The 144,179-nt window shown below is 41.8% G+C and overlaps 5 protein-coding genes across 9 annotated transcripts; 4 read left to right on the forward strand and 1 right to left on the reverse strand.

Moving 5' to 3' along the window:
* The first annotated feature begins 12,328 nt into the window (after positions 1–12,328).
* Positions 12,329–34,629, forward strand: rfwd3 (ring finger and WD repeat domain 3). Of its 2 annotated transcripts, none has more exons than XM_084095045.1 (13): positions 12,329–12,524; positions 15,309–15,470; positions 16,698–16,915; positions 17,802–17,869; positions 17,956–18,255; positions 19,712–19,803; positions 19,981–20,095; positions 22,886–23,102; positions 24,685–24,835; positions 26,189–26,365; positions 27,735–27,949; positions 28,632–28,849; positions 34,307–34,629. In XM_084095045.1, exons 2-13 carry the CDS (start codon positions 15,322–15,324, stop codon positions 34,448–34,450), a joined length of 2,064 nt encoding a protein of 687 aa, XP_083951171.1. In that variant the 5' UTR covers positions 12,329–12,524; positions 15,309–15,321; the 3' UTR covers positions 34,451–34,629. The 2 variants fall into 2 exon arrangements, with proteins under 2 accessions (XP_083951171.1, XP_083951172.1); XM_084095046.1 differs by having other exon boundaries at positions 16,698–16,897.
* Positions 34,630–35,981: 1,352 nt separating this feature from the next.
* On the forward strand, positions 35,982–79,436 carry glg1a (golgi glycoprotein 1a). Of its 3 annotated transcripts, XM_084094321.1 has the most exons (28): positions 35,982–36,325; positions 44,310–44,339; positions 44,684–44,770; positions 44,844–45,059; positions 47,728–47,928; positions 48,008–48,079; positions 50,023–50,209; positions 50,508–50,719; positions 56,192–56,313; positions 56,673–56,774; positions 57,917–58,070; positions 58,160–58,204; positions 61,292–61,429; positions 63,087–63,173; positions 63,317–63,379; positions 66,731–66,844; positions 66,929–67,017; positions 67,148–67,265; positions 68,116–68,208; positions 68,284–68,421; positions 69,816–69,939; positions 72,008–72,150; positions 72,824–72,925; positions 74,869–74,976; positions 75,456–75,576; positions 75,652–75,758; positions 76,494–76,657; positions 78,244–79,436. In XM_084094321.1, the coding sequence occupies exons 1-28, from the start codon at positions 36,017–36,019 to the stop codon at positions 78,308–78,310; spliced, it is 3,513 nt and encodes a 1,170-aa protein (XP_083950447.1). In that variant the 5' UTR covers positions 35,982–36,016; the 3' UTR covers positions 78,311–79,436. The 3 variants fall into 3 exon arrangements, with proteins under 3 accessions (XP_083950447.1, XP_083950448.1, XP_083950449.1); XM_084094322.1 differs by lacking the exon at positions 58,160–58,204; XM_084094323.1 differs by lacking the exons at positions 58,160–58,204; positions 78,244–79,436 and having other exon boundaries at positions 76,494–78,103.
* Positions 79,437–80,631: 1,195 nt separating this feature from the next.
* Positions 80,632–100,931, reverse strand: LOC311070784 (fibulin-7). The gene is made up of 7 exons (XM_084094837.1): positions 100,711–100,931; positions 89,900–90,050; positions 89,631–89,804; positions 86,247–86,405; positions 83,418–83,555; positions 81,927–82,062; positions 80,632–81,421 (listed from the first exon to the last, which is right to left on the reverse strand). The coding sequence occupies exons 1-7, from the start codon at positions 100,771–100,773 to the stop codon at positions 81,061–81,063; spliced, it is 1,182 nt and encodes a 393-aa protein (XP_083950963.1). The 5' UTR covers positions 100,774–100,931; the 3' UTR covers positions 80,632–81,060.
* A 2,832-nt stretch (positions 100,932–103,763) lies between these two features.
* Positions 103,764–134,573, forward strand: LOC311071147 (uncharacterized protein). Its single transcript, XM_084095367.1, has 7 exons — positions 103,764–103,983; positions 105,534–105,609; positions 118,648–118,802; positions 123,083–123,196; positions 123,387–123,526; positions 133,502–133,546; positions 133,624–134,573. The coding sequence occupies exons 2-6, from the start codon at positions 105,542–105,544 to the stop codon at positions 133,535–133,537; spliced, it is 513 nt and encodes a 170-aa protein (XP_083951493.1). The 5' UTR covers positions 103,764–103,983; positions 105,534–105,541; the 3' UTR covers positions 133,538–133,546; positions 133,624–134,573.
* Positions 134,574–134,900: 327 nt separating this feature from the next.
* Positions 134,901–137,148, forward strand: urahb (urate (5-hydroxyiso-) hydrolase b). 2 transcript variants are annotated; one of them, XM_084095564.1, is made up of 5 exons: positions 134,901–134,975; positions 135,160–135,220; positions 135,411–135,552; positions 136,365–136,500; positions 136,579–137,147. In XM_084095564.1, exons 3-5 carry the CDS (start codon positions 135,422–135,424, stop codon positions 136,666–136,668), a joined length of 357 nt encoding a protein of 118 aa, XP_083951690.1. In that variant the 5' UTR covers positions 134,901–134,975; positions 135,160–135,220; positions 135,411–135,421; the 3' UTR covers positions 136,669–137,147. The 2 variants fall into 2 exon arrangements, with proteins under 2 accessions (XP_083951690.1, XP_083951689.1); XM_084095563.1 differs by having other exon boundaries at positions 134,916–135,051; positions 136,579–137,148.
* The last annotated feature ends 7,031 nt before the right edge of the window (positions 137,149–144,179 follow it).

A 144,179-nucleotide genomic window follows, 5' to 3' on the forward strand; every position in this document is an offset into this window, starting at 1 on the left:
GCTTCGGTGTGTCGCATAGACGTCGTCATCGTCTTGCTGCTCCCTTCCCGTTCTGTGATTGGTTCCCTTTTTGAGGGGAAAATCTGGTCCATGGTGTCCAGGCTGCCTAGCAGCATGAATAAAATCGCGCTGTGTTCAAGGCAGCATGGGGACACCCAGGCTAGTGTAACGCAAGTGTATCAGTACATTAGATCCATGCATTCGCTCTTAAAGTGACAGCAGTCTAATATATTCCTGCTGTGTCCTTAATGTTAATCAAACAACAAAAGAAAAAAACAATCACTGCTCTTGACTGAATAACTTTTGTAGCTTTAATAAGGATTAATCTATGTACCGTGAAGACTATGTTGTTTTACATTTAATTACTTTATTAAATTTCTGTACCAGAAAATTGTGAATTTTCACTGGTATCAAAATTTTTCTGTCATAACTGCCTGTTTTTGTTCATGGCTGGTAAAAAAAATATTTATGGCCGGTAAATATTCTTAAGTCACCGACCATTGGTGTGGCAATAAGTTAGCTTTAGGCCCTGAATATATATTTATCACTTCAAACAACCTGGACTACATTTTCATGACAGAATCTTGGATAAAAACAGGTGACCTAAGTCCTTTTTCTGAACTGGTTCGCCCTGAGAATGAAGTCTTTATGAATTGATTAATACTTCTCGGTGAAGGACTTGTGACTGTTTTTAAAAATAGTTTACACTGTTGCTCACTTTCACTAGTTATGAAGTCCAGGGAATTCATCTAACCTCTTCCTACCCTGTTTTATTTTTATTAATATACTGTCCACCCTCATCCAACAACTTTATAAACGAGTTTGCAGACTCTCTGGGGTATGCAGTGAGATACGACCATGTATGCTCTTCTGCTAACGCCCTACGATTGATTGCCAACGATTTGAACGAAAATTAGATAAAGATAGGCTTCAACTATCATTTGAAATGCTGAATGTCTCCCTACATAACTTTCAAAAGTCTGTCAGGGCTGCAAAGAATACATTTTTATCTGACATTATTGTAAAAAAATTTGTTCTAGAATGGTTTTCTCGACTGTTGACTCCCTCTTAAATCCTTCTGTCAAGTGACCTTTCCGTCAGTGTGTGAAATTTTTCTTAATTTCTTCTCAAAATGAACACTATTCGAGCCCAATTTAAATTTGAGCCGGTCTCCCCTCAGGCATGCAGAGAAATCACTTTAAAATGAATAGTAATTATAATAATAATACCTTTTATTTATAGGCGCCTTTCAAGGCACTCAAGGACGCAGTGCAGCGTAAGAGCAAGTCCGTAAAATACAAAGCTATGCAAAAACACAGACATAAAGATCAAACATACAATCAAACAAATCAAGTCACTAAAAGCTTTTCTAAACATACGTTTTAATCTGAGCTTTAAGAAGGGAAATAGAATCCAGCTGCGAATGTGCAATGGTGAAGGAATACATAATTTTGACGCTGCACAGCTGAAAGCTCTACCACCGAATATACTATATACAAATAGATATTTGGACCTGTCAATAATTCTGCAGAAGATGATCTCAAAGAACATGAAGGAGTATACAATTGAATAAGATCTGAACGATAAAGAGGAGCCAAATTATGAAGAGGTTTGTAGATGAGCAGTAAAAGTTTGTACTGGATGCGATAATGAACAGGAAGCCCAATGTATTTGGGAACGAATAGGAGTTATAGACCTTCTGTAGCCCCGCCCCTTTTCAGCTCTGAGCTCGTTGTCTTTTGTCTTCCGGTCTGTATTTTCACAGCGATCTTGCGTATTTATGAATGAGCGGCTTGTTTTAAAATCTTCCCGGTCTACAGACATTTGTTAAAACATCAGCTTTAAACATTACAATGCTCATGATAACTTTCGTTAACTTTACATTAAGTAAATCCACTTCAATCCACTTCAAAAGCTACTTCTAAAGATATTCTAAAGATGGCTGCACCCTTGTTTCTCTGGCGCATAAGGTCTATATGATCAGAGGTACATGAGTGGGTAACAATAGCAGCTGAGTCCTGAATTAACTGTACTCGATGGAGCTGTTTTTCAGGGAGACCAAATAGAAAAAAGAATTACAATAATCAATCCGTGATGTAATCAAAGTATGAATAAGGACTATAGTGCTATTCTGAGAAAGTGATGGACGAAGTCTAGCAATGTTACGTAAATGAAAAAATGCAGAATGTGAAATATTATTAATATAGGAACTAAAAGAAAGCAAACCATCAAATATAACACTAAGCCTTTTCACCTGGGTGGAAATATTAACCTTACAATTACCAATAAAAAGTGTGAAGGATTGAGTTTTAGATAAAACAGACCTAGACCCAACAAGAAGGGCTTCAGTTTTGTTAGTTTTTAGCTTTAAAAAATTGTTGGTCATCCATATGTTAACATCCTGCAAACATTTAGTGAGTACTGAAGAGGGATGGGAAGCATTAGGTTTTGTAGAATTGTGTGTCATCTGTGTAAAAATGGAAGTTAATGTCATAAGTGAGAAAAAGGCGACCAAGGGGTAGAATATAAATAATAAATGAAAGCGGACCAAACACTGACCCCTGTGGAACACCCTGAGTAACTGTAACAGACTCTGAGCGAACATTTGTAATCTGGACAAACTGTCACTTACAGTTTTTCTCGATTGTTTACACACATTTTCTGGTACTTGAGACACAATGACCACAACATGTAACTCATTCACCAACCCCCTGAACCAATCCTGCTAAACTACAAGCACAATTCCTGCTTTACACTCATATTGCAGTTCTAAAACACACCTTTTTCAAAACACTACACACAATTCTCTGCTTTTGGCACAATTTTCATGCAGAAAATCTCTTGTTTTCACAAGGAACACACTGCCATTCAAATATGCACACTGACTCATCACATGGGCAAACACCCGTCACACAGTTTTACAATTAGCAATCAGAGCTTTAGCATAAAAGGGCAACAGGTGAGCTCTTCAATGGAGCAATGGATGCCAACATTGGATTTTTTTATTTTTTTACTGTAACTGTATACAGTAAATTTTTCTGTTGTTTTGTATGTAGACCACTGTATGTACAACTTTGTGTTGGTTGGGATGTACACTGTGTACATTGTTTTTGTGGGAAAAATAAAATATATTTGTTACATTTGTGTGTTCTGAGTATAAAAACAATATTCTCAAATATTTTACAACACACTTATGTATGTACTGTCTGTAGTAAGTGTAACACTGAACAAAAAAAGGCTTAAGTCATTATGATGAATGGAGAAGAAGTGTTTTCCATTCATCATAGTGTTTTACATTGAGCACATCAGTGTTCAACTGGTTCTTATAAATGTCTATTCATATGATGGTTTGTGTGTGTCATTTGAAAACAAAATACCATTTTGAGAAGAAATAACATTGTTTTGAATGTAAAGTTTCATTTTGCAGGAGAATTGAGGGGTTTTGCCCATTGTGTGTGTTTTTTTTGGATTTGTGTGTAGAGTTCTGAGAATATGAGGCATGCTTTCAGAAAATGTGTGTAAACAATCGAGAAAAACTGTAAATAAGATGAAAACCAAAGGAGCACATTGTCAGAAACTCCAATACAAGCCAATCATTCCAGTAATATTGAATTAATGGTGTCGAAGGCACAACTAACATTTAAAAGAATAATATCTAATATCTAATAATATCTAAAGCCCGACTGAAAGTGCTCATAGAGGTCATTATTTATGTGCTTCAAACTGAGTTGTTATTGTTCTTTCAATTATTTTTTAAATAAAAGGAAGATTATAAATGGCCCAATAATTATTTAGATCATTAGGAATTAAGGGTACATAGACCCTTGAGACAAGGTACATGTGTTAAAACAGTAGAAAATTCAGTTTAAAAAGCAGACAAAGCAGATGGCTTTGGTGGTCTATAAATCATAACAACAATAGTGGGAATTGAACCATAAAGTTGTACAGCCAAGATTTCAAAAGATGATGGCTCTGATCAGAGATCGATTTAAACTGTCCCGATAACTGGATAAAAACAGTGTAGTTTGATTTAAATGAAGAAAATTGTTAGGCTTTTCCCAAGTCTCAGTAACACACAAACAATTAATATTTTGGTCCACAATAAAATGAAAACCTACCTTTTGTCCTCTTGATATTCTTCCCTCTCCATTTGTAAAACGGATCTTTGATACTGTTGGCTCAGTCCTTTTGAATATCATTAACAACTGCCTTGTAAGCAACTACCGTGCCTGTCCAGGCCTGCTTTAAATTCGCCACTGTGACTCCCATTTTTAAGAAATCCTCACTTGACTCTGCAGAATTATAGGCCTATCTCTAACTTGCCGTTCCTATCCAAAATGTTTACCAGTCTGTACTAGGAAGTGTTATTAGGTTTGGTCTGTTAATGGTCTGTCAACCTGGTGCGGAAACCTCACTGTGAAAACCAAAACAAAGCTATTGTATATAATACAGACTGCTATGAAACTGAGACTATCGTAGCAGTCAGTCTTTATGAGCAATGATCATTGAAGGAAGCCGAAGGATTTTGAGTGATTCGTCCCATGTAATCCATTCTTGCTATGAAGTGCTACCCTCGAGGAGAAGGTACAGAATTCCTCAATGTAAATTGAACAGGTTTAACAATTAATTTGTGCCGGTATCAAATAAACAGTTATATAAGAACTAGTCAAATTTAATAATCCTAATAAATATTGCAGCAGTTACGTGTGTGGTCAATGTTCGTGAAAGTAATATGATGTGTGTATTTGATGTAAAGTTTTATGAATGTGATGTATTTTAGAATTATTCTAGGTGTAACAGGTGATGTAGAAACGTTGATTATCAAATCCACAACAAATTTCCCTATTAGGGACAATAAAGTATATTTTTAATATAAAAATTCAAGTGCTTCTGGATTTGAGCTTGGCTTTTGACTTTTGTCTTTTATTCTTTTATCTCGCCGGGAACGTTCTATCGGGATCACGGGTACGGCACTAAAAGGGTTCCAGTCATTCCTGTCTAATAGAAGTGTTTCCGTAAGTTTAAGTGTCCACTCATCCTCGGCGACCCACCTCACTTGTGGTGTACCCCAGGGATCGATCTTGGGACCGCTACTATTTTCTTTATACATGCTACCTATGCGGTCAATTTTAAGTAGATTTGGTGTGTCGTACCACTGTTACGAGAACTCTACTAGCTATAAAAAGCAAGGATAATTCTGCTTATAAGAGATTGGAAGCATGTCTTCATGAACTCAAGCTGTGGCTCACCAACAGTTTTATTCTACTCAACAATGACAAAAGACAAATTATTAAATTGGGGCCAAAAGATTACAGGGATGCAAATGCCATCGATCTTGGCACCCTCCCGCCGCACCTTACCGCTTACGTTAAAGGGGTCATCAGATCCAAAATTCATTTTTATATGGTGTTTGCATATAAATGGGTCTTTGCAGTGTGGACACAACCACCATACAATGAAAAAAATCCATTCACTCCTTTTTTTTAACCCTCAACTAGTCTAAACACTCCCAATAATCAGGCCGTTTGGATTTTCTGAGCACTATGATGTCATAATGATCATGCTTCGCCCACGACCACTGACGGACTGTCCCGTATTAGCATATTTCTGCCCTCAGCCATTCGACACCCCCCATGGAAGAGAGGGGTGGGGCGAGCAGTTGCTCATTATCATTTAAAGAGACATGCACCGAAACGGGTCGCTGTGAACAGAGCTGTTTCTGAGGAGGTAAAAAGGGTGTTGTTTTACACGACCATTGAGGAATTCTAAACAAAGTATATTACAAACTTTACATGAACACCCTAAAGAATCATCCCAACTTGTGGAAAATGGGCATCCGATGACCCCTTTAAAGATTTAGGATTAGATGGTAGTCTGAAGTTAGACAAACACTAGCTCACGCTCACGGGAAGCCACACACGAGATCATATTACACCAATCTGACGCTCTCTGCTCTGGCTGCCGGTGAGATATCGAAGCAATTTTAAAATTGTGCTATTTGTGTACAAAGCTCTCAACCATCTAGTTCCCAAATACCTTTCTGATTTAATTGTTATCCACAATCCATCCAGTTTGTTTAGATCATGAAAATATCACTTTCTGTCTGTCTTCCCATACAACCTGCCTCTACACATCAGAACAGACTTCACATCTTTTCTCATGTGCTTTTAATTCTCTGTAATTCTTGTTTGAGTGTTTTTTGCTCTTATTTTTTTTTTTTTCTATTTTTGGACAGCACTTTGTTTTAAATGTGCTTTATAAATAAATTGAATTGAATATATGGGCCTCTATATGTATGAGAAAACCTAGTAAACTGAGTAAGCCTTTTTAATTGAGTAAACCTAGATCCAAACAGTTTAGTTAATGATGTAGGTGTCTTGTGCTTGACTGGAGATCAGTGGCGGGTCTGTTCTCTTTGATTTCTGAGATCTGCTCTCAGGTCCATCTGAAGCTGAGCACTTCCTCTTAGCGACTGTTGCCATGGGCTCAGGCTTTCACGGTCAGTGCTTTTCTTTATGGGTGCTTCAAACCGGCAACCATTGAAAGAGGCTCTCTGACTAAAATAGGATTGAATTGAACAGTCGAGAGGTTGCAGAACTTTCTTTATCGGAGTCAGAAATAAAAGGCTCACAGTGGTTTAGCGCTACGCATCAGACACTGACTGGCTGCCTCGTCATTTTGACTGCAGGTCTATAATTATCACGCCGCAGAGTGTGGACAATTCAGCATGATTGATTCAAAGATTGTGTGTGAAGCCTTAGTAATGTGGCATGTAAACCACATACAGTACAGCACATCACGTACTATTGCAAATACAATCTCATGGCAACTCCTAACCATTTTAGGTTTTGGAGAATCGGTGGCTAATTTGTATGAATCTGTATGATTTGCTTACACTGATTATGAGAGACAAACTTGTTCTGGTCAACATCAGCCACCTCATGTCAAGTGCTAAATCTCACCAAGTTGTGTTTCTTATATTTTCTGAAACCATGAAATCAAATGACATGTCGCATCTTTCCTCATTGGACATTCATCAGGGTAAATGTGCTGACTCTGGCTCATAGTGAAGATCAATATGTCTCACATTAGCGCTTTGACCTTTTATGATAATAAGTTGGATGGCTCATGGAAGATGTGCAAGCGGCTCAAACTGAATGTGTCTAACATTCACTGAAGGAGGGACTCAAGCCATATACACCAGAATATCTTTTATATTGGCCCAGCAATCATACCCCAGAATACCCCAGAGTACCCATAGCCTAGCAACATCCTGGCAACCACACAGAACTCCCTAGCAATCACATAGCAACATCCTAGCGACCAACTAAAATACCCTAGCAACCAGACAGCAATGCCCTGGCAACCACCGAGAACACCTGACCAACTACACATCAACATGAAAAATGACTCGGACCACCAAGCAGGCTCATAGAGAAGATCTGGCAAACACCTTCAACCCCCTAGCAATGCCATAGCAACCTCCAGAACACCCTAGCAACCACATAGCAACATCCTAGCGACCAACTAAAATACCCTAGCAACCAGACAGCAATGCCCTGGCAACCACCGAGAACACCTGACCAACTACACATCAACATGAAAAATGACTCGGACCACCAAGCAGGCTCATAGAGAAGATCTGGCAACCACCTTCAACCCCCTAGCAACGCCATAGCAACCTCCAGAACACCCTAGCAACCACATAGCAATGCCGTAGCAACCTCCAGAACACCCTAGCAACCATGTAGCAATGCCATAGCAACCTCCAGAACTCCCTAGCAACCCTCGAGAAATGCCCTAGCAACCACCCATAACACATAAACATCTAAACAGCTATCTGCTAAAAATGGATCAGAACAATAGCAGCTGCACATTGCGAAGCCCTGGAAACCACCCAGAATGCCCTGTAAACCACATAGCAGCATGTTTACAACTCAAAAGACTTAGCAACCATGTAGCAATGCCCCAGCAACCTCCAGAACACCCTACCAACCACATAGCAATGCCCTAGCAACCAACCAGAACACTTAGACCTCATAGAAACATGTTAAAAATAACTCAGAACATCTAGTAAATACATAGCGATGCCCTGGCAACCACCTAGCAACTATTTAGAAAACACAGAGCGACACCTTAACAACCAGCTAGAACACCTAGCAACCACACCGTGTGGTTGAGATGACAGAAAGATCATGGCAGTGAGTTTTGTACAGGCTCATAATATACAATACCCAAGGAACTAGTGCTGGTCGGTTTACCGGTTCATACCGAATACCGGTGTTTTTTTATTTTTTTATTTTTAATATACCGCAATACCAGTGTATGATGCTGGGAACGTGGCGTGACACTGTTTGAGAGGGTCTTTTCACTGTTCACTGGTGATACACAGGTGTGTGTGTGTGTGTGTGTGTGTGTGTTACTGTGCCTGACGGTGAAGATGGAGAGGTTAAACTAACTGATATCTGTCAAATTATATTACAGTGTTTCCCACACATTGGTTCACAATATCAACACTGCCTTTTGGAAAAAGTCGAAACGCGGCACGGGTGTTTTTATATGAATGTATCTGGCCGTTACCGTGGAAACCGCTGTTTCTGCCGCTCCTACAGCGCCTCCTGCTGGTGCCTCTGTAAACAGCATCATTTTGTGGGGTCTTGCAAACCTGTATTAATAGTAGTGTGGATTTTTTCAATATTCACTCGTCATGACAGTAAAATAGGGCATTCTGAGTCAATCTACTGCAGTATTTCCTCTCTCAATCAACAGAAAATGGGGTTAACACCCAGTCATGCTTGAAAACAAAAAAAAACGGTATACTTTTTGGTCATACCGCCCAGCACTACAAGGAACCATCCAGAACACCCTAGCAACCTCATAGCAACGTATAGCAACCGTATAGTGATGCCTTGACCGCCACCCATACATCACAGCAGTGGATTCTGGGTAGCAGGCAACACTCTTTTACTGGTCACGACACACTGAAAGGTCCTCATATTCTGACTGAAGAGTTTCAGATGTCAAGGCAGTTGTATCCCCCCTTCAGCACACGCTTGTCACTCTTCACGCTCCTGGCAACCAGAGCGGATTGATCCGAAGAGACTCCAGGTGTTCCTGAGACGAGGAGGCCGGCTGACATCTGCCATGTCTCTTAGCAACACCATATTACTCCTGTGATCAGTGTTACTCACACACTGACAAGTGTTCATGCCTTCATAAATAGCCAAAATGACTAACGGTTGGCCAGTATTTCTTCAACAATGAAAATGAACCTAGTCACGTTCTCATTACATGTTCCTGGTTCCTCGCCTTAGCAACTATCACTAATGATAACATCTTATAGGGCAATGTTGACTAGTTGCTAAGAGATTCTGTTGCTTAAATCTCAGTTCATTGTCCACAATGTCAGTGCTTGTCATCTGTGCTAAGATGGGTTAGATACTCATCCAGCTCTTCATGTCACAGCGGCCTCGGCCTGTTAGTCACGACCGCGGGTCTCATCTGACGACTGCAGACGAACACACCAGTAATGAAGCAGCACATGGTGTCCTGACGAACTCTGCAGTCATTCTGCTTCAAAACCTCTTCTGTGACGATGTCCTGACACGCATTACCGGATTTATACACAACGGGGACATTCATCATTCACAAAGTTGTTTGTTTGTTAAATAATTGAGAATGCTTTTGCGTTTTACCACATAAGTGGTAAATTTCCCGCCTATTTTCAGGCATATGTGACCCTGGACCACACAACCAGTCTCGAGTCGCACGGGTATATTTGTGGCAATAGCCAACAACACATTGTATGGGTCAAAATTATCGATTTTTCTTTCATGCCAAAAATCATGAGGATATTAAGTAAAGATCATGTTCCATGAAGATATTTTGTAAATTTCCTACCATAAATATATAAAACATGTATTTCTGTGAGTGAATGCTGCACAATCACCAACATAAATGGACAACTTTAAAGGCCATTTTCTCAATGTTTAGATTTTTTTGCACCCTCAGATTCCAGATTTGCACATTTCTTCGAGCGGAGGGTCTATGGCCGGGTAAATGTATGGGCTTTGTAAGATCTTTCGGTCTGATGGACAAAAAAAGCTCACACAATTTGCACAGAACTCGACCGGAGACGACAGAAAACACAGAGAGCAGCGGATTTTGTTTCTGCTTTGACAGACGCAAGATCACGAGCGCTGTGAGAGTGTGTTAGACATCAGGAATGGAGAGAGAACATTGTGCTTGGTGTGTTTTTGATTCATCTTCAAATTAAACTTGAGTCTCCAGCTGATAAAGTTTAAACCCCGTCTGGCTAGAGCTCGTGGTGTTCACGCATCAGGTCAGGAGAGTTCAGGTCAGTCAGTGTTTTATGGCTGTTCAAACACATTTGATCACATGAGCGTTCACACTATGAAAGCAATCCAGTCGAATGTGTTTTCAGCTACTTCTGGAAGTGATCGAAAGTGGACAAACTCTAAATGTTTCAGACCCCGTTTACACCTGTATTTAGCATCGTCCACTTGTGATCCGATCGACCGAAACACATCTTGACACCAGCTGCAAACGGGGCCAGAGTTATATAACCTGATGAAGACGTCACGTGATGTCGCACCGATGAGTGATGGATCCTGCTAGTCACCTGTTAGCTAACGCTATCACGTACGCTATCCTGTGGGACAGTCTCTGCCTAGAAACGGTTATCTGGGTATCAGATCAGACATGTTTCAAATCACCCTTGTTGCTTAATTAATCACAGTAATACATGCTACAGATGCCACATTAGAAAATACACTTGCATTACCTAACTTATGTAGTTTAATCCATAATGTTATATAGTGTGTTATCAAAAGGTGTGATGAAGTATGACACAGACATGAGGATTTGATGCCATCTGTTGATGCATCTCTCTCTCTCTCTCTCTCTCTCTCTCTCTCTTTCTCGAATGAAACAAGTTTGATAGTAATGGTATTATGAAAGGCTGTTACTGTGAATGAAACCTTTATATAAATGAAACACTTGTTTTGCGTTGTGAAAAGGATACTTTGTGATTTTGTGTATTGTACTAACACAATTGAAAACATGCTGAAATGTTTGAAAAAGTGCATTTTTGATGATGTCTCACTAAGAGTTTGGAAAATGTACACCTTACTTGTGAAAATACTACCAAAGCGAATAAAAAAACCTAATAAAAGGTTATATGGTCAACAAACTTAGCAATGCTAACACTTTGCTAGCTTCATTAATTGCTAATGCCCAACAGTGCTAATTAGTCAAACAAATAGCGCTCCTCACAGGCTTTGCATCAGAGGCTCGACTCACTGTTGATTTCAATAGAGTTTAGTGTTAGCATGTTGCTAAAATAACAAGCAATTCTCTAATAAACATTAGAATTAATTTAATAACGCTTTTTTTTGTATTGAGTGAATGATGATCAACATTTCTTTTACTTTGTCTGCCATCTTGGGAGGATTTTTTGGAGGTTGTTGCAATGCATTCTGGGCCTAAATTATATTCATCTCCCTGGCTGAACAAGTAATTAGTAATTAATAAAGTATGAATGTGTGTAGTAGTATGAATCATGATGTACTACACTGTCATGTGACCATTATGGGGCAGATACTGTTTACAGACATTCAGAAGAAAAGTATCTGTGTGTGTTCAGCGTGAAATACTCTTGGGTTTACGACTGTGTGTGTTATTGCAGCGACATGAGCCGTTGGAGCGGTGAAGTAATGTTGGATATGATCATGATTATTCAAACTAATAAAACAAAACTCAGCATCTTTACAGCAGAATAGAATTACAACGCCCTCTGCTGGGCTGGCTAAAGGTGTGTGTGTGTGTGTGTGTGTGTGTGTGTGTGTGAGTTCTACATGAACTGAAGTATCGCAGTAACTTTCTATAACAATATCAGCGGGTGCCCGTGTAGCATGTTTAAGGTAACAACATGTGCCAAGTCTTTAAAAATAACTATATAAATTATTTGAGCATTTCCTCTATTCTGTGTTTTTCTTGAACAGAATATTGAACAGAATCGTCTTGGTGAGTCGAATCTTTTCAGTTCAAAAAGTCGAATGAACGAATCATGAATCTTACTTTTTGGATTCCAATTATACCATTCTACAGTTTTATGAGTGACTTAAAAAAGTTATGCCCAACAAAATTACATGACTAACTTTAACTTTAACTATTCTTCTAATCAGTCTTAGTTTATGCAACAGATTATAACACTGGTTCTTTAGACTGAACCGTTTGAAAGAACCGATTCCCGGAAATGAGTCAAAGACCATCGCACGCTCTTGTCCAATCAAACACCATAACGCTCAGAGGGGGCGGGGCTTCGGGTTGGCGGTTGTGTTTGTTGCAGCAGGAGCGAAGATCCAGCATTAATTCTGTCACGAATTTATCGAGCTTGTTTGTAATTATTCGAAATCGCATCACGATCAACTTTAAAGCTGGAAAAGCCGGTTTGTTGGCGACCGGACGAAGAAATCCCTCAAGCAAACCGGACGCTGTGCTCGGTAAATGTTGTTAATGTCAGATGTTGTGTGTGTGCTGTAGTTAGTTAGCAACATTAGCAGCATGTTCATGATAACAGTGTCTGTGGTTAGTGTGTTAGAGAAAACTATGACCTGGTGGATGTTGACTCTAGATAACGCTGATCTATACAGGTGCAGTGTGATTAGAGGACTGAAACTTTTAACAGGCGATCTAGCAGGACGAGTGTAGTTCGCACACTACCCGTACTCAGAGGATCATGCGCACTACACCTAGACCAGTGTGCGAGAGAACTCTGTTCTGCTTCTCTTTAGGGGAACAGAAAGACATTTAGCGAAGGACAAAGTTAATTTTCAAAGTATGATGTAAGTGTTACATAAACAGGACCTTTTGTGTTAAGATTGGCGTGAGAAAGAGGTAAATATTTATCCCCCTGTTTGAGCAGAGGTGTCCAGACCAGACCCAGTGGGGGTCATGAGGAGTGGGCTCTGCTCTCTCTTTAACACATTAAGCCCTGAAGGCGTTATTAGAGTTGTTGTTTTTCTGTTACTTAAAAGTAAAGACTCATAACTTACAAGTATAGCAAGTCAAAAGGTAGGTATCGTTTGATTTATACCCCATTTAATTACATTTTGGACATTCTCATACTGAGAAACTGCTGATAAATGACACAAATATATATGATTTTTTTATTTTAGATTTGCATATTTTTCTTATTTGGCATGCAATAACTCAGGAAGGAAATGAAGTAGGATAAAAATATTTTTTGGTGAAGTTCCCCAACATGTGATCTGCGTCTGGATTAAATTGGGTGGAGATGGCATAAAGTGCTAGCCTGACGTCGTCATACTCAGATCCTAGTCAGAATGAGTCTGATCTGCTCCATTGGGCTGTGATTATGGGCGTGTTTCAACCGAACCAGGAAAGAAAATGCCTCTGCACTCAATTGGATAGACCTACAACCAATCAGAGCAACGGAGTAAGTGACGTATGTTGAGCGACTTCTCAGCGGTTCGTTGATCGCGGTTCTCTGCTGCTCTTTTAAAATGAATGCGGTCGAAGGGTCGATATCTTGTATTACAGACGCGATGGCGGAATCTACACATCTCAGTTCTCCAGCGTCAGCCATCTTTGTTGTAAACGAATTCAACCCAAGCGCTCTTTGGTGACGTGGATGATCACGTTACTGTTGATCATCTGTCCATCGTCGTATAAAGCCCGCCCTGACCATTTGATTGGTCCGAACGCTCTGATTCGAGCGTAGTTGCTCCACAACGGATCAAGTCCAGACCGAACTTCCCGACCTCAACTGTCGTGGACGAGGCTAAGTTCGGCTGGCATCCAGACTAATAAAGTGATCAAAAGCTTCAGCATTTGAAACCGAGATAGCCTTTGTGTTTAGGCCTCACATCCAGAAGGCATGTATTAAATTGTTTCCTCCGTGAGGATTGTCTCGTGATCGTCTCAATGGATTGTTGTTTGATTATGATTTTGGACTCATAATCTTGAGAATCTGCTGCAATCGGAGCATGTTTCATGAAGACACGAGCGAAAACGTGACTCATCCGTATATTATTTAGATATGGGTCTTCCTGGACTTAACATACAAAAACTCACTCAAGCTTAGTCAAAGCCCGAAACCGTCCTTTCATATGACATACGACTATCTGAGCTATATGACGTATTTGACATATTACAGTACTTAGAACAAAAAAGTATTTAATAAATTATGAAAAGCTTTTTAATTTATCAGCAGATATCTCAGCACTATTCAGAAGTGAATCAAATTGGCTACATTCATTGTAAAGTTCAGACTCTAAAGCTTTCAAATGACACATATCTTGTGTTGATCGAGGCAGTTTTGAAAAGTTTGATTATTAATTTCTTCGTAGCCAGGTGGAGGCTCGCCGTACACTTCGGTGTAAAGGGTTCAAAAAGACACTCAGCACAGTATTATGATCAGGTTAAAGCACTTAAACCATTGGAAGTGTAAAGTGTTTAAGTTTAAGCAAATGTACTATATTTTTTTACTTTATAAATATATATTTTACAAAATAATTTGGACTCTAAAATTGCCATAAAGTCAAAGCCTCATGTCTAAACAAGTTGTGCTCCAGATTTGAAGTTGAGATCACAAACATTGATTTTCCTGTGAGATTTGTTTAGGTGCTGTATCAATAATCGCCACCGGGCGACACTCACACTCCTGTCACAATGAACACATTTCTATCGCAGTGTCACTTCTATCGCAAAACGGTCTCAAAATATGGAAGCTGAAGTCTCAGAGCTTTCCGACGAAATGTGTTTTGTCAAGTTTAGAAAAGCATTGATTATAAAGTGGTGCAGTAAATGTAGTTGAATGTGAAACGTGACACGCCCACTAGGGGGCGGAGCCTGCGGGAAGCTCTTAAAGCTGCAGTGTCCAATTCCATCGATTTTCACATGACGGATTTTGAGTGTTTAAATTGTTGTATTTTTCTATGAGTATATGTGGTGTGTGACGCCATTCGGGACGGGACCCACTCGTAAAAAATTCGCCTCACAAATTCACCTGATATTTGTGTTGCGTAATAAGTGTATTACGTGTATAAGTGTATTGCTTTCCTGTATATCAAACAGTAGAGCTTGCAACGCCAAGGTCATGGGTTCGATTCCTAGGGATAGCAAGAACTGATAAGAATGTAAATGTGTTCCTTGAAATGCAATGTAAGTTGCTTTGAATAAAAGCGTCTGCCAAATGCATAAATGTAAATGTAAGTGGCGTGTGAAGTGGAGGCTATAAGTGTTCCCCGGTCTCTGTCCTGCAGGCGGTGTGTGAAGATGGAGGACATGGAGGTGGAAGCAGCGGCCGGTGTGATCGTGGTCTCGGAGTCCGACAGCACCACAGAAGAAGAGGGTGTTCCTGCGCAGGCGGATCGGCTCCGGCACCCGGTGCATCGACCCATCCGGAGGAGGAGGAGGAGGAGCGGGTAACCACAGCTTCCCCCCCAAAATACAGTATTTGTTTAGAATTGCCTGGATTGCTGTGTAAATTACTCATCAAATTTAAGCTGTGATCAGTAATTCACAAGTAAATGCAAAGGGTTCACTTACTTTTTCCTGCAGTAGACATTTAACCCTGCGTGCGAATGAACGGATAGGGGCTTTCGCACCGGGTAGTTCTAGGATCTCAGTTATAGGAACGAGCCACCAGGATGCTTTCCCGAGAACTAATGGTTCCCCTAGGAACGTTTTCCTGGTTGCATTCGCACCGCCAGTGGGAACTCTGACGTGAGACGCGCTTGTGGTTGTGACTTTTATTTTGCCGGCGCTGAGAACGCCTGAGCAAACAGTGCTCACATTCTCCATGTTCATTAGTTTACGATCTGTCTAAAGCCTGGGACACACCAAAACGATGCCAAAGAGCTAGCGCTGATGAAAGCCGACTGTGTTGTCGCCCTGAGTCGCCTGCGTCGGGATGGACAGTTGGATAGAAAGCCTTTCTCATAGTATGAGGTTACGCACCGGTGTGTGAGAGTGACGGGGTTAAAGCCTTTCTCCTAGATCAGCAGTTGCCTTTCCTTCTTATACCCTGAGCAGAGCATTGTTAAACATGAGTGCAATACCAACACCAGAAGATGAGGCAGATGGGTGGAGATCCAGAGGGGGAGAAGAACATTAACATATTCTCCTCAATGCATGTTTAACCAGTACTACCTAGATTGTACATTAGGATACTTTAATATCTCTAAGTTCACCACCGTTCAGTTCAGTGTAGAAGCTGTCAGATGAGACCAAACATGACATAGTTACATATTAGAGCACACTAGTAAATAAATGGTATGTAGTTGAAAGCATATGTCCTGTGAAGCAAATGGTACAGACGTGTGATTGAGGTGTTAACGACTCCTGACAGACGACTCCACATCCTGTGCCTGGAGTCTCCCAACAGTCCTCAATCCGCATCAACAGTCCTAGGCATTAGCATACTGTGATGATGAAGGCCATTGTGCCACTTTTACACCTTTAAAAGGCTTTCTGAAGTGCCAGGGCAGTAAAGAGTTTCCATATTGCTCAGTCTTGTCAAAATCCGGGAACTTCCGGCAATAGTTGTAGGAGCTGTGAGACGGTTCCTCCGGTGTGAAAGCCCCTGAGTCAGGAGAGTTTCCCTGCGTGTGAATGAGTTCATGACCTGATGTTCCTCTTCTGTTTCCCAGACTCAGCACTCGTGAAGAGCTCCAGGCGCTCATACGGGACACGGAGGAGCTGTCGGAGCGCCTGAGACGACACACAGCTGACGCTCACACACACTCCTCCAGCCAGCCCGCTGCCGTCATCACACACACGTCCCATCAGCCCAGCGCCACAGGCCCGCGGCCGGCCCTCTCCTCACACACAGGCTCCTCCGCTCTATCAGGTCATCCTCTAACGCTAGGTGTGTCCTTTAGGAGAAGAAAGAGTTGCTCTCAGGTCCTTAGAGGACAAAAATGCCTGTGTCAAAAGCTTTGGAGCACAGATTCAAGTTTGCTCTCATTTAAAAAAATATATCTTTGAGTAACTATTGTGTGTACCAAGTGTAAAATCATTTTCTATTTTATTTACTTTTAAATTGCTAGATTTAATCAATAAATAATAATTAAATAGTAATTTAATCACATTCCTCAATTTCTTTCAACTTAAATCCAAAATAACTCAGAATTAAACCTTTTAAAGGGATAGTTCACTTTAAAATGAAAATTCTGTCATCATATACTCACCCTCATGTTGTTTCAATCCTTTATGAATTTCTTTCTTCTGCTGAACAGAAAGGAAGATATTTAGAAGAATATCAGTAACCAGACAGTTTCTGGGTCCCATTGACTTCCATAGTATATTTTTTTCCTACCATGGAAGTCAATGAGACCAGAAACTGTCTGGTTACTGATATTCTTCTAAATATCTTCCTTTCTGTTCAGCAGAAGAAAGAAATTCATAAAGGATTGAAACAACATGAGGGTGAGTATATGATGACACAATTTTCATTTTAAAGTGAACTATCCCTTTAATTCAGCTCACAATATCTTACATTGGGTGTCTTTGATGACCTCTTGTGGAAATAAAATAATATAACATGATATTTCATGACTCTTGCCACTAGATGGCGTTATAGCTCTGTATGGAGTAAATGAGCTGTTCTGCTGGGTCCTAAAGTCAGTTATTCAGTCTGCATTCAGATACACATGTAGACATCATAAAATCAGTTTTTGGTAAAATTGTAGCATTTTTAGTTTGAATTTTGAGCGTCCATTGATCACTAATGAAGATGTTTGTGTAACGCACAGGGCCCAGTGTTCCTCCGGAGCCTGAAGGGGCGAGCGCAGGAGCAGAAGAGCTGAGACCAGAGGCTGAGGTGTGTGTGACTGAGAGCTTGTGTTAGTCCTGAACTCTTGCTGCTCTGTGAAGGATTGCGAGTGCAGTTTGACTCTCTCTCCCCAGGCCGTGCCGGAGCCGGGGGGTCCCGCGGGAGAGGCTGTGCCGGAGCCGGGGGGTCCCGCAGGAGCTGTCCCGTGTCCCGCTGGAGAGGCCGTGCCGGAGCCGGTGGGTCCTGTGGGAGCTGTCCCGTGTCCCGCAGGAGAGGCTGAGGACCGGGACGGGGAGGGCGAGATCTGCTCCATCTGCTTCGAGCCCTGGACCTCGGCCGGCGACCACCGGCTGGCCGCTCTGCGCTGCGGACACCTGTTCGGGTACATCTGCATCTCTCGCTGGCTCTCGAGCGGAGGAAACAAGTGTCCACAGGTGCGGTCCCTCTCTCACTCAACACTACAGGCCAGTGTCCGCTTGCATACGCTTCTCCCGGGAGTATGAGACTTAAGGCGTGATTTCCCCTCAGCTTAGGGAATTCTGCCGTTATAAAATTCGATTCCTGCCATGGACACATTATTTGTTAATACAGATAGCGGTAAGTTTCACAGAAAACAGCTGAACATGGATGAGGAAAACAGAAAAGAAAACCAAATATGAAAGAGAAGGACCAAACGAGACCAGAAATCACCCTCATGTCGGTCTAAACACTTTCAGACTTTCATTCATCTTTAGAAACAAATACAGATATGTTTAATATTCACTCATTTATTTATTGAAAGACATAAAAGTAATCCATATGATTCAGGCTGTTTCGGTAAGATCAAACGTGTGCAGGCAAGCGCGAGAACCAGTGAGGTTTGTCTGTATGTGCTTTGTGTTACATGTGGGCAATGTGGGCAAAAGTTACATCGGTTTATCATATAAAGCGGCCGATCGCGTCTCGTTAGAAGACTTGAACTGAACCGGCTCGCTCCGAGTAACACTTAAGGTCGTTATACTCAGGAGAATGACAGTTAAGGGGCTTCATGCAACACTTCTTGGTTTTTAAGAGATTACTTCAGGGAAAGATTGATGCTTTAGGGATATTCTAGGGTGTATGTGTAAGTTTCACCTACAGAAATACAATTTCTCCTTTTTTTTTGCAACACCCTTAAGTTTAAGGGAAACCTAAGTGTGTTCTTCAGGGAAAAGTACACTTGAGGTGCTTCATGCAGCCGGGCTCAGATCCTCATCTTCACTGAGTCCGTTAACACCAGAGTTTGAGTTCAGGGTGTAGTGTTGCGATGGGGTCGTGTGATGCTTACAGTGATCACATGACTGGCTGTATAAATGCATATACTCCTACACATTTTTGTTTTTAATGCTGGTATTGGCCTATGAGACCTGTAGCTGCTATATTGAGTTTTAACAATATTGATAAAAAAGAAAAAGATATGAAATAAAGGGATGCGCCGATATGAAAATTGGCCGACACGGATAATTATTTATGTTTGAAATCCGATATGACAGATTTGTGCTGCTCTTACTGTGTTTTCCTTTTCAAAGTGATTCATGCATCATGTTTCAAGCTTTGAAGCCCATCATGGCGACCTGAAGAAGATCAAGCATCGGCTTTAATTTAGCGGACAGATAACAGTAACATTAAAAATGAATATAATGTTTTAAATATTTAAAAACCTTAATTCATTTTGATTGAATATATTTATAAACACATGGAACTAAAGCCAATAAAAAGCCTCCAGAATTCACTCATAATCTGGTGAATGTGTCAGTGATGAGTGTGTCAGTGATGAGTGTGTCAGTGATGAGTGTGTCAGTGATGAGTGTGTCAGTGATGAGTGTGTCAGTGATGAGTGTATCAGTGATGAGTGTGTTATTGTGTTCTCAGTGTAATAAACCGGCCAAGCGCGGCCACATCATCTTCCTGTACGCGCGCAGACTGAAGGCGCTCGACAACGCGGAGGAGGTGCGTCTGAAGAGGTGTGTGTTCTGCTCTCTGTGTGTGTGTGTGTGTGTGTGTGTTCTGCTCTCTCAGTTTGTGTGTGTGTGCACAGTCGTCTGGAGCCTGTGCTGATGTGTGTGTGTGTGTGTGTGTGTGTGTGTGTGTGTGTGTGTGTGTGTGTGTGTGTGTGTGTGTGTGTGTGTGTGTGTGTGCAGTTTTCTGGAGCTGGAGCAGGGCTTGCGTCGCATGGAGCAGCTGGAGGTCGCTCAGTGCCGTCAGCAGCTGCAGCTCGTGGCCAATGAAAACACACGACTGCGCAGAGAGGTCGAGGTGTGTGTCCTGTTGTGTTGATGCTGGTTATCAGAGATGTAAAAGCAGCTCTATATATTACGGCTGCACGACATCGGAGTAAAAAGCCTGTTCACCCACAGGCGAAGAGTGGAGCTTCACTCTGAAACCGGCAGCGCATAGATCCGTATGCTGGTTAACCCATCGTAATAATCGCCTGATGGCTTAACGTTAAATAAATACAGTTACGATACATTATTTAAAAATCATATATTATTTTATACTCAATTGGTCAAATGCAGTGAGTGTGAATGTGTCCTATGTAAACTCAAGTGTAGATATATTTTTTATACTTTATTTTTTTAACTTTATGGTTATCGAAAGAGGTTTGTGTTAGTAAACCCCAAATTAAGAAAAAAAGAATAATTTCCCAAATTGTTCCGTCTTTAAAAGATAGTTCACACACACAAAAACATGGTCCTCAGCAGGAAAAAATAATAATTTCCCAGATTTTTGTGTTTATTTTGCACTTCTCAACAAAGTCACCCACTCGTACTCTTCAAATACAGCCATTCAGTATTCATAATAGAACAAGAATGAAAAATATAAGCCTGAAACGAGCAGTAAATATATTGGCATTCATTATACTGTAAATATCATATATACGGGAAGCCTAAATTAACTTAAGGTTAATCTGTGTGGGAAATGAGCTGTACTAATGAACCTGGGCTCACAGTCAACACAGATACTAATGTGTGTGTTTGACGTTAATCACTTTATACAAGTCCAGGCACATTTCATAATAAAAAATAAATAATGTTCAAACGTGGGGATCATCATGTTCCTGTTAAAATGAACACTTTTAATAGAAGATAATTAATTAGTCTCATGATGTCGAACCAATTTTTAGAAAGCAGAATGAAAAATGGTATAATCATAATTTAGCAATATAAATTTCTGGGGTGAAATGAACATAATAAAATATATATTTTAATTTAAAAAAGAAAATTTTGTTCGATAAAATGAAAGTCAATGGGGTCCAAAAACCAAATTTTGGACCTTATTAACTTTCACTGTATGGAAAAAAGAAAAGAAAAAACACCTGTGGGTACCTGAACCTGATCTGGATACAGTTGGGTGGCCGATATATATATATATATATATTTTATACATTATATATGACGGAGGTTGTAACCATGCCGCTCGAGGTTTTTTTTTTTAAATAACCCCTTAAACCATGACTTCTGGCAAGTTTTGTGGATATAAATTGACATTTTGAGACATACAAATTTGACATACTATCAACAGAAGGCATGATTATTGCAGCACGTACCTTGAACTGGTCACAAACAGGATTAGGACAGGATTATTCATGTTTTTCTTTTGTGTTAATTTTCAGATGTAAAGTAGAAATTGATAGTGGAAAAATGAAACTCTTTCCTCCCTCACCTGCACTACTGATCTTTTTTTCTGTAACACACTTTAGCACTTAGATACATCATCATGTAACCAGAACTTTCATTTATTTTATCCTGTAGACATTTTGAACATTAAAATCCAAATGAAACTTTTCATTATTTTAAAAGGTGACTAGCTTGCATAGCCTATTTTACTTCACTAACCTCCAGGGACATGCAAAGAGTTCATCAGGGGCAGGGGCTCAAATGTAAGAAAGGGGCAATGTGTAAAAAAATATATATATTAGCCTACAACTGGGAATCGACAAAAAAAAAAGATCGCACAATTTGCTGTGACTAATCACAATTAATCGCATTTCCCCCAAACTTGTAATCATCAATATTTAAATGTAGAATCACTAATTAAATTAAACAACACACAAAAAGGGGAAAAAAGAAAAATGTCCACACTAAGTGGACAGAAAATCGTATCGTATTCTTCATTCAGTTCTATGCAACATACTCAGATTTAAGAGATTTATTTTTTGACTAATTATCAAAATAAAGTATAGTCATACAAAGCTCTTATTGCCAGAGCATGTGATCAGAGCAGGTAATTTCACCATTGTTGCCCAGCATGGCTATACCAGCTCAGCAAACAGAAGGCGTGATCGGTACATGATTGGAGCGTTTGGGCCGTTAACGACAGAGCAGAATGCGCAGTGCAAACACGGAGTGGAACATTGAGCAGAGAACGCAGTGCGCCGCCGACACACACTCACACACACGGAACGGAGAGCGCGGCGCAAACACGGAGCGGAAAAGACCCGCACGCGAAACAAGCTGCACGAGAATGAAACCTGATCGCCGAACACGGACGATCACGGACGGTATATTTTCCATAGACAGTAAAAAAAAAAATGGACACAGCGACCCCATAGACTTCAACGGAGACACGTTACCGCTTTCTCCTTTCCAAGCTTGCTCGCTCTCCCGTGGCGTCTGTCGTTGCTATGCAACCATGAACCGAGGTGTGCCTGAGAAAACGAGCGCGCCGCGCGTCCACATTTGAAATATTTGCATGTGAACGGCCCCTTATAGCAACGTGACATTAGCCTAATCAAAAATATTTCCATTTGTGGTTCTTTCCTCCTTTCTTGTCAACAAGTGGATTCAGAGCCATCGCATTAGCAGCGCCGCCGGTCGCCATGTTTCAGTGTTTTTAGGTGTGTAAGTGAATGTCGTGATATGACTGATCATGTGAAGATTTTTACAGCGGCGCTGAAAATCCAGTGGCGCCGCTGCGCCGCTGCTTAATACATTGTAGGGGAAACACTGATTTAATTATATTTATTGCCGACAAACGAGAGGCTCCCGTTATGATCTTCATCATCTGTATGGTGTGTGAGTCATGATCTGTGTGTGTTCTGTGCAGGAGTTGAGGCGGTGGAAAGCTCAGGTGTCGTTGGGCTCGTCCCAGGGCTCGTCTCTCTCCTCCTCCCAGAGGCAGGACTCGCCCAGCGCGGGACATTACGTGTTCTCCAAGGCTCTGTTGGTGTCTCAGACCGGGAGCAGTCGAGTCCTGTCCTACTGCGAGCCCCTCGGGTGTCTGCTGGCGTCACAGCCCTCCACACACGCCACACTGCTGCCAGGTGAGAGTCTGAGCCGCTACACACACACACACACGCACGCCACCCTGCTGCCAGGTGAGAGTCTGAGCCGCCACACACACACACACACACACGCCACACTGCTGCCAGGTGAGAGTCTGAGCCGCTACACACACACACACACGCACGCCACACTGCTGCCAGGTGAGAGTCTGAGCCGCCACACACACACACACGCACGCCACACTGCTGCCAGGTGAGAGTCTGAGCCGCTACACACACACACACACGCACGCCACACTGCTGCCAGGTGAGAGTCTGAGCCGCCACACACACACACACGCCACACTGCTGCCAGGTGAGAGTCTGAGCCGCTACACACACACACACACACGCACGCCACACTGCTGCCAGGTGAGAGTCTGAGCCGTTACACACACACACTGCTGCCAGGTGAGAGTCTGAGCCGCTACACACACACACACACACACACGCCACACTGCTGCCAGGTGAGAGTCTGAGCCGCTACACACACACACACACACGCCACACTGCTGCCAGGTGAGAGTCTGAGCCGTCACACACACACACACACACGCCACACTGCTGCCAGGTGAGAGTCTGAGCCGTTACACACACACACTGCTGCCAGGTGAGAGTCTGAGCCGCTACACACACACACACACACGCCACACTGCTGCCAGGTGAGAGTCTGAGCCGCTACACACACACACACACACACACGCCACACTGCTGCCAGGTGAGAGTCTGAGCCGCCACACACACACGCCACACTGCTGCCAGGTGAGAGTCTGAGCCGCTACACACACACACACACACGCCACACTGCTGCCAGGTGAGAGTCTGAGCCGTCACACACACACGCCACACTGCTGCCAGGTGAGAGTCTGAGCCGCCACACACACGCCACACTGCTGCCGGGTGAGAGTCTGAGCTGCCACACACACACACACACACACACACACGCCACACTGCTGCCAGGTGAGAGTCTGAGCCGCTACACACACACACACACACACGCCACACTGCTGCCAGGTGAGAGTCTGAGCCGCTACACACACACACACATGCCACACTGCTGCCAGGTGAGAGTCTGAGCCGTCACACACACACGCCACACTGCTGCCAGGTGAGAGTCTGAGCCGCCACACACACACACACGCCACACTGCTGCCGGGTGAGAGTCTGAGCCGCCACACACACACACACACACACACACACACGCCACACTGTTGCCGGGTGAGAGTCTGAGCCGCCACACACACACGCCACACTGCTGCCAGGTGAGAGTCTGAGCCGCCACACACACACACACACACACACACGCGCGCCACACTGCTGCCGGGTGAGAGTCTGAGCCGCCACACACACGCCACACTGCTGCCAGGTGAGAGTCTGAGCCGCTACACACACACACACACACACACACACACTGCTGCCAGGTGAGAGTCTGAGCCGTTACACACACACACACCACACTGCTGCCAGGTGAGAGTCTGAGCCGTTACACGCACACACACACTGCTGCCAGGTGAGAGTCTGAGCCATTACACACACGGAGTCAGTTCTGCTCGTGTCACAGTGATTGGCTGTTTCTCCTCAGGCTTCGGGGTGAAGATGATCAGCACTGCGACGCTCAAGTCGAGTCAGTACATCCCGATCCACAGCAAGCAGATCCGAGGCCTGGCCTTCAGCCAACAGCAGGACAGCTTACTCCTGTCAGCGGCCTTCGACAGCACCATCAAGCTCACCAGGTGAGGGACACACACACACTCTGCCTTCATGGCACATGTCCTGCTACAACATGTGGAAGAGGCAGCGCACTGAGGATCAGCCACTATAATGAAGTGGCATATCAAACATATGGCGGGGAATTGCTTAGAGGTCCACCGATATATAACGTTTTTCCCATTAATTGCCATTGATAGTTGCTTTGTGGAGCGATCAGGTCAAATCAGCGCTGATAGTTGCTGAGTGTTTTTATCTTAATCATCCATATTCTCGTGGCCAGAGCTTGAGTTTTACAGTCTATGTTTGTACTGTAGAAAATCAGAAAAATCCATCAATTGTTAAACCATTTGTTAAACATGACTATGCTTTGCATATGAAGAAAACGATGAGAAAAGCTGAAGTGTTTACAGTACACATTATATAATCAAAGCCAAGGATGCAAAACTCAGCTTTTCTGTTAATTCACAGTTTTAAACAAAAAAGAAGTGATGAATCGTGCGGATCCAGTGAGTTCTTTCAGGGGTTGAGGAGCTATTTCTATCAGAGCAATGACAGTGATTCTTCTGTCTATTAAACCTTTGACGCGTCCAGCTCTGTGTTCTGATCCAGAGAGAGACATTATCATGAAACCGCTTCAGTCTTTTCAACATCATTTTTCAATCATTATTTCTGTCTTATAATACTTCAGATTATCACAGAAGTTCTGGGATAAGTGTATAGTTCAGATATAAACACTGATGTCTACAGTAGAGATCGAAACAGAGCAAATCACCTTTAGAAAGAAACTTGACGACTTCAAATATATATTGTATCAATAACATCGTTACACCAGTAGGTGGAGACACGAGACTGAATCATTCATTCAAGAGATTCGATCAGAAGCGCTGATTCATCCACTAATAAAACAAGTCAGACTTTAAGAGCGAGTCCTTGAATGTCCAGTTCTGGCGTGGCGCCGCATCCCAACATACGCGACCGTACACTCACATCACATGTTTATTAACGCAGCAATCGCTCACGTGACATAGCCGTTCTGATCAGCCTAATAAACATGCTTGAGTTATTAATGTCAATCAAAAGACGAGACAATCCCGCTCTGCTGTTTTACCGAATAAAGAATCTGTTTATTTTTAATTCATACAGTGTTTTATTTTTACATTTGTTTATTCTATTCTTCCTCGAGTGCTACAGTTACAGTAAACACAGCCACTGTAGCTGAGAGTGTTCACGCACTGTTTATTACAGCTGTATCTTATACTGTATTTGCCCTGTTATTTGTGGTTTGCATCTGTATTATTTTTGCCATATCTCCCAGTGTTCCGGTACATGTTTGTGCCGCTCTCCTCAGTGAAGGTAACGCAGATGTTTCTCCACAGCTTGCTGACGAACACCGTGGTCCAGGCCTACAACACGGGCAGACCTGTGTGGAGCTGCTGCTGGTGCCAGGACAACAACAACTACATCTACGCCGGCCTGAGCAACGGCTCTGTGCTGGTGTACGACACGCGGGACACGAGCACGCACGTGCAGGAGCTGGCGCCGCTGCGCTCCAGGTCAGCTCGTCTGGGGAACTGTAGCGGTACCTGTCCAGGGCTGGGAATCGCAAATCCACTCCAATTCTGGAATCAAATCCTTGTTATAAAATAAAGATTTCCTTTGTGAGCATTTCAATATGACTTTACACAGTTCAAGCGCGACTGTGTATCGCCTCAGGCGTGTGTAACTATATCGGCCGGCTCTTAAAGTGACAGCAGCCTAATAATCCTGCCGCGTCTCTATACTAACACACTCGTTCTTGACTAAATAACTGTTGCCACTATATTTGCAATGTATATTTGACTTATAAAGTGCAGTGTTATTTTACATTTGATTACAGTTTCTGTACCTGACGATCTTAAAACACTGTTTATTTCAATCATATATTTGTTCAGTTGTAACTTTTTTTGCGATTGCTCATTTTTAGTGTTTACTTGCCTTTTAATAATGCTTGAAATTTATATTAGTTAGGCTAGTTTTACTATGGTATTTTATATAACTTGAATTGAAATTAGGAATCGAAATCGATAAGCAGAATTGAAGTCGGAAAAATTCAAACGAGACCCAACCCTAGACGTGTCCCGTACAGACAGTGGAGGACGTGTGTTGATCTGGTTGTGTGTGTGTGTGTGCAGTTGTCCGGTGGTGTCCCTGTGTTGATCTGGTGTGTGTGTGTGTGCAGTTGTCCGGCGGTGTCCCTGTGTTGATCTGGTTGTGTGTGTGTGTGCAGTTGTCCGGCGGTGTCCCTGTGTTGATCTGGTTGTGTGTGTGTGTGTGTGTGTGTGTGTGTGTGTGTGCAGTTGTCCAGTGGTGTCCCTGTGTTGATCTGGTGTGTGTGTGTGCAGTTGTCCAGTGGTGTCCCTGTGTTGATCTGGTGTGTGTGTGTGCAGTTGTCCAGTGGTGTCCCTGTGTTGATCTGGTGTGTGTGTGCAGTTGTCCGGTGGTGTCCCTGTGTTGATCTGGTTGTGTGTGTGTGTGTGTGTGTGTGTGTGTGCAGTTGTCTGGCGGTGTCCCTGTGTTGATCTGGTTGTGTGTGTGCGCAGTTGTCCGGTGGTGTCCCTGTGTTGATCTGGTTGTGTGTGTGTGCAGTTGTCCAGTGGTGTCCCTGTGTTGATCTGGTGTGTGTGTGTGTGTGCAGTTGTCCAGTGGTGTCCCTGTGTTTATCTGGTGTGTGTGTGTGTGTGCAGTTGTCCAGTGGTGTCCCTGTGTTGATCTGGTGTGTGTGTGTGTGTGTGCAGTTGTCCAGTGGTGTCCCTGTGTTGATCTGGTGTGTGTGTGTGTGTGCAGTTGTCCGGTGGTGTCCCTGTGTTGATCTGGTTGTGTGTGTGCGCAGTTGTCCGGTGGTGTCCCTGTGTTGATCTGGTGTGTGTGTGTGTGTGTGTGCAGTTGTCCGGTGGTGTCCCTGTCGTACATCCCCCGCTCCGCCTCGAGCTCGTTCCCCTGCGGAGGGCTGATCGCCGGCTCGCTGGAGGGCGGCTGCTTCTGGGAGCACGTGGAGGGAACCTCATACACACCTCACATCCTGCCTCTGGAGTCCGGGAACTGCACCGACATCCAGGTGGAGCCGGAGAGCCGACACTGCCTCGTCACGTACAGGCCAGGTACTCAATGACTCCAGCAACACACACTTCTGCACCAGGGCTGAGGAGGAAAGACATGGCCGTATAGATGTTAAAACTCATCTTTCATCAGCAAAATTACATATTTAAAAAAAAATGTCCCTTGTAAATTCACTTCACTGAAGACAAACCATGTGTAAATTCATAAGTGAACCAAAGACAGTCTCAAAAACACGGTTTGAAATCGCTGGTGTTTCTGACGTCACAAACTACCTTGTAACCAATCAGATCAACGTGTGATCGTCAACCAGTGGATCTCTGAGCTGAGTGAGTGAGTGGAGGCGGGGCTCATTCGCATATTCATAGAACTGCGCATACTAAATGAGGCAAGGGTGTTGAGTTACATTCAAGCTATTTTAAGGCATGAAGAATTTTTTTCAAGGTAAAAACGCTTAAATATGTAATTTTGGTGATCAACAAATTCTGATTCAAACAACTGAATCATCATCAACAGGGAGACTTTAAGGATAAAATACTCAGCAATGGTGTCGACTCATGAATTTACACATGGCTTGTCTTAAAGCATATTAAAAACTCCACATAGACACATAAACAACATTAAAAGCTGGATTTTCACTACAGGGGGACTTTAAAAAAAGCCCTGAATATCTGCATGATCCTGTGATTGTTTGCACCTTTACAGCGTGTGTGTTGTGTCGTGCAGGTCGTACTCACCCGTCTCTGCGCTGTGTCCTGATGGAGCTGAGCCGCACGCCTCAGACCGACAGCGCTCACACACCCGTGTGCTCCTGCTCGCCCGTGCAGACCTTCAGCGCCGGCTCCTCCTGCAAACTGCTCACCAAGAACCGTGTGTTCCGGAGCCCGGCGGGACAGGGCGCCACGCTAGTGTGCGCCGGGGACGAGGCTAGCAACTCCACCATGGTGAGGACCCGCTCTTCAGCACCATCCTTACGCCGTTCACACCAACAACCAGAACTATAACTATATTCACGTCTACACCGACGAATGATAACGGTCTTCTTATTCTAAGCATGCGCACGTTTGCCCTGCGGTTACACACAAACATCAAACACGATATCCATAAAACACGAGAGGAGTCGGGAGAATCCGTCACTCTGATTAGAGAGTTGTTGTCTTTTGATGACAAACATTATTCCTACTTTCAAATGAATCAATATCAGTTTGTTGCATTTACTCGTCTTTTACCAGCAGAGGTCCTCAGCATGCTCCGCTTCAAGCACATCTAACAGTGAGTCTCGCTAGTCTAGTGTAATCCATCTAATCTAACAGAGAATCTCGCTAGTCTGGTGTAATCCATCTAATCTAACAGTGAATCTCGCTAGTCTGGTGTAATCCATCTAATCTAACCGTGAGTCTCGCTAGTCTGGTGTAATCCATCTAATCTAACAGTGAGCCTCGCTAGTCTAGTGTAATCCATCTAATCTAACCGTGAGCCTCGCTAGTCTAGTGTAATCCATCTAATCTAACAGAGAATCTCGCTAGTCTGGTGTAATCCATCTAATCTAACAGTGAGCATCGCTAGTCTAGTGTAATCCATCTAATCTAACCGTGAGCCTCGCTAGTCTAGTGTAATCCATCTAATCTAACAGAGAATCTCGCTAGTCTGGTGTAATCCATCTAATCTAACAGTGAGCATCGCTAGTCTAGTGTAATCCATCTAATCTAACCGTGAGCCTCGCTAGTCTGGTGTAATCCATCTAATCTAACCGTGAGCCTCGCTAGTCTAGTGTAATCCATCTAATCTAACCGTGAGCCTCGCTAGTCTGGTGTAATCCATCTAATCTAACCGCTAGTCTAGTGTAATCCATCTAATCTAACCGTGAGTCTCGCTAGTCTAGTGTAATCCATCTAATCTAACCGTGAGTCTCGCTAGTCTAGTGTAATCCATCTAATCTAACCGTGAGTCTTGCTAGTCTAGTGTAATCCATCTAATCTAACCGTGAGTCTCGCTAGTCTAGTGTAATCCATCTAATCTAACCGTGAGTCTCGCTAGTCTAGTGTAATCCATCTAATCTAACAGTGACTCTCGCTAGTCTAGTGTAATCCATCTAATCTAACCGTGAGTCTTGCTAGTCTAGTGTAATCCATCTAATCTAACCGTGAGCCTCGCTAGTCTAGTGTAATCCATCTAATCTAACCGTGAGTCTCGCTAGTCTAGTGTAATCCATCTAATCTAACCGTGAGTCTCGCTAGTCTAGTGTAATCCATCTAATCTAACAGTGACTCCCGCTAGTCTAGTGTAATCCATCTAATCTAACCGTGAGCCTCGCTAGTCTAGTGTAATCCATCTAATCTAACCGTGAGCCTCGCTAGTCTAGTGTAATCCATCTAATCTAACCGTGAGTCTCGCTAGTCTAGTGTAATCCATCTAATCTAACCGTGAGTCTCGCTAGTCTAGTGTAATCCATCTAATCTAACCGTGAGTCTTGCTAGTCTAGTGTAATCCATCTAATCTAACCGTGAGTCTCGCTAGTCTAGTGTAATCCATCTAATCTAACCGTGAGTCTCGCTAGTCTGGTGTAATCCATCTAATCTAACCGTGAGCCTCGCTAGTCTAGTGTAATCCATCTAATCTAACCTTGAGTCTCGCTAGTCTGGTGTAATCCATCTAATCTAACCGTGAGTCTCGCTAGTCTAGTGTAATCCATCTAATCTAACCATGAGCCTCGCTAGTCTGGTGTAATCCATCTAATCTAACCGTGAGCCTCGCTAGTCTAGTGTAATCCATCTAATCTAACAGTGAATCTCGCTAGTCTAGTGTAATCCATCTAATCTAACCGTGAGCCTCGCTAGTCTGGTGTAATCCATCTAATCTAACAGTGAATCTCGCTAGTCTAGTGTAATCCATCTAATCTAACCGTGAGCCTCGCTAGTCTGGTGTAATCCATCTAATCTAACAGTGAATCTCGCTAGTCTAGTGTAATCCATCTAATCTAACCGTGAGCCTCGCTAGTCTAGTGTAATCCATCTAATCTAACCGTGAGTCTCGCTAGTCTAGTGTAATCCATCTAATCTAACCGTGAGCCTCGCTAGTCTAGTGTAATCCATCTAATCTAACAGTGAATCTCGCTAGTCTAGTGTAATCCATCTAATCTAACCGTGAGTCTCGCTAGTCTAGTGTAATCCATCTAATCTAACCGTGAGTCTCGCTAGTCTAGTGTAATCCATCTAATCTAACCGTGAGTCTCACTAGTCTAGTGTAATCCATCTAATCTAACAGTGAATCTCGCTAGTCTGGTGTAATCCATCTAATCTAACCGTGAGTCTCGCTAGTCTAGTGTAATCCATCTAATCTAACCGTGAGCCTCGCTAGTCTAGTGTAATCCATCTAATCTAACAGTGAGCCTCGCTAGTCTAGTGTAATCCATCTAATCTAACCGTGAGCCTCGCTAGTCTAGTGTAATCCATCTAATCTAACCGTGAGCCTCGCTAGTCTAGTGTAATCCATCTAATCTAACAGTGAGTCTCGCTAGTCTGGTGTAATCCATCTAATCTAACCGTGAGTCTCGCTAGTCTAGTGTAATCCATCTAATCTAACCGTGAGCCTCGCTAGTCTAGTGTAATCCATCTAATCTAACCGTGAGTCTCGCTAGTCTAGTGTAATCCATCTAATCTAACCGTGAGCCTCGCTAGTCTGGTGTAATCCATCTAATCTAACCGTGAGTCTCGCTAGTCTAGTGTAATCCATCTAATCTAACCGTGAGTCTCGCTAGTCTAGTGTAATCCATCTAATCTAACAGTGAGTCTCGCTAGTCTAGTGTAATCCATCTAATCTAACCGTGAGCCTTGCTAGTCTGGTGTAATCCATCTAATCTAACCGTGAGCCTCGCTAGTCTAGTGTAATCCATCTAATCTAACCGTGAGCCTCGCTAGTCTGGTGTAATCCATCTAATCTAACCGTGAGCCTTGCTAGTCTGGTGTAATCCATCTAATCTAACAGTGAATCTCGCTAGTCTGGTGTAATCCATCTAATCTAACAGTGAGTCTCGCTAGTCTAGTGTAATCCATCTAATCTAACCGTGAGCCTTGCTAGTCTGGTGTAATCCATCTAATCTAACAGTGAATCTCGCTAGTCTGGTGTAATCCATCTAATCTAACTGTGAGTCTCGCTGTCAATAGTGGAATAACAGCGTGCATCTGAGACGCGTCTCTCTGTAGGCAAGGGCGTGGTGAGCTGGTGCCTTCTGACGTCACAGGGCACCACAACTTCCAATAGGAAAGTTCAACTGCAGTAGCCACTGTTCAACCTGAAGAGGGCAGCACTCAGACGCTTTTACACCATATATCGTAGAATTAAAACAGTTTATACCCAAATGTCAAAAAAATTACTTGAATCAATGAACAGCATTAATAAAGCCCCCGTCTTACAGACCATTAACTAAAAAAAGTTGTTTTAGGGTTTAGTTATGCTTTAATTTGTCCTTGAAAAGGGGGTTTGTCGTGTCAAACAGTGCTGGATTTTTCTGGACCTCGGCGATTAACTTCTCCACGATGTCGTCTGCATTTTAAATGCGCGAGCCCTTTAAATTAGAGCGGATTCTGATTGGCTGTCAGTGTTTTTATCGTTCGACAGCTGGAAAAAATCGTTCTGAAAGTGATCCCAACGATATCGTTCCTCATATCATTATAGTTGATCTTTATCGTTATCTTTATAGTGATCGTCCTTGGTGTGAACGGCCTTTCTCTCGCTCAGTGTTTCCTTGGTGACGCGTCACACACTGCATGCATGGAAGCTTGTTTCCACCACAGAATACAAAAATAAAAGAGAAGTGCAACCTTTTTATCTCACAATAGCTGTATCCATGCAAAGTTGCAAATTTAACTTGTGCGCAAAATGGGAATATCACAAAATATTTGCGAATAAAGCAGCGTTTCCATCCAGTGAGCCGAAGAGAACAATCTCGTCACTTCCTGATAAACTGGCGCTAAATATCACAGCTGCTGCAGGAGAAGCCACTGTATATAATCATTTGAATATAATAAAGGACTTGCGTCTCAAAGCGCGCAGACGAAACACACAGTTCTCCTGCTTTCGGAGACGCGGTGGTGTGAGTCAGTGCTGGGAGATCATTACACCGAACCACTCTGACGACAGACTTTGCTCAGTCGTTTCAGCACGACAAACCAGCGTTTCAGAGGCGGTGCACCGAGATCGGTCCGCTGGTCAGTCCAGTTCATACGCCGCCTTCACACTGGCAGTTGAAATCAGCTCCGATACGGCTACGAAACGACCGGAAGTCATTCATTTCCTATGGAGATTCGCAGACCGCATGCGAATGGGTCCGAAGCGGGTCCGAACGAGTGCGGTGCGAAAAAAATCGTGTCCGTTGGTCATCCGGATGCGTTCAAAAAAACTGAACTCTTGCGAAAGGCTACGGACGGTTCCTATCCGACAATTCCAGCGGAAGTTAGCATTGCTATGGTACTGATAAACAAACCTGAATTCTTAACTTTTAATAAAATAATGATTTTATAACGATAAGTTGTCATGTCATTTTTTTATTTTCATGATTTTCTAACGTTATTAGGGCAGTTAATACAATTAAAAGTCCACTATATCACATTTAGCCAACCTGACATGTCAACGTCCTGGGGAGCTTTCCTCCACGCAGCAGCCTGTCTCTAACCCCCTCAACAGAGAGATCATACAGAATTGTACATTCTGACACTGACAAAATCAACCGTTAATCTCTCCGCCATTTTAGTTCTACTCGCTTCCGACGCTTTTCAACGGTGTAGTACGACGTCCGCTGGGGGCGTATTGCGTATTACGGAGCTGATTTCACTGCCAGTGTGAAGGCGGCGTTTATGCGTCCCTTCACGGAGTCACATGACTTTTTTGATGCACATGGTGGAATTTATTCAGTAAATGTGTTTCTATCGTAGTTTTATGCGGATGTTTTCTTGATGGAGAAAAAGTTTATCCGACTCGATTGAGAAAATGCGTTTTTTTATGCATGTTTTTTGAATTTATGGACATTTTTTTTATGCGAATAATATTCATATTCAATTATGCTAATGGATCATATCTAATGTTTGCTTTTTTCCCTCAGAATTGCACGTTTATATATTGCAGATATATAAAAAAGTCAGAATTGTAAAAACATAAACTCGTAATTGTGAGCAAAAAGTCAGAATTGTGAGATAAAAACTCGTAATTGTAAAATATAAACGTATATTATGAGAAAAAAGGTAAAACTGGCGATTACCTCCTTTATTCTGTGTTGGAAACAGCCCTATGTGTGTGTGTGTGCGAGTGTGTGTATGAGCCGTCTGACAGCCCTACATGTGTGAGTGAGTGTGTGTGTGTGAGCCATCTGACAGCACTACATGAGTGTGTGTGTGTGTGTGTGTCAGGTGTGGGACGCCGGCTCCGGAGCGCTGCTGCAGAAGATGCCCGCTGATCTCCCAGTGCTCGACATCTGCCCGTTCCAGCACAACCAGGGCAGCTTCCTGGCCTCGCTCACCGAGAAGATGCTCAAGGTCTACAAGTGGGAGTGAGACCGGAGACCCGGAGACCCGAGATCCAGACCGACCCACGCGCGCTTCATCACGTCTTCTGTTCAAATCAGTGCTTTCTCTGTGTTTCAGTTCAGGCATCACTGCTCACTATTTACATTGTATATATGTAAGTGTTTTTGTATTTCTTTATTAAAATAATAAATGCATACGTGCTTTTACAGTCTGTGAGAACTTAAAAACACCTCAGGGGACGGGAACATTACAATACCTCACAAAGTGCATTTCCAGTGGTGTTAACTTTTTGCCCATTAAAATTGAGTTTAGAGTTTTTTCCTGAAATAAAGGCGCGACACCACAGGGAACAGGCTGACAGTGTTCACCATTCTGTCACCAGTTTATTCATCACTGTACATTAAGACAAGTGTTTTATTACAAGTTTTCTGAAATGTTATGTTAAAAAATGCAAATGATGTATCTCATTAAATATGCACTAATTTGCATACATTCCAGAATAGAAATGAACATTCGATAAAGTCAGGTTTAAAGTTCGAATTTTATTAACTTATTAGAGTTGAAGGTTTTTACAGAGGGGCTTCTGGACTTATTTTATGTTCATAAATCAGAAAAGAGTCAACAGAAGAAAAGCACAAAAAAAAAACATTTTCACCGTGTTTTGGGGAATAAAATTGCCTCTATAAACCAGGCGAATGATGCATGAACAAACCTTCAGAATATAGACATGAATAAAACTAAAGTTTCCTGTAGAAATAAGCGTGTCTTCCTCCAGGGGGCGAGTTCTCCCTTCAACCGAATTCGGTTTATTTAGAAGATACATTTGCTCTATAAAATATTAATTTCAATGTTGTTTCCAGAAATATTGTCTGACATAAAATGGAAATCCAACACAAAAGAATCACGATACATTCATTTAAAATAAACCTTTCTCAGTAATCACAAACGCTTGTGATTGGCTCATCCTAAACAACGCTGAGGAAAACAACACGTGCCAGCTGAGCATATTATCAATTACAGCAACAGCGTTCAGGATCATAGTTTACACTTGAATAATGCCGACAATAAACGTATGGTTGTTTGATTGAGACTACATTATACGGTATAAAGTTAAATTATTAAAATACTTAGACTCATTTTACCTGACCAGTTAAAGACAAGTCTGGGCATCTAAACCCCGCCCACTTTCTGAACTCCCTGTTTCATGCTAATTCCCTCCATTATCTTCCTTTTATCTAATGATTCAAATGTATTTATTTAATCTACGTGTCCAGTGTTTGACTCGATCGGTGTGCCGTTCGAATACCGTATTTTATTATTATTATTATTATTTAAAAAAAAATTGCTACCTGCTTACAATGCTATAATAACCTCTACTTGCCTTTTACTAGTGCAATTACACAAAACAGAACAATAAAGCTTGAAATCATTTACCGTAACTCAGTGCTTCCACAGAGAGCTGACGAATCACACTACAGCGTCGGATTTAGCTCATGAATATTAACAAGCTGACGACGCGACGTCAGCGCGTGCTGATTAATATTCATGAGCGCGCTATTCGGCGTAGTAGGATTGGTAACTCGGCTGAGGAAGATGGCGGCGTGTGGACGTGTTCTGCGGCTCCTGCTGGTGCTCTTCATCTCCGGCTCGATCTGCTCTGCTCGGGGAGCCAAACTAGCGGCCGTAGACGGCGATAATGCGGCAGATAACAGCGAGAGAGCCCGGAACCCCGCGGGCGAGGCGAGGGCCGCGGACGGGCCGCCGGCGGGCCGCAGGAGCGGAGGCTCAGGCTGGAGGCTCGCGGAGGAGGAGGCCTGTCGGGAGGACGTGAGCAGGATCTGCCCCAAACACTCCTGGAACAACAACCTGGCCGTGCTCGAGTGCCTGCAGGACCGCAAAGACGTAAGACCGTGTTTTTATGTGCAGCGTCTGCGATCTAAGCAGCATATAACACCTCATCATCAGTCTAACAGTGCGTTACAACAACACACATCTGGACCTGCAGCGTCTCCCTGCGCTTCTGCGACACTCACAAGTTATAGATCATACAAAGAGTATAGATATCGACGGAAGCAGGGCTGGCGTGAGGACATACAGGCATATATTTAGTAACCAGACGTTTCTTTCGGCAAGAAAAGGCCTCTGAATGTCACATACGTGCAGGTTTTGGGGGTGTGCAAGGTTTTAATATCTGGTTATCGTGATTAATATAGATGTGAAATGTGTTGTCTGTGTATGGCTGTGCTTTAACCCGCAGAAAGCTGGAACTTGCAACTCGCTCACATTCGCCAAAATATGCGGCGTGACGTCAGCGGTGACGTCACGTGCGCTCAGATGTTTGTTATGACGAATACCGATATCTAACAGGGTGGACACACACATCTAATGCTAGCAAATTATATGAGTGGAATGACTTCTGTTAAAGTTGGCATGAAATGATCTATTTAATAATCAATGAATTTTAAATTGAATTAAAATCAATGTATTTTGAACGTTTGATCCTTGTTTACGCATAAATAACAAATGACTGCAAAACGGTGCACTTTGAGAGCTCAAAATTAAGAGTTTTAACACTTTTACAGTGTGCAAATTGAACAAAGAAAATGCATTGACTTGTACATGGACATTAAAGAGGGCTCAAACACCTTTAACTTGATATAGTCTCAGTGAGAGTAATATAATTGTAAAACAAATGAACTGTAAAATAAATGAAAATATTTCATAAGGATATTTTACTTTACAGTATAAGGAAATTAATACTTCTTTTCTAATTTGTTCACTTGCAGGAGATAACCCCTTGAGCTTTTATTTTGGAGAAATATCACCAACCCACATCACGGTTTTGGTTTTAGTGGCAAAATACAACGTTAGAGACCTTTGTTAGGCTACAAGTTTTACATTTTCGCTTCATTATGTAACCGTGGCACACAGGGTCATTAATGGGAAACACTGAATGAATATTTAGCTGATAGATGTGCTGAAGTTGAGTAATATTCCCCCTCACGCCGACCCTGTTATCTCTGTTGGGATAATCTGTTACACACACACACACACACACACGCGCGCATGTACAGTCACAATACAGCAGGAAAATCCGTCACAACATCCGTCTCAGTGCGGCTTTCGATGGCCACTGTTACCGCAGACGCAGACAATCTCAAAATGACTGGTGTTTGGCCAATACTTGACTGATCTATATTTGAGCCTCATATGTTGCATCATGCACACACTCTTCTCTTACTCTCTTCTCTTTCTCCTGCAGAGACCTGGCTTTAGTTGTTAGACTGGACTGACCTGTTTTAGGGACTTCATTTGTAGAGAGTCCTCTCACCAAATATAAAAGTGAACACTGCTAATTGTTTGTCAAATATTAGACATTGTTGAAACAGCACCAACTTTGAATCGTTGCATGATCACAAACGCAGGAGCATTAAGATCGTCGTATAATATAACAATGCTTCTGTTCACTAGCAGTGTTTGGTCAGATCTGTGTGTGTAATGTGAGTCGGGTCATTAGTTCTTAGTTCCCGATTACACACACAACACTTTCATCAACACATGTGTTGATCAGCTCTTACTGGCAGAACTGGGTTTCCTCGTACTCGTGTTGTGTTGTGTTGTGTTGTGTTGTACAGACCTGTGACTGTTAATCACATTACAGGACGATTCAAAGTAGGGCTGCACAATATATTGAAACTATCGAAATATCGCATGTATATGTAATGCAAATACATGCAAATGTATCTCGATATGCAAATCGCAACAGCTTGCAATAACTGTGGTCATGAACTACAGACTAAGAGAAGATCACTCTCTGCTTTCGGCTGAATAACTTTTGTAGCTTTATTAAGAATCAGTATTTATATTTAATTCATACAGTGAAAACTAAGCAGTGTTTTATTTTTACATTTGATTATTCAGTTTGTGTTGTTAAATAACCCTAATGTAGGATAACCTGAACCCTGTGGTTTACACTGATGTTAAATTAACTCTTCTTACGCGACAGTAAAACACTGATGTTCACTGTCAGAAGCTGTAGGGATGTTTTCTCGTCACAAAAAGAATGTAGGTTATATCATTTTAAATATATTTTAAAGATAATTTGTTTATTTTACACACTTTAAGCATTATCGCAAATCGCGCAGCCCTATGGATGTTCAATGTCAGGTTATTTCTCGGCTCTTCGTCACATTACAGGTTATTTCTCGGCTCTTAAAGGGGTCATATAATGCCATTTTTGTACAAGTTATTATTCTTTAGGGTCTAAATGAAAAGTTTGTAATATACTTTAATTAAAAATTCTCATTAGTATTGTAAGATAAACACTAATTTTACCTGGTCAAAAACAGCTCTGTTTTCAGCACGCCGTAAGTGCATGTGTCTTTAAATGATAATGAGCTTTGCTGACTCCGCCCCTCTGTTCTGTGCGGACACCGTTTGTAACACAATAACCATAACGCGTTGTTCATTATAAACGTGGGATTATGAATTATATTGAGAACGTTGTACATAGAAAACATGCCGTAATGTACCTGAGCGTAAACCTTAGCCACATTCATCGTGAAGCGTGCTAGCGATTTGCAAATATGAATATAAAGGTTAATAAAACGTTACACTCACTTCTTCTTCTGTGGTGCAGCAGGAACACGAATAGTTGGTGCCGATCCTTTTTTCAGGAGCAGCTTCTCAGCAAAACCAGCTTTATACTGACCCTCGTTCGTAAAGCAGTCTGGTGAGAAATGATTCGCGCAAACATGAAAGCATTGACGTTGATCGTGGGGAATATTCCCTTCAAAAACAAACTCGGCCTCTGCGTCTTCAGCGGTCCGGATTTAGGAACATCAAAATGATGCTGTGTTCGTTATTACACCCAAGAGCAGAACACCACAATCACTATCAGATGCCATTCTGCTCATAGACGGTGCTCCAGCGTATCAACAATGAAGGACTATGATGACAGCTCGCTCAGGGCGGGTCTGTGTTGAAACGCTGCTGTCAATTAACAATCGTGGGAGGGGCGTCTGACCGTGTGACGTCACACGGTCAGACGGTTTGATTTGAGACGGGGGGAAAACATACAAGGAGATTTTAAAAAAACACTAGATGGATTTTTATCATTATAGCCCTTCTGTAGCTCCGCCCCTTTTCAGCGCTGCGCTCATTGTCTTTTGACTTCCGGTCTGTATTTTCACAGCGATTTTGCGTGTTTATTAATGAACGGCTCGTTTTAAAATCTTCCCGGTCGACTGACATTTAAGTCATGTGTTTTAAACATTACTATCCTCATGATAACTTTTGTTAACTTTACATTAAGTAAATCCACTTCAAAAGCGAATTACTCCTGGACAGCAGCGCCATAGAAATATACAGAGCGACTGCAAAATTGAAGTTAAAAGACAATATTCTAAAGATGGCGACGCCCTCGTTTCTCTGGCGCTTAAGGTCTATATGATGGTTGTGTACAGGCACTGCCAACAGACATTTCAGTACAATCAACTTGTAAAAGTGCATGCACCATTTATATGACCCCTTTAAAGGACTGCTTGATCTAGTTCATGTTTTTTCTTTGTTTGTAACGTTCTATTGCTGAATTTTGTCATAAATGTCATGGCAGTGTCATAAAGATATCAGGGAGTTGACCATGTATTCTCCATAACTGAATCTCTAGTCTTTCTCTTCTCGTAGAAACTAAGGCTGGACCCGAATATTCGTTAGGTGGGTTGGTATTCGATTTGAAAATTTGACATTCACATATTCGTTGTTGTTTTTTTGTTTGTTTGTTTTTTTTGCATCCCCCGCGAAACGGTTCTCATTTGCGCTTGAATAAGGCCGGCGACACAGTGGCTGCGTGGCGTGTCCGTTTTTATTTCTGCTCCCATGTTAACAGGTTGGAGTTTGCACACTGCCTGCTAGGGCTGGGTATTGACACAAATTTCACAATTCGATTCGATTTCGATTCACAAGCTTGCAATTCGATTCGATTACGATTCGATTCAATATTGATTATTTTGGATATCAGGTTCAATACATTGCAAATTTTCTCAAGGAAAACAAATCTTTTAACTATTATTGTAAACTATGGGAGTCAGTTGTAGCCTATAGGCTTCATTAGCCTACTATAATATTGAAGGTAAAAATTAACTGATTTGTATACAAACACTTAAAATACACTTTAATTGATTTTTATAATAATAAAGTTATATGAAATTATATAAACATTTAAATGGTGGCTGTCATAAAAAACTTTCCAGATTTATTCAAACATGCATTAAATAGAACATTAAAAATTATAATGAATATGTAATATGGTGCATATATTTAACAAAATGCTCCTCTCTAGACTTAATTTTTCTAGCTGACTAACGAGTTTATGATCACTGGATATGGTTTTTCTGAGGTAAATGTGACGTTACATGGCATTGTTTACAAGCTGATTTACTGACGTCTTTCCACGGTTGAAACACTGATTGAGCGATTCCATGTGACATGATACGGACTTCGATAAGTTGTACTCTACTCTTTTAACACACTTTCAGATGCTCATTCATGTTTATTTCGCGCAGTAACTGGTATTATTAAGGTGGAAGAGAAGATCACGTGTGCTCCACGCTGCTGCTGCTCTTGAGCTGAGCCAGAGCGATCTCACGCCACAGCGCCAAAACGCCATTAATGTTTTTGAATTTCGGAAAAAAATGGACGTAATTTGCAATCTGAGACCTTGTTTCATATCAATAATAACAAAGCACAAAGATTATTGCGATTTATTGGATGGGATGCGCGCAACAATGTTCCATTCATTCATCGTCGGTCAGGAGTGTGTTCTCCGACTCGAACGTTCGTCTGATGACGAGGGACGTCGGTCAGGAGTGTGTTCTCCGACTCGAACGTTCGTCTGATGACGAGGGACGTCGGTCAGGAGTGTGTTCTCCGACTCGTACGTTCGTCTGATGACGAGGGACGTCGGTCAGGAGTGTGTTCTCCAACTCGAATGTTCATCTGATGACGAGGGACGTCGGTCAGGAGTGTGTTCTCCGACTCGAACGTTCGTCTGATGACGAGGGACGTCGGTCAGGAGTGTGTTCTCCGACTCGAACGTTCGTCTGATGACGAGGGACGTCGGTCAGGAGTGTGTTCTCCGACTCGAACGTTCGTCTGATGACGAGGGACGTCGGTCAGGAGTGTGTTCTCCGACTCGTACGTTCGTCTGATGACGAGGGACGTCGGTCAGGAGTGTGTTCTCCGACTCGAATGTTCGTTTGATGACGAGGGACGTCGGTCAGGAGTGTGTTCTCCAACTCGAACGTTCGTCTGATGACGAGGGACGTCGGTCAGGAGTGTGACTCAAACGTCTCCAACTCAAACAGTGATTTTCTGGCCTGTGAACAGTTGACTTTTTTCCTAATATCTCGTTGTGAACACACAGGGTTATAAACGTAATCATTTTGTTCTTTTCAATATTAGATATTACAGATGCAGCAGAATTGCACTGAGAAGCTCTGTATATGATAAACCCTGAAAGTCTGAAAGACGACGCTCTCTGGGTCAAACCGGTTTCTCTGTCAGTGATTGGATTTGGAAGCTGTTTTTAGTAACATTGACCCTGATCAAGGCCTTCACCCGTGAGGATGAAGAGTTAAGATCTCCTTCACACAGATTCTGGAAAACACACGGGTAATGTGTGCCGGGATCGTTTGGTTTTGGTTCATTCACACTGCCAGTGATTTTCTGGAATCACACACATCCCGTAAAGACGTGTGACGTACGCGTGGAAAACCATGTTGTGGTGCAACAGCAGGAGTGTTTGCATTGCTGTGCTGATCCGGCATTAGATGTTGATGTTCAGACTTTGTTGTTTATGTACAACATGATTGATTATATAGTTAAAGTGAAAGAAATAACATGTTTATGTATGTTTCGCAACATTGTTAATTGTTAAGCCATAAGGCACACTATAATTTGTTTTAATTACAAGCATGTCATAATTCTTAAACAGAATTATGCTTGTTTCATATTTGTTATTGAAGTTATCAAAAATATCGTAGATGGTGAAAACGTTTTGCTAATATTAGTGCATTCCTGGAACTGAGCGTCGTTACACTACATCCTCATGCATCGCTTTCTGCAGGACTTTTACAGGCTTTTCCCAAACCCCTGAAGTGACTTCGACGTCCGGGTTAGCGGTAGCATTAGCCATCAGGCAAGTGTTATTTAAATAAACTCCTGATGTACTTACAAACTTTCCAATGCCTCGTTTTATGAGTACAGAACCTATTTGTACTACTGTAGAAGTTTGGTGCCATTCTGGGCATTATTAGTATTTACGAGATACATCATAGGATCCATTAGCGCTGCACTAAACCATCCGGCTGATATCTCTAAATAAGCTCTAACTTTAATGTTCGACCAAGGGGAAAAAGGTTATGGCTCGTTATGGCTCGAGGTCATGGTGCAAAGGACCCTAGGCTGATTTTACTCCGAACTATCCGTGTGAATGAAGAGTTAAAGCCTGATCTCCGTCTCTGTCTGGGCTTGTTCTCCGCTGTTCAGGATCAGGTCCTCATGGTTCGGGAGACTCCACTGTTATGCTGACGTTTTACATCACAAAGAGACGGTTTTATTAGCAGAGGAATAAAATGTGATTAAAATGGCTTGAAGCTGCCGCTGATGACACAGTTTACCCCCTCGCTTTATGCAGATGATGAACTTTCCCTTTAAACTTGCTGTGTTCTCTCAGGTTCCTCTTTCTTTCTTCAGCATTTTGCAGTGTCATCTTAATCCCTCACACATTAGTCAAAGTTAACGCTCCATCAGCTGTCGTGTTGTGAAATACTGTTCTTGTTCATGCCAAGCGTTGCTGTAAAGCGGAACCTCTCGGTTCTTCTGTGTATGGCATCATAAAGTGAACGAGACGCAAATAAAAGCTGTGTGTTTATTTGAGATTGAAATAGCCAGTGTGTGCTGGTCATGTGTTGGTCTTTAACAGTGTGCTTTTGTTTATTGAGACTCGCAGTATTTACTCAGACATTTGAGTGAAATAATGCCACTATACATCCACTGGTTGCAGTGTGGAGTTATCCTCCAGCAAAAACTGAAAGACTAATAAGTTTAATTAGTACTTGTGTTTCTGACACGTAGGTATGGAGACATGTTGATTTTGTTTCACCACATTGTGTAATCTTCCTGATCTAAAGAGCCTAACATGTGACTACACTGTTATAATGGATGTTTGTTATCTAATATTTAACTTGTGTCAGATAAAGGCTGTGTTTATATGCTCTGCATGTTAATATGCCGAGTCCACACACACCGGATGTGCACCAGGAAGAGCGAGGCCAGATCTGTGTTTGCATCTACTCTTAATACACACACCTCTCCTCTCCCCGGGGTCACACACACCTCTCCTCTCCCCAGGGTCACACACACACACACACACACACACACACACACACACACACACACACACACACACACACACACACACACACACAGGCACTACTGTCCTTAGGATGGGCCGTAACATTAGACTAGTCGTCCAGCAGCTGTTGTTTGATATTTTTAAGTGTAGCTTTAGCTTAGCTTAGTAGTTACTTTATTGAACCGCTTTGAAGTGTCGGTGCTTTGAATGATCTACAAGTGTTTGTCACACTAAAAGCTGTTTAAAAACACACTTCGAGACGCTGCGTCCGGTTATATAGCTGAGCTCCTTCAACCTGTTTGTGAACACAAGAAACATGTTTAAAGGCCCTAAAGAGTCGAGGTCAGGTGATCCAGAAAGCAGATTAATTGTTCAGGACTTGTTGATCTGAAATCATGTAGTTCTGCACATTACTGTTGTGTGTGTGTGTGTGTGTGTGTGTAATCTCCTCTGTTCTCCATCTCTCCTCAGGACACAGAGATCGCCTCAGACTGCAATCATGTAAGTCTTCACACACACTTCTGCTGTTCTTCTGGCATGCTGAGGTTAAGGTTAACCAAGCACACGAGCTGGAGTTTAACACACTCTCAACCATAGACATGCATTTATCTGGGTGTTTGGTTTGATTTAAGTTTTTGGTTTGGTTTTTGTGTGTTTTGTTTAAACAGAACTGCTATACGTACAGTCTTTCTTTCACAGTATTTCATCTTTTATTTTCGAGTTGATATTTTTAATGTTAAAAATTGATGTTAAATAACAATGACCCTCATACCTTCAGTGCAGTTCTTGCTGAGGGTAAAGGTCATTCAGTGGTGTGTAGTGAGTAACCCCTCGTGTTTCTTCAGCTGCTGTGGAACTACAAGCTGAACCTGACGACCGACCCGAAGTTCGAGTCTGTGGCCGTCGAGGTGTGCAAGACCACCATCAGTGGGGTGAGTGATCGCGCACACACACTTCTGCACGAACCGTACCTCAATAAACCCTTCTTAATCCCCCCCACCCCAGATCAAGGAGTGTGCCGCTGAGGAGCGTGGGAAGGGTTACCTGGTGTCGTGTTTAGTGGACCACCGCACCAACATCTCCGAGTACCAGTGTAACCAGTACATCACCAAGATGGCCAGTATAGTGTTCAGCGATTACCGGCTGATCTGCGGCTTCATGGACAAGTGCAGAGAGGACATCAACAAGCTGCACTGTGGGAGCGTCACCACGGGGGAGAAGGTAGAGCGCACTGCACTCTGGGTAACTGGGCCAGAACCTTTTAACAGGAAGGATGTCACACTTTTTTTAAAGCCAGTACTTCCTGTTTGATATTTTTAATATCTCTGCCAGTTTTTGCAACATTAATGTCAAATACAGAACTGAACAAACACTGTGAGATCGCAAACATTCTTTTTATTATCTATATTTTTACAATTTAGATTTACGACTGTTCTTTGATCTTGCTTTTGAAAATGTTTCATAAAAAATTAACAGCAGAAAAAAGTTTTTATTTTATTTAATTATTTATGTTTTTTAGTTTTAGTCAGCAAGTTTAATTAAATTAGTTAGAAATGCTGCCTTTGCAACTATTAACACTCACGGTTTGATATATTTAATTACACTGTTAAATAGTGAATCTCAAAATGAATATCCATTTGTCATACGGTCCATTATAAAGTTGTGATGCCTAAATTCTCTTGTAGCTTTTTAAACGATGGGTTTTAGTTTTTGAAATGTGAACATCAGTCATTTATTGGTTATCAGTCATAATGTGACATGTATCGGTTTACCAATATCCAGCAGTTTGGTTCAGTGGTCTCATTTGACCAGCTCATTTACCCAGAAATGAAAATGGTCTTAATTTACACAACTTTTTCATCCCAAACCAATAAGAATTTCGTTCGTTTTCGAAACACACTGGAGATATTTTTAATGAAACCGGAGAGATTTCTGTCCCTCCTGTTGATAAAGTATGAATGTATGAATTGAGAGATTTAAGTTTTCTGAAGACACAATTGCTTTATATGATGAATAGATTTACTTTAGGCTTTTATTCACATATAAACACAGGGATTAAAGTTCTCCGTCGCTACGACGGATTTCCGTTAATTGCAGCAGGTCTATGACGGATTTCCGTCAATTGCAGGGTTTCAGTCTGTCCTTAATGTCTTAAATTCACTTTTCATAATTTTAAGGCCGTAAATAGGTTTTCATTTCTCAAATAGTGTAATAAATGTCTTAATTTTAGTTTGAATAGGTCTTAAATTAAGGAAAGACGAGGTGTATTCACCCTGCTGAGGGGGATGTGATCAAAGCCTGGAGTGGATAAAAGCACGTTCCTCTCTCCACTCTAAGCATTCTGTAATCACTTCGCTCATGGTCCACTCCGGGTTTTCAATTACCGCTCACGGAAAGTGCATGTCAGGCTACAGTTGAGCGCTGAGGTAGAACTATATTTCAGTTACCATGGACACACTTATAATGCAGGTAGGGCTGGGCGATATATCGATATAAAAATATATCGATATATTTTTGAAATGCGATATGGAATTAGACCATATTTACGCTGTGATCCTTGCTCCCCGCGCCCCCACTCCTCCGCTCCTCCTTTTCCACTCTGCGTGCGTGTTTAGAGTAGTTATGAGTGGCGAATCATCATGACTACTTCAGAAAACCCAGCACAATAGGAACTACCAGGCAGTGACATAAGTGTACGCTGAAATATAGTTTTTCACCTCAGGAAAATGGACTTTCTTGTCCTGTCAGCCGTTATCCTGTTCTCGTAGCGCACACTCATTGCACGCGCAAATATATGTATATGTGTGTGTGTGTGTATATATGTAGCCTATGATATATATATATAGGCAAATTATAACATGTTTACACAAAATTTGTTTATATATATTCAATGTAAACTTTGATAATCATAATTAATAAATCACAATTACAATTCAAAGGTAATAGTCGGCAATTATGATTTTTGTCATAATCATGCAGCCCTAACTTAGGTGAAGAAACCTGTTTATTATTTATTCATTTGATTTTGCAACTGTTCACTGATACGCCTACTGGCAATATTAAAGCAGTTTAAAACGTCTCCCCTTAAAACGCTATTGGTCTTGACTATTTAAAAAGGTAAAGGAATATGACTTGGCCTAAAAAAAAATTCAGTCAGAAGAATTTTTTTCACTTTAATCCCTGTAAACACAAATCTATTCATATTCACATGTAAATCCAAACTGCTTGATGCGTGACAACCAATAAGAAGCAATGCACGATATATCGGCCGTCATATCGGTATCGGCCGATATATGTTCATCTTTAATGTTATCGTTATCAGCCCGAAAAGAGAATCTGGCCGATATATTAAAGATGATAAATAGTGCATTATTTCCTTCAGCTGAGACGCTTCACAAAAAAAAGGAAGATACGGTTCAGTGCAACATGTGCAGCGCAAGTCTCATATCGCCTGCATAAAATTATAACGAGAACATAATAATTGTGTGTTTGGGACATGGATTTTAATGATGAGACTTTTGTTTTTGTAATCAGGCTCTCAAAAATGAGATTTGGATTTAAGTTTTCCAGCCGATATATCGGTTATCGGCTTTCAAATGTAAAGAATTATCGGTAATCGGCCAAAATTGTCATGTCGGTGCATCTCTGCCAATAAGGTTTGTTTCCGTGCTTTAAAGTGAGTGTTTCAAAGATAAGCAAAGATCCTTTTGCTTTAAACTATCCAAAAACCACTAGAACACTGTTATATATTTAGTTGACTCTTATGGGTTTGGAGTGACGCGAGTTAAATGACTCTCGGCGTGATCTTGATTTGTTAATGTTGAGTCAGCTGCTGGAACCCTGCGCTCCTCTAGTTCCTCATCTCCTCATCTCCTGTCTCGTCCCGCAGGACCTGCACTCTCAGGGAGAGGTGATCTCGTGTCTGGAGAAGGGTCTGGTGAGCGAGGTCGAGGAGCAGGGCAGTTACTCCATCAGAGACGAGTGCAAGAAGTCCATCATGCGTGTGGCCGAGCTCTCGTCCGACGACTTCCACCTGGACCGACACCTGTACTTCTCCTGCCGCGAGGACCGCGAGCGCTTCTGTGAACACGTGAGCCGCGACCCCACACGCCATCGCTTCTGCGTGCTAATGCTGGCGCTAACGCTAATGCTGTGCTCCTTCCCTCTAGATTCCAGCCGGAGAAGGAAAGGTCTACAAATGTCTGTTCAACCACAAGTATGAGGAGAGCATGTCAGACAAGGTACGTTTGCTTTATTCCTTTACCAGTTGAGACTCGTCTTCCTCTTCCTTCTTTACAAATGCCTTTCACGTAAAGATTTAGTAGTTTTACCCTCAACTGTGTCAAATTCAGACCAGAATTAATCAATTCTATTAACGAGAAAGAAGATAAAGCAGCAAAGGAGGCACTTCAGTTGGAAATGACAGCATGTAAAATACCAGTGTGAGGGGTTAACGCTTTAGGACCCACGGACCAGATGTTTGAAAGAAGACCCGGAGTCAGAATTAAAATAAATTGAAGAAAAGTTTTACTGAAGATAGTTTGCAGTTTCATCAGCAGAAGTTCAGCTTCAAGACTCACACAGGAGTTCGTAGGCCGTAACCCCGCTTACAGTTACAAAAGATCACAGCAGTTATACACACACACACACACACACACAGACACAGACAGCAGTGATACCCTTCACCAAGGTCTAGGTGACGTCCTTGCTTCAGGTTGCTGTTTCTCATTGGCTAAGAAATAGATAAACACAGTAATTTTCCACACATACAGATAGACTGAAGCATATCTCCATCGATTATGCAGCTGACACTCGGACCCTGAAGTTAGGCATGTCGTGACCTTCCAGGTCGCAGATTTGGGTTGCTGAACGCCAGCCTGTCCAGAACAACTCAGTCAATCTCCAATAATGCCAGTGGTTCCTTAACCTGTAACCAAAAGGGCTAACACACACACACACCGACACACAGCTTTTCCAAGGTTGTATTTGGCCAGACACTAACTATAAACAGGAGAGTCCTCTCAAAACATCAAGATAATACGTTCATACTCTCAAGGAGAGGACACTTTAGTCTACTGGAAAGTAAGGCTTTAACAAAGAGATGGTCCCTTAAACTATAGACTTCAATGACCCCTGTGACCATAGCTGTCAGAGTACCCTAGAAAAACAGATGAATGCATTGACACATGTTGAAGACCTTTCTCAAACAAAACATCTTTCCAGATCTCATTTCTGGAAGCTGGGCTAAATGAGCAAGCACTGTTACTGCATTCATATCAAATACAGACATTAGAGAATACAGGAGAAGAACATTTCAGGAATCACACTGGGAACTTCTATAACAAAGTACAATCTCACAAGCTTAGAGAAGTCATTCAACTCGTGATATTTAGAAAGAAAAATATTGATTAATGCCTTTATAATCACTCATTACATGTACACTGAAGCAGCAGTGGATTCCTTCACCAGCGTCTGACAGTAATATACCCATATTGAAACTGTACATTTACAATAAATGGCGAATGGAACGAATGTGAAAATAACATTATATGAGGTGATTCCAGTTCTAAATCAAGGAGTTAATACATCATGTACAATAAAATTGTTAATCCAGAAGCATTAATTCTCTGCTTGACACTCCGAGTAGAAGATGATATTGCACCTTAATATTTTAATATATATATGTTCATTTTCATCTTGGTTAAAGTAATTTTGTTGTCATTTTAATATTTTTTATTTATTTTTCAAGTTAAATTAAAATTAGAAATTATTGAAAAGGTTTTTTTTTTTTTTTTTTTTAAAGGTACAATATGTAAGATTTGCTTTAAACTATCCAAAAACCACTAGAACACTGTTTTATATTTTGTTGACTTGTGTGCTTGCATTATCCAAAATGTTTCCAACAATGTTTGATGACGATCTCTGGTAGCGTCTAGTTACCAGTTGTTTGTAACAGTTGTTTGTTTTGCACATATGTGATGGACCACGGTTATTCGTTATCTCAACTCCCATGATTCCACGCTCCGTCATCAAGCTACGTCTGTGTTATAGTTTTGAATAAGCGTCCTCTAGTGGTGAAACTTATTTGCTGTGCCTTTACCGCTTATTTTATTTCAATATAGCAGTTGAAATGAAAAGCTTTTCCCAGTAAGTTCTTCTGCTGATGTGTATCTGTCCCGCGCAGTGCAAGGACGCTCTGTCCACTCGCCAGAAGCTGATCGCTCAGGACTACAAGGTCAGCTACTCACTGGCTAAAGCCTGTAAACCGGACCTGCGTAAATACCGCTGCAACATGGACACAGCGATGCCTCGAGCGCGCGAAGCCAAGCTCTCGTACCTGCTCCTGTGCCTGGAGGCGGCTGTACACCGCGGTGAGTCTCACACACACACACACACACACACACACACACACACACACACACACCTGCTCCTGTGCCTGGAGGCGGCTGTACACCGCGGTGAGTCTCTCACACACACACACACACACACACACACACACACACACACACACACACCCCTGCTCCTGTGCCTGGAGGCGGCTGTACACCGCGGTGAGTCACACACACACACACACACACACACACACACACACACTCTGCCCCCTACAGCTGTCTGTCTCTCTGTCTGTATCTGCCCGTCTGTGATTCAGTGTCTCTCTCTCTGTCTCAGGTCAGACCGTGAGCGGCGAGTGTCAGGGGGAGATGCTGGACTACAGGCGGATGCTGATGGAGGATTTCTCGCTCAGTCCTGAGATCGTGCTGCACTGCCGAGGGGAGATCGACACACACTGCTCCGGCCTGCACCACAAGGGCCGAACCCTGCACTGCCTCATGAGGGTGTCCCGGGACAAGGGCATCCTCGAAGGACACTGCCAGAAAGCTGTGAGTTTCAGTGCTCTTTCATACTCCTGCACACTAGTTGGTCTGGTCGAGATATTGAACATTCAATATTAGCGTCAGGCCGATATGTCATGCAGGCCAGCTAATGCCTGATATTAACCCATTTTCAGGATAATTACCCACTTGGCAGGTTGACACAAGTGATATTTTCTCCATTATGTCAGTTTACAAAGTCTTTTTACTAGGGATGCACCGGAATTTCAGCCACAGAAAATTATTGGCCGATAATGGCATTTTGGGTTTTTGGCCGAAAGAGAAAAAAGGCAGTAAATATGTGGCCGCTCAGTGTTCAGCGCGGTCTCTTTCTCCGAGCTAATGAACGGTTCACAGCACAGCTCAAACCAGAAGCACCGTTTCGTTTCACTTTCGTTTGTCGTTTGACATGTCTCATATTCAACAGAAATGCAGCTCTTATAAGTTCGGCTCGGATGGATGGATGGGTGGATGTAGGGATGGGTAGATGGATGGGTGGATGTAAAGATGGATGGATGGGTGGATGTAGGGATGGGTAGATGGATGGGTGGATGTAAAGATGGATGGATGGGTGGATGTTGGAATGGGTAGATGGATGGGTGGATGTAATGATGGATGAATGGGTTGACGTAGGGATGGATGGGTGGATGTAATGATGGATGAATGGGTTGACGTAGGGATGGGTGAATGTAAAGATGGATGGATGGGTGGATGTAATGATGGATGAATGGGTTGACGTAGGGATGGGTGAATGTAAAGATGGATGGATGGGTGGATGTAGGGATGGGTGGGTTGACGTAGGGATGGATGGGTGAATGTAAAGATGGGTGGATGGATGGGTGGGTTGACGTAGGGATGGATGGATGGGTGGGTGGATGTAATGATGGGTGGATGGGTGGGTTGACGTAGGGATGGATGGGTGAATGTAAAGATGGATGGATGGGTGGATGTAGGGATGGATGGGTGAATGTAAAGATGGATGGATGGGTGGATGTAATGATGGATGAATGGGTGGATGTTGGGATGGATGGGTGAATGTAAAGATGGATGGATGGGTGGATGTAGGGATGGATGGGTGAATGTAAAGATGGATGGATGGGTGGATGTAATGATGGATGAATGGATGGGTGGATGTAAAGGTGGATGGGTGGATGTAAAGGTGGATATAGGGATGATATTGGGGTGATATAGGGGTGGATATGGGGGGGATATAGTGGTGATATAGGGGTTGATATAGGGATGGATGTAGGGAGGGATATAGGGGTGGATGTAGGGGTGGATATAGGGAGGGATATGGGGGGGATATAGGGAGGGATATGGGGGTGATATAGGGATGGATGTAGGGAGGGATATAGGGGTGGATGTAGGGGTGGATATAGGGAGTGATATAGGGAGGGATATAGGGAGGGATATAGGGGTGGATATGGGGGGGATATAGGGAGGGATATAGGGGTGGATATGGGGGGGATATAGGGAGGGATATAGGGAGGGATATAGTGGTGATATAGGGGTGATATAGGGATGGATGTAGGGAGGGATATGGGGGGGATATAGGGAGGGATATGGGGGGGATATAGGGAGGGATATGGGGGGGATATAGGGAGGGATATGGGAGGGATATGGGGGGGATATAGGGAGGGATATAGGGTTGATATGGGGGGGATATAGGGGTGGATATGGGGGGGATATAGGGGTGGATATAGGGGTGGATATGGGGGGGATATAGGGGTGGATATGGGGGGGATATAGGGAGGGATATAGGGGTGGATATAGGGAGGGATATAGTGGTGATATAGGGTTGATATAGGGGTGATATAGGGATGGATGTAGGGGGGGATATAGGGGTGGATATGGGGTGGATATGGGGGGGATATAGGGAGGGATATAGGGAGGGATATAGGGGTGGATATAGGGAGGGATATAGTGGTGATATAGGGGTGATATAGGGATGGATGTAGGGAGGGATATGGGGGGGATATAGGGGGGATATAGGGGGGGATATGGGGGGGATATAGGGAGGGATATGGGGGGGATATAGGGAGGGATATAGGGTTGATATGGGGGTGATATAGGGGTGGATATGGGGGGGATATAGGGGTGGATATGGGGGGGATATAGGGGTGGATATGGGGGGGATATAGGGAGGGATATAGGGGTGGATATAGGGAGGGATATAGGGGTGGATATAGGGAGGGATATAGTGGTGATATAGGGTTGATATAGGGGTGATATAGGGGTGGATATGGGGGGGATATAGGGGTGGATATGGGGGGGATATAGGGGGGGATATAGGGGTGGATATGGGGGGGATATAGGGGTGGATATGGGGGGGATATAGGGAGGGATATAGGGGTGGATATAGGGAGGGATATAGTGGTGATATAGGGTTGATATAGGGGTGATATAGGGATGGATGTAGGGAGGGATATGGGGGGGATATAGGGGTGGATATGGGGGGGATATAGGGGGGGATATAGGGGTGGATATGGGGGGGATATTGGGAGGGATATAGGGAGGGATATAGGGAGGGATTTAGGGGTGGATATAGGGAGGGATATAGTGGTGATATAGGGATGGATGTAGGGAGGGATATGGGGGGGATATAGGGGGGGATATAGGGAGGGATATGGGGGGATATAGGGAGGGATATGGGGGGGATATAGGGAGGGATATAGGGTTGATATAGGGGTGGATATGGGGGGATATAGGGGTGGATATGGGGGGGATATAGGGGTGGATATGGGAGGGATATAGGGAGGGATATAGGGGTGGATATAGGGAGGGATATAGGGAGGGATATAGGGGTGGATATAGGGAGGGATATAGTGGTGATATAGGGTTGATATAGGGGTGATATAGGGGTGGATATGGGAGGGATATGGGGGGGATATAGGGGTGGATATGGGGGGGATATAGGGAGGGATATAGGGGTGGATATAGGGAGGGATATAGTGGTGATATAGGGTTGATATAGGGGTGATATAGGGGTGGATATGGGGGGGATATAGGGGTGGATATGGGGGGGATATAGGGGGGGATATAGGGGGGGATATGGGGGGGATATAGGGGTGGATATGGGGGGGATATAGGGGTGGATATGGGGGGGATATAGGGAGGGATATAGGGGTGGATATAGGGAGGGATATAGTGGTGATATAGGGTTGATATAGGGGTGATGTAGGGATGGATGTAGGGAGGGATATGGGGGGGATATAGGGGTGGATATGGGGGGGATATAGGGGTGGATATGGGGGGATATAGGGAGGGATATAGGGAGGGATATAGGGAGGGATATAGGGGTGGATATAGGGAGGGATATAGTGGTGATATAGGGATGGATGTAGGGAGGGATATGGGGGGGATATAGGGGGGGATATAGGGAGGGATATGGGGGGGATATAGGGAGGGATATGGGGGGGATATAGGGAGGGATATAGGGTTGATATAGGGGTGGATATGGGGGGGATATAGGGGTGGATATGGGAGGGATATAGGGAGGGATATAGGGGTGGATATAGGGAGGGATATAGTGGTGATATAGGGTTGATATAGGGGTGATATAGGGATGGATGTAGGGAGGGATATGGGGGGGATATAGGGAGGGATATGGGGGGGATATAGGGAGGGATATGGGGGGGATATAGGGAGGGATATGGGGGGGATATAGGGAGGGATATAGGGGTGGATATGGGAGGGATATAGGGGTGGATATGGGAGGGATATAGGGGTGGATATGGGAGGGATATAGGGGTGGATATGGGGGGATATAGGGAGGGATATGTGGGGGATATATAGGGAGGGATATGTGGGGGATATATACGGAGGGATATGGGGGGATATAGGGGGGGATATAGGGGTGGATATAGGGAGGGATATAGGGAGGGATATAGGGGTGGATATAGGGAGGGATGTAGTGGTGATATAGGGGTGATATAGGGATGGATGTAGGGAAGGGATATAGGGAGGGATATAGGGAGGGATATAGGGGTGGATATAGGGAGGGATATAGTGGTGATATAGTGGTGATATAGGGGTGATATAGGGGTGATATAGGGATGGATGTAGGGAGGGATATAGGGGTGGATGTAGGGGTGGATATAGGGAGGGATATAGGGGTGGATATAGGGAGGGATATAGTGGTGATATAGTGGTGATATAGGGGTGATATAGGTATGGATGTAGGGGTGGATGTAGGGGTGGATGTAGGGAGGGATATAGGGAGGGATATGGGGGTGATATAGGGAGGGATATAGGGGTGATATAGGGATGGATGTAGGGAGGGATATAGGGGTGGATGTAGGGGTGGATATAGGGAGGGATATGGGGGTGATATAGGGAGGGATATAGTGGTGATATAGGGGTGATATAGGGGTGATATAGGGAGGGATGTAGGGAGGGATATAGGGGTGGATATAGGGAGGGATATAGTGGTGATATAGGAAGGGATATAGTGGTGGATATAGGGAGGGATATAGTGGTGATATAGGGTTGATATAGGGGTGATATAGGGATGGATGTAGAGAGGGATATAGGGGTGGATGTAGGGAGGGTTATGGGGTGGATATAGGGGTGGATGTAGGGGTGGATGTAGGGGTGGATATAGGGAGGGATATAGTGGTGATATAGGGGGGGATATAGGGGTGGATATAGGGATGATATTGGGATGATATAGTGGTGGATAGGGATGATATGGGGGGGGATATGGGGGTGGATATAAGGAGGGATATAGGGATGGTGGATATAGGGATGATATTGGGATGATATAGTGGTGGATAGGGATGATATGGGAGGGGATATGGGGGTGGATATAGGGAGGGATATGGGGGGGATATAGGGATGGTGGATATAGGGATGATATTGGGATGATATAGTGGTGGATAGGGATGATATGGGAGGGGATATGGGGGTGGATATAGGGAGGGATATGGGGGGATATAGGGGTGGATATGGGGGGGATATTGGGAGGGATGGGCGGATATAGAGATGGATATAGGGGGTTTTGGGAGGGATGGACGAATATAGAGATGGATGGATTGAAGAGATTGATGGTTACATTTTGCTGTTGTAATATCATATTACTGTGTGTGGTTTAATTGGGGCATATTCATAATTTAATTAATTACAAAAATGGAATTGTTCCTTGTACCATTTTTTTTTTCTTTGCTAAACTAATACAAAACATCTACATTGTAATTTCTTTTTACTTCTTGCATTAAACATTTTGAATATACTTTGCTGTGGCTGCTTAGTCAAAATATAGATTTTTCTGATAAAAACATGCATAAATGCTGTAATGATAAATCTCACCAAGAGGCTGAAAAACCTGAAGATAATTGTGTGCGTTTACTGTGTTTCAGTAGTTCCTGATGAATGAACCCAGGCTGAGTTCATTTAAATCATGAGTAAAGTCGTGAGAGATTCATTCATGTTGAATAATGCAGTGGCTGATGAATGACTCTCGTAACTGTGTGTGTCCCTCAGCTCCAGACGCTGATTCAGGAAACGGACCCCGGGGCCGACTACCGCATCGATCGGGCTCTGAACGAGGCCTGCGAGTCCGTCATCCAGACCGCCTGCAAACACATCCGAAACGGAGACCCCATGTGAGTGTGTTTGAGATGACAAGCTCATCCGAGGTCAAGCGAGTCACATACTCATCCTTTACGGAACAATAAATGGAACAAATGAGTGCTTTTATTAATATTAGGGACGTTTGGCATATTTGTGTTTCTGTAGCAAGGCCTGTTCTGTTGCCTCAGACACTGAAGAGCTCATTGTTTTAAATCTGAGCAAACCAGTTTTATCAGACTTTCCAGTGTTGATTGATCTTTACATTTGACCTTGTTTCTGTGTGTTTGTTCATATTTAAGTGTGCAGAAATAGAAACATTAAAGGTGAAGTGTGTAGTCCAGCCTGAACGGGGTATTTTGTCAAGACTGTGTGTGTGTGTGTGTGTGTGTAGGATCCTGTCCTGTCTGATGGAGCATCTCTACACTGATAAGATGGTTGAAGACTGTGAACACAGACTGTTGGAGCTGCAGTACTTCATCTCCAGAGACTGGAAGTGAGTCGCAAAACTTGAGTAGTGTTTTTTTTTTTTTTATTCCACAATTTTAATTAAACTAAATCCAGTGACCAAAACTTAATTTAACTTTCACATACACTTCAAGTACTTCCTTATTTGTCTTTTTCACCATGCTTCAGGAAGAATTCAGTAATGTTACTTTCTGTGTGCCACAGTTTTAAGGAATGTTACTGGTTTGTAATGAGAGAATCATGTGGTTACACGATTGAGCACAAATTGGAGAAACAGCTAAATATTGCGGTGGCAATATTTGATAATGCCAGTTAGTTTAACTGGAACTGCACGATTAATTGTTGAAAGATGTTGATCTTATTCCTAAATGACAGTGATTCTTCTCTGTCTATTAAACCTTTGACGTGTCCGATCACAGCGAACAGTCAGATCTGTGTTCTGATCCAGAGAGAGACATTATCATGAAACGGCTTCAGTCTCTTCAACATCACAGGATCATTGAACATCTGAATTATTGTAAGACAGAAATACAGAAGTACTGGTATAAAGTTTACAGTTCAGATATAAACACTGATGATTACAGTAGCGATCGAAAATAGAGCAAATCACCGTTAGAAAGAAACTTGGCACTTTAAATAAATATTGTACCATTACATCGTTACACCAGTAGGTGGAGACACGAGACTGTTAAACAATGTGTTTGTCATTGAATTATTCATTCATTCATCTAGTAATGAAAGTCTTGATGAGCAAGTCATTGAATCATTCACAAATCATGTTTTAAATGCATTTAATTTAAACTTTTAAAAAATAGACTGCGTCAATAAACAGTTTTGTCAGAACCTCTAGTAAATGACGTTATTTTGCCCCCATGTCTGATCTATTCAGAACCGTGATCTCTATTTTAAACAAAAAAATTGCGATTCTCAATTTATCCAGAATCGTGCAGCTCAGTTGTTGTTGTTTTTTTCTTTATTATGGTTTGTTTTGAGAAGTTTTTTTTTTTTTTTTTTTTTTATTTTGTTTGGTTTGGTATTGCTTTAGTTTGTTGAGAAGGTCCGAATGAAAGTTAATTTTATGTCAGAACATTGTCAAAAACATGAGATTTGTTCCTTTTGAGAGTTCTTGTTGATATATCTGTCATATAACCGAACACGTGTTGTTTACAGACTGGACCCCATCCTGTACAAGAAGTGTCAGAACGACGCGGCCCGCATCTGTCACACTCACGGCTGGAACGAGACGAGTGAGTTCATGCCTCCCGGAGCCATCTTCTCCTGTCTGTACCGGCACGCGTACCGCACCGAGATGCAGGGGCGACGGGTACGAGCAACACACACTCTCACACTGCATTATCAGACTATAGCACACTGAGAACCTTCAGCAATAGCTTATCCTCAATGTAACCGTAGGCTTCATCAGAAACTTCTGAAGTCAGTTCGGAAGTGAGTTTGGATGTAAGTATATCTGGTTTCTTTAAAGAGCTGAATCTCACAAACCTGTCAAGAACATGTCTCGGTTGCATTTCACAGCCAAAAAAGCATTTAAACAGTTTACCTGCTTTTGAACCATTTTATGCACTGATACATTATTTTCATGTAAATTAAGCACCCTCCCTTAATTCTCATTAGCGTTATTAAAGGCAATACAAATACGCATGAAGTGTATATGCATGTATGTGTATATGTATGTTTATACTTTATGCTTATTTGTATTGCCTTTCATTTAAGCTGCTTTTAATATACAAATACAAAAATAATGTCTCTGTGCAGAAAATGTAAAATCTCTGTGTATTTAGTTGTGACATGACCGAGTTATGTTCCTGCCAGGCCTGGCGATGTTCATTCACTCTGAGAGTAAACATGCTTAAGCTACACACACGCTTTCAGCAAAACTATCAGGGACAAATCAAAGTCTTCCTTTACTGACACTGAAATCACTTTAATGATGCCGTGGGCTTTTATTGATTGGTAGTGATTGACAGGAAATTCACTCCAATGATGAGGGTCTTGGGAGATTTCTTTACAGACTAATCTAAAAACAGACATTGTGATTTAATGATTTCCATGGTAACGTCTCACACACACACAGATTGCTGTGATTGAAGGGTTGTGGGTGTTTGTTAGTTTTGTGTGTGTGTGTGTGTGTTTGAAAGAGATTGAAGGTGTGTGTGTGTGAGAGAGAGCGCGTGCTAACGCTTCAGTTGGTCTGCAGTTGTCCCGGGACTGTAAGACTGAGGTTCAGAGGATCCTGCACCAGTGTGTGTGTGTGTGTGTGCGTGTGCTAACGCTTCAGTCGGTCTGCAGTTGTCCCGGGACTGTAAGACTGAGGTTCAGAGGATCCTGCACCAGTGTGTGTGTGTGTGTGTGTGTGCGTGTGCTAACGCTTCAGTCGGTCTGCAGTTGTCCCGGGACTGTAAGACTGAGGTTCAGAGGATCCTGCACCAGTGTGTGTGTGTGTGTGTGTGTGTGTGTGCGTGTGCTAACGCTTCAGTCGGTCTGCAGTTGTCCCGGGACTGTAAGACTGAGGTTCAGAGGATCCTGCACCAGCGTGTGTGTGTGTGTGTGTGTGTGTGTGTGTGTGTGAGAGAGCGTGTGCTAACGCTTCAGTCGGTCTGCAGTTGTCCCGGGACTGTAAGACTGAGGTTCAGAGGATCCTACACCAGTGTGTGTGTGTGTGTGAGAGCGTGTGCTAACGCTTCAGTCGGTCTGCAGTTGTCCCGGGACTGTAAGACTGAGGTTCAGAGGATCCTGTACCAGTGTGTGTGTGTGTGAGAGCGCGTGCTAACGCTTCAGTCGGTCTGCAGTTGTCCCGGGACTGTAAGACTGAGGTTCAGAGGATCCTGCACCAGCGTGTGTGTGTGTGTGTGTGTGTGTGTGTGTGTGTGTGTGAGAGAGCGTGTGCTAACGCTTCAGTCGGTCTGCAGTTGTCCCGGGACTGTAAGACTGAGGTTCAGAGGATCCTACACCAGTGTGTGTGTGTGTGTGTGAGAGCGTGTGCTAACGCTTCAGTCGGTCTGCAGTTGTCCCGGGACTGTAAGACTGAGGTTCAGAGGATCCTACACCAGTGTGTGTGTGTGTGTGAGAGCGTGTGCTAACGCTTCAGTCGGTCTGCAGTTGTCCCGGGACTGTAAGACTGAGGTTCAGAGGATCCTACACCAGTGTGTGTGTGTGTGTGTGTGTGTGTGTGTGTGTGAGAGAGCGTGTGCTAACGCTTCAGTCGGTCTGCAGTTGTCCCGGGACTGTAAGACTGAGGTTCAGAGGATCCTACACCAGTGTGTGTGTGTGTGTGTGTGTGTGTGTGTGAGAGCGTGTGCTAACGCTTCAGTCGGTCTGCAGTTGTCCCGGGACTGTAAGACTGAGGTTCAGAGGATCCTACACCAGTGTGTGTGTGTGTGTGAGAGCGTGTGCTAACGCTTCAGTCGGTCTGCAGTTGTCCCGGGACTGTAAGACTGAGGTTCAGAGGATCCTACACCAGTGTGTGTGTGTGTGTGTGAGAGCGTGTGCTAACGCTTCAGTCGGTCTGCAGTTGTCCCGGGACTGTAAGACTGAGGTTCAGAGGATCCTACACCAGTGTGTGTGTGTGTGTGAGAGCGTGTGCTAACGCTTCAGTCGGTCTGCAGTTGTCCCGGGACTGTAAGACTGAGGTTCAGAGGATCCTACACCAGTGTGTGTGTGTGTGTGTGTGAGAGAGCGTGTGCTAACGCTTCAGTCGGTCTGCAGTTGTCCCGGGACTGTAAGACTGAGGTTCAGAGGATCCTGTACCAGTGTGTGTGTGTGTGAGAGCGCGTGCTAACGCTTCAGTCGGTCTGCAGTTGTCCCGGGACTGTAAGACTGAGGTTCAGAGGATCCTACACCAGTGTGTGTGTGTGTGAGAGCGTGTGCTAACGCTTCAGTCGGTCTGCAGTTGTCCCGGGACTGTAAGACTGAGGTTCAGAGGATCCTACACCAGTGTGTGTGTGTGTGTGAGAGCGTGTGCTAACGCTTCAGTCGGTCTGCAGTTGTCCCGGGACTGTAAGACTGAGGTTCAGAGGATCCTACACCAGTGTGTGTGTGTGTGAGAGAGCGTGTGCTAACGCTTCAGTCGGTCTGCAGTTGTCCCGGGACTGTAAGACTGAGGTTCAGAGGATCCTGTACCAGTGTGTGTGTGTGTGAGAGCGTGTGCTAACGCTTCAGTCGGTCTGCAGTTGTCCCGGGACTGTAAGACTGAGGTTCAGAGGATCCTACACCAGTGTGTGTGTGTGTGTGAGAGCGTGTGCTAACGCTTCAGTCGGTCTGCAGTTGTCCCGGGACTGTAAGACTGAGGTTCAGAGGATCCTACACCAGTGTGTGTGTGTGTGTGTGTGTGAGAGCGTGTGCTAACGCTTCAGTCGGTCTGCAGTTGTCCCGGGACTGTAAGACTGAGGTTCAGAGGATCCTACACCTGTGTGTGTGTGTGTGTGTGTGTGTGTGTGTGTGTGTGTGTGTGTGTGTGTGTGTGTGTGTGTGTGTGTGTGTGTGTGTGTGTGTGAGAGAGCGTGTGCTAACGCTTCAGTCGGTCTGCAGTTGTCCCGGGACTGTAAGACTGAGGTTCAGAGGATCCTGCACCAGCGGGCTCTGGATGTGAAGCTGGACCCGGATCTCCAGCATCGGTGTATGACGGACCTGGGGAAGTGGTGCAGTGAGAAGACTGAAGCTGGACAGGTTAAACACGCATCATTACTGCACTCGTTTCACACTGGAACTCACTTTCACATACAATGTTTTCTTAAAAATGCTCAGTGGTTTTGTTTTTCTGTTCATTTTATGAGATTTGCAGTTTTTGCAGCCGTTGCTAAAACTTAGGACATGTCAAAATGCATGTCCTAGCTATAAACATCTAAATAAATATTTAACTTATAAATTACACTTTTTAATTTCCTAAAGTGTGTTTTTAAGAAAACTACAGCAGGGTGGGTAACAGGGTTGAAAGTAACAAGCTGAACATCTACCCTACATTAAAGGAACACGCCGACTTTTTGGGACTTTAGCTTATTCCCCGTATCCCCCAGAGTTAGATGAGTCCATACACACCCTTCTCATCTCCATGCGTGCCGTATCTCTGTCTGACGCACCCACCGCTAGCCTAGCTTAGCACAAAGACTGGAGGTAAACGGCTCCAGCTAGCATACTGCTCCCAATAAGTGACAAAATAACGCCAACATTTTCCTATTTACATGCTGTGATGTGTATAGTCACAGCAAATAACAAGGTCACACCATCTTCTAACTGTATACACACTGGGAACTATATTCTCAGAAGGCGAAGCACTGCTACTTCTGCGGAGTGATTTGCTTGCAGCGCCTGAGAAGCCTGTGGTGAGGAGCAAAAAAAAAAAAGTTGGAGTAAATCACTCCGCAGAAGTAGCAATGGGCGGAGTGGAAATAGGAAAATGTTGGCATTATTGTGTCTCTTATTGGGAGCAGTATGCTAGCTGGAGCCGTTTACCTCCAGTCTTTGTGCTAAGCTAGGCTAGCGGTGGGTGCGTCAGACAGAGTTACGGCACGCACGGAGATGAGAAGGGTGTGTTTGGACTCATCTAACTCTGGGGGATACGGGGAATAAGCTAAAGTCCCAAAAAGTCAGTGTGTTCCTTTAATTACTCACACAATACAGTCAGGACTTATTGAACATGAAAATGAATTGATCATATAACATGTAAAATAGCACTGCATAGTCCTCACTGTATCAGTTACATATAGATCAATGTTTATTAAAGTTACAGAAGTTATTCAGTCAAGAGCAGTGAGTTTGATTCACACTAATAACACAGACACTGCAGGAATGTTAGGCTTCTGTCACTTTAAGAGCGAATGCACTGATCCAGGACACGAATACTGCACACGTGCGCTTCAGTTCTCGACTATTTGTGTTCAGTTAACACATAACTAACTATGTTTACTAGGATACTCGCCAAGACGGATATTTTGTATGAAATTGTCGGTTCAAGCGCAAGAAGACTTGAAAGAGCTCAATCCAGTGTGCGTCTGTATCACACAGCGCACGCGAGTTATCTTTCACGTCGTCTTGCGCTTGAATGTTTAACTTATGACATCTGTGCTAAACTTATGTTTTGCCTCTAATTAGCCAATGGCTAGCAAATTGCACGACTAGTCGGCAGTAATTGAGTTAAAGACGTGTTTAGTCGGCTCTTGTGGAATCTGGTCACATGCGAGTGATTTACTCAGTGTGGAGGGTAATGCTCATGGGACACCAGCAAATGTTCTTTATTCACTGATGTTGCCATCTGTGGAAACGGTTTGAATGTTAAATTCACAGACATGAACCGTACTCAATGTTGGTGTGTGTGTGTGTGTCTCAGGAATTGGAGTGCTTGCAGGATCATTTAGAGGATCTGATCCCTGAATGCAGGGAAGTGGTGGGAAACCTCACAGAACTGGAGTCCGAGGTACAGAAAGATGCTTTTGTGATGTTTTACTGCTGTTTAGTCCTGAAATATCTAAAATATATCAATATATGTATATATAAATCTATATAGTGTTGCAAGCGAGACGCGGGTCTGAACTGATTTCTGTGCGTCTGCTTTTCCAGGACATCCAGATCGAGGCGTTGTTGATCCGAGCCTGTGAGCCCGTGATCCAGTCCTACTGTCACGTGAGTCTCAGATCGATACTGATGAATCAGGAGAAGAAAAAAGATATATTTCATGCTTATGTTTTATCATTTTATCATTTAGATCTTAAATATCATTTAATCAAATGTCGTCATCATATTTTAAGAAATCATTATCATGTTGATGTTTCTCATTACTATCATTTTGATGTGTTTACCATTATTATCATTTGAAATGTACGTTTAATACTTTTCTTTTATTAATCTTAATGCCTCTAATGTAGCTGATTGACTTATGGGTAAACTTTTGTACTTGCTGTTTAGATGAGGGCAAAAGTCTGTAAGTTTCCGATGTCTCAATACAGTGGTAAACGAATCTTAACTGAACATCTTGAGGCTAACACCTCAGAGTGTGAAACATGAAAAATAGAGATGTGTGTGTCTGCTTCGATGCGATACACTATGAAAAGAGGAACTTAGATCAGATCCGATAAGCAACTGTATAATAGCGAGATTAATATCTGTATCCTTAGACTTTAGTTTTAGTTTCGTTTAATTTTATTTGCACAAATGTTAAAGAGCATCTTGCAGGTTAGAAGACCCAACAAGTCAATGTATAGAAAAATAATGTAGGAACTAGATTTTCTTTAAAAAAAAATTATAAATACGCTACAGTGGCTTCTGGAGTCGTTTTTGTGAGAATTTTACTTCTGCATCTGAAAATGGGCGTGACGTAGCACGAGGGAGAGCGGTCGATTCAAACAACAGGGAAAAATGGATTGCAATGACATTTCGGACGCTGAGGAAATAGTTGACGGACCACACAATTATGAGCCTGCTAGGCTGCCAAGAGAGCAGGGACAGGCCAGGATTAAGTGAACTGATCTGAAGTGAACGCTACACACGACCGCGTTTTCCGAAGCCGACGCGGAAGAGAAATCCCGTCTCTTCACCTGCACAAACCGCGCCCAGGCACGAAAGATAGCACCGTCCTTTTTCTTGATAGGAAACCGGTGGACTCGATGTCCTGACAGGCTGGAGTTTTTGCAAGCTCCACAAACACAAAAATTTACCATGACGATGATAAATTGAAATACAAAAACTAGTGAAAACACACTGACTCACGACCGCTCTTACTGAATACCAACCTATTCTGCACTGAGCTGCGGCAGAGCACAGCACACGTCTCCCTCGTGTGACGTAAAATGACGCGATGTTGAAAAAAAGCGGTTTGTACGAGCAGTCAAAGAAACGCTCACTTTATCTACTAAATTGGTGTCCTTATGTCGTTTTAAAACATTTTAAATCCTGCATTATCTTTTCATATGGTATTTTCATACACGGTTATATATTCATTTAGATTTTTTTTTTACATGCAAGATGCTCTTTAAATATATACAATGCAAATACTGTGCAGGGAGAGGCAGAAAACCCAAAAGGGTTTATTTAAAGCCTCCCCTTAAACAACAAGGAACAAAAGAAACTTTAAAATTAAAGAAAGAGCTAAACTATAATAACAAATATATAAATGTATATGACTGAATCAAATTAATTACAAAATATATCGAACCCCCCCAAAATATACATACCAAAAACAGACCCTGTAGGGCTCATAAATGCATAACAACGGAAAATATATGAGACACAATTACAAAGCAACAATGAAATGATCCTTTATACATCTTTTATAATATATTAGAGATGAATATTTTCTTGCTAGATGCGATAAACCATTCCATAATTTAATACCCCTAAATCGTATTGAGTATTGACCTCTACAAGTGAGAACCTCTGGAAGATGAAAATCTGTAGATTGACGAGTGAACCTGTGAATTTACTCTCAAATACATCTTAAACTGCTCTGGAATATTGCCGTCGCTTGATCTTATAAATGACAACACATATTTGAGAAATATTGATATCATAAATAGTAAGAACTTGAAGTTTCTGAAAGGCGCAGATGAAGTATATGCATTTGATCGGGTTGCAATCCAAACATTTTTGTATAGTAGTAGGAAAAGTGCTTGCCCAAACAATACTACAATATGAGAGATATGAATAAATTAAACTATAGTAAAGAGTAAGAAGACATTCTGATGCCTAACTCTCCTTATACTGGTGGATTTATGCATTTTTCACACAGTCCGCGTGTTCCCTCCAACTCAGGCTCTCGTCAACACAAACTCCTAATTGTATTTTTTGATAATTCCTTAGGTTATCATTTTTTACCACTAAAAATAATAAAATTAGTTTTATTAATTGTTTAAGATAATTTAAAGTAAACCAATTAGCATAATCAATTAAACTATCATTTACATTCTTAATAAATTAAAATTTGAATGAGAGAAAACTAACGTTGTATCGTCAGCAAACATTATTGGAGTAAGAATATTTGAAACATTTGACGAATCATTTATATAAATGAGAGCTAGTAAGGGTCCGAGAATGGACCCCTGAGGAACGCCACAGAGTAGTCCTCCTCTGCCAGACCAGCAACCCTTAAAGCAAACTAACTGTCTTTATTAATGTCATTTTTCAGCCATTTGTATGTAATATCATGAAAACCATATTTATACAGCTTTTCCAATAAAATGAAATAATTAACTGTATCAAAAGCTTTCGACAGATCTATAAAAATACTACATGTAAACTCATGGTTTTCACGTGCAAGGGTAACCTTGTCAGTCTGGTGAAGCAAAGGCACATAGTAGAGGGATTTTACAGAAACCATACTGATGTTCGTAAAGAATGAGATTTGAATCTAGATGAAAAATAATCTGTTTATATACAACTTTCTCTAAAAGTTTTGAGAAACATGGCAAAATAGATGTAGGTCTGTAGTTATTAAAACATTGTGGATCATCTGCTTTAAACCCAGGAATGAGTTTTGCTGTTTTTAATCTTCTGGCACAATGCCTGTTTTCAAAAAGAGAGAAAACGTGAGCAAGTGGTGCAATATTGAACATTTCACCGGTTTGCCGAGAAACACAGAAAGATTATCATGACCCGCTGAAGATATTTTTAATGCATCAATAATTTCACTTATTTCCTGTTTCTCAGGTGACTTAAAAATGGAGATAATAGGAAAATGTCCTGATATATATAATCCAAGGGTTCGCCAGTACCAATAGGAACATTATCAGCCAATTTATAAGCAACATTAACAAACAATTCATGACATTTTTGAGCTATGTCAAATGGATTATTAAAAAAATTGTTACCGTCCACAAAGTCTGAAGTAATCTTCTCTATGCAACCACTGATCTCAGACCTTGAGCATTCACAACCTTTCAGAGAGAGATCTCTCAAACAACTGAGTATTATACCCAGTGTGTTAATTATGTTTTACTTAGAAATATTAGAAGTTAAACATTCATCTTCTGTCTCTCGCAGGACGTGGCTGATAACCAGATCGACACCGGGGACCTGATGGAGTGTCTCGTTGCCAATAAACACCAGAAGGAAATGAATGAGAAGTGTGCCGTGGGAGTCACACACTTCCAGCTGGTGCGTCTGCCGATCACACACTCGCTCTTCTTCTTTCTGTCACTGCAGTTCTGTCAACCGTCTGTTTCTCCTCCTCATCCTCAGATCCAGATGAAGGACTTCCGCTTCTCCTACAAGTTCAAGATGGCCTGCAAGGAGGACGTGCTCAAACTGTGTCCCAACATCAAGAAGAAGTGAGCGCATGGCAGGGCTGTTGGGTTTGCTTGTGTCATATTGGTCACACAAGCTCTTGTAGAGGTGACTGAACACGGAAGCATGATGGGAAGGTCCTGAGGGTGTGTGTGTGTGTGTGTGTGTCCTCAGGGTGGATGTGGTGATCTGTCTGAGTACCACCGTGAGGAACGACACGTTACAGGAGGTCAAAGAGCAGCGCGTCTCCATGAAGTGCCGAAAGCAGCTGCGCGTGGAGGAACTGGAGATGGTCAGTGCACTCACACACACCTCACACTCACACACACACACACTTCACACTAGAGCCGATGAGTTCAGCGGTGCGCAATCCTGTCATCATAACAGAATTTACTGTATAACGTGGAAATTCAGTCGCTTCACCAGCATTAATATATCATAAACACAGAAACTCTTAAGCTCTTCACGGCAACCTGTCAAAATAAAAGTTCGGTTTAACTTGAAGAAATTACGACAATTATATTTCTGTTGTACAGTAGAATTTAGCTACGTCTCAAAGTAATAATATTAACACTAATAATAATTTATTAATTTTTTAAAGGAATAATCACAATTTTTCATCTGTCTTAATTAGAACAGTAAAGCTCTGTTGTGCAAAACTTTGACAAAAAAGTTTAATTTCATAATTAAAAGATAAATGAACGTTTTATGCCTTCATTTGATTGCCAGAAAAATGTAAATGCACAACACAGGAAAAAAAAAAAATTCATAGAAATGAAAAGGACTCCAGAAAACTTAAAACAGAAAACACAGAATTTGGAAAAAACTTAAAACGTAATTTGTGTTAAAAAGAAAACAATTAATTTCATTGGAACCCAAACGTAATTTGTTAAACTTTTAATAAATTGTTGGTAAATTATTTCATGAATTAATTTAATTACATGTGCTTTTTGATTGCTAAAATTTTATTTAACGATTAAAATGAGTAAAAAAAAACGCATTTCATAGGGCCCTATAAAACACATTTGAACAGATATAATGATGTGTAGGTCTGAAGTGTGCGGTTAGAGCTCTGATGTGTGTGTGTGTGTGTGTGTGTGTGTGTGTGTGTGTGTGTGTGTGTGTGTGTGTGTGTGTGTCAGTCGGAGGACATTCGTCTGGAGCCGGATCTGTACGAGAGCTGTCGTCAGGACATCAAGCAGCACTGCCAGAACGTGGTGTTCGGGAACGCTCAGGTAAACCTCCTTCATCATCATCATCATCACTTTACCTGCAACCGCATACTCATCTGTGTGTGTGTGTGTGCTCAGGTGATCGAGTGTCTGAAGGAGAACAAGAAGCACCTGACCCAGCAGTGCCATCAGAAGGTGTTCAGACTGCAGGAGACCGAGATGATGGACCCCGAGCTCGACTTCCAGCTCATGAGGGTCTGCAAGCAGATGATCCGGGTGACCAGCCTCATCACACAACATCTCACAACATCACACACACAGTCTCACACACACAGTCTCAGCGCATTCTAGCCCAGGAAAACAGAGACAAGTCTTTATCATTTCAAGAGCTCCTTTGGAGAAGAAGCAGAAATCGTGATATGGCCTAATACGCATTCAAACAATCTAAACATTTAGGAGATATTTATATATATATTTTTTTAATGAATCTAATGCCTGGTTCAGATTACACGATTTTAGCCCGATTTTGGCACGATCCGTTTGACGTAGGGTGTCGTGGGGATTCGCAAACGACAACGGGCGTCGGGACGCAAGATTCGATCGTTTCATCTCGTATAGTGTGTCATAGTGGGCGACAACCTACGTCGCGTCTGCGATGCTTCACGACATCAGGACAAAAAGACTAGCATGTTTAATTTTTTAACGGTCCTCCACGACGACGACGGCGCGCGAGTGAGTGAGGGAGAGTGAGTGAGAGTGTGTGTTCGCGAGTGAGTGAGTGAGCCAGTGTGTGTGACTGTGTGTGTGCGCGAGAGTGAGTGAGGGAGGGAGAGTGAGTGAGAGTGTGTGTTCGCGAGTGAGTGAGCCAGTGTGTGTGACTGTGTGTGTGTGCGCGAGAGTGAGTGAGTGAGTGAGAGTGTGTGTTCGCGAGTGAGTGAGTGAGCCAGTGTGTGTGACTGTGTGTGTGCGCGAGAGTGAGTGAGTGAGTGAGAGTGTGTGTTCGCGAGTGAGTGAGTGAGCCAGTGTGTGTGACTGTGTGTGTGCGCGAGAGTGAGTGTGTGAGTGAGAGAGCATGTGTGAGTGTGTGTGTGTGAGAGAGAGTGCGTGTATGTGAGTGTGTGATTGTGTATGTGCGAGTGAGTGAGTGAGTGTGTGTGTGTGTGTGTGTGTGTGTGTGTGTGTGTGTGTGAGTGAGTGCGTGTGTGTGTGTGAGTGAGTGAGTGCGTGTAGGCTATGTGAGTGAGCGAGTGAATGAGTGTGTGAGACGGCTCGCGATGACTGGTCGGAAAACAACGTGTAGTCTGACATGTTTCTTGTCCACGACATGACAAGATTTTTAGGAGTCAAAATCGTGTAATCTGACACAGTGACTATCGTAACAGACAAAAAAATCGTGTAATCTGAACCAGGCATAACTATAGTCACTTTTAATTTTAAATGGTTTAAAGGCTGAAATGTTAGGTGTCATTTAAAATAAATAAATAATAGCTTAAGTTTAAATTGTGTTATTTACAGTCATTTATGGTTTAAATGTTACTGTAGATCTTGCTCTACCCAACTCATAAAGCGTTGGTTTTATTTGTGCAGGTCTTAAATTTTATTTTAATAACGCCACAGAAACCCTGTTAAAAGACCTTAAAATTGAAAGATGGCTTTGTTCTGTCCTCCAGCGTTTCTGCAGCGAGACTGATGCCAAGAACATGTTACAGTGTCTGAAGCAAAACAAGAACAGCGAGACCATGGACCCTAAATGCAAACAGATGATCACGAAGAGACAGATCACCCAGAACACAGGTACACACACACACACACACACACACACACACACACGAGACATGATTTCTTTAATCACTCGCTTAAAATAAGAGGTGTGAAACAGGGAACCAGCTTCATTAATGCAGATGGCAGATGTTTACTACATTATCTTGGCCAAAATAATGTGTGATATCAATAGAGATTTTGAACACTCCAAATGTAAGTGTAATGAGATGGAGAGAGAGAGAGTTTGCAACCATAACTATACGCAGACGACCTACTGTTGACCTGCACGTGCACCCTGGCGAGCTGTTCCTGGGCTCAGGAGCGACGCTGCCCCCTGCTGTGCTGGAGTGACAGCTGCTCCATTATTTACCATAGGGGTGGGTGTGTGGGTGTGTGTGTGTGTGTGTGTGTGTGTGTGTGTGTGTGTGTGTGTGCTAGGCCTAGGGGTGTAACGGTACACAAACATGACGGTTCATTCGGTACGTACCTCAGTATGGAAGTCACGGTTCGTACAGCAAGGGGGAGAAAACTAAACACAAAATGCTTTTTGCTTTTTTTAAATTAAACTTTTTTTTTTTAACAAATGTTTAAATAAATAAATTATAATATAATTTTCTTAAGGATAAAATCTATCTTAGCTAATGCTGTAAACTATATGGGGAGCCCTTAATTACACATTATTATGATATTAAAGGTTGAAATTAACAACAGAGCCCAAAATATTCAATGTAGTTGCCATTTATTTTTAGATATAATCAACACTCTAAATGAATGCTGCAGCTAGTCTGATATAGATGTAGCCAATATCTATAAATATTTATAATATAAATAATACATATTTCCCATATAAATATCCAAGTATATGATGCATCTTCAATTCTTCAGGTCAATCATATATTCATGGGAGGAAAATTAGTATGAATGAGGAATTATCTTTGTCAAGGTGTCCTTTCAGTCAGAGTTACCAGTCATTGCTTCTGCTGCACTTGGTCCCTTTTGTTTTATTAGTTTAGTTTAAATTGGCTACTTTTTTTTGTTATAATTTGAAAGATAATAAATATATTGTTTGATAAGTGCGATCTCTGATTGTAGTCCTTGAAAACCCAAAAAGTAGTGCTTGAACAGTCCTTAACAGTCCTGAAATTACATTTTACAGTATCTGTACGAACCCTGCAACAGGATTGTAGACTTTGCCTAAATTACGATTTCCCTCAATAGAGGCCGGCAAGGTCAGAACTAAAGGTTTCCTCATTAATAATAAACATTTCCCATGATTTTATTCTAGAAATGAAAAGGAAATGTTTGTGTGATCATTGTCCGTACAGTAGCATGTGTGACAGGTGTGAATGGTTGAGTTTGACAGCGTCAGTGAACAGAACGGGTTGAAACTGTAATGTACTTTTCCACCATACTTGAGAACAGTTGAAGTTGTCCCCTTTGAGGAGCGTCACAATTTGAATTTGTGCCATTATTGGTATGAAAAGTAATGAGACGGCAGTTTTTACTTTATTCGTGTAAAGCACTTGATGCTGTAAATCCCAGAGCCTCACTCCGTCAGTAACAGCGTGTCCTAAGTACACGCGACGCGCGATAAAAGGCCTCTTTTCCATGTTGATCAGAGTGTTTGTCCTAACCAGCCGCGGCGATTCTGTTTTAGAAACGGTTTCTATTTTTCTGACGTCGCGCTGGAACAACAAACACAAAGTGTGGTGATGATAATCTCAGGTGCTGTTTATGTGCTTTATTTAATGTTAAAAGCGTGTATTGTGACTCTGAACATCATTTAGTGCTCCAGCTTTGTAGCTGTAAAAGCAACAGTGGATAATTCACCTCAGATCTTGAAATTAAACAAATGGAAACAAGAACGTTCAAACTGTGATCAAACAAGTGTATTATCTGACAGTGTTTTAGTAACTCAGTAGCCTATGTATTTTTAATAATGTTTAAATGGTGTGAATTTGATCATGTAGCTGCTTCTCCATTTTCTTGCGAGTGCCGTCGAGATGACTCTCTGGTGCCGTGCCGAGACTCCGCCCACATGCTGCTCTGATTGGCCGTGGGTTTTGATTGATGTCGGTGTAACTCCGTCTCTTGTGTTCAGACTACCGCCTGAACCCGGTGCTGAGGAAGGCCTGTAAAGCGGACATCCCCAAGTTCTGCCAGAACATTCTCAACAAAGCCAAAGACGACAACGAGCTGGAGGGCCAGGTCATCTCCTGCCTCAAACTCAAATACGCAGACCAGGTGTGTGTGTGTGTGTGTGTGACGGCAGCTGGACCAGTGACGGCTGGATCTAATCACTGAGCAATTAGTTACTGTAATTTAATTACTTGTCCCTCGAAAAAGTAAAGTAAGGGATTACTCTTAATTTTTCTGTAATTTAATTAGTTTCTTATGATGTAATTGAGCTAAACACTGTGTATAGACCAATCCGATCTCACGGCAGTTCGAATGCGTTTCACGCGGCGGCTAAATCATGCGACCTCACTCGCATTCGGACGAATTAGCCATCTTGTAAAATACGCATGAAATGCCGTGAGATCGGACTGTAAACTAGAACAATTCTATATAAAACAATAGTGGGTTTAACATCACAATGTATTGTGCGATGTTAAAGAGTGTTTATGTAGCCGCCTTTAAATTGTTTGGTCAGTTTATGCGTAATTCATGCAATTTTATAGTATTTATTTGAAAGAATTAAAACATTTCATGTCTATCCTTGTATTATTCAGCTGGTTGAGGTTAATATTGGATTTAGAAAGTAATTAGTAATTAAATGCTTATAGAGGGAGGAATTAGTACAGTAATCTAATTACACTGTTGACAAGGTAATTAGTTATTAGTAACTAGTAATTACTTTTTAGAGTAACTTACCCAACACTGAGCAGGACTCATATAAGAGTGTGTGTGTGTGCAGCGTCTCTCTCCGGACTGTGAGGGTCAGATCAGTGTGATTCTGCAGGAGTCAGCGCTCGACTACAGGCTCGACCCACAGCTGCAGCTCCAGTGCAGTGAGGAGGTGAACACACACCTTACACACACCTTACACACACCTTACACACAGCTGCAGCTCCAGTGCAGTGAGGAGGTGAACACACACCTTACACACACCTTACACACACACCCCACAGCTGCAGCTCCAGTGCAGTGAGGAGGTGACCTTACACACACCTTACACACACCTTACACAAACACACCTGACACCCACAGCTGCAGCTCCAGTGCAGTGAGGAGGTGAACACACACCTTACACACACACCCCACAGCTGCAGCTCCAGTGCAGTGAGGAGGTGAACACACACCTTACACACACCTTACACACACACACCCCACAGCTGCAGCTCCAGTGCAGTGAGGAGGTGACCGCACACCTTACACACACACCCCACAGCTGCAGCTCCAGTGCAGTGAGGAGGTGACCTTACACACACCTTACACAAACACACCTGACACCCACAGCTGCAGCTCCAGTGCAGTGAGGAGGTGAACACACACCTTACACACACACCCCACAGCTGCAGCTCCAGTGCAGTGAGGAGGTGAACACACACCTTACACACACACCCCACAGCTGCAGCTCCAGTGCAGTGAGGAGGTGACCTTACACACACCTTACACACACCTTACACAAACACACCTGACACCCACAGCTGCAGCTCCAGTGCAGTGAGGAGGTGAACACACACCTTACACACACCTTACACACACACCCCACAGCTGCAGCTCCAGTGCAGTGAGGAGGTGAACACACACCTTACACACACACCTTACACACACACCCCACAGCTGCAGCTCCAGTGCAGTGAGGAGGTGAACACACACCTTACACACACACCCCACAGCTGCAGCTCCAGTGCAGTGAGGAGGTGAACACACACCTTACACACACCTTACACACACACCCCACAGCTGCAGCTCCAGTGCAGTGAGGAGGTGACCACACACCTTACACACACCTTACACACACCTTACACACACACACCTGACACCCACAGCTGCAGCTCCAGTGCAGTGAGGAGGTGACCTTACACACACCTTACACAAACACACCTTACACAAACACACCTGACACCCACAGCTGCAGCTCCAGTGCAGTGAGGAGGTGTACACACACTACACACTACACATTACACACCACACACTAGGGATGGGCAAATGAAGCCTCATGAAGCACTGAGTGTTTCCCCTGAATGTTTCGGGAAAAGATTTGAAGCATCAAGAGTGTCGAAGACAGCGCCATCTTGTGGCAGGTCAGATTTACAGCAGTCGTGTGTATGAGCAGCCGAGTGCGCAGCGCCGTTGTTTATCCATTTAGCACAGATAAAAGCCTGACAACGCTAAATGTTCAGTTTTCCAACAGAGTTGCTTGATTCAAGTAAATGTTGGTCTAATTATTTTATGGTGTATGTGCTGTTTATGTGTCAGAATATGTGAACATGTATCATAGGCTATAGGCTTATTTATAAAGAATATAAAAAGTGTTAGTAAATGGACTTAAACTCGCTCCGGCACGGATCTTCATGAGGAATTACGCTGCGTACTCGATACGCGCTTTGAAGCTTCAGTGTCAAATGTAACATCGCTACCACACACACCTTACACGCCTTACACACCTTCATCACCTTACACACCACATTTTACACACCTTCATCACCTCACACACACCTCTTACACACCACATTTTACACACCTTCATCACCTCTCACACACACCTTACACACCACACTTTACACACCTTCATCACCTTACACAACACACACACTTTCATCACCTTACACACCTTCATCACCACACACACCTTACACACTACATACACCACACACCCCACACACCTTACACACCACACACACACACACACACACCTTCATCACCACACACCTCTTACACACACCTTACACACACCTTAATCCTGACCTACACACGTGTTCTGCTCCTGAATCACTCGTGTGTGTGTGTGTGCAGATCCCGCGGCTCTGTGCGGAGGAGGTGGCGGCGCAGGAGCAGACGGGTCAGGTGGAGGAGTGTTTAAAATACAACCTGCTGAAGATCAACCATGAGGGCTGTAAAAAGGTAAGACCGCTTCGACTCTGAATCTTTACTAGATGTTTCCATCCGAAGATGCGAATTTAAAGGTGCAGTGTGTGAGTTTTAGCAGCATCAAGTGGTGAGGTTGTGAATCGCAACCAGCAGAAGTTACAGTGGCCGACAGGAAGTGATGTCATCATCTGAGACAGCAGAGAGTAGCCAGTTCAGCCATAAGGTTTCTTTACAAAGATAATAATTTGACTCCGGCATTTCAGAAACACCAAACCAACATCTGAGATGCTGCGACGCCATTGGTCCGCTTGATACTCCAGTTATCCAATCACAGACTCTGCTGAGGAAAAGTCATGTTTTTTGTTGTTTTTTTGCACATCAAGGGGTTTATTTGGTAAACATGTTTATGCGCATGTCATCGTTTTAATGCACATTTTTAGAGTTTATGCACATCCAGTGTTTTTATGCACCTAATGAGATGTTGCTGTGTGTGTGTGTGTGTGACGCTGTAGGAGGTGCTGAACATCCTGAAGGAGAGCAAGGCTGATATCTTTGTGGATCCGGTTCTCCACACAGCCTGTGCGCTGGACATTAAACACCAGTGTGCTGCGATCCCGCCGGGAAGAGGACGACGTGAGTCATTCTGGGAGGGGTGTGAGACTCATTGAGCCGTACAGATATTAACCCCTGCGCCCTGTGTTTGTGCAGAGATGTCCTGTCTGATGGAGGCTCTCCAGGACAAGCGTGTGAGACTCCAGCCCGAGTGCAAGAAGAGGTTACAGGACCGCATCGACATGTGGAGTTACGCTGCTAAGGTGAACAATCCCATGGTCACACACACCACCAAACACAGCCGATACCTGACCGTCAGAAGCGGAACGATAGTATTACTCCATATGATCAGTGATGTTTTGTGACGGTATAGCCGTACTGTTCCAGCAAGTGAACTGAAGAGCTGTTTGTGGATAAATGATAAAGCTGCTTTGCATGAATTATGAGGTTTGTATATAACCATTCTTACCAAAACGTTTCCTCAGAATGATTCTCTGAACGACTGTCTTGTGTAAATTGTTGCATTTAATACAAAGAGAATTTTATGAACAATTTACACAAATCTTATTCTGAATTTTAATCAATTCGCCAAATTTACATCCGAATGGTTTAACAAGCAATTTACATTAAAAAAAATCATGCATAAACATCTTTACAAACGCTTGCATTTATACGGATAATTAGTACAAATCGTCAGATTTACAAATTACATAAATTTAAAAGTTGCTGAACTGAATCCAATGCAACATTTTACTCGAGAATAATTTTACGAATGGTAAGCTTCATTAATAACCATATATCCATAAATGTACAGTTATGTGCACATAAATTGGAGCTTCCTGAAAACTCTCCTCCAGATTCACAAACACACGTAAACCTCGGGTTTGTAGTGAATTTCAGTCACTCGTAAATAGGACTCGTGCTCGCGCTCATTCACAGTTAGCATTTTCTCCCACACACACACACACACACACTGTTGTTCCTCTTCTCCTCCACAGGTGGCTCCAGCAGAAGGGTTCTCCGACCTGGCGGGTCAGGTGTTCACGTCTCCAGCTAAAGGCTACATCCTGAGCATGCTAGCGGTGTGTGTGTTGCTGCTGTTCCTCATGGGTCTGCTGTGCGGCCGCATCACCAAGCGTGTGACGCAGGAGCTGAAGGACAGGTAGAGGGATCCGCCCATGGCCCAGACACACACTCGTCCCCGTCCCGGGCCAGGGGAGGACACTGGGTGACGGGGGGGGCAGACTCGTGCTGTGTGTGTGTGTGTGTGTGTGTGCGCATTTACACAGACGGCCACATGGGGACCCAGTTTTAATTGCTACACACACTCTATTTCCCCTGACTGTGCTTGTCCTCGTCGTCTCCTGCTTCTCCGAGTCCACCCTGCGAGCGCCTCCACCGGACGCCCCGACTCCATCGGCTTCATCAACTAACGTCACAGAGACTTGGTTTCGCTCTCCAGCTGAACTTTTTTATTTATTGTTGGTGTTTTGGATGCGCAGGAGGTTTGGCTCTTGATTTCCTCTGGTCGGCCGGGACGGTGAGCCGTCTTCACCTCCAGTTACTGAAGATGTGCATATTGACGAAGATGGAGCGAGCGAATGAATGCGTGTTTGTGCCTTTTTGCCCGTCCGAGTGAGAGAGCTTGTGTCGTTTGTGTGACAGGGACTGATGTTTTTTGGTTTTATCATGGGCTTCTTGTTTCTTTTTGAGTCTTTTCTTTGCAGCGGGGGCTATAAATATGTGCTTATTCTGTCATTGGTTTATTTCATGAGGGGAGGGTGTCTGTGTCATGAAGTGTTCACACCAGAGAACTGGTCTAAACTGAGCCGCGAGATGTAGACCGGGGATGATGACGATCCAGATGTTAAACCTGAGGGCGACGCTTGACTCCGGACTGGTTATATCATGACGGCTGTGGTACGAGCCACTCCATTCATGTTTCCACTGTGCCATTCTGACATTAACATGAAAAATCCACACCAAGAGTTCTGTCAATCAAAGTGACGGTTTTGGCGATTCACACACATTGTAGATGTCATTCAATCACATCTTTGGATTATTCTCTGATGCCCTGCTCGTGTGTCATTGGGTTTCAGACACGTCTAGGCCGGTTTGGGGGGAATTGTTGGTTTTAAACACACTGTGTTTCGTACAATTTTTTGAAATAAGCTTTGTTGACAGTCGGTCCATCTCTTCTGTGGTTTGGAAACATGTAAAGCTCAGTGCCGTCCATAATCGCCACAGTTTCAGCTTTATCATTCGCAGCCATTGGGTTTTCTTCTGTTTATTTTGTGATGCATAAAGAGTTTTTCTCATGTACTGAAACTAAACACCAGTTATTGTCGAATAAGTTGACTGGATTCATAGCTTCGAAACTCCTTTCCCTGAATCACTGAAGGCTTTAATGCATAAACCCCCATATTTGTTCCCCATTGACAGTAAATTTCACTCTTTGGAGTGACGACACACTATTAAAACCGCAATAGAGCCGTAACCCTACAGTCCCTGTGCATCTCTGCCTTTTACATTAATTTGGCTTTTGTATTATTGTTATATTTGTATGCTTTTGTACAAAATGACATTAAAGTGGACTTTGGTTATAGTGTTTGTGCATTCAAGCTGTGCTTTAATATTCATGTCATAATGCTGTACTGTCCGTACTGTAAATAGCTCAATGCTTTTACTAGAGGATTGTGGGTCTCGCAAACTCTGCCTTAACTTTGGCATTTCTTCTTTTCTTTGCAGAAGACTTGCTCAGCCATGGGTTGCTCCTAAAATCAAGGACAGGAAAGGATACATTCTTATTCACTAACAAAAATAGCCACTTTTATTCAGACCACATCAAATGGCTTGTGCTTAGTGTGTTTCTGCATGACGTTTTTAAAAATAATTTCTAGGCCATACATTGAATGTATCCACATTGGCAAAGTTCTTTAAATCAGAAGATGTCGCGCTCGATGGCTTTCTAGCTTCACGTGCTTTTCATCCTCCTGCTTATAACGCTTCAGTTCATGACTGTGATCGGGTTTCCTGCAAAGATGAGGAAATTGATCCTTTACGCTTTCATTCTTCTTTCATGTACTAGTTCAGTTGTTGTTTTATCCACTAGCAGCATGGGAAACAAGGTCAGTCATCTCCTCCATCTGTAAATCATCTCTTTCAACAAACTGGTTTTAATTGGTTTATATTGATACAAATTACTTGAGCTGTGCTGTTTGTGTATTAGTAGTACCATACTCATTTAAACCATTGTCCGTGTGGACTCGACATTAGAAATAAACAGCTACTTTTGGTTATTTAATTTATAAATGCGTGTCTGGTTCATATTTCACCCTAAAATAAAAAAATAAATAAAAACTAAGCCATTTTTTAGCATTTAACCAATAATAGAAATACTAATTTAGCTTAATTTTGATCGGCTTGAACACATACTTAAAAAAAAAAGAAAAAAAGATTTGCTTAATTTTGATTTAAAAATGTATTAAAAAGTATCTGACCAAGTCAATCTCAATTTCATATTCCTTTGAGACCGTGACCTGCAAGTAGTTTGTATCAATTATGCAGTGGTTTTCTGTCTATGTCTGTCGGCGCTGGGTGCAGCTTTTCTTTCTTGACGTGTTTTTTACATTATTTTTGAACGAGTTATTCCTGGAAAAGAGTGTATTTCATTTGCTCACCGCCATCATTCACAACCAATGCTTTCTGTCTGTCCAGCTGATATATGACATAGAAATGATCAAATGATAAATGCCGGACTGTTTTTGTATTTCCTTTCCGTGCACAAATTTATTCTGAAAGTATTTCTCCTGGAATCTGATCAAGCCGTGTACTATACAGATATAACACAATAACTGCGCTTTTCTTTTGCCATTTTTCATGTTTTGTTCTGTATAAGTCGAATTGGACCGTTGTTAATAAAATTGATCTGATGGTTTGTATCTGCTGTATTTTGTCCTGTTTAAACTTGAAAATAACAAGTGTGAATTGGGTGTTGGCGTGTTTGTGGTGTGTGCGAGTGTCTTTATATCCTCCTCCTCCTCTTCACTCAGTAAAGGTCAGGAGTGTCGAGACGCCGCCTGACACTGAGGTGCGACATTCCCTTCAACCAGTTTCTGAACCTAGACTTTGGATGACAAACGTTTCACTTTTCTGTTGGCGCTTCAGTGGAGCCACATCTGCTCTGGCGTGAGATAAAAATGAGTATTTGTGGAGGGAATTGTTTGTATTTATTCTTTCAAAGGAACCAGTGTGCTTCTGAAACTATTTTTCCCAGCAAAGTTTCTGGTTCTCTCTTTAGAAGAGTCAATGACGTGCCACATTTTTTATGGATCCATGAATTTATTCAACTTTAAAACCTCTGTCATGAACAATTTCTGAATTAAAAAGGAATGAATGGCTTAAAGGGTTAGTTCACCCAAAAACGAAAATTGACTTTCATTTGTTTTCGGGACACATATGAAGATGTTTTTAATGAAATCGGAGAGAGATTTCTGTCCCTCCATTGACAGCTACGCAACTACCAATTTGACGCTTCAAAAAGTTCATAAAGGGATCATAAAACTAATCCATATGAATTGAGCGATATAATCCAAATATTCTGAAGAGACTCGGTCGCTTTATCTGAACAGATTAAATTTAGGCTTTTATTCACATAAAAATTGATCAACTCGCACATCAAGCAAGAACCAATGAGGTTCATTCTCGTGTTACGCAGCACGTTTGATTAAAAATGTGTTCATCATACAGGCATCAAGTCTGAGAAAATGTGGACTCATTTGGATTGGTCAATCGGTTCATTAACTTTTTGAAGAGTCAAAGTGGTAGTTGCGTAGGGACAGAAATCTCTTAGATTTCATCAAAAAGAAAAGTTTTACGGGGTTGGAGCAACATGAGGGTGAGTAAATGATGACCATTTCAATTTTTGGGTGAACTATCCCTTTAATGTAGAAATGTCAAGATCATAAGTCTCATGAAAAGACTGAAATATTTGAGGAAATGATCTTTAGTAGTAAGACAATATTTTCTTTATTTTGTAAAAATATGTAGTGAAGCAATTGTTTCAATGTCATGTGGTGCAACTCTCCAAAAAATTTTAAAAATAATACACATTCATAGTATAATTTTTTTTTATTTGATGTTACAACACATTTAAAGTCAGTAAATGCTTTTCTTGAAAATTGTGTTTTTTAAACCCATAAAACCAACTTGAATTCATTTCTAAAAAAACTGACATTTCAAACTAAATTTTAATAGATTTGTCCTTCTATTATTGTCTTCGACTACATTTCATATAAAAAATATTTCTGGGACAAATAAGGAAGTAATTTTTCCACATTTCAAAATTACATGTCATTGTCTTAATTATCTTCAACAATGCATAAATATTTCGGTCCAAATGGAAGGTTTTTGTTTCCTATTCTGAGGGCTTAAATTACTCCGACCACTCGTAAGTTCTCTTTTGTCCTGGTAAATTGGCACCTCAGGAATAGTATAATAGTGCCTCTATCTCTCCTCGGCAGGGACGGTCCCCAGTATCTCGCCTGTGAATGATTGAATGTCTTCTCAGAAGCTGAATGGTGACACAAAGAGAGTGACTTTGGTGACGTACCGCCCCAGCAGCTCCTTTCTTTCCATTTCGCTCATCTCGATGTCGACCTCTAGCGTGGCGGGACCCTGGACGGGCTTCACCAGCACCAACTGCCCCGTCTGTCTGCCGGCGCGCTGGACGCTGAAGTGCTGGACTCCCCGCCTCCCCAGCAGGCCGAAGCGCAGCTCGTCGCCCAGGACTCGGGCCGCAGACAAGCGGAAGAGCACGGTGGGCGCCGACATGTTGGACACCGTCGCCATGAAGTGGAAGTTAACGGAGACCGGGGCCTGCAGACAGGAGAGGTCTCCCTGGACACACGGGTTACGGTCACAGCGCCTGGGCGGAGGAAGAGAAACCAGAGAGAGGCGGTGGGAAGCCAGACCAAACTTTAACCTGAAATTATGTCTTGGAAATATAGCAAGTCGATCGGCACAGAGCAGTGAATCCAGAAATATAGACAAATGTGGACAAACTAATTATAACTTAGGGGGAAACTATTGTTTCTGCAAACAATGTGCGCAATAGCGGGCCTAGCAACAATGCAAAGAACACGTTTCCCATCTGTTGCTTTATAAACCAATATACCAACCAAACCCTTTTAGCTACGCCAACTCGATTTTCAAATCTGTCAGTATGAACTGAAATTGAGCTAGCATAGCTAAAAGAGTTTGAGTTTACATGTTTGTGTTGTTTTTCGGTCTTAATGCAGCCTTCGGATTAATTGTTGGTCATGCCAGTTTGTTTTGTTGACTTCTGTCATAGGATCCTCCAGCCAGCTCTTGAACACACTCACCCTGAGATCAGGGCTAATCTGAGAGACGCTGGCGGTGCTGTAACTTACAGCGGTGAGGTTTTGATGTATGTGGCGTTGCGGAAGCGAGGACAGTCCACCGGCTCACAGCGATGACCTCCGTATGTGTTCACACACACCTGCTCGCTGCTGCAGTTGTGGTTCGCCCTCACACACTCGTCAATGTCTACACAAAGCACAAACAACTTATTTAAAAGGTTCCTTTTATCTACTATGAAAATATTAGAATACAGTTTACCCATTTTTAAGTTAGTTGACTCATATATTGGTCAATCTAGCTTTGTTCTAAATCCTAGTGAGCTGTTTACCAAGGCAACATTTTAAGATGACGTTCACCTTCGTTTGGGCAAAATCTACGGCCACATTGTATTCCCAGCATGCCCTGTAAAAACTTCAGCGGCGGTGTTCAAGTCCACTTTTTTTATGCCCTTCACTCCCCAACTTTCCTCAGTCTCGTTCACTCAGATGTACGTCATTGCTTGCGTTGCATGAGCGCCCACTACTGGCAGAACCCTTGCAATGCGTTTAAATTGAACGGTCTCAGCCCTTGATCACTTGTGGGTAAATTAAGTGCTACTCTGCGAGTTGCTGTTGTGACGCCACAACCGCTTTGCACTGTGGTCTATGGATCTGCCTGAAGTGTACGTATTGAGTAGACTTTGGTCAAAATCGAGTCCAAATAAACTTCCCTCGCCCACTTGACGAAGTTGAACGCACTTCAAAATGGTGGCGGGATCCAGCCGAGAAGTGCTCAGGGAAGTTCACGAGTGCATGTCTAAAAGTGGAGTTAAACACAGTGAAAGAAACCCTATAGTTTAATCAAACGTTGATTAAATATAATCATTCAATATAATTAAATTACTGTTGCCTTGAGTATTTAGTTTATTTTCTCCATAAAGATTTCTTTAAAAAACTTTTAAGAAGAATCAAATAACTTCCAAATAAAGAATTCAAACTTTTTCGAAGCTAAAAAAAAAAAAAAAAAAAATCAAAGCCTTAAATGAAAATGCAGAAAAAAATATAAAACTACTGCAATTTTATGCAACTTTAAGTTTAAAAACAGTATTTTTTATTTAAAAAAAATTCTCAATATAGATAAACACAAGCATATAAGTAGTTTGCAAGTTTAGGGAGACTTATTTTGCCATGATTTGCACTTCCATGTTAACGGTGTCTCCTCTGATTGGTGGATCTCTCTCTGGGATTATGGGTAATGTAGTTCTCCACAGGGAATTTGGCATATACATTATTTTTGTTACTTCTGAAACAATTCTCTATGGAGACAACGGATGGGGTTTTCGCCTCCTGCTGTGAATCCCCAGTGTTTCAAGAGAAGTGCCATTTATGTGGCGTGTAAAACTGATGTTGATGTAGAGCTTTACAAATCACTCCATCACTGAGGAACGTTGTATTTCGGATGCTGCCCTAGAAAGCAGCGCACTAGATAATGAAACAGACTCTCTGTCGTAGCTTAAGATGATTATACAGGAGCAGATAATGCAGGTTTGCTGATGAACGCACCATGGCAGCTCCTGCTATCGCGGCCCAGGCGGTATCCGGCCGGACACTGGCACCGGAAACTTCCAGGTGTATTCACACAGGTGTGCAGACACAGACGGCCAGGTGGAGTTAGGCGGAAGAGCTCGCATTCGTCAATGTCTGAAATACACACACACACACAGCGCTGCTTTAGGTCAGACGTCGCTGCTGTCATTTAAGTCCTGATACGACTGCTGTGGCATTTGCGTCTGAGAACTGTTCAAAAATGAAACTCATTAATCATACATCAAACCTACCATGCTGTATTAATTTCTGTTCTGTTTCATTTCATACATGACCACACTGAATAATTTAGCATTTTAAAAATACATTTAATTGACCATTGGCTGACATGCTCTTTTATCACTGGCATTGAGAGCCAGTAACAACACTGGAATAAGCTGACTTTCATGGTTAGGGCAGGTGTTATAGAAGCAAAAATGATAGTATAAAAATCGAATATATATATATACAGTGAGGAAAATAAGTATTTGAACACCCTGCTATTTTGCAAGTTCTCCCACTTGGAAATCATGGAGGGGTCTGAAATTGTCATCGTAGGTGCATGTCCACTGTGAGAGACATAATCTAAAAAAAAAAAATCCAGAAATCACAATGTATGATTTTTTAACTATTTATTTGTATGATACAGCTGCAAATAAGTATTTGAACACCTGAGAAAATCAATGTTAATATTTGGTACAGTAGCTTTTGTTTGCAATTACAGAGGTCAAACGTTTCCTGTAGTTTTTCACCAGGTTTGCACACACTGCAGGAGGGATTTTGGCCCACTCCTCCACACAGATCTTCTCTAGATCAGTCAGGTTTCTGGGCTGTCGCTGAGAAACACGGAGTTTGAGCTCCCTCCAAAGATTCTCTATTGGGTTTAGGTCTGGAGACTGGCTAGACCACGCCAGAACCTTGATATGCTTCTTACAGAGCCACTCCTTGGTTATCCTGGCTGTGTGCTTCGGGTCATTGTCATGTTGGAAGACCCAGCCTCGACCCATCTTCAATGCTCTAACTGAGGGAGGGAGGTTGTTCCCCAAAATCTCGCAATACATGGCCCCGGTCATCCTCTCCTTAATACAGTGCAGTCGCCCTGTCCCATGTGCAGAAAAAAAAACCCAAAGCATGATGCTACCACCCCCATGCTGCACAGTAGGGATGGTGTTCTTGGGATGGTACTCATCATTCTTCTTCCTCCAAACACTTTTAGTGGAATTATGACCAAAAGTTCTATTTTGGTCTCATCTGACCACATGACTTTCTCCCATGACTCCTCTGGATCATCCAAATGGTCATTGGCAAACTTAAGACGGGCCTTGACATGTGCTGGTTTAAGCAGGGGAACCTTCCGTGCCATGCATGATTTCAAACCATGACGTCTTAGTGTATTACCAACAGTAACCTTGGAAACGGTGGTCCCAGCTCTTTTCAGGTCATTGACCAGCTCCTCCCGTGTAGTTCTGGGCTGATTTCTCACCTTTCTTAGGATCATTGAGACCCCACGAGGTGAGATCTTGCATGGAGCCCCAGTCCGAGGGAGATTGACAGTCATGTTTAGCTTCTTCCATTTTCTAATGATTGCTCCAACAGTGGACCTTTTTTCACCAAGCTGCTTGGCAATTTCCCCATAGCCCTTTCCAGCCTTGTGGAGGTGTACAATTTTGTCTCTAGTGTCTTTGGACAGCTCTTTGGTCTTGGCCATGTTAGTAGTTGGATTCTTACTGATTGTATGGGGTGGACAGGTGTCTTTATGCAGCTAACGACCTCAAACAGGTGCATCTAATTTAAGATAATAAATGGAGTGGAGGTGGACCTTTTAAAGGCAGACTAACAGGTCTTTGAGGGTCAGAATTCAAGCTGATAGACAGGTGTTCAAATACTTATTTGCAGCTGAATCATACAAATAAATAGTTAAAAAATCATATATTGTGATTTCTGGATTTTTTTTTTTTAGATTGTCTCTCACAGTGGACATGCACCTACGATGACAATTTCAGACCCCTCCATGATTTCCAAGTGGGAGAACTTGCAAAATAGCAGGGTGTTCAAAAAAAAATAAAAAAAATAAAATAAATATATATATATATATATATATATATATATATATATATATATATATATATATATATATATATATATATATACATATATATACACACACACTTGCAAGTCGTAAGACTAACGAGAAACAGTCATGATGATCTTCCACTGATCATTATCAACATTTATTCTCCTGCTGATTCTCGCCAGGTACTGTACATACTGTGTAATACTGGATACAGTAGAAGTTATTTTTCTGTGGCAAAAAAAATAACCTTTCTGAGAGTTGATAGACGATCAATACTTTATTTCATTCTTGTGAAGGGTGATGATATCTTCTCTTAACTTTTTGGACCATTCTTTTGACTTAGCCATATTTCTAACATGCAGTCAAACGTGACACTCAACAAACATCGCCATTTCAGATATTTCATGTGTTCAAGCTCAAGCACACCTGGTGCAACTAATGAAGCCCTTGATTAGTGAGAACACCTGTTTTGCAGATTTGCACTGTTGTGATGGACTATTCAGGGGGTTGAATAATTTTGCCGAAGTCATTAAAAGTTGCATTTTCAGTTAAATTTGGGGAAACCACTTGAAACATTTGTTGTGTTGAGCTATTTCAATTACTTTTGTTTGATTTGTTCATTGCAAACAGCTGAAAGTCTGTAAATTTTGCCAATAAACCTGATTTGTAATGAATAATTTTGATAACAACAGTATATATGCAGTGTGTGTCGTGAGAGTGTGTGTGTGTGTCACCTGTGCACAGTGTGTTGTTGTGGCTGGAGATGCTGAACCCCGGCTCACAGCTGCAGTGACTGGAGCCCAGAAACTGGATGCAGTGCGATGGCCTCCCAGACGCTGATAGAGCAGCGGATCCATCAGTGTATCCATCAGTGTTTACAGGGGCGTCCACAACTGAGACCACACAAGCAGAACACGCTTATACACTGACCTTTGACCTTATCGACTTCAGTCAGGGTAGACACCACATTTAATATGACAGCAAGGTCCCGATGGAAGTAAAGTCCATTCAGTGTGTCATACTGCTGTATATCTGGGTGAAACATGTAAAATATGGCTTTGGTTTGAGAAGAACAGAAATGGCCCCACAGCAGCACAACACAACACTGGATGAGCTTCAGTCATTAAACCAACATGTGACTGTTTAAGTCAGAAAGTTGTTAAAAGGATTTACACACATTATCCGGCTTGTGTTTCATGAAAAGATAAAAAGTGTTGTTTTGAATTGAAGCAGGTTTTAAACGATTTACACAAAAAATGCTCAGCTTGTGTTTAATGAATGATTCTTAAATTGTTTTAAATGTGCACATGCAAAAGATTTTATGAATAATTTATTCATGAAACAAGAGGAAGGAATGCCTGTGTAAAGCATAAATTGTTGTTAAACTGAATGTAAATTATGCAAGAGGTTTTACGAAGGATTTGCAGTAATTTGTTTGGCTCGTGTTGAACAAATAAGGCATAAACTGTTCTACTGAATTGAATACAAACATTTATGCAAAAGATTTAATAATAATTTATCTTGTGTTTCATGAATGATGCGTACATTGTTACACTTGACAATTAATGCCAAAGGCTTTATGAAGGAATTACACAGATTTTGTATAAACAAGGCCTTTATTCTTGCAATTAATTCAATGTTTTTGCTAAACATTTTACAAAGAATTTACACTGTTTTGCTCAGCTGCTGCTTCATAAATTTAGTGTATTTTTGTTTGTTTATTTGAACGCAACAATTTATGAAAATTTTTTTGGCTTGAATTTCATGAATAAGCCATAAATTGGTACATTAAATTGAATGCAACAATTTAAACAAGGTTTTTCAGATTTGTTCTGCTTGTTACACTGAATTGAAACCAAGAGGTTCACAAACGATTTACACTGAACATTTGTTCAACTTATATTTCTGAAGTCTAGACCAAGGCATTTCAATCTCTCAGATGCCACTGATATGATATATGATATGAAATATGACCAAGGCAGTAATATGATTTCATGTATAAAGACCCATATATTACTGTGGAAACAAATGTGTAAAATATTTAGTTTCTATGACATTTCTACTCAGTGCAGTGTTGAACTCTTATATAAGAGCTCTCTTATATGTTGAACTCTTATATTATAACTTTTTATATTTATTTTTGTTTATTTTCTTAACATTTAGTTATTTAGTTTTGTCCAATTTATTTATTTTATTTAGTTACATGAAACTGTATTTATTTGTAATCATTTTGTATTTATTTTAATCAAATGTTTTGATTATTTAGTTATTTCTATATTTAGATCAAATGTTTTTATTTAAAATTGTTTATTTTAATCAATTTATTTTAAGCTAACATATTAATTCATTATTTATTTATTTACAATTATTTAATTTTAATTTTTTTTTATTTAATCAAATAAATGTATTTGTTGTCTGATCTGTGTTTGTGTTTTGCTTCAGTTGGACTGAGTTAGTTTTTTCTAAATTAGTTTTTTCTTTCTTCATGCTCATCTGTTGCCATGGTTTTTGATTTGCCCTCATGTTTCTCACCTGTGTCTTGTTAATTACCTCTTTAGTCCCAGTGTGTGTGTGTGTGTGAGTATATACACTCACCTAAAGGATTATTAGGAACACCATACTAATACTGTGTTTGACCCCCTTTCGCCTTCAGAACTGCCTTAATTCTACGTGGCATTGATTCAACAAGGTGCTGAAAGCATTCTTTAGAAATGTTGGCCCATATTGATAGGATAGCATCTTGCAGTTGATGGAGATTTGTGGGATGCACATCCAGGGCACGAAGCTCCCGTTCCACCACATCCCAAAGATGCTCTATTGGGTTGAGATCTGGTGACTGTGGGGGCCATTTTAGTACAGTGAACTCATTGTCATGTTCAAGAAACCAATTTGAAATGATTCGAGCTTTGTGACATGGTGCATTATCCTGCTGGAAGTAGCCATCAGAGGATGGGTACATGGTGGTCATAAAGGGATGGACATGGTCAGAAACAATGCTCAGGTAGGCCGTGGCATTTAAACGATGCCCAATTGGCACTAAGGGGCCTAAAGTGTGCCAAGAAAACATCCCCCACACCATTACACCACCACCACCAGCCTGCACAGTGGTAACAACGTGTTGTGGCTTCACAAATGCTTTGCTGCATACCTCGGTTGTAACGAGTGGTTATTTCAGTCAAAGTTGCTCTTCTATCAGCTTGAATCAGTCGGCCCATTCTCCTCTGACCTCTAGCATCAACAAGGCATTTTCGCACACAGGACTGCCGCATACTGGATGTTTTTCCCTTTTCACACCATTCTTTGTAAACCCTAGAAATGGTTGTGCGTGAAAATCCCAGTAACTGAGCAGATTGTGAAATACTCAGACCGGCCCGTCTGGCACCAACAACCATGCCACGCTCAAAATTGCTTAAATCACCTTTCTTTCCCATTCTGACATTCAGTTTGGAGTTCAGGAGATTGTCTTGACCAGGACCACACCCATAAATGCATTGAAGCAACTGCCATGTGATTGGTTGATTAGATAATTGCATTAATGAGAAATTGAACAGGTGTTCCTAATAATCCTTTAGGTGAGTGTATATGTATGTATGTGTGTATATATATATATATATATATATATATATATAGCCCTGTTTCACTTGCCAGTGTTTTGTTTTTATTTTTTACATTTTCACACTGCGTTTCTTATTTTCATTTATTTAAATCAAGTTTCATTTGTTTTGCCATATTTGTTTATTTAATTTATGTAAAGAAATTGTATTTTTATCTTATCAAATGTTATACATGCAGTTATTTAAATACAATTTTATTCATTTTAATCAAATTGTTTTTATTTAAAATTGTATTCATTTTAAATGATTTATTTTAATCTAAGATCATTTCATTATGTACAATTTTATTTATTTTAATACAATTTTAATTTAATCAAATTTCTTTAATTATTTTTACACTGCTTTTCCATGGACTAGCACTGGGCCCTGAGGGTCTCTGGAGCCCAGTTTGAAAACCCCTGGTCTAGACATTCATGTGTCAAACATAGGCTACATACTAAATACTGATGTCAGAGTGGAGTGTGAGTGTAAATGACAGGTAGAGTGTGTGTGCAGTAGTCGTACCCCTGCAGGACGGCTTTGCTCCGCTCCAGCTCTGGGACTCCAGGCAGACTCTGGTCTCCGGCCCCGTCCGCTCAAAGCCAGGGCTGCACACGAAGTGGACCTCGTGTCCCGACTCAAACACACTCCCGAGGACCCGGCCGTTAGCCAGCGGTTCAGGAGGAGGACAGGCTGAGACTGGGAACGAGACGAGCAGTTCCTACAGCCTGTACTTCAACACTGACATGCAAAGGACAGTGATCTGTGTTGGGCCGTGGCGCTGCTGACCTCACCTGTGCTGCTGTGTTTGACTGTGCTGTTCTGCAACAGGCCCAGTTTCTTGCGGAGGCTCCGCAGACTCTGTAGGAAGGACGTCTCGTGGGCCGAGAGGAGCTTCTGCACCTGCCGAAGAGCGCTCAGCACCTCAGGTCCACTCCGACAGACCTGAGCAATCAAACACAGAAACACACAACACCATCTCACGCCACCTGTCACAACACATGAGGAACGGCTAATCATTCACATAATTATCTGTAGATGGTTTTATTAGACTTTTTATATTTTAAGACATATTATAAGATAAATGCTAATATATATATATATATACACATACATACAGAGTGCATCCGGAAAGTATTCACAGTGTTTCACTTTTTCCACATTTTGTGATGTTACAGCCTTATTCCAAAACTGATTAAATTCATTATGAGTTCTACAAACAATACCCCATGATGACAACGTGAAAGAAGGTTGTTTAAAAAAAAAAACTTTGCAAATTTATTACAATGGAAAAAAATCACATGTACATAAGTATTCACAGCCTTTGCCATGACACTCAAAATTGAGCTCAGGTGCCTCCTGTTTCCACTGATCATCCTTGACATGTTTCTACAACTTGACTGGAGTCCACCTGTGGTAAATTCAGTTGATTGGACATGACTTGTGCCAGCCTTTTAGTCTAGGGCAGGGGTGTCAAACTCAGTTCCTGGAGGGCCACAGCCCTGCAGAGTTTAGATTCAACCCTAATTAAACACACCTGATCAGCTAATCAAGTCCTTCAGGCTTATTTGAAAACTGCAAGTGTGTGTGTGTGTGTTGAAGCAGGGTTGGAACAAAAACTCCATAGGGCTGTGGCCCTCCAGGAACTGAGTTTGACACCTGTGGTCTAGGGGTAATAGGCATAGCCGTAAATTATGGAGAGAGAGAGAGCACAGGAACTTCTTGTCTCCAGCCCCAGTAACACACATCCAGAACGAGTGAACTTAAGTTGGTGTTTATTAAATCAAAAGAATATAAAATGGAAACAAGCTTCAGGAGGGGGCAAAGGCCAACACAACAAACAAAAAGGTGTCTAACTCAGTTACCCATAACTTACCTAAACATAAACAAAACAAAAAGGAAAATAAATAACAAATGAACTTCCGTATCTCCCTGACTACACATAACCAGGAGAAAAGAAGTTTCAAACAAAATGGTACCCACAAATTCTTCCTTAAATTCTGAACAAAGGTGTAAGTTTTCTACTAAATTCACAATTGAACCAATGATTAGCACTTGTCAGCAACAGAACACAGTAAAGTTCTCTGGAGCAGGAGGAAAAATAAGTCCATGTGACAAGTTACAGTCTGCATCCCTCTCAGTTTGCTATGAAGTAGTGCTGCCTTTATATGCTGGTTTTCTCCTGGCTGGAGCCAATCAGTGGAGCTGAGGTGAATGGGTAGCAAATCAGCGACAGGTGAACCCAATCACCTCCATGAGAATGGTAGCAGTAGACATGGGGAAAACAAACACAAATCACATAGATCAATCACAAATAAAATACGTCTCAGGACGTAACACCCCCACCACTAAAGTTTACAACCCACAGATTGTAAAATAGGCTACTCATAGAACTCCAATAGTAGTGCAATTCAGCCATCATTTAACCAACACACTCAAGTCTCCACATCTGCAGTCCTAGAGAGCGCATCTAACACCACATTGTCTTTACCATGGATGTGCTGCAGGTTAAGATTATATTCCTGGACAATTAGGGCCCAGCACATCAAATGTTGATTGGAGTTGGACATGCGGGAGAGAATGATCAATGGGTTATCATCAGTGTACACATCGACAGGCATGGCACTACTTCCTAAGTAAACCTTGAAATGCGGAAGGGCTAGAAGCAAGGCGAGAGCCTCCTCAGTCGTACTGTACTGTTGGCATTGAGAACTTCTTTGAGAAGTAGCAGATAGGGTGGTCAATTCCACGGGAGTCCTCCTGCAACAGGATTGCTCCAGCACCGGTAGCTCTGGCATCTACTTGGAGTTTGAAAGGCAGGTCAAAATTAGGGGCAGACAACACTGGTGCATGGCAAAGAAAATCTTTTGCATTATCACACTCATTGCTCCACCTAAAACTCTTGGTAGTACTGAGAAGATCAGTAAGTGATGACACAACAGTGCAGAAATTACAACAGAAACCCTGGTAGTACCCACTCATACCTAAAAATCGTGTAGATCACGCTTGTTACGGGGTGTAGGAAACTCAAGTATGGCAGCAACATTAGCCTCAACTGGCTTGACACAGCCATGGCCAACTTGTTTCCCCAGATATGTTACCACAGCTTTACCCATCTCACATTTGGCAAGATTCAAGTTTAGGGAGGCAGCAGCCAGGCGACTGAATACTAACTCCAGAGTTTTTACATCTTCCCAGGTTTTTGAATAGATGCTTACATCACCTAGGTACGCGTCACAATTCGCCAGTCCTGTCAAGACCACCTGCATCAGGCGCTGGAAGGTGGCAGGGGCATTTCTCATGCCAAAAGCTAAAACCTCATACTGTAGGAAATGTTAAGGAGTGACAAACGCAGAGATCTCAGCTGTACGTGGAGTTGGGGCACTTGTCAATAACCCTTTAACAGGTCTAATTTTCTGACATACCTAGCACAGCCTACTCTGTCAACACAGTCCTCCAACCGAGGAAGAGGAAAGGAGTCAGGTTTCGTTAAGGAGTTAACCTTCCGATAGTCCGTACAGAAGCATTAGGAGCCGTCGGATTTGGGCACTAATAGACATGGCGAACTCCATGGACTCTGACTATTCACCACTAGTCCATGCAGCAGCATATACCCCACTTCAGATCTCATTATGTCACGCTTTCTGGGGTTTACCTATAGGGATGTTGCTTGACTGGATGAGATTCACCTACATCAATGTCATGTTTTAACATTATCGTTCTGCCAGGCACATCAGAAAAGAGTGAGGGATAGTCACGAACCAATCTAATAATCTGCTCACTCTGTTCTTTTGTCAGGTGTGCAAGAAAGCTCTGTAAGTCACTCAATATGGTAGAGTTTTGAAGCTGCTTAGCCGGAACTTGTGCACCTTTTTCAAGTAGTTCATCCTCTGGCATTACACGAACAGTAGCAACAGCAACAGGTGGAACAGAGGAGGAAGCAGGTTTCTCGCCACACACAATAAACTGCTTCAACATATTTATGTTCGCCATGGTTAGGAGTGTGAATGACATAATTAGTGTCGCTGACCTTTTCTTTGACTTCATATGGACCTGAAAATTTAGCTTGAAACACAGAACCCGGATCGGGTAAGAAAACAGTTGAAAACTACGATATTTACTTCTCTTATCATAGTGGGTCTTCATTTTTGACTGAACTGTGACCAAGTGTTCTCTAGCAATTTCATAGGCCTTATGCAATCTCTCACGAACAGTGCTGATGTAGTCAAGTACAGTCACAGGCGAGGATTCTTTAGCTAATAATTGCTCACTTAGCAACTTTAAAGGGCCACGCACAGTGTGGCCGAAAACAAGATCAGCCGGACAAAACCCAAGACTCTCTTGCTCTGCTTCATGGACGGCAAACATAAGGTACGGAAGACCCTCAGCCCAATCCTTCCCATTGGCTATGCAGTAGGAGCGCAACATTGATTTAAGGGTTTGATGAAATCTTTCAAGCACGCCCTGCGATTCAGGGTGGGACGCGCTTGAGAGTTGGTGTTTAACCTCTAACTCAGCAAGGGTCTGCCAAATGTCTTTTATGTAAAGTTTGACCCTTGGTCAGTTTGCACAACACGGGGCAAACCGAAGGTAGTGCAGAACTTCACCAACTCTTTAATTACTACTTGGGCTCTAATTAAGCGTAAAGGTATCGCTTCTGGGAAACATGTTGTGGTACACATGATTGTTAAAATATATTTGTGTCCTGACTTGGATTTAGGTACCGGACCCACACAATCAAAAAGGAGTCGCTCAAAAGGTTCTCGCATAACCGGTATCGGCTGCTGAGGGGCAACTGGTATTTTTTTGTTGTGTTTACCAGCCAATTGACCTATGGTTAAGCCACGCCCCCTCCACTCACTCGGACAAACAGTCAACATTCGGTAACAGGCACTATGGCAGCTGTCACAGTAGGAGACATTTCACAGGAGGCAATTGATGATTTTTGGAGACAGAAATATTATATCATCTCGAAGTCACCAAAGGGGCCTTAACTATGCATTGGAGGGTTATATTATTAATTTTATTGTTGAGAAGGTCGATAAGCTTCAGCTCCAGACAAAGATTTAACGTTACAGTTCACAATGTTTGGTGCTATTTCGCTTCAAACGCTCGCTTTATATGCATCCACTTACGCATGAGCACAGAATCTTCCCAAAAATAAGCTACCTTTGCATTAGACACCTGACTAAGGGGAACAGCAACTTCAATGCATTTTACCAATGAGGGGTCTAATTTCTGTGCAGTAGCCAATTGTTCCTTACCAACTTTTAAAGGAAATGTAACTGCACTCTCGCTGTTAGGGTGAACTTCTGGCTCTACTGGTATCTTATCTTCCACAGATTCGTCATGCAACACCAAAAATGATTCTGAATACCATGTATCTGAATCCACCATGTATCTGAATATAGACGATTGAGCAAGAGTCACAACGCACGCAGGGAAAGCTGCAGGGAATTGATGTGCTAAGTCAGGTTGCTCACTCACGCTAGGGTTATGGACCACAATTGGACGGGGAAAAACTTTGCACAAGGAACACATTCCGATGCGTCAACTCATCAGCCAAAACTGCGGCATCGGAAAGGTTTGCAACTATCTGCTCATTGAAATGGACAACAACATTTTCCCAGAATACTACTTTAGAAGTCCTCCAGCAAGAACAGCTCTTGAAGCTGATCAAGAGTCGAGTTGCTGGAGAGACACCATCTCTCGAAAAGGGTTTTCTTCTCCCTCGCGAACTCAGCTAATGTCTGTTTGGCTGCTTTCACATGTGATCTAAAATTTTGATGGTATGCCTCAGGTACCAACTCAAACGCTCTCAGAACAGCAGATTTTACTATATCATAGTCAAGAGACTGATCTATTGGTAAGGCAGAGCAAACCTCTTGTGCTTTACCAGAAAGGCTGCACTGCAATAACAGAGCCCACACGTCTTTTGGCCACCGCAATTTCGTAGCGACCTGTTCAAAGGCAACGAAATACGGATCCACTTCCGCTTCTCTAAATGGGGGCATGAGTTTAAGAGACTAGCCAACATCAAAATCCGGCTCAAAAATCACATTATCATTACTTTGAGGTGCAACAGCAACAGGTGAAGTGACAGGAGATGAAGTAGAGGGGAGTCTAGAGCGAGGCATTGGAACTGGTTTTCGATTTAATTCCAGAGCACGCAAGTCTAACTGACGCATTTCAATGTCCCTAACTGTTTGTGCCTCTATAGCACGAAGCCTGATCCTCTGCCCTTCACATTCTTGTTTTTTTATAAGGAGGTCTAACTCCTTCAACTTAACAGCTAACATGGACCCACCCAGAGACCCAGCCCGGAACCAGCCCAACCCAGCTGCTTGTTTTACTATGATATTTTCCCATGTGGATTGTACTGTGTCTGTGATGTTCATTCGACGCGCCCCAAAAATCTATTTGATGTATTTTTCTCTAAAATTGGACAGGAGGAGCTCTAGGACTGACTCACGGGGTAACCTTGGGTTCACTGCCTCATCAGTCCGCACCTCAAAAACCCATTTGTTCAGAATCTTTAGGAATGGAATCAATCCAGTCAATCCAATCCAGTCAAGTTTAATCATGTCAAACTACTTGAGGGACTCCGCATGTCATGGATGTCCACTGAGACTTATGGTCTCCTATACTCACATAATAACCTCTCCCTCCTAAGTATGACCTGAACCATTTTAGGACTATTCCAGAAAGCCCGACCCAGTTTTCCAGCCTGTCAAGAAGTATGTTATGATCGACAGTGTCAAATGCAGCACTGAGGTCGAGTAGTACCCAGAATTGACGTTTTGCCTGTATCACTATTTAACCGAATATCGTTTATTATCTTTATGAGCGCTTTCTCTGTGCTGTGATGCGGTCGGAAACCAGATTGAAAATTGCCAAAGTATCCATTTGAGATTAGGAAGTTGTTTAGCTTATTGAAGACAACTTTTTCAATGATCTTGCCTATGAAAGGAAGATTTGAGATTGGTCTGTAATTGCTCAATATGTTGCTATCCAGATTGTTCTTTTTCAGGAGGGGCTTGACAACTGCAGTTTTAAGGGACTTTGGAAAAGTCCCAGAGAGAAGTGAGGAGTTTACCAATTCTAGGAGATCTGCTTCTAAGCAGTTTAACACACTTTTGAAAAAGAAGGTGGGGAGTGTGTTAAGGGCGCAGGTTAATGTTTTAAGGTGCTGTACTGTTTCTTCCAAAATTTTACCATTAATTTCTTCGAAATCAGACATAGTAACTTTCTGAGGATGTGGTCTGATCTGTCTGACCCCAGTGCCACACGAGGATATGCTGATCACCTTTCTGATATTATTGATTTTCTCAGAGAAGAAGGAAGCAAACTCCCTGCATTTGCTGTCTGAGAGCATTTCACTGGGACTCTGGCTTGGGGGGGGTTGTTAGACTCTCTACAGTAGTAAAAAGAGTGCGTGTGTTATTTATGTTTCTGTTTATAATATTTGAGAAGAAAGTCTGTCTAGCTTTGCCTAGTTCCACATTGAAAGCATGAAGGCTGTCTTTATAGATTACTTTATTAGACTACAAGTTTTGTCTTCCGCCACATGCACTCTGCTTTTCTGCATTGTCTTTTCATATTTTGCACTGCTGTTGAGTTTCTCCAAGGTGCTTTTAGTCTGCCACTCTTCTTCCTGACTTTAACAGGAGCAATATCATCAATTACACTCTGTACTTTTGAGTTAAAGGACTCAAGGAGAAAATCAACAGAGTCTGCAGATATGCTTGGTGTTAAGGATATAGCCTTCATAAATAGCACACTAGTGGTCTCATTTAAGCATCTCTTCATGACAGACACAGATCTAGCTTCAATAGTAGGACTGATCAATATATCAAAGAAAATACAGAAATGATTAGGCAGTGCTACGTCCTTAATAACAATTGATGAAATGTTTAGACCCTTACTGATAAGTAAATCTAGAGTGTGTCCATGATTGTGTGTGGGTCTGTGTACATGTTGAGTCAGATCAAAAGTATTTAAAACAGTTATGATTTATTTTGCCATATTGGTTTCTTGGTTTCATTATCTATGTGAATATTAAAATCCCCAGCAATAGCAAAACAGTCAAACTCTGAGGAAATTGTTGATAACAGTTCTGTAAAGTCCTCAGCAAAGGCTGGAGAGTATTTTGGAGGCCTGTAAATAATTATAAGTAAAATGCGTGGAGCACCTTTTAACACAATACCCAGATATTCGAAAGATGGGTAATTTCCAAATGATACTTGCTTACATTGATAGACATCTTTAAAAAGAGCAGCTAGACCCCCACCTCTCTTAACAGCTCTGCAGACACTCATAAAAGTAAAGTTAGGAGGGGCTGCTTCATTGAGGACTGTTGCACTGCAGCTGTCTTCTAGCCAGGTTTCATTTAGAAGCATAAAATCCAGGTTGTTTGTGGTTATTAAGTCATTTACTAGAAGTGATTTATTTTTAAGTGATCGGATGTTTAAAAATGCTAACTTGAAAGTATACATTTTTTCCCCCACAGTAATCTTAGTTTGATATGTAACAGGCAGCAGATTAGATAGGTTTGCCGTACGGCATGAGAAGACCTTAGACTTTCTATCATGTAATATAACAGAAATAGAGAAAGAAACTTTGGTGGTCGCCCCTTTTTGGTTGATATCTGGGGGCTTGCAGCAAAAGAGTTGGATAGTTTAGTTCCAGCATCTACCAGTTCCTCCAATTTCTTGGAGAAGCACAGAAGCTGGAGAGAGAAATAACATGTCTAATGAGAGGGGCTGTTGCTCTGGTGTTACCAGAAACTGCTGGTTTTCCTGGCTGTTTTCCAGAAAGTCATCCTTAGGTGCTGAAACTTCGAGCAGTTCTAATCCGTCACAGTCTGTCTGTGGTGAGCTCTGTGGGCAGGGCTCAGCTGAGATTGTGTCCATGAGCAGAGGTTGTAGTGGCTGCATGGTGTTATCATTGTCCTTGTGTGATATGTCAACCGCATGTCCATTCAGGTGCTGAAGTGATGTCCTGTGTTAATTTATACTCTGTCCAGGTGTGTGTGTGCCGTTCAGATTGAGTGGATTGGCACACACTGCTGAAGAGTGATGGAGGGAGTTAAAGTTAATGTTGTCCTTTAGCACTCTTGCACCAAGTTTGTTTGGGTGGTGGCCATCCTGATGAAACAGTTGTCTCTGACTCCAGAAAAGATTGAAGTTGTCAATGAAGTTTACTCGTTTTATATTGCAGGTTTTTTGCAGCCATGTATTAAGTCCAAGCAACCGTGAAAACCGATTTGTTCCTCTCGCTGGAAGTGGTCCACTGATGAACACGTGAACTTTCAGTCTTCTAGTTGTTTCAAAAAGTTCATTGAAATCCCTCTTGTCTTGAGGAGTTCTGACTGCTCTTTCTGAGTATCATTCTTCCCCACATGAATGATGAGTCGATTTGCAGTCTTATGTTTCATCAGAATGTTCTGAAGTTCCCTGTTTACATCAGAAGTTGTTGCTTGTGGAAGGCAGCACGTAGTTGTATCCCTGCCGCTAATGTTTCTGATTATGGATTCCCCCACTATCAGAGTCCTGGGCTCGGCTGTGCTCTGAGCTGAGTGCCGCTGTCTGCTCGACCTTGAGCGCCAGTTAGCATCAGTGTTAGCTACTGGCCCATTCAGTCTGTTTTCGATCACATTCATCACGTTTGGGGATTCCTCATTTACATCCATTAATACTTCAAATCTGTTATCAAGATGTATAGGTGGTGGTAGGAGACCAGTGTTTGCAATCCTTGTCAGAGCTGTATCTGGGGTAGAGGATGCTACTGCGGCAATATGTGATGCTCGTGACAATCTGATGTCTCGAGTGCCTTTGGGTCTCGCTCCCTGTTTGTGCCATCGATTAGTGTGTTGATCAGCTTGTTTCTCTACACTCAGTATGGCCTGTCGAGGAGCACTAGATACATGGGACTCACCGGCTATATGCTGAGGGTGTCCATGACGAAGCTCTGTTGTGTGCTCCGTCTGGTTTGGTGGTCCCGTAAGTAACTTTGTTTCAAGAACTGCAATCCTTTGTAAAAGTCTGTGGCAGTTTGTGCAGCAAGTAGATTCTAGATATAGGCAGCTTTGTTTTCCCTTCTCTGGAATGTAAGCTGATGGCAGTGGGAGGCTGGTCGGATAGGAAAACCACTTTTTTTGTAGTAATCTTCGCCAATACCATCCCTACAGTGAAGCCTGGTGGTGGCAGCATCAGCTGTGGGGATGTTATTCAGCAGCAGGAACTGGGAGACTAGTCAGGATCGAGGGAAAGATGAATGCAGCAATGTACAGAGACATCCTTGATGAAAACCTGCTCCAGAGCTCTGAACCTCAGACTGGGGCGACGGTTCCTCTTCCAACAGGACAACGACCCTAAGCACACAGCCAAGATAACAAAGGAGAGGGTACGGGACAACTCTGGGAATGTCCTTCAGTGGCCCAGCCAGAGCCCAGACTTCAGCCGATTGAACATCTCTGGAGAGATCTGAAAATGGCTGTGCACCAACGCTCCTCATACAACCTGATGGAGCTTGAGAGGTTCTGCAAAGAAGAATGGGAGAAACTGCCCAAAAATAGGTGTACCAAACTTGTAGCATCACACTCAAAAAGACTTGAGGCTGTAATTGGTGCTAAAGGTGCTTCAACAAAGTATTGAGGCTGTGAACACTTATGTACATGTGATTTTTTTCATGTTTTTTATTTTTAATAAATTTGCAAAGATTTCAAACAAACTTCTTTCACATTGTCATTATGGGGTGTTTGTAGAATTCTGAGGAAAATAATGAATTTAATCAATTTTGGAATAAGGCTGTAACATAACAAAATGTGGAAAAAGTGAAACACTGTGAATATATATATGGAACAATATGCACAATATAGGCACAATATGTATGTGTTAATGTGCATTTTACAGAAGAATCCAGAGTCCGTTCCAAACCAAGTTTAAGGCTTTTCTGAGCTTAATTACCCTGTCATTTGGATTGTCACTGCAAATCTGGTTAGTCTTGGACTAGATCTACTCTGTGTTTTGTGAAAATATAAGAGCCTGGTGTTAAAACCAAAGGCAAACACCACAGCGGTTTCACAGTGTGAAAAAAATATTTGCAGACTGAGCTGGGAGATGTTTTCAAGTGAGAATCATGATGTTTATGAAGAGAGCTTAACAGGAACTTTGTTATGATTACTTAACTCATTAATATGCTATTGATTTAAAATGCTGAGTATTCAGCATTAGGCCTTGGAGAAGCCTAATAATATATTAATAAATATTTATTTTATATTAATATAAAAGACTATCATATTTATATTCATTCTTATATTTATATTGATATTCATGATAAAATGTATAATATTTAAATAAAACATGTTAAAATATTATTATTAAAAACATTAAATTATGAAATATTATATAGGCCAAATGTATTATTATTATTATTATTATTATTAATGAATACAAATACATTAAAGACAGTGAACACTGATATATTGATATAAGCCCAATAGAAAATCTCATGACAGCAAGTGTAAATTATTTGTAAAAAGCTTTTTTAAGATCGTTTTCTGTTTCTGTTGATTTTTAGACTATATTGTTTTAAAGTCACTTACTTGCCCCTGAGATGTGAAGAGCTGGCTTGTAAAAATGATCATGAAAAAAAATACCACCTTCATCCTTAAAACAAAAGTCCTCAAAATCCAGAGTGAATGTCAGAAAACTCGAGATTACTGTTGTTCTTCCAGTGTAGAATAGATCCAGTGTGAGTCCTGACTGAACATCTGTGCTGTCTTTGCTTGTTTTGAGGAGATGTTTTCAACCCGCCCTTCAGATCAGAGCGCGCTCACATCTGCACGCGAACGCGCGTCTGAGAGAACTCAAGCGTCAAATAGATTTAAGATAGAAGGTGTTTTAAAAAATGTTCTGTCATTACGAGACGGCGTATAAAAAGATATTTAATTATCTTTTCATTTGGATAAACATGGATATGTTAATTTTTTTTTTTCAAGAAAAAATCTAATGTTGCAAACTACACAGGAAACCATGTCAGCTGGTACATTTTTATTAAAGGTTAATTAATAACTGATTTGTAATTGCATATAAGGCGGTTTTATTATAATAATGTTATGATAATAAAAATGCAATGGTATTTGAGTAAAAATATGTATAGTGCTTTTTTTCTAAATGCTCTTCTAGATCAGAGCCGATATTCTGATTTCAGTACTAGAGGGCTTTCCAGTGAGGGTATGATTGTTTGTATACTATGGTAGGCATGAACAAAACAGTTGGTTCTGGCATCAAGTAAATCTCTGAATACTGAATTGATTTAATTTTAAGTAACCAGCTAATATTCAGTATTTATATTAATTAAGAATATAGACAAACTATATTTTACTGTAATTGTTTAAATTAGCAATATGTGTGTACATTTTTTTTCCAACATAACAGTAACGTTTTAAATTACTATTTATTTTTTATTTTTTAACTATTTTTTCAATTTAAAAGAAGATCTAAATTTCTGATTTTCATTCATGGAGTCTGGAGATAATGTGGAAAATGTGCCATGCTTTAGTGGAGGATTTCTGTCACCTGGCGGAAACAAGCACTTTTAAAGTCACCCTGTAGTCAATAATTGTATTCCTTAAAACTCATCTTTTGATCACCAAATTGACAAATGTAAATGTTTTTTCCTTAAATGCCCCCTGAAATCAAAATTTAAGGTTTTTAGCTCTTAGGATGAATTTGTTAGCCTTAATGTTATGAATAAGCTGGTGTGCTTCAAAACAATGACAACATTTGCATAGGAGATATAAGTATTCAAAACTTGAACGTAGGCTCACTATTGGCCAGCATCACACGCATCACACACATGACCAGCATCCAATAGTGAGCCTCCGTTCTGACGTACAACCCAGAAGCGCTGCTTATACGTGAACTCACTCAGAGAAACACACTGAAGAAAATGAAGAGTTGAATAAAGTCATTATTTATGGATTTTTTTTTTTTTTTTCGTCGCTTGATAAACTTAAGGTTGAGCCACTGTAGTCACTTGGAATATTTTAAACATTGTCTTTACTAACTTTCTGGGCCGGCAAGTTTCAGTAACAGAGAAGCCTATGGAGGAGTGATCCAGCTCTCAGATTTCATCAATAATATATTGATTTGTGTTCCGAAGATGAACGAAAGTCTTACGGGGTTGGAACAACATGAGCTTGAGTAATTACTGACAGAATTTTCATTTTTGGGTGAACTAACCCTTTAAACAACATAAAACCATGCAAATGAACATGAAATTTCAATATCTTTAATTGTTTGCATTTCTGAAACAATATATAGAACACCAAAGTTGTAACCTTCCCAAAAACAGACTAAACAGAGAGTTTGTTGAGTAAAATTAAATAAAAACTGAATTAGAATGAATGAATAAATGTTACTGAAACTTATAAACATTAGTCAAAAGGTTCTTGGCATGTTTTTCTGCCATCTCCAACATCTTAGGCCATTAGGGACTACATGTGGAAAGATATATATGATTAAACATCTTCTGGTTCTTATAAGAGAAGGATTTGGTGTACTTAACTTAACAAAAACAACAACAACAACAAAAAAAACCTCAGTCACATAATATTACATTGAAATTATACCAGTTTATACTTCAAAGATTGGATCATAAATATGTTTAGACCAGTTTGCTTTGATGTAACAGTCATTACATCTGTTATGCTAATACTTTACTTTTACAACCCCCCCAAAAAGTAAATGTGTGCTTCCACTCCTCCCATGTGTTTCTGCTGTTCACAGTCTGGCAGAAATGATGTGTGGTTCCAAAATATATGGTCAAATGACAATACAAGTTTTTATTTGCCAAGATAAAGGGGGTGGGTCAACTTACCCCCTGGTTCATCTTACCCCACTCTCCCCTTTTTTATACCCAAAATATGAATGGGTAATTATCCAGCTCCAAAGTTCGAAGTGTGAGGGGGGAAAAGACCTTAAAAGTGGCCAATGTATGGCCGCTTTCTTTGAATTCGACAGAAAGTCACATGAGGGTGAGTAAATGATGCCAGGATGTTTTATTTTTGCTTCATTTATTTATGTTTTAGTTTTAGTTATAGATTCAATTATTGCTAGTCAACGAAACGTTATATCTTTTCATAGAAATCCAGTCGTCCATTAATCATCTGAATGTGTTCCCAAGACTAACATGCTCAGAAATCACAGCTGTCACAGACCACAGCTTTTTAAATCCCAAACCCACGACAGTTTTACATCATCAGCATTTTATAAGCGTGATTTCACCCGCTCGAGCTCAAGCTAAAGTTAGTTTTCATCTGTCATCCTCTCAGTCACATTAGCGCGGAAACTGAGGGAGGGGGAACTCGAGGGAATGAGTTTAAAGCTCCCTGAATAACAAGAAAAGAACCAGTCAGCTGGATCATGTTAAAACGGGAACCGACAGTTTTATATTAAGTTATCGTTTCATTGATTTCCTTAATAAGGGCGCCTGGAGGAAATGTGGCAAACGAAAGAACAGAGGCTGTGTGTGTGTGTGTGTGTGTGTGTGCGCGCACGCGCGCTGAGCAGACAGTGATTTATGAGGTCTCAGCTGAATTTTGCTTTACAACTTTCATTTTTCCCGTCTGTGTTCTCCTATCCTCTCCTGTAGGAAATGGATCCGTCCAGAAGCCCCTTTGAATTTGATGGTTCGACCCCCAGTGTATAAGACATAGTAAGAGCTCGGTCTCTCTCTCTCTCTCTCTCTCTCTCTCTGAGGTTAGACTGATATAAAGAGAGCATTTCGAGGGAATCTACAGAGCAGATGAACAGGATGAGCAGAATATAAGACTCTGATGAGCCCGTGAGAAGCCAGCATCGCAGCCTTCAGTGTAAGTCTGAGTTATTGTGTCATTCTCCTCATTCTCACTCATTCTCATCAGCATTTACAGCGAGAGGAGATGTTGTCAGATGTGTGCTGGTATTAAGAAATGTCTTATTCTGTCTGTGTGTGTGTGTGTGTGTGTGTGTGTGGAGGAGGAGAGATAGAGCTTTTATTACTACATTTAAAAACATGTCTGTCACATTTTACTAAAAAAATAAATAAAAAATAATAAAGTATATTTTGTGTAAAGAATATGAAGAATATTTTGCATTGTAAAATTATCATGACAATTAAAATCATTTTAGCTGATAAAAAAATATTTTTGTGTTTGGTTTTGGGGTGAAATAAGACCTGGATATTTATTTTATTATTATTTAATTACTACTGTGATATTTATTAATATTTTGAGTTAACTTTTATTTTATTTTTATTTTTTATTAAATCACTTTAATATTTAGTAATTGTGTTGTGGGTTTTTTTGTCATTTTTTTTTATTAGTTTTTGGTTTTGTAATATTTTTATTGAGCTTTAATTTTATTGAGATTTATTAAAGCCCAACGAACATAAGGTTAACATGAAAGAATTTTCCGTATAATTTTTTGCTTTGTGTTGTGTTTTAGCCATGTCCGTAAACTTAATGGATAATATCCCGGCAGAAAATTACCTGTACCTTTTTCCGCTTTTTATTTTTGTGTGTAGTCTTAGTACTTGAACTTATTTTATTTAATTTCTAAATGTTTCTAATTTTTGAATAAGACTTTTTTTTTTTTACCTATTATTTTTCGAATTAAGCTTATTATAAATTTATATTTTATTTCAGCTTTATTTCAATTGACAAAAACTATTTTATTTGTATTTTTACTACCAATAACAACACTCTTAAATCGGCTACTTCAGGTCAGACATAAGCAATGTTGTAATGCTCAGATCAGGAAGACGTCTCACAGTATAACAACTGCACAGTTTCACTTTCTACACTCTAATAACATATAAATAAACTAATCTCCTGCTATAATACATATGAGACTAATATTAGACCACTGGACAGCGTCTTTCTGCAGTCATCTGATGATTTAGCCACTGCTATTCTACTAATGTGTATTATTTCACATGTTAAGACAAGTAAAGATCAACTTTACAAAGTAAAAAGTGCACAGGACAAACACTGCAGGTGTTTTATTGTAGTCATTACTTGTTAAATGGCCTATATCACAAGGACAATGATGCGTTAGTGGTGAAAGTGCACTGAATACTGACAGAGATATTAATCTTGAGAAACACAGATGATTAACTCTAGCCAAGCAACAGATGTTGGGAAACGTCATTTGTGTTCATACTGACAGTGAAATAATGAGACAGTGTTTCTTTAAATATATTTGGACAATTTTCATTGTCACTAAAGAGATATTGTATGTCTATTTTCGCCATTCTAACACAAAATTTTCCCTTCTCCTGTTTCTTCCAGCACACATTCAGTGTGAGGCATCAGTGTGTGTCCCTGTGACAGGAGGAGTGCTGTTGTATTATTCAGCTCATTGTTCTGTCTTTCCTATTTAGACCAAAGCATGACGGGTGTTTTGCGAAGCTCCAAACAAAGACCCGGTATGAAGCGCCCTCGAAACGAGCCTTACAGGTACAGACACACACATTTCTCATTTCTCACAAGCATATTTCACAAGCGTCATGAGAACATAAACATCTGCTCTATTTTTGACATTCTGTCACTGTGATTTTCTCATCTTTGTCTTTCTCTTGTCTCTCCATCTCATTTCATTCCTCGCCAATATCCATTTCCGGGTGTTTTTGCTAGTTATGAGCTAGATTGGACAGTTAGATGTGTGTGAGGCATTTCTGAAACCTTGTCTCACATAGTCAAACTTCTGACTATGGGCATAAAGTCTGGTCCAGTCGGCAGCTTGCTAGCCCACTTTTTTAGCGGCGCTGGTTCCTGAAGAATTTTTCCCATTAATTTTTCCCGTAGGCATTTTAAAAAGTCTTTGTTAAAGAGTTATAAGCCATGAATGAATCTAGCCAGCCAGCAACAAGATAATCTGAAGCACAAATGTATTTGAACATAGGACAAAAATACTTAATTTTGAATTTGTCTTTTTTGAATTTTCAATATTCGTCAAATTTAGTCAAGTCAAGTCATCTTCATTTATATAGCGCTTTTAACAATGTAGATTGTTCCAAAGCGGCTTTACAGAGATACAAATATAGTTTAAAGTAACAGAGATTGTTTTGGTTTTATAGCAGTTCTTGAATAAAGTTATTTTCCAGCTAAAGTTAATTTGATTGATTCACTTCCGTCGCAACGATCATTAGTTATTAACTTAGGGGCCGCTAACACAACACCGTTTTAACAGGAAACTCTACACAGACTTTAAACGTGAAACCTGTGAGGACGCTGATGGCGTGCACATGCGTATTACGAGTTCAGTCTATTGGTATGCGCGTTTGAATATATGTGCGCAGGTTTGTAATTCCCTACAAAACAAGCCTTAAAAAACTATTTGTCTGGCCTTAACATTTTTGATAGAGAATTTTGTCACTTCGGGGTCGATACGTGAACCGAATTTTCCCGACAACGCTTTATCTGTAGAGTGGTAAAGGGAGGGATTCCTCCTTATGGAGGAACTAGTTGGCACTTTAGCACCCCGCTATGACATCGGGTCCAGGCGCAGGTCCTTCATCAGATCTGGATACGGCCTGGATCCGGCAGGCTGCGGGAAAACCTTGGGATAAACAAAAACACTAAAATTAGCGTAGATGCCATTCTTCTTATGATGTAACGAGTACATCAGGATTTTTTGTGGGAAGTGTTCCCGGTTCCGGCTGACCTAATCTATGCAGCCTAAAAATTCACATTTGAATTTAAAAAGGGTGCATTTGAATTTTAGGTGTGCATCAGGCAGCTTTATCAGTGGCGCACGAGATGTGATGACGATGTAAGAGTTGTTGAGTTTATCTGTTTTTGTTAGTCTATCGTCGAACCCTGCTGGTGAACCCCTGACGCTGCTGCACTGTTCATTCAAGTCAGTGCAGAAATAGAGAAGATAAATACGGAAAAGATCTTAGTTATGTCAAAACCTTAACCAAGCTGTTCACATAGAACGCATTTTCTGCGCTGCTTTTCCATTGTTTTCTATGTAAACATGTGCTAGACGGACATCTTTGATGTTGCACTCGCGTCTCACACAAGAGAGCTGCGTGTTTAGAAACTGCATCATGTTTTTAAATGCAAAAAAAGGCACTTTGTGTGATCGGCACTTCGGCTCCTTGTATTAAACTAGGCATAAATACAGGATGCTGTTTTGTTCATAATTGTTTATGCAATTTATTAAATTATATTTTATTTCTAAACGTTAGTTTAAACGTTATGCACTTTTTTGTACAGTCAGTCATGTTATTTCATTGTTTTGAATAAAGTTCAGTGCGGTGCTTAATATTTAGCTCACTGCGCCCTCTTGTGGCCTCAGGAGACAAGCCAAAAGCTTCTTCCCCTTAACTGCAATTTTATTTGAATATTAGTAATAAATAAGTATAAAATAAAAATTTGTTTTTTTAGGAAGTGCACAACTTAGCACACTCGCCACGTCTTTAAAATAAGAAAATATTTCAGAATCCTTCATTATAATGCTTTATAATTGTACCAAATCCTTGTTAATTTACATAAAAACTTCATCCAAGTCTGAAAGACTGTACATTTTAATATTAGAAACAGTAGCTTACTTATAGTATTAGATGCGATATATATTCATATAAGCTTAATTTTTGACTCTGGATAATCTTTTTTTTTTAATAGTGATCATGGTTCCCATTCAGTCAGTCACGTTCAACATCATGTCGATACTGACGTATTTGGGCTCTCGTCTGGGAGATGCGGTGACGCGTTCATGTAACCAGAGACGCTGCCAATAACATACAGCTGTCACAAAGAACCGGCAAAAGTAATGATTATGAATGTGTCAAATATATCAATGAGACATTTTAATAGAATAACTAATGGAGTAATATTGTTAAATTCGCTGATAATCGGGTGACCAGATCGCAAACTAGAATTTAAAGCCGACAAAGCTATGGGTTCACGCACAACTCTCTCATTCGTCGTGACGTTAAAACATTTCGTCTCGTCTCGTTTTGGTCAACGAAAATGAAGAGACATTTTAGCATAGTTTTTATTTTGTAAACCACATTTAGTCTCGTTTTTATTCGTCAACGATATTGCATTATACATGTATTTTAGTCATCGTCACATGACCAGCATTTACGTCTCGTCTCGTCTCGTTTTCGTCAGGTGATAACAGTTCGTTGACGACAATATTTCGTCATAATTTTCGTTGACGAAAGCAACACTAGTGGAGAGTCCCCTCTGCTGTTACCTAGCCTGCCACCGCTTCTCATAGCAGAGCTGCGGATCTGGTTAACACTTTGGGAGGCCCGAGGGCACCTTGTGTCTCATTCGGCACTCCAGATGTGGACCAGATGTCAATCGCTGCATCGGAGAGCAGAGCGGACTCCTCTGGAGAGGATGATGAAGATGATCACCCCTCGGGGATGGTTGCTCACGCTGAATCGGATTCAGAGTTGACGGTCATGCTTGCCTGGGCATCGGGCTCGAGTGGGACCCTCCACCTTACCTTGAGTGCTCACGGTTGGATGATTGGTTCCTGGGTGCGGTGCATGGTTCACAGCATCGTTCTGTCCCATAGCTTTTCTTCCCGGAAGAGCATGAGGAGGTTCAGAAGTCGTGGAAGGCACCTTTTACTGACCGTAGCCGCACTGTAGCCTCCTCCACTCTCACTGCCTTCGATGGCGGGACCGCCCAGGGTTACATGGGGTGGAGTCCTGCTCACAGAGTCCTGCCACCCGGCGGGATCCCCCACATCTCCCGTCCAAGGCCTGTAAGACGACAGCAGCCCTGGCTGCCATGGCCATTCTTCAGGTCCATCAGGAAAAAACTCTCAAAGAGCTGCAGGAGGGGGGTAGTTCTGAGCCAGGGTTGATGCAGGAACTGCGCACTTCGCCCTCCGGGTGACTAAAGTCACGTCGTCAGCCCACAGACAATGTCCACCTTGGTGGTCAAGAAGCGCCATCTCTGGTTGGACCTGGCTGAGGTGAAGGACGTCAACAAAGTTTGCTTTCTTGATGCCCCCATCTCCCAGGCCAGCCTTTTTGGTGACACAGTCAGCAGTTCTTGGCAGTCCAGAAGCAGACTGAGGCCATAAAACACATCCACGACCTGAGTCCTCATCCCGTTCACCCCGTCAAGCCCCCACAGGAAGGTGAAGCAGCCCATCCAGACCGCCTAACCCTAACCCGTGCATCTAAGCTGCCCTGAGACGGGTGGCCCAGAGATGGAGAGAGCTGCTCTGAACCAGGAGAGAGTGAATGACCCACTCCTTCTCCTGGAGGAGAACCGACTGGAGAATCTTCAGTTTAGTTTTATTCCTGTTCCAGTACCCACTTTCTCAATAAAAGAGCAGTTTCCTCAACCTCTTCCTCACTCCCAGCCACCCCTTCTCTCTACATGGCCCAGTCCTGAGATGGGCATGACTATCACACCGAGCTGTAGCCAGACATTCAGCCCCTGGTCAGACCTTGCCTTTCTCCGGGCTGGAGTGCCCTTAGAACAAGTGTCCAGGCATGATGTTGTCACAACAGATGCCTCCAGAATAAGGGTTCAGAAAGCTTCAGATATTTTAAAGTCGACATTTATGTGATGAAAATTGACTAGTTGCTGATGACGTCATTAATGAACAAATAAGCCTGAACCTTGTGCTGAGACTGAACACGGGTTGCCTTGTGCACAGCTATTGCATATCACACAGCGCTCCTACATTACAGCTCATTTTTTTCAGTTCTTTTGTCTTTGGGTTGTTATGTTTTTCACAGATTTCTGTGAGAAATATAACTTTATAGATAAAGTAGTAGAGTAAAGATTACATTTTATGAATGCATTAGAGAGTGAGCGATTGCGTATGAACTGCACCTAGCAGCGTCTCTCTACTAATAGTGAATCTGTGGGTTTTAAATAGCAAGAAATATATTTTCTAAGCAGTTTCTAAGCTATTTTATTGCTAAATCACAGAACAGTGTTGACAATACATTTCTGCGCTACTGAATGATTCTGTGTGCGCACGATCTTCATGTGATATGCGCACTACTGTCTGTGTCTGTGTGTGTGTGTAATGCACCTGTACAATAAGCTTTTTGAAACGTCCATTCACCCGATCAATTTTGAGCATCCAGATGATATAATCAAACATGTCTTGTTGAGCGCTCTCGGAGTTTGCATTTATTTGTCATTTTAACTGCTGGAAACAGAGCGTAAAAATTGACTTTTACACTAAAAGTGGAAGTAAAAGATTTCTTATCCTGTTGCGCCCTCTATAGGCCAAGACCAGTGACTAGTCGACGTCAAGCTTAAAGCGTCATGGCAGAGCATTAAAGTCGACTAGTCTGTTCAACCCCTACTGCAGAACAGGTTGGGGTTCTGTGTGCTACGGGCGTGCAGCTTCGGGCTCCTGGACGGGACCTCGACTGCACTGGCATACCAGTTGCCTGGATTTGCTGGCAGTGCTGTTGGCCCTGCACCGGTTTCAACCATTGCTTCAGGGCAAGCACGTGTTGGTCCACACGGACAACACTGCAACTGTTGCGTCATCAACCGCCAAGGCAGGGTACGCTCACGTCACATGTCACAACTCGCCCACCATCTCCTCCTCTGGAGTCAGCAGCGGCTCAAGCCGTTGCGTGCTGTTCACATCCCTGGTGAACTCAATTGTGTGGCCGACGCGATCTTACGACAGCTTACGCACCCAGGAGAATGGAGACTCCACCCCCAGGTGTTCCAGCTGATCTGGAGTCGATTCGGGGATGCACAGGTAGACCTGTTTGCCTCCCAGAAGTCCTCCCACTCCCACTGCCACTACTCCCTGACCGAGGGGACCCTTGCCACGGATATGCTGGCACACTACACAAGTAGCATCTCTAACCGCGTTTCCACCGCAGGAACTTTCCCCAGGAGACTTGCTATTCGAATCAACAATGGAGTTTAAAAAATACGACCGATGGACTGATGACGAGGTTCAGGCTTTATTAAGCTTAAATTCAGAGGATGAAATCCAGCAGGAACTGTAAAGTAGTGTGCAGTTCTACGTCACTGGACTAATTTGCCTAATCTTCAACAAATTGTTCCGGGTAATTGCGGTGGAAACGCGGCTTCTGATGAACATCTATGATGAGCCCTGCAGACTAAATTGAATGTCCTTTATCTACCCATAATGCACTTTAAAAAGTACAAGGTCTATAATGCAGTTTCACAGTCCATTTAATCTCATTTACCTTCCTAAGCATCCTAGCAGCACTTAAACACACACGACAGGAATTTACTCCGCTCATCTGCATAATGTTACGGGGCGGCTTTGACTGGCATCTTCTCTCTTGGCTCTGGGCTCTGTGTGACTCACACTGCTGGGCTTATTTGCATCTTGTTAAGTGTTTTCACACATCAGGAACTTTCTTCTCTATTTCAATCTCATCAGAAGATCTGACGTCTCATTGGTTATTGCCTGCGGTCAGATTCGGCGGTGGGTTGTTGTTACTGCATTAGTGTGCGCTGAGACTCAACACTACCCCTGGATTCGATCTGCATTTTAAACGCCCTCCCGTAGGGCCATGCATCCCGTTGTATAGAGAAAACCTCTCACACGCGTTTGGCAGCATGCATTAGTGTGGCACAGAGCCGTCTCTCCGGTGGCCGCTCTTTTTAGATTGGAGATGTGTGTGTGTCTGCCATAACAAACGTCTAAATTTAACCCTCAACTGTGCAAAATGTTGCCTCTGGCTAACAATCCCATTTTCTTCCCTTTAGAAGCATATAAGAGAGCAATAAAGTGTTTTCACAAGGGATTACTTTGAATAAACAATAAAAAGGTATTTCTTGGCACTCATCTTTTTCTGTCATCATGTCGAGGATGCACATTTTTGCTGCTCACAGAAGATGCACCCTTTCAAAAATATGATTCACATTTGTCATTGAGTGAACATTTGAAAAGCTTCATAAAATATTTGCATGTTGTATCGCAGCTGAATGAATATGGATGCAGCAATAGAGAAAACTGCAGTTCATATCATACAGTGGGCTCCACAAATATTGGCACCCTTTGTACTCAAAAACAAGAGAGAAACATACCAATAAATCCAACATGAAGACCAGGGAACAGAAAGTTTAAAATAAAACTAAAATAAACTTTTTAAAATGTAAATAATAATAAATATAAATATTTGCGTAAATAAAAATCTGTCTTTGATTATATTATGATTTTTTATATTTTATCCTGAATTTTTAGAACCTGACCTGACCACATCGCACACACAAAAAGGAAAGAAAAAAGTTCAAAATTACTTTTTTATATTTTTATAATATTGCGGAAAAAAGCTTCCATACCATACATCAGGGGTGCCCAATCCTGCTCCTGCTGATCGACTGTCCTGCACAGTTCATCTCCAACCCTAATCAAACACACCTGAAGCAACCAATTAACATCTTCAGGATCACTTGAAAATTAAAGGCAGGTGTGTTTGATTAGGGTTGGAGATGAACTGTGCTGGACAGTCGATCGGCAGGAGCAGGATTGGGCACCCCTGCCATACAGCAATGCCTCCTTAAAAAGCTAAATTATGCAAGAAATAATTTTTTTTTTTTTTTTTTTTTTTAATGAAATAAAGTTTATGATTATCATAATTTTAAACTAGATTATTATTATTTTTTTTATGTTGCTATGCAGTTTCCGCTGTGTTGTGAGTGGCTGATATGTGTTACAGCGTTTGTGCCTGAAAAGAGTGCACAACGAAGAAATAGCAACAAAATAGTCTATTTCAATCCACAAGGAAACACAGGAGATTGAGAACTAAGAACTAAGGAGAACTCAGGGCTTAAGTAAATGGGAGCTAACTGGAATAAAACCACAGGTGTTGTGCAATGAAATTTAACGTGTAGGTATGCAGTTTGGTTTAAATGACGAAATATGAGTGACAGTAATAGTGATGTTGGCTCTTGCAGGTTCAGACACAGTGTTTGTGGCTCAGATCTGCAGCCGAGAGCAGGTTATTTTAAGAGCTGGATGTCAGTATCGTAAGACTCTTTTATCCTAGAGCTTAGAGCAGCAATCTGACCCGCTCTGATCCCACTGCAGTCTAATGTATATCTCCCTCAATCACCCTAGTCCTCCGAGGAAAAGTCATTTACAGCTCTCTATCTGTGGATCAGAGAATCTATCTGGACTGTGTTGGATCCAGGGAAAACTGTAAGGCCCATAAAACAGTGGAATAGGACCAATATACTATTTGAACAACACTTTAAACCTCAGAAACCTCAAAGCAAAAACCCACCTGTGATCTCTCAACAACACAATGAATGTATTGCATTCGGTTTACATATTTCAACCTGCACAAGTGTAAATAAATGATATGGTCATTTCTCAGTTTATGGTATATGTACGTGTGAGTGATGGAGACTAATGAAATTTATAAGCAATGTTATGCTGGAGAAACCGAACAGGGATGCTGTATATTGTTCATATATGAATATGCTTATTGTGGTGATAAACACATGTAAAGGTGTAATCCACCCATCAACTTACCAACCAACCAATCTACTTTACCAACCAGACAACCAACTACCTCTAGTCTTGTAACGAAGTGGCCTGAATAAGGCCGATATAATCCATCATAAATAATGCGCGTAACCAGACTTTTCTCCTTGTACATCGACCCAGAGGATAACAAGGAGGGTAGAGGTAAGGTGTCCTGGGGTTAAACAGTCTTTTTGATGAAAAATCCTCCTGGATATTATCAGGAAGGACTAAAGAGTCCTTATTGGCTGAGCAGAAAATCCCATAGATTCCCAGTATGGACTCTAAGAGTGGCACGCAGACACCATGCTGTTATCCCCAAACAAATCTCACTCCTTCTAGCATTACCTTACTGATATCCTAGAGCAATAAGCACACTACCTTCCCCTAGTCAGGGAGGAGCTTTACATACCAAAGGGAAACTAATGTGACAGGTCAGGACTGTGACAACGTCATCATCTTCAGAGATTCACGTTTTCAAAAGACCGTTTTCAAAAGTTTCCGTTTTCAGGCACCCAAAACGCTGTTGTCATGTAAACGAATGGCCAAAACGCATAAAAAGTTTTACATTTTTAGTTGAAAACATCAACCCAACAACCTACAAAATTAACCAACAAACTCATCAATAAAACAGTCTGTCAGTGTACTCAGCAACCTACCTATTGTTCTATCAACCAACCAGTCAGCCAAACAATCAGTTAGTCAATAATTGAGTCTACCAAACAACCTACCAACTGTTCTATCAACCAACCATCCATCCAACCAGCCAACCAGCTAGCCAGATAACCAATCAATTAGTCTACCAATCAACACACAGGGGTGTGTTTCCCGTACAACAATGTAACTCACTGCTTAACAATCATAGTACGATGCATCGTTGAAGAAATCAACTAGCTAGTCACGACTGTTTCCCAAAACCATATTGTTGCAAATTGGTCGTTCAACCACGTTAGTTAAAGCTGCAGTCAGCAAGTCTGGCAGATTGAGGGGACTTTTGAATGTTTACAACTCTCATGCCCCTCCCCCACTACCAGCGAGCACCCTCCCATCGAGTTTGTGCTCGTCAGTGCGTGTGCGCCAGATTTTCTGTGAACACGCCCGTCTCTTCAGCATCAAAGCATCATTTTCTTTTCCTTGGTTGTTTTGGACCTCCTAGCTCTGGTTGTTAACCGAGGAATTGGAAGCTTGTTAGTAGATTTTCTCTCCGCCATCACGCGTCGTACAATCCAACACACCTACGAACTTCAGGCGTGTGCATGTGATATTGTAACGTGCGCGAGAAGGGGGGGATCTGTGGATCTGTGGATCAGATCTCACACAGCCCTGCGCTGATTGGACCAGAAGAACCGGGAGCGGTGGATTTTTTGCAAAACAAATAACAGGCTCCAGGTGAAGAAGCGCGGCTGATTTATGTTGTTCTGTCGAAGCATAGTTTCGGTTTCAGTGAATATGATCAAAATGATCAAAAATCTTGTCGACTGCAGCTTTAATGATGTCACGCATTTGGTGGAGTTATAACTACTTTTAATAAATCTGTTTGAGATCAAATTAATGCTTTGCTATAAATTATGGACATGGCATCTGAGGACTATTTCTCATTTTCTGAGTTCTCTCTGTCTTAGCATTAATCCCGCGCATTTGCAGGGTCCGCTTCACACACACGATTTAAGCACAGGTTTTACATCCGATGCCCTTTCTGCCACAACTCAGCACACTGAGCTACCCACTGAGCCACCGTGCCGCCCTCATTTTTCTCAGTTATTTTGCTTTATTTCCTGATTCCTAGCCAGTCAATTATCCAACCAATCAATTTGTCAGTCACATAAAGTTGATTGTTCTATGTTCTATCAATGAACCAACCAGCCAGCCAATTAATCAATCAATCTAGTAGTCAGTAAGTCACCATTTAACCTACTGGCTGTTCATTCAACCAGCCAGCCAACCACCAACTAACCAACCCATCAATCCGTCACATTTACTGTTTTAGAGTAAATTTACTGTAAAGATGAAGGTTGATGTAAATAATGGCTGATAACACTTTACAGGTTCAATTTGTTCATATCAGCAGTTAATGCATTAGATATCATAAACTAGAAATGACCAGCAATTGTTATTAAATTGTTTATTTACAATTTATTAATCTAAATTCTGAATAAGGTACTGCATTAAATAATGTTAACATATAACATATATAACATTAAGTGTTACCGAACTGCAGAACTATTTGCGACCTTATCTGCTTCAAAACAAACTGTGTTTTTCATCCATGTATATTTGGCACATTAGCAAAGCTCAGCAGGAATGTGTGAGTCAACTCTCCATATTTTGATACTAATACAAATGATTATTTATGATCTCTCAGGTCATATTGTAAGGCTTGCTCATGCATCCACAGGCAGCAGCGTTCACAGATTTCAGTTCTGTGGATGCAGCAGTGTATTTGAGTTCTTGCCATTATTTTCCTGTTCATCTGAAATGGCCATGTTTTGATTTTTAACTGCTGAAATAGCAAAAGATTTCCTTCCACTCCATTAACCTCCATCCCGCTTCTGTGATCCCCATTCATTTCAGCGAAACCACTTTCCCCCTGTGTGCACACTCAATCTGAATTAATCGATCTGAATTACCTCAGGGAGAGAATCAATCATGTCCAACACATGAAGGACAAGAGAGCAGTTTTGCATTTACACCACGTCCCAATATCCGTTCAATGAGCTTGTCCCATTTAACACCTTCTGTCCTGCAATGATTTACACAGCAAATTTAGTCAACAACAAACAGATGCGCTAATGATGCAGCAAACAATTTCTGAAATAGATCAGAATGTTGATTTTTTTTTTTTTAAGCTCATAAAGAGAGATATCATCGCCATGTCTTTATGGCTCCTGCTGTTCTACAATTTATTAAACTGCTTTGCAATAAAATGAAAGCTGATATCTGTCCAAATGTACATGAATGAACGTTGATAAAACGGCATACAGTGAAGCGTTTGATCGAGACGCGTCTGCCGCTCGCTCTCTCCCTGTGAGCCGTCAGACGGAGACTGAACTCTGGATAATGAAGCTTGTCTGAGAGATCAGCCTGTCACTTTACAACAAAATCTCATTAGTTTGAAGAGACCTCTCCGTGTGGCGTGTGATCCCATTTCCTTCTCCGAGAGAGAGGGAGAACAGAGCATCAGCAGTTATGGAGCCATGGCCTAGCTGTTAGTTCAAGCCGTGATGCTCATGTGGGAATCTGAGGTTTGAATCCAGCCTGCTTTGTGTCCCAATTCCATTCCCTCTTGTTTCTCAATTATTTTGTGTATCCTAGTACCAACGTCTAGTTCTTATCAGCTTAAAAAACACATGTACCAAGTAGAGGTGCACCAATAGGATTTTTTGGGCCGATACCAATTTTAACATTGACTGATACCGATATTTGTCACTTGCTCTCTTATTTTACCTTTTGTCATTAAAATAGATAGTGTTTTGATCATGTTTTAAATCAGCAAAGTTCAAAAAACCATGCATTAAGTTACTAGCTTGTTTATTGCTGCATCATCAAACAATTTCTAATGAACATGGATTGGATCCATTTAACATTCATCAGGCCAACATAAATACACAACAGAACAAAGATACATATGAAATAAACAGTGCTTTTTAGATGTTTCATGTACAGAAATAAAGTAAACAACTGTAATAATACTGCATATTCTTCACTGTATAAATTAAATACATATATTATTATTGCATTGAGACTTAGATAAATTCTACTGTACAATGGTAATATATTTCTGTCACAATTACTTAGTTACACTTAACTTTTATTTTGACGGCTTGCCGTGAAGACCATCGAGTTTCTGTGTTTGATATGATTATAGTTTTGTCAAATGAAACGGTAAAATGCTGATGAAGTGACTCTGGAGATGAAGTTCATGCATTCATGCCCTCATATAGTGAAAACACCGCGAGCGTCATGCGTGCTTCAATGTTTGTGTGTGTGTGTGAGGTAAATGAAACCGCACGTCTGCACCATTCTTTCACACACAGTAACATGCAGAACATGCAGGATTCATATTTAAATAATCTTTTCACAGACATTAGTATATATCGTGATTATTTATTTAAGTTTACTGACCTACTTTTTTATTTATTAATCAAAACTTTGACAAATTCCGCATCACGAAAATCAAAGGGCCCCATACATATTCATCCTTATGAAAGTTACACAAGTTATTTAGTCAACAGTAGTGAGTGATTTTTTTGTCTTTTGTTGTTTAACATTAAAACGCAGACAGGAGCGCAGCAGGAATATTAGAGTATAATCTTGGATTATGCAACAGACATTTTACAGCTCAGTGCTTTCAATCAGTTAATTAATAAACCATCAATTTGTTAAATGGCCTACTTCATGTTATAGCCAATATGCCAACGGTTGTAAATTGATCAAAAATCGACTGATACATCGGTGCATCTAGTACCAAGTCAAATATATTCTTAATTATGCTGGTTTAATATGGTGTAAGATGAAATCTGCTGTGTTTTACTTAGGTGCAGATTCCACCTGGCCCTGCTTATGTCTCTATTTCTGTCAGGTCTCGTTTCTTTGGCCCTATCCTACCCCGTTTTTTTTTTAATTGCATGCTCCATCACGCTCTTGACACGAGCAGCAGATTCCTCTCATCTGCTGATATCTCTCTCCGGTCACAAACCGCTAGGCCCCAAGGCATAATGGGAAAACGCTAATCTTTAAATAAAAGCCTTGCGATTTTTGAGAAAGCTCTTTGTTGCCAAGTTTTTTCCGTAGACGTTCGCAGCATGCCGAGGATGTGACAGAGCGTGTGAAGCGGGAGACAGAGTGATCAGTAAAGTGGCGTACTGCTAATGTGTGTATCATGCAGAATCAGCCGTGATGTTCCTCAGTCGCAGACCTGGAAGTAGGCCAGAGCCTGCCGATAATAACCAGGCCTTGTGAAGCACAACTTAGAGCATCGTGGAAGAAAATCGTATTCTTTCGTTCAGTTTGACTGATCTGGTTTTCATTTTCAGGGTTTTCGATTATCAACATGTTCCGGTCTCTGTGACGTGTGACTTTGCTCCTTTCGGACGGACGTGTTCCTCTCCCTCTCCATCTTCTGCAGACCTGCGGCAAAGCAGAGACAAACCTCAGAGCAAACACAAGTCCAGGAGCAGAGGAACCCAGCGTAAGAAGCACCGGCCTCTTTCAAAGCCTAAAGAGGACCTGTTATGTACTTTCACAAAGTCTTGATGTTGTTTCAGGCTCTACTAGAGCAGGTTTTCCAGCTTGAATGTTGATTATTTTCCTCATATTCTCCATTGTTGCGGCTCCTCTCTTCCCAGTCTGTCAGTAACGCTCTGTTTACTTCCTGTCTCTATGAAGCCCCTCCTTCTGAAAAGCACACTGTGCTCTGATTGGTCGGATGGAGCAGTGTGTTGTGATTGGTCGAGCACTTCGAGTGTGTTTGGGAAATGTCCCGCCCCTTACCATAACCACCAGTTTAACACACTACTAACTAACTCAACCAGGCCCCGCCCCTTTAGTCTGGGAATTAATTATTTAAATAAGGAATATTGTGACGTGTTCGTTCCCGGAAGAAACTCAAGACTACAATGGAGGCGTTTCAGGGAGTTCAGAAACACTGACACTGATATAGAGAAGAACTGGAGCTTTGCAGAGCTTTTTCATGCTCAAACAGAAACATTACACACTAAAGAAAGATGAACATGAAGAAAAGCAGAATAGATCCTCTTTATGACATAATCAAGACCCCATTAAAACAAAAATCTAAATTTTAAAGTTTTCAGTTTTGGAAAAAAAAAAACGTTGAAAAATACAACTACAACTAAATACAACTTACTATATTCAACTTATACTATGCGCTACTTAAACTAAAGCCAATTGTTTTTTTAATGTTACGCACAATCTAAACTTCACTGGAAAGAGCTATAAAATGATTATAGATGACAATGCTATTTAAAGTTAGTTAAACTGTCAGTGTGTTTACAGCTAGCTCCGCAATTTTAAGTTAACTCTATCGCCCCCTTCAGTACTGGAGTCTGCCTGTGTCTCCGTCTCATGATAAATATCAGCATGTCTCTCGTCTCCATGTTTTCTACCTCAGGATTGTGTTGGTATATGTTGCATATATAAGTGTGTGTGTGTGTGTGTGTGTGTGTGTGTGTGTACGTGCATGCATGCCTCTCTGCTGTTGAACTCCAGATGGTTTCTTCATTAAAATCCTCCCTTCGCTATAGGACTACTCCCTCCGTAATCAAACCTAGCCTATCACCAAAAGCAATTATAGCAAATTAATAGTGCATAACCAATAAGAAGCGTTTATAGTGCTTTATTACAAGGCCTAATAGTTTTTACTGCCAGCAGATCACAGTAGAATGAGTTTGCCTTTGTAGCTAGGAGGTCAAACCTCTTTTTAATGGCTGCTGCTGAGCTGGAATGGGTTTTTTTTATCCAGCTGGGATTGGAGGGGTGTTTGTGTAGTATTATCACGCTGTGCAGAAGAGGTCCAATCTAAGTTTCCATCATTAGAGACATTAGAAGAGTTGCTGATATCTGGGCTTGTACAGAGAATGAATTAATCCCTGAAACATCTCCTTATTTGACTCTTGAAAGTCCAGCAGTTTGACTTTGGTTCTTTAAAAAAACGTTTAAAGCTAAAGTAGGTTATTTTGATGCTAAACGGTCCTTAAACCCTCTTCCTTCCCTCTTTTTTTTTTTCTTTTTTTAAAAATTGAGTGTTCATCAAAGGGGTCCAAGACCCCAGGACTTTTGTCGCACTTGAACCACGAATACACACACACACAAAATTTAATTGATTCGAGGAGTTTTGTGGTTGAAATTTAAAAAAGTAACAATTTGACCCCCTTAGGAATGAAAAGAATGCAAGGAATGCCATAGAAAAACCTAAAAATGCTCAAAATTCAAACTAAAAATGCTAAAACTTTACCAAAAAAATATTTTATTATGTCTAGATGTGTATCTGAATGCAGACTGAATAACTGACTTTAGGACCCAGCGGAACAGCTCATTTGCTCCATATAGAGCTATAACGCCATCTAGTGGCAAGAGTCATGAAATATCATGTTATATTATTTTTTTCCACAAGAGTCCGGCAAAGACACCCAATGTAAGATATTGTGAGCTGAATTACAGTTTTTCTGAATTGCTAAAACACATTTCTTGAAACCATCACTCACTTTCTCAAAACCTTAAAAACAAAAACAAAATTTTCAAACCACATTCACAGAACCTCTGACTCTTCTGGCAAAACCAAACAATTGCCTCAAAACCATTGTATCTGTGCTCAAAATCAAACAATGCGACAAATCATTCATTAGACACTACATCAAAAAATGGAGAACACAGAATCCAGAGCATGCAGTTACATAAAAAAAGTATATTAAAACAAATTAGACAAATTTTGCAATTACATAAAAAAATAATTGCAACTTGCAGTAGTAAGGTGAATAAATACTGTATGCACTGCATAGCATTGTACTGAATATTGTATAGTACTAAAGGTCTGTATACAGTATTCGGCACTTGTGTTCTGTGAAAATACAGTGACCCAACTGCAAAAGACAAAAAGGTGACAGTAAAAAAACTCTAAATGAAAAGCATGTTACAATAAAGGACACTCAGAAGAGTTGTGCAACTGCAGAATCACGGTCAGTGAGAGATTGACTCTGCTTAAGCATCATGTCTTCATGTTGGGTCCGGCCGGAGGAGTTTCTCCACATCTCAGACACTGTCATCTCTGCAGGAGAAGAGAAAAACCCTAAAGCAGATCCAGCCTTGACCACACTATACACACCTGCTCTTCCTCGTCCTCATCCTCTTCCTTCTCTTATACTCATCCTCTTCCTCCTCTCCCTCTTATATTGTTTCCATCCATTGTTGGGATCAACATTCAGTGCAACATTTTGGGACTGTGAACTGACTTGTATGTTGGTTTGGTCACATCATTAGAAATAAGTGTTAACAATTTTGAGTCGTTGTGTGTAAACGACGACAACTGAGCTGTGTTTAACTTTTGCCTGCCTGTGTTTTGCATTTTGAAACAAAAGTGCAAAATGTGTTTTAGTGAGTGAGAATGTGTTTAGAGTTTTGCAAAAAGAGTTCATGAGATTTGCTAACAGTGTTTTAACTACCTGAACGACAAATTGGTTTAGGCTATTGAGAATTTGGTTCAGAGAATGGGGTTTAGTGTTTTAGCAATTCAGAAAAAAAGGGTTATACATGAAATTGTGTGTTATTTTGAATTTAAGTTGAAAGAATGTGAGGAATGTGTATTTACAGTATTATTTATTGATCAAATCTAATCATTTAAAAGGTAAATAAAATAAAAAATAACAAAAAAAATCTTCAAAAAATAGCATTAAAAACTATTTTCAAAATGAAATAAAATAAGCTCTGAAAAAAAAAAAAAAAAACCTTAAGTATAATTGTAGGGCTTTGGTTCATTTTGACCCGCGAGGGAAAAATATGTTATAAAGTGCGAGGGAATGATGAGGGTTAAAGTGGTGAAAACACTTAATTGTGGCGGGGCTACATGTTTGTCCAACCAATGACAGGGGTGTTGGGACCGAAAAGGACAGCAGGGAAACCTGTTTGGAAACAACTGTAATTTTTGCAGTTTGTGTGTTTTTGCTACTGGCACAGAAATTACACACTTATGTTCTGATGTCCTGAGAAATCATCTGTCTCTGTGAAAGAACTAGACACTGTGAACAGCAAAGAATAGGCAAGGTATGTGTAAGTTAGCATAATGTCTACATCTCAGCGTCTTAATTTAAAGCTGCAGTATGTAATTTCTACTCTATAGTGGTGCCATAGTTACTCCATAGTTGATTGGCCTGACATAGCAATATTGGTGTAATTGTTTTTTTCCCCCAATGCCTTTAGTTTGGAGCGGGACCATTTGTCAGACCGATAGCTTCATTCACACCATGTCCTAATTACCACACATACTACATGCAAACCCAGAAGTTCTACTTGGTGCTGTTTATGCCAAATTAAACAAAATCACAATACAAGAAGTCATTATGCAAATACATTATTGATAAAATGTTAAAGTTGATTTAGCAGGACATTGGACATAAGTAATCCAACTCTGTAATAGCTACATTAAACTGTATTGTCATTTGCTTATTTTTAGATTGAAATTGCATTATTAAGCATTAACAACATTCAGAAAATTCCAAGTTGTAATTACGAGTTCGATGAGAACATGAACCTTTTTTTACAATTCGGAATGTCATATTTACAGTAATTCCGACATGGTGTGAACGTCCCTAATGACTTGAATACATGATTACATTTTATTTTAAATATCACACTTCAACTATAATGTAAGAACCTCATATTTTTCAGCTGCTGCTGATTGTCACTGTATATGCTGAACTCTACAGATGCGCTGACCCTGTCCTTCTTCTCTTTACGCAGTAAGAATGGAGGAGCTGATGTGCATTAAGAAGGAACTGACCGTGATTAAATCACAGATAGACGAGCTGCTGGACAGTCTGGAGCAGATGGACCCTCAAAACCAAGAGCTGTGCGGTAAAACACTCATTCTTCCATCATCAGAGCACAACAGGGGATTATGAACCAGGCCAGAGACTGACTCATATTTGTGATGTAATGTCTCACAGTTTGGGCAAGTGGGATGTCCAAAGAGACGGTGCCTTGTCTCTGTCCTTGATCTTCTGTTTGATGCCATTTATCGCTCTTGTGTGTGTGTGTGTCTCAGGAGACGGTGTGGCGTTCTCTCCGCTCCACGGCTCTGTGAGCAGTGCGGACGACTCGTCTGGTAGCTCTCCTCCCTCGAGGACTGACAGAGAGACACAGAGTCCACAGACAGCAGACAACAGTGATGAAGACAGACAGCATGTAAACACACACACACACACACACACACACGTTGTGTTTTCATGTTTTATGAGGACTTTCCATAGACATAATGATTTTTATACTGTAAAAACTTTATATTCTGTCCAGGGTGGGAATTATGTAATTTTAGGGGCAAGGCCATTTGGCCTCCACCTTTTTTTTTTTTTTAGGGGCACCAAGGCCATATGACAGGGCACAAAGGCCATCGTACAATTCAATGGTTTTCCCATTCAGATTTGATACCATAACATCCTAATTTGGAATAAGACATGGATTATGACTTTTTTAATAAAAAAAAACATTTTTTAATGAGAGAGAGAGAGAGCGCCATTACATCCAGAAGGTATACACCCTCACACAACAATAGAAACAACATAAATGCCAATAAAAGCATTCAGAAATACCACAAATGCCAATAAAAGCATTCAGAAACAACACAAATGCCAATAAAAGCATTCAGAAACAACACAAATGCCAATAAATTAATAATTTCCTGCATTGTCGAACACTCTTCTTCATGCGTTTCAAATATGGACTATAATGTTCAGTAGAGCGCCCTCAGGCTGCTGGTATGAATTGAAAACACAGCACATCAGTATACAGCGCTCATAATGATTACATCGACGCATTTGGCTATAAATTCAATAAAATATTATTCCTGTCAATAGAAATCTGATGTAAACTGAGAATATATCAATATTTCTCCAAATCTGCACACTTTTGAGCTAAAAGACGTGAGGGACGTTGTTTTGTGAATCGCTTTCATGACGACAGCACAGGAGTTTTTTATGAATGGGAGCGTCTGACGCTCATAATTCATATTAAATGTATCGACTCATTTTTGCATTTCATAACTCCTGACACAAATTAAGACATAACTGTCAATATAAATTTCTCAGAATACAATAGTGGTCAAATACTGAAACGTGAGTCTTATATCTTTTTAATGATGTAAGTTATAGTTTGTCAAGGTAATAACATTAAATCTTATAGTAACTTTGAACTATAAAAAAAAAAAAAACGCTTCAGTGCGCCGACGCCGTTACCTCTGGAACCTTGCATAGGGCCCTTTTCTGAAAAGGGCACTTATCTACTAGCAAATAGATTTTGATCATTTTAGGTCAAACCGTTCTTGTCTGTCAGTCATATAATGCAGGTCTATGGTCACGGTCTCAAAGAGCATCCACAGAGTCCAAATTAAAACAATTCCCCATCGTCCAAATTAAACAATTCCCCATCGTAAGTACACATTGATGGCCTAAGACATGAAACGAGCGGTTTGTGTGAGAAAACGAACAGTATTTATATCGTTTTTACCTCTTGTAACACAGCGACGTCGTGATCTGAGGGCGCCCGCGCTTCCTGCTGTGTGACGTGTGCGCAGACTGGTGCATAGATAGACATATAGATTTTGCCTTGGCTACGGCAGTTCATGAACGAATGCCGTAGCCAAGGCGAAATCTAGTGTATATATCTATGCACCAGTGTCGACAACAGAGTGTCGTTCTTCTGTTGGTGCTGACGTTTACATGCTTCTTGCACTGCTGTTTTGATGCGTGAGATCATCGATGTGATTATGACACTGCACCTGCGCGAATCCACAAACTAATTGAAGTTCAGAGACTACTTGGGTGGAACTTGGACAGGGCCAGGGCACACAGGCCACTGTGGCCGTACGATGATTTTTTTTTTCACGGGGCATGAAGGCCAAAGTGTAGGGCAACGGCGGCCACGTCTGTCCCCTTACACTAACCCTACCCTTAAACCTTCCAGTCACAAAAAACTTTCTGCATTTTTATATTTTCAAATAAGCACAATTTATTATGTTTATTAATAAATTTCCCTTGTGAGGACCAACCAGCGGATAGTAGATAATCTCAGGTTTTACTATCCTTGTGGGGACATTTGGTCCTCACAAGTATACAGTGGGGGAAATAATTATTTGATTCCCTGCTGATCAAGAAATGAAGGGTCTATAATTTTTATGGTAGGTTTATTTTAACAGATAGAGACAGAATATCAACCAAAAGATCCAGAAAAATTCATTATATAAAGGTTGTAAATTGATTAGCATTTGGTCGAGTGAAATAAGTATTTGATCCCCTACCAACCAGCAAGAATTCTGCCTCCCACAGATTGGTTACGTGCCCATGTGGAACACAGATTAGTCCTGTCACTTTAAGTAAGTATTCCTATATGTTATGTGTATTCCTCATTAATAAGTAATTCCTCATTATGTGTTTAAAATACACCTGTCCACAGAATCTGTATCTTCCATTCCAACCTCTCCACCACCATGGGCAAGACCAAAGAGATGTCAAACGTCAGGGACCAGATCGTAGACCTGCACAAGGCTGAAATGGGCTATAAGACCATAAGATAAGAAGCTATAAGAAGGAGGAGACTTCTGTTGGTGTCATTATTCAGAAATGGAAGAAATACAAAATGAAAAATCAATCGCCCTCGGTCTGGAGCTCCATGCAAGATCCCGTAATCGATTGTCGAGTTCACGCCCGTGATCATAGGTACTAAACCTATGCGCGTGAACTAGACAATCGATTACTATGGACTTCGACCGAAAACAGGATGTAAACACAGGTATGAGCGCTGGCTGAATAAACATAATTTTTATTCATATCTTTCACATCTACTGCAGTCAGATTCATCGTGTTCACTCTGAAGGAATCACTCACATTGGCTGTGCACTTGTAATGACACATCAAGGATGTTAAGAGGCTAAAAGCAGGTTTAAAACTTGCCCCATTGAAGTCAACAGGGTGCAAATTTTAAAAAGAGGATAACACGGTGTAAGCAACACCAATTTATTTTGTTGTTCTCTGTATTGACAGCACTCCAAATGTACAAAAAAATTAGCTCAATGTTAAAATTGATCTCAAGGCAGTTGGGACCACAGTCACCAAGCAAACCATTGGTAACACACTACACCGCAATGGACTGAAATCCTGCAGCGCCCACAAGGTCCCCCTGCTCAAGAAGGCACATGTAGAAGCCCATCTGAAGTTTGCCAATGAACATCTAATGATTCAGAGAAGGCTTGGGAGAAAGTGCTGTGGTCAGATGAGACCAAAATTGAGCTCTTTGGCATCAACTCAACTCGTCGTGTTTGGAGGAAGAGAAATGCTGACTATGGCCCCAAGAACACCATCCCTACAGTCAGACATCATGCTCTGCGGCTGTTTCTCTGTTAAGGGTACAGGACGACTTCATTGTTTTGAGGGGCTGATGGACGGGGCCATGTACCATAAAATCTTGGACGAGGACCTCCTTCCCTCAGCCAGAACACTGAAGATGGGTTGTGGATGGGTCTTCCAGCATGATAATGACCCAAAACATACCTCCAAGGCAACAAAGGAGTGGCTCAAGAAGAAGCACATTAAGATCTTGGAGTGGCCTAGCCAGTCTCCAGACCGTAATCCTATAGAAAATCTGTGGAGGGAGCTGAAACTGGCCAAGTGACAGCCAAGAAACCTTAAGGATTTTGAGAGTATCTATAAAGAGGAGTGGACCAAAATCCCTTGTGAGATGTGTGCAAACCTGGTGACCAACTTACAAGAAACATCTTACCTCTTTGCTTGCCAACAAAGGTTTCTCCATCAAGTACTAAGGCATGTTTTGCTTGGGGATCAAATACTTAGTTCACTTACTGAAATGCAAATCAATTTATAACCTTGATATAATGTTTTTTTTCTGGATTTTTTGGTTGATATTCTGTCTCTATCCGTTAAAATAAACCTACCATAAATATTATAGACCCTTCATTTCTTTGTAAGTGGGCGAACTTACAAAATCAGCAGGGGATCAAATAATAATTTCCCCCCGTAGCTAAACATGCCCACACGTCACCCTATGATGCCTATGATCAGCCTATGACGTCACTACCAGTACAAGAGTACAAAAGGGCACCAGAGGAGCACGTCATCCTCTTCTTTGTCTTCAGGAGCCGTTTGTCTGTATGCACGTATCAGACAGAAACACCACAGGTGATGCACGTTTGACTCCTCCACCAAGCTGGATATGCTCACATGAATTAGACTGATAAGAAGCTTATTTCTCTCTTGAGGAATAGTAGTCGTCGTTTGCACGAACGCATACAGCTCTGGAGGGAGATAAAGGCACTCTTAGCGATGCATTCATTCGGCTCTCAAGGGAGTTGAATGTCTGCTTTGTAATGCGGTCGCGGTGAGAAGCTCCACCCATATCAGCTTTTGTATGAGTGCGTTTAGCTCTGGAGTGAGTTGGAAAAATTTCGTAGCGATGCATTCATGGCAGTAGACTCGTTCTCGGTCTCATTACAGAGATCAGAATCTAGCGTTTGAACGGAGTGTGCAGCTCTGGAGGGAGTTATGCTGTGTGGTGCGGTCGCCATGCTCCTTAATGTGATGGTATTGATGTTATGGTTTTTGTCAGGGTGGCCCACTGGGGCATGAGAAAACTACCTTTCCCGATTAAGTTAAGTTGGATGGCTTTTGCTAAGCCTCCTTGACAATCTCATTTAGTCAAGCGTTGGTAGTAGTCCCGTCAGAGGGTCTTCATACAGAGTACCCCACTCCCTAAGAGCTCTATAATCAGGCGAATGGCTTTCATGCTTTCACCAGCATGATCATAGTTGAGCGTTATTAGTACTCCCATTATACTGAGTACTCGCTCCCTAAGAGCTCTGTTCCTTGTAAAATCAAGTGAGTGGCTTTCTGAGGGGCTCTTTAGGGGCTTTTGCACCGGGTAGTTCTAGGAGTTTAGTTCTAGGAACTAGCTACCAGGGTGGTTCCCCGAGAACTAATGGTCCCTTTAGGAACAATGGTTTTCCTGGTTGCATGCGCACCACCAGTAGGAACTCTGAAGTGACGTAAGCCGCATTGTAGTGACTTTTATTTTGACGGCGCTGAGAACGCCAGAGTCGGAGCTCACAGCGCTTGCATTGTCCGTGTTCAATATCTTATGATCTGTCTAACAGTCCTGTCAAATACGTTATTAGATAGAACTGTTATACATAGAAAGTAGACCGTGCATGTGAAAAGTTATTAGCATATATGCCATGTAGTTGATGTCCAGTGCTGCTAGCTGAGCAGAAATACATAATCATGTTTGGCTTGGTCCCCTCAAAGTTGCGTTGCATTTTCTCCTCAGCGTAAAGATTAAAAGGCACATCTTTCACTGTTTTCCATTTTCTTAGAGTTAGTTTCTGGAGTAAATATATAGGCTATAATCTGTGTGTTTACACAGCTTTTTTTTTTAAATGGCGGGTACTGGTGTTTCACGTGCGTTCGGCCAATCAGCGAACACTAACGTCACGGATAGTTCCTACAGTGCTGGTTTAGACCGACTCTGAAGTAGAAGCTGAATTAGTTCCTCCAAAAGGATTTCCTAGAACTAAAATAGTTCCTGCGGTATGAACACGCCAAAATCCGGGTACTTCCACTAATAGTTCTAGAAACTAAGGTTCCTCCGGTGCGAAAGCCCCTCTTGATAAGTTATTTTGATTGAGCATTCCTTTTAGACGGTCATCATGCTGAGACCTTCGCTCTCTAGTGCTACGTATGGTTAGGCATTGGAATTAACTAGGCCACCTCTCAGTCGTTTGGCTGAGGCCGCCGCTCATTAGATCTCCTTCACTTGTGCCACCATGACTGCGGATCGATCCTGCTTGGGTTCTCTCCTCTGGAAGGGCTGTTTCGAGTGGCAAGGCCTTCTGTGAGCCTCCTCGATAAAATGTTTTTCGGATATGGAGTAATTAGTGGAGGATCTTGTTCTGGAAAGTCGTTCTATGAGTTTTTCACTCTTCTACTACTAATATGATGTTCCAAGTGGAACGGCTTTCAGTAAGTCCTGATAGGACGGCTTATTTTGAGTAGTGCCATTAGGCCTCCTCTCGTTCTAGAGAATTATCAGCTTGAGGCCTCAACTATCTAGAGCTTTTTCTCAAAACTAGCCTTGGATGCTTTTTGAAAAAGCAGATTGTTGTTACGCTTTTGGTCATCTATTGAGAGTCGTTCGGTTGAAGTGTCCACTCCCTTGAGCCAACCACTGGGACAGTGAATTCGAACGGCCTGGCTTTCTTTGCGAAAGGCCTCTGCTATCCTAATGTGGGCAGTATCAAGTGAAATGGCTCTCTGTGAGCTTCCTTGTTAAGCAGCCCTAGTATGAGGAAGTATTACCTCCTCTCGTTTAGAGAGTCTTCCTGCAGAAGTCTGCAATCCCTGAGCTCTGTCTGGATAGCTATGTCCAGTGGTATGATTCTCCGGGACCCTTGGTAGGGTTGTCCCTGGTATAATACGTAGTTAGGCCTACTCTTGTTCAAAAGAGTCAAGTTTGGTACTCCCCTTGTTAATAGGTTCAGTATGCAGAGTGCCTTGCTCTCTCAGTTCAGTTAATCTTTATTCATTTCCCGAAGGCAATTTGGTGCAGCATACAAGCATGTCACACAAGAAAACACATAGACACAATACAAGGAAAGAAAAAAAATACAATTTCCTTACTAAAAAGTATTTACCTTAAATTTAAGAACTTTACAGCTGAGGGGATAAATGAATGTCTAAACCGATTTGTTTTACTAATAGGAGTTCTATACCGAATACCAGAAGGGAGGAGGTAAAACTTGTGATACATGGGGTTGGAATCATCTAACAATATGCTCTGGGCTTTACCCAAAACCTATCTGTGATATTAGCTGGGCCACTGTCATCTGCTTCATCCCCATTACTTTACTTCCCTGGTTTACAATCCTCTTAAGACAATTTTTGTTTTTCACATTTAGAGAATTAAACCTGTGATTAAATTAAACAGTGAAAAAGATAACAGCGACTCAGTATAGGATCTGTAGAACATACACATCAATGTTTTATCCACGTTAAATGACCTTAGTTTCCGCAAGCAATACGATCTTTGCTGCCCCTTCTTACACAAAGCTTCAGTATTTGAAGAAAAAGACAATTTGTTATCTAAGACAGTACCCGAATACTTGTACTGTTCAACACTCTCAATACCCACTCCATTACAGCCCATATAACAGGATTGTCTAGTGATGGGCTTTCAGCCTCCTGGACAAACTGTTTTTTGGGCCAAGCCTTAAAAGCCTGCATAGAAGTATAAATAGATTTTTTTCTGTACGTACATACTTGCAAGTTAGCCTACATGTCGCCACAACCTGCACATCAGCATAAACGCTTCAGATAAATTATTTGTTATTACATTTTCATTGAATCATTTAGCAGACGCTTTTATCCAAAGCGACTTACAACTGAGGAGAACAATAGAAGCAATCAGACCAGCAAGAGGGCAACAGTATACAAGTGCTGTAACAAGTCTCAGTTAGTCTAGTCCAGGTAAAACATCAGAAGGTTTTTTTTTTCTCAGAAAAGCAAATAGAATAGAATAGGCAAGTGCTAGTATTAATTGTACTTATTAAAGCATCAACATTCACAAACCACTGTTAATTTAACATAAAAGCAAGCATAGGCCACTGTGTGCATGGTTTAGCATGGCAGAATGCACGCAAAGTCCCCTAATAATTCCTAAAAAGCTGATATGTCATTTCATCGCAATCTCACAAAGCTCTGTTATCATCAATGAAGCTGGCTGCACAATGATTCTTTCATAATGTCTACACTTTGTTTGTTATAATTAGAGGATTTGCCCGCATGCAGAATTCAGCACTGAACAAAAACTCAGTTTTGAGCGGTGAGTGGATTCTGTCTTAAATGCATCTGATCGGCCATTGCGTTCAAGAAATCAACACATATGTCTGTGATTGGCTACATTGCACAATGCTGCAAAAACATGTTAAAATAGAAACTCTGCCTGTAAATTGTTTTTATTTTGTTTTAGTTGTTTTTTAGTTGTTACTTTTGTGCAACAGATGAATAACAATTTATTTGATTTTATATGTTTTATTTATAGATATTTCATTTTGCGGGAGTGCCACAAATCGTTTTATTCTCCTGCAACCCGCACACACACAAGCACCTTACCGCCCGCACTCGGCCATCAAATCTACCCCCGTACCGCACTCTGTTGCGTTGGGTCCCGCAGGAGTGCAGCTCTCTAACTTCAGTGCTCTGCAAGGCCTGGAGAACCCCTTTTTTGGCTGAGCAGAGTGACGCCCCTCGCTTGGAGGATCAATATACTGAGTCTCTGCTTTCTAGGACTGTCTCTGGAATCTGGTGTGAAGTGGTCACTGCCTGTTGCAATACCTTCTCATTGGAGGCCTCTGTGAGAGTGCTGGATCTAGAGATTCTGCTTAGGCAGAGAGGTTGTAGGCTGACCAGGCTAGGATGGCAGGAGTCAGCTTTGCTGGTGATGCTAGGGGTTGATGCTTTACCAGGGTCTCTGCAAGCCTGGCCATATTCCCTTAAATAAATCTTTCAGTGGGTAAATGATTCCAAGCCCTTGAGCCCTTGAGCCTTACCTGCCCGTACCCGCAGTGCTTAAAGCCGCATCCGACCCGTTTTCCGACAGCAGCACTAATTAAAATCCGCACCCGACCCGACCCGCAACCGAAATAAAATTAGTTTAGACTATCACATTATAGATACACTTACAAAAATGTGTATTGCCAGGTCATACAGAAGTTATTACACGACCATTAACACAAGGACAACTCTGCCCTACCTCTCGGCGGGGACTTCCTCATTTAAGTCAAGTCAAGTCACATTAATTTATATAGCGCTTTTTACAATACAGATTGTTTCAAAGCAGCTTTACAGAGATAACAGGAATGCAACAAAGTTTGTTTCTAGAAGAAAATAGCGTCACAGTCCAGCTTAAGAAAGTTCAGTGATGTTTCATTTTTGTTGTAAAAAAGTTATTTAGTTCATTTATATACATCGCCTCTCTGGAGAAAGCTGCATTGTCATCGTTCAGTTCAGTTCTCATATAATGGTGTCAATGCAGGCAGATCAATAATATTTACATATATAGAAATATTACACACTAGAATATAACACACTAATAATTAATGATTAACTTAACATACAGTTAGGACATATTAGCCATTGAAGGATCAACAAGCAAAAATAAGCTAGTAAATAAAGATTAACTTAATGTACAGTAAACTCATTTTAACCATTATTTACAACTTAGCAAACTATATATTATTTTTGTGTACAACAATGTATTTAGTTATATTTCAGTGATTCCCCATCTATAAAGTTAACTGAACAATATAAAGCTAGTAACTGGTTAATTAGTGCTGGTTTACTGTTATAAATTGCTAAAATAGTGTAATAAAGACAATTTGACCCCCTGTTCTAAAGTGAAAGTTACATCCTCATTAATTATGGCACTTATTGAGTGATATTTAAGGTTATTGACTAAAATAAGCCAATAATTATGGCTAAACTGTCTCTAATACTAATAAAGTATAAATACTTATGCTTTCAGGGTGCCTGCCACATCTCCTTTAGACAACAAGAGGATGATGTGTTCCTCAGGCGCTCTCTTACACTCGCGCTGGTAGTGACGGCATAAGCTTTTGCCCGGCCAATACAATTGCCGTGTTTGAACACATGCTTCAGACACCGGTCACGCTGACGAGTCCTGTCCCCTTCTCAGGGACCCTAGGTTACATTTGTAACCCAAGATGTTTTATAAATTTACTGTCAATATTTCATTACAGATATTGTGACTGCTGTTAAAGTAGTTAAATTAAAAATTATAATAATTATAATTACTGAAGGAGATTTTGTATTAATTTATTATGATTTTACAGTAGTTGAGTCAAAACCTGTCAAGAACGTGCCCAGGTTTCCTGAGACTCGCCTAGTAACAATATCTGTAGTAATAATGGCGTTTTAATGTAAACTATGGTTACCTTGGTAAATTTCTGTTATTGTGATCGAGCAAACTTATTTTTTGGACTAAAACATCTTCCTACAATATTTCAGGATGTACAAAAATGATATAATACTATAGCAATTTAAGAGTTTTTGTGTAACATGTATCCTTGCGTGTGTTTGATAGGTTAATGACTATGAACCAGATTTGTTCTACATGTAAAGACTTCAGGTAAGTTAAACCCTGTATCTATTTGTTTTAAATAAACTGATGTTTTTTTCTAATTGCTCTGTGGCTCTATCTCACAGACACGGCAAGTTCGTTGGGAAAAGCCACAGGATTAATCAGTGATGGTGTAAAGAAAAGGACCATTAAACCGAGGAGAGATGTGTGGATAATTTCCACTGATCCGCTGAAGCTGTCATCTTGTAAACTAAACATGAGCGCAGAGCTGAGTGACATCGGCTCGTATCTTCATGAGCTCAGTGGTTCAGTGATGGACTGATGCTGAAACACTCATTCAGGATCACTGATTTCAGCTTCAAGTGTTTGAAACTGGTGTGAATCCAGTTCAGGAACAGCTGTCGAAACAGACCGAAACAAACTCAACTACTGTATTTTGTTGTCAGACGCTGCTGCTGATTTTATGACTTACTTTAACCACATGGTGTTTTTCCATGATTTCAATCAGTAAAGTACTGACACATTAATATCGAAGATGGAAACACAGACACGCCATGTTATTGCAAATTTCCTACACACATAATTTTACGATATGTACGCAATAGTTATGGGTTACTGATATGGGTTATTAAACGGCTGATGCCAATAACGATATCTAAATAAATCTATATTAACTGATAACCCCATACATGACCCTGAGATATAAAAATTAATTCAATTACTTATATTTATTAAATGTATGTGAGACTTAAGATTTAAAATGAAATGTATTTAAAACACTTATTTGAACCCAAATGTAATTTACTATCTGCTCATCAATCAGTCTGGCCAGTTTAGTTTTATGACTAGATTTATGATCAGCATATGTCATTTTTTTCCATGTAAAAATGTAGCACTTATCAAAACTGTTCTTTGAAATAAGGCATAACATGGTAAAGCGGTTTCCCGCTGCATGCTTGTGTATCTTTCGTAATATTTATCTGTGATTATGTAAAATATAATGGGAATGCTATTTGTTTGTATCACACAATTCTGAATGTATTCACCAACAGAAATAAAAATACATTCATGTACAGTACTGTATGCTGCCTGAATATCATTCTGATGACAGTTTTAATACGTTTCAAAAGCCATTATCTGTACAATCATCATGGTTTTGAACCCGAAGGCAGTCTAGGAGAGGATAGAAGTTCAATCTTCATGACATTTTAACTACTTGTTAACTTTGTAACTAATGATCTGTTGAGCACAATATAGTGTAATAAAGTTAGTTAATGTTCTTAATGGGATAAAATGTAGCTCTGGCTCTCTGAAGACTGAAACCACTGATCTAAATTCCAGCTGTTTTGTCACTGTGACTAGCGTTAACCTTCATGTTTTTCCACTCATCTAAAGAACCAAATCAAACAAGTTACTGGAGGTCAAAGTCCGTCTGCACTCTAACAGGATTTCAGCTCGCTTCGTCCACCTTTCTAGTGTATGTAAACGACTTCAGCGTAGGACTCTAGATTTAGATATCTTGTCTTTGTTTTGTAGTACTTTATATTCTAAAGGTTTGTGATACTGGAACTTTTTAAGACCGGTTTGCTTAAATATTAACCCTGCATGTGTGCTTACGCTGGTTTGTTTTGTTGATTAACTCATTGAAACTAATCAAACAGTGTCCAGATCCTCCCCATATAAACGGCGACACACAGGCAGATGACACTGACTTCATAACAGGTAAGATCTTAATATCTTCAGTAATTCTGTTAGAGAGGGCTGATGTAGAAAGCAGTGAGTCGAGTCATTTTAAATGTGCTTCATGTTTAACATCTCCAGGTAAAGATGTGGAAGTTGCCTGTACATGGTCTCAGTTTTAAACGGTCTTATAATAAATGCATGTGACGGGGTGATCTCCTGTGTGTTGAAGGGTTGAGAGCGATGGGTTCGGTGAAAGGTCCCCTCACTACACATGTGCTGAACACCGGGGACGGGGTCCCAGCGGCGCGGATGGCCCTCAGTCTACACCGCCTGGACCCCCACATGACCGTCTGGAGCCTCGTGACCATCGGGTGAGTCCACGCATGCCGTCTCTGGCTGTCTGTGAGTGTCTGAACATCTCCACCAGCCTGACGCAGTAACACTGGCTCAACCAATCATATGAGTTTGGGGCGGGGCTATCTGTTTGGTCAACCAATGGCAGAAGGGGGGAGGGGTGTTTGAAAACCAGTTTGAAAATAGTCATTATTTTTAGCGATTCTGTTTGGTGATATTATGGTGCTGAAATTACACTTCACCTTTAAAACAGCCATTGAGCATTCATACTACTTTAATACAACTTGGTTATGGCTCCCGATTCCAAAACTGCTGCAAATGTCTAATACTTTTGGACAAATTATAAGAATAAAACATTAATAATAATATTAATTAATAAGTATTGCCTGTATCCTACACAGAAAGCAATTTCAGAATGTGTATCAACAAGCTCAGTGAAAAAAATTAATCCAAAATGGAAATAAATTTACTTGAAATCTATCAAGTATTAAAAAGTGTCAGTATTAATTATTCAGTCTCATTAAAATGGACTGTTGCACCCAATATTTAGTCAATTCTCATGTTTATTAGAGTTGTGTACAGGCTTGCATGCCGACTAGGTTTTACTAAAAATTACACTATGAATAATGCTAACACTCAGCTCTGTTGACATCACTTGTCTAGTCTTCGCTCTGTCCAAAGAAATGTGTAAATTATTGTAACAGTGTTCTGAAAACTGTTGCCATCGAAACTGTCCAAAGTTGTTTGGGTCAAACTCTGAGAGGTTTAAAATCAAAACCCTGGAAAATAAATGTCATTATGTTAAATAGTGTGTCTCTGATTTTTCCAGAACCACGAATGAGGACGGACGCTGTCCAGGACTGATAACCAGCGACGCCTTCACTCCAGGAATGTACAAGATCCGCTTCGAGACGGGCCAGTACTGGGAGAGTTTGGGGCAGTCCAGCTTTCACCCATATGTTGAGGTCTGTAGGAAAGACTAATGGTGAACTGATTGTATTTACACAGTCTGAAAGCTAATGTCTTACTTCTTCTTCATTTAGATTGTGTTCACTGTAAGCGCTTCTGATCAGAGTGTTCATGTGCCGCTGCTGGTGAGCAGATACTCATACAGCACCTACAGGGGGAGCTAGAGAGCACACACACTGCATTCAACACACTGCTCGAGTTTCATTCTTCACATTACAATGGGTCCGAGATATCACCTCGTGCTCCAGCCCTCAGCTTCAACACCCCAGCGATTAATTATCCAAACCTCATCCTGTTGTTGTTTGCTCAATATTCTTTTAAATGACCAAAAATTAAGCATTTTTATTATTGGCTCAAAGTGCTTAAAAAAAGAAAACTCAAATAAAATAAAATTATATTAATATAATTGTTTGTGTTAAGGTTTTTATGCATTCAAATTACGCTTAACTAACAGGGATGTCATTTTTCTGTTTTTACAGAGTTTTGTATTTTCCAACAATTTCCTGCTTTTTTTAATTCATACCCTGGTGAAAAAAAAAAGCCAAATATACTTGCAGCCAGTATACTTATCAGTATACGTAAAGTGTGTAAATTAATAGTATTTTAGTTGTAATTAAATTGTAATAAAGCATAATTTTAAGTGTATTAAGTTTACTTTTGTGTACTAAATTGGACCAACTTCAAGTATATTTGGTGTACTTTAAGTAAATGCATGTGCAGGGACTAATTACATGCCTGATTAGGGATATTAACTTTATACGTTGGCTTGGGGACAGCATAGCCTTGGAAAAGTTCACTCTGAGCCCAAGATCTAGATGATCTAGATGCAAATCAGACGGACCAAACAAAGCACAATTTTCAATGTCTATATTTGGGCTAAATGAAATTGTTCGGTGCATATGGTGCTATTTTTGACCCTGCATTAACCACAGGTTAAGTTAGCCAACACGGCTAATGTTAGTAACTTACATGTTCCAGTCGACATCGCAACAAAAAAAAAGCTTTTTTGTAATCGAATTATTCGAGTAATCGTTCCTCTGTGGATAACGGGACAATGAAAGAGGTATGAATCCACAGACACCAGCTGCGCAGTCTAATTCTGAATTTACTTTAACTTGATTACAGTTGTATAACTGCTGTAAAAATGTTGGCTAGTAGAAGCCGAATTTGCCGGTTGATAACAGACCCACTACGGAGAGTCCGGTTAGAGACTTTCACCAGAGATGATCAGATATTCGGAAATAACCCATTTATTGTCACCACAACTCAGTACACTGGATCATTCTGATTTGCATGTGTGTGTGGTTTTCTATAAATAAACATATAAGAAAAAGTTATAAGTAACAATAACAAATAATAGTAGTCATCACAATATAAACAGTAATCTTCACAATTAATATTAAGTTAAAATGATTAATAAAGTATAATAAGAAAACAAATGTGCAATTATATGGAAAAATGCACTGCTAGAAATGAGTAATTCACAATAATTCTGAGCGGTTGAAATTCGACACCCTTGCGCGCTGAGGACAGAAATGGAGCCGCTCTGACTATCACATTAGTGCGCATGCGCTAAAAGAGTGCTTTAACTCTAAAAGTGAGTGATATATATATCAAATAGACCATATAATGAATAAAAGGCACATAGATTATGTCTTATGAATATAACAATAAAATATGTGAGGAAACTAGTATGTAAATATACACACGAACATCTTTACGAGCTCTGTCGTATCGTCACTCGCATACATTAACTTTTACACATGCGAGGCTATTCAAACGTTCATAAAATGAGTAAAGAACAATGTATAAACAGACTGAAACTTACTTTAGAGGCACGCACACAACTTTAGCAAGGATTAATCGTTACAGTACAGCTTGCATCCGTCCGCTTTCTCGAATAAGTCAGACTCCGTTCAGTGGGCGGGAGCACTGACCTGCACGTCTTTTCCGCGGCGCTGATTGGCCCGCTGGACGGATGCTATGACGGATGCGTCATTTTGGCATATAGCAAAGGAAACTAAGAAACTTAAATATAAGCCTAATAGTGGCCTTTTTAACAGCTGCCCCCAGATATCCGTTAGGAAATATGTACAATAACAAAAGGCCTCATAGCTTTAATCTGGTATGGCCGGCAATTTGATGAGACGTGCGACTGGGCGTGTGTATGACTTCTCTCCCACCTTAATTTGAGCTGTTCTTACTCTGCTGTCTACTCCGGGGAATACCCTTGACACCTGGCCCACCGGCCAGAGGGCTCTGGGCAATTGGGGGTCAACGATCAGGACGATAGTGCCAACCTGGAAGTCAGATTTCTCATCTTGCCACTTCTGGCGGGTCTGAAGGCTGGGTAGGTAGAACCTGATGAAGCACTTCCAGAATTGGTCGGCAAGGACTTGACTATGTCGCCATCTGCGTCGACTGATCAGTTCAGATTCCGGGTATATCACAGAAGGAAGAGATGAATCTGGCCGCCCCATCAGAAGGGAGTTTGGTGTGATGGGGTCTAGATCAGAAATATTAGATGAAGTGTAGCCCATTGGCTTGGAATTTAAGATCCCTTCGATCTCCACCAACATAGTGTACAGCACTTCGAAGGTGACAGACTGGGCGCCAAGTGTTGTCATCAAGGCCTGTTTTAGGGAACGAATCTCTCTTTCCCAGCTGCCACCAAAGTGTGGAGAATTAGGTGGATTAAAGTGAAATTGTATTTGCTGGCTTGCTAGCTGCTCTTGCAGTTCTGGGACAATAGCTGCATATGCTTCTTTCAGTTCTCTCTCCCCTCCTTTAAAGTTGGTCCCTTGATCTGATAATAGCTCGAATGGCTTGCCTCGTCTTGCGATGAATCGTCTGAGAGCCATGAGGAATGACTCAGAGTCGAGACTGTGAAGGACGTCAATGTAGACTGCCCAGGTAGTGAGACATTTGAACAGGATGCCCCATTTATTCTCGTTTCTGCGACCTACTTTAACAGTATATGGACCGAAGCAATCCATTCCTGTTGAGTAGAAGGCGGGCTTGAATAAACGTAATCTGGCTGGAGGGAGGTCTGCCATTTTTGGTACCTAATGGTTTTTTCTCCACTTCTGGCAGTCCACACAAGCACTCTGACACCGTTTGATGGCCTCTCTGCCTCGTAGAATCCAATATTTACGCCGAAGCTCGGCAAAGACTCTTTCAGGGCCTGGATGGTGGAGTTTACTGTCGTAACTTTGTATGAGCAGTTTAGAGACTGGGTATTTTGGGTCTAGGACAATAGGGTGCACTGTGTCAGGATCTAGATAAGGGCTCCAACGTAGGCGACCTCCTACTCTGATCAGCTGAGTCTCATGGTCAAGTTCAGGGGCAAGTGTCTTTAACCGACTGCTTCTAGAAAGTAATTTTCCCACCTTTAACTGCTCCAGTTCAGAGGGAAAGCACTCCTCCTGAGCTTGTTGTAGGACACTGATTTCAGCCGTTCTGTAGTCATCAGCCGTTGGACTGTTGCCTGCCGCCCCATGACAGGCCCTGAATTCAATTAGCTCTTCAAAAGTTTTATACAGGCTGATGTCAGGGAATGACAAGCTGGCTGTGAAGCAGGTAAGGAAGCAGGGAACTGTTTTACGAAGCTCGTCTTCATCTGTAGCCACAGGATGTGGGATTTCTGGCCACAGATTTGGAGGATCTTTGAGAAAGGATGGCCCTTGGTACCAATAGCTGTCTGGTCCCAGCTTATTTAGGCTTTTCCCTCGTGTTATATCGTCTGCTGGGTTTTGAGCTGATGGTACATAACGCCATGTGTGCCGGTCAGTGATGTCCTGAATCTCGGCGACTCTGGTTCCGACAAACACTTTAAATCGACAAGAGTCTGACTGCAGCCAAGTGAGGACTGTGGTGGAGTCAGTCCAAAGAATGAATTGGTTTATGGGAAGGTTCAGTTCTGTTCTGACCACTTTAGCGAGTTGTGCCCCAGTCAGCGCAGCACAGAGTTCCAGACGAGGAATCGATTGCTGTTTTTTGGGTGCCACTCGTGATCTGGCTGTGAGAAAGGCCACCTCTACCTGCCCATGTTGATCCTCTGTGCGGAGGTAGGCGACTGATCCATAAGCACGCTCAGAGGCATCACAGAAAACATGTATTTCTCTCTGACTCATGTCTGTGTCTCTGATTGGGCTGGTGTAACATCTTGGAAGGACAATGTGTTGCAGGGCAGGCAGCTCCTCCACCCACTCTCTCCAGGTCTGTAGAAGATCTACAGGTAAATGTGGGTCATCCCAGTCCCTTTTCTTATCCCAAAGGTGCTGCACTATGAGCTTGGCTCTGGTAGTGAAGGGAATAAGATAGCCCAGGGGGTCATACTGACTTGCCACAACTTTGTAAATGGTACGCATGGTAGTCTCAGTGGTTGCTATAGGACGATACTTATAAGAAAGTGTGTCCGTTTGTTGATTCCAGAGAAGCCCCAGTGTAGATTCTTGGGTGTTGCTCTGCCCTTGTGAAATCCAAAGTTCAGTGCCATCTGATCTGGCCTCAGGAGGTAAATGGCTTATGATTGAGAGCTGGTTGCTGGACCACTGCCTCAGGTCAAAACCCCCCTCTGCTAATAAGCTCCTGAGTTTGTCAACAAGACTCTTCGCCTCTTCCACTGAGGAGAAGCTTTGGAGACAATTATCAACGTAGAAAGATTTCAGGACCGAATGGCGGACGTCTTCCCCAGGTTGGCTATGGTCAAGGACATGTTTTTGTAATGCAAAGATTGCACAGCAAGGGCTGCATGTCGTGCCGAAAGGGAGAACCTGCCATTCATAAACATTGGGTGGATCCTGTGTCTTTAGATCCCTCCAGAGGAATCGCAGGAGTGGCCTGTCTTCCGGAAGCAGTCTGATCTGGTGGAACATCCCCCTGATGTCACTGCTGAAAGCAATGGAATGTTCTCTGAATCTGAGCAACACTGCAAGAAGAGATGGGCCTAACACAGGTCCAGGGAGCAAGAGCTTGTTAAGGTTTTGACCCTGATATTGAAACGAGCAATTAAATACAACCCTGTTCTTCCTGTTGTGTTGGACCAGGTGATGGGGGATGTACCAGGTGTTAGTTGAGCATGTTTCAGCACTTGATTCCACCCTGACTGCATAACCTGACCGTTCTAGTTTCTGAATCTCTGCAGTGTAGGCAGCTGCTTGCTTTGGGTCTTTGGCCAGCCTTCTCTCTGTGGCTCGCAGATGAGGGAGAACAGCATTTTTGGGGGCCTGGAGGTCTGGCATGTTCTTAACATGCAGAAGTGGTGTTGCATAGCGCTTAACACCATCCACCTCTACTCTCACTGTCTTGCTCTCCAGAATTCTCACTGCTTCCTGGTCTTGTCTGGATCTTGTGCTTATCTTTTCACTCTGCCAGGGAAGCACATCTATCTGCCAAAGTCTCTCCACTTGTTTGAGAAGATCAGTTTCTGGAGGTGCCATTGAGGTGAAAAGACACTGTTGTACATTGACCTCATGTTGCAGGTGTTGTACAGGGCCCTGCAAAGTCCAGCCGAGACGAGTCTTGATGGCTGCTGGTCCCCCTGGGGGGCCTAGGCGGATTGGCTCCACTGCCGTAATGAGGTGGGGGTAGTCGGATCCGATGAGCAGGACAGGGCGAACTGCCTCTAAATGACTCAAAGGAAGCGCTCTGAGGTGGTGGTATTTCTCCCTCAAGGTCTTAACCGGGTGTGTATGTTCAGCAAGACTCAACTGTTGGGCTGTGAATGCACCCTTTATGTGATACAGTTTGCTGGGCTGAGACAGGGGGGAGATGTGAAAGGACACTGCTGCACCAGAGAGCATTTGTAATTCCTGCCTGATTGTGTGAAGTGGAAGATCTTCTGGCTGACCTTTTAAGCCCAACTGTTCGGCAGCATTGTGCAGAAGGATGGTCCTCTCCGATCCATCGTCCAGGATGGCATAGGCTTTTATCTTGTTTGCCCCGTTTCGGATAATGACCTTGACGATCTTCAAAAGAACCTTTCCGCTGGCAGGAGGCTTACGAATGAGAAGTATCTCGTTCATAGTGTTGAGGAGGCAGGCATTAGAAGAAGGACCTTCCTTTGGGGTAATCTTTGGGATGTCTGCACTCTTGGGATTAATGGCATGAAGGACCAGCAGGTGGCGTCCATTACACTGTTTGCAGCGCATCTTCAGATTGCACTCTGAAACTTGATGATTCCTCCCGCAGCGCCAGCATCTGTTGCAGTCTCTTATCCAGTTGCGTTTCTGGTCAACGGTAAGCTGCTTAAAGTTGTTGCAATTGTTGAGGGAGTGTTTATGGTGGTCACAGTAAGGGCAGTAAGGGGTTGAAGCAGGTTTGTTTGCTGTAGGTGTCGTCTTTGTCTGTGGAGGTGCTTTCTCTGTGCCAAACAAAATGGTGGCACTTTTAGCGAATGGCTTTGAGTCTCTGATCACTTCTCGTGTTCGTGTTGGATATCCACGACGACTATTTCCAACAAACCTTGATGTGTCCTCCAGCACTTGAATTTCATACTCCAGCCACTCTGACAGATCAAGAAGGGTGGGTATTGGCACCTGGTGAGGATGTGCAAAGCGTCAGAAACTTGACCTGAGGTCATGCGGCAGCTTCCCTAGGAGCCGAGAGACATGGGAGCCACACTGCAACTCAAAGGTGCCCTTCCTTCCTAGTTGCTCTAGCATGCCAACGAGGGAACGAACCCTGAGGGCAAAGAGTCGGAAAGCTTTAATGTCCCCACTGGCTATGTTTGGACCATCCATGAGCTCTGCTATACGTTGCAATGCGAGCTGATGAGGCTGACCGTATTGCTGATCCAGTGCTGCCATGGTCTTTGTGAAGGGTTGTTGTGAATGACTGTACGAATCAGCGATAAGCAGTGCCTCCTCAAGTTTGAGGTGATCAGTGAGTATTTGGAATTTGAATCTCTCCGTGGCTGTAGCTGGGAGAATGTTCTCCAGGGCTATCTTGAGCCGTGAGAATTCTCTAGGATTCGGATGTACAAAGTCTGGAATTGTGGGAGACGGACCTCGGTACATCTGCTCTAGCTCAGGTGGAACTGGGCTGGATGCTCTGCGTGGCACGTGAGAGCGTTGGGCAGATTCAAAAGGTTGAGGGGCTGCGTTCTCTGGCTTGTATGATGCATAACGACTCGGTCTGTAATGCGTCTCAGTTCTGGAGTAGGCTCTTTCCTCCCTTGTTGCATCCCACCTGTCATGTTCGGAGTGTGACTCCATGTGGTGGGGAGAGTGCAGCTTTGCTCTGGGGATAGCTATTGGAGCTAGGGAATCCTCAGAACTGTGGTTGGGCTGATCTGATTCAATAGATCTGAGTCGCGGGGCTGACACTGGTGTAAAGCTCTTATCACTCTGTTGTGATCTCAGCAAACTGCGTGGCGCAGGTACAGGTCTCGTAGGGGTGGCAGGAGGAGAAGACTGTGCTGCAGGCTGTCGCTGCTCCAGTTGGATCTGTAGCTGCTGCATTTGACGTTTCAACTGTGAAAGTTCTTGTGAATACTGGTCTGTAGCCTGTTGAAACGTGTCTCTTTCTTGCTGCATTGTCTGCAGTGTCTGTAGCAGATTGTCATGGGCAAGACGTAGATCCCTGTTCTCACGCTGGAGGATGCTGGTCCCCCATGGCTCATTATCAGACCACTGTTGAGGACGTTCAGGCTCTTTATACAGTAGCGATGTTG

The sequence above is a fragment of the Abramis brama genome (genome assembly GCF_963993115.1).
Source record: "Abramis brama genome assembly, chromosome: 20".
In the NCBI taxonomy this organism is placed as follows: Eukaryota; Metazoa; Chordata; class Actinopteri; order Cypriniformes; family Leuciscidae; genus Abramis; species Abramis brama.

What these genes read in the sequence shown, in the direction of transcription:
- rfwd3 (XM_084095045.1), top strand. Translation starts at nt 15,322, where the DNA reads ATGGAGGACATGGAGGTGGAAGCAGCGGCCGGTGTGATCGTGGTCTCG. An exon ending in AGGAGGAGGAGGAGGAGCGG is followed by an intron (nt 15,471 to 16,697) that starts GTAACCACAGCT and finishes TCTGTTTCCCAG; the next exon opens with ACTCAGCACTCGTGAAGAGC. An exon ending in ACACGCCACACTGCTGCCAG is followed by an intron (nt 23,103 to 24,684) that starts GTGAGAGTCTGA and finishes GTTTCTCCTCAG; the next exon opens with GCTTCGGGGTGAAGATGATC.
- glg1a (XM_084094321.1), top strand. Translation starts at nt 36,017, where the DNA reads ATGGCGGCGTGTGGACGTGTTCTGCGGCTCCTGCTGGTGCTCTTCATC. An exon ending in TCGCCTCAGACTGCAATCAT is followed by an intron (nt 44,340 to 44,683) that starts GTAAGTCTTCAC and finishes GTGTTTCTTCAG; the next exon opens with CTGCTGTGGAACTACAAGCT. An exon ending in GTTCGGAAGTGAGTTTGGAT is followed by an intron (nt 58,205 to 61,291) that starts GTAAGTATATCT and finishes GTCGGTCTGCAG; the next exon opens with TTGTCCCGGGACTGTAAGAC.
- LOC311070784 (XM_084094837.1), bottom strand. Translation starts at nt 100,773, where the DNA reads ATGAAGGTGGTATTTTTTTTCATGATCATTTTTACAAGCCAGCTCTTC. An exon ending in CAACAACACACTGTGCACAG is followed by an intron (nt 83,556 to 86,246) that starts GTGACACACACA and finishes TGTGTATTTCAG; the next exon opens with ACATTGACGAATGCGAGCTC. An exon ending in CGATAGCAGGAGCTGCCATG is followed by an intron (nt 82,063 to 83,417) that starts GTGCGTTCATCA and finishes TGCTTTGTGTAG; the next exon opens with ACATTGACGAGTGTGTGAGG.
- LOC311071147 (XM_084095367.1), top strand. Translation starts at nt 105,542, where the DNA reads ATGACGGGTGTTTTGCGAAGCTCCAAACAAAGACCCGGTATGAAGCGC. An exon ending in CCTCGAAACGAGCCTTACAG is followed by an intron (nt 105,610 to 118,647) that starts GTACAGACACAC and finishes TTTCATTTTCAG; the next exon opens with GGTTTTCGATTATCAACATG. An exon ending in TCAAAACCAAGAGCTGTGCG is followed by an intron (nt 123,197 to 123,386) that starts GTAAAACACTCA and finishes TGTGTGTCTCAG; the next exon opens with GAGACGGTGTGGCGTTCTCT.
- urahb (XM_084095564.1), top strand. Translation starts at nt 135,422, where the DNA reads ATGGGTTCGGTGAAAGGTCCCCTCACTACACATGTGCTGAACACCGGG. An exon ending in TGGAGCCTCGTGACCATCGG is followed by an intron (nt 135,553 to 136,364) that starts GTGAGTCCACGC and finishes TGATTTTTCCAG; the next exon opens with AACCACGAATGAGGACGGAC. An exon ending in GCTTTCACCCATATGTTGAG is followed by an intron (nt 136,501 to 136,578) that starts GTCTGTAGGAAA and finishes TTCTTCATTTAG; the next exon opens with ATTGTGTTCACTGTAAGCGC.